Genomic DNA, 143414 nt, shown 5'->3' with positions numbered 1-143414 from the left:
CCCTTCCCTCTCAATGTAGGAGGCTACTCTCTCACCCACACCCTCACACCTATCCCTCCCTCACTCTCTTCCCTCTCAATGTAGGAGGCTACTCTCTCACCCACACCCTCACACCTATCCCTTCCTCCCTCTCACTCCCTTCCCTCTCAATGTAGGAGGCTACTCTCTCACCCACACCCTCACACCTATCCCTCCCTCACTCTCTTCCCTCTCAATGTAGGAGGCTACTCTCTCACCCACACCCTCACACCTATCCCTTCCTCCCTCTCACTCCCTTCCCTCTCAATGTAGGAGGCTACTCTCTCACCCACACCCTCACACCTATCCCTCCCTCACTCTCTTCCCTCTCAATGTAGGAGGCTACTCTCTCACCCACACCCTCACACCTATCCCTTCCTCCCTCTCACTCCCTTCCCTCTCAATGTAGGAGGCTACTCTCTCACCCACACCCTCACACCTATCCCTCCCTCACTCTCTTCTCTCTCAATGTAGGAGGCTACTCTCTCATCCACACCCTCACACCTATCCCTCCCTCACTCTCTTCCCTCTCAATGTAGGAGGCTACTCTCTCACCCACACCCTCACACCTATCCCTTCCTCCCTCTCACTCCCTTCCCTCTCAATGTAGGAGGCTACTCTCTCACCCACACCCTCACACCTATCCCTCCCTCACTCTCTTCTCCCTCAATGTAGGAGGCTACTCTCTCACCCACACCCTCACACCTATCCCTCCCTCACTCTCTTCTCTCTCAATGTAGGAGGCTACTCTCTCACCCACACCCTCACACCTATCCCTTCCTCCCTCTCACTCCCTTCCCTCTCAATGTAGGAGGCTACTCTCTCACCCACACCCTCACACCTATCCCTTCCTCCCTCTCACTCCCTTCCCTCTCAATGTAGGAGGCTACTCTCTCACCCACACCCTCACACCTATCCCTTCCTCCCTCTCACTCCCTTCCCTCTCAATGTAGGAGGCTACTCTCTCACCCACACCTTCACACCTATCCCTCCCTCACTCTCTTCCCTCTCAATGTAGGAGGCTACTCTCTCACCCACACCCTCACACCTATCCCTTCCTCCCTCTCACTCCCTTCCCTCTCAATGTAGGAGGCTACTCTCTCACCCACACCCTCACACCTATCCCTCCCTCACTCTCTTCCCTCTCAATGTAGGAGGCTACTCTCTCACCCACACCCTCACACCTATCCCTTCCTCCCTCTCACTCCCTTCCCTCTCAATGTAGGAGGCTACTCTCTCACCCACACCCTCACACCTATCCCTTCCTCCCTCTCACTCCCTTCCCTCTCAATGTAGGAGGCTACTCTCTCACCCACACCCTCACACCTATCCCTCCCTCACTCTCTTCCCTCTCAATGTAGGAGGCTACTCTCTCACCCACACCCTCACACCTATCCCTTCCTCCCTCTCACTCCCTTCCCTCTCAATGTAGGAGGCTACTCTCTCACCCACACCCTCACACCTATCCCTTCCTCCCTCTCACTCCCTTCCCTCTCAATGTAGGAGGCTACTCTCTCACCCACACCCTCACACCTATCCCTCCCTCACTCTCTTCCCTCTCAATGTAGGAGGCTACTCTCTCACCCACACCCTCACACCTATCCCTTCCTCCCTCTCACTCCCTTCCCTCTCAATGTAGGAGGCTACTCTCTCACCCACACCCTCACACCTATCCCTCCCTCACTCTCTTCCCTCTCAATGTAGGAGGCTACTCTCTCACCCACACCCTCACACCTATCCCTTCCTCCCTCTCACTCCCTTCCCTCTCAATGTAGGAGGCTACTCTCTCACCCACACCCTCACACCTATCCCTTCCTCCCTCTCACTCCCTTCCCTCTCAATGTAGGAGGCTACTCTCTCACCCACACCCTCACACCTATCCCTCCCTCACTCTCTTCCCTCTCAATGTAGGAGGCTACTCTCTCACCCACACCCTCACACCTATCCCTTCCTCCCTCTCACTCCCTTCCCTCTCAATGTAGGAGGCTACTCTCTCACCCACACCCTCACACCTATCCCTTCCTCCCTCTCACTCCCTTCCCTCTCAATGTAGGAGGCTACTCTCTCACCCACACCCTCACACCTATCCCTCCCTCACTCTCTTCCCTCTCAATGTAGGAGGCTACTCTCTCACCCACACCCTCACACCTATCCCTTCCTCCCTCTCACTCCCTTCCCTCTCAATGTAGGAGGCTACTCTCTCACCCACACCCTCACACCTATCCCTCCCTCACTCTCACTCCCTTCCCTCTCAATGTAGGAGGCTACTCTCTCACCCACACCTTCACACCTATCCCTCCCTCACTCTCTTCCCTCTCAATGTAGGAGGCTACTCTCTCACCCACACCCTCACGCCTATCCCTCCCTCACTCTCTTCCCTCTCAATGTAGGAGGCTACTCTCTCACCCACACCCTCACACCTATCCCTCCCTCACTCTCACTCCCTTCCCTCTCAATGTAGGAGGCTACTCTCTCACCCACACCCTCACACCTATCCCTCCCTCACTCTCACTCCCTTCCCTCTCAATGTAGGAGGCTACTCTCTCACCCACACCCTCACACCTATCCCTTCCTCCCTCTCACTCCCTTCCCTCTCAATGTAGGAGGCTACTCTCTCACCCACACCCTCACACCTATCCCTTCCTCCCTCTCACTCCCTTCCCTCTCAATGTAGGAGGCTACTCTCTCACCCACACCCTCACACCTATCCCTTCCTCCCTCTCACTCCCTTCCCTCTCAATGTAGGAGGCTACTCTCTCACCCACACCCTCACACCTATCCCTCCCTCACTCCCTTCCTTCTCAATGTAGGAGGCTACTCTCTCACCCACACCCTCACACCTATCCCTCCCTCACTCTCTTCCCTCTCAATGTAGGAGGCTACTCTCTCACCCACACCCTCACACCTATCCCTCCCTCACTCTCTTCCCTCTCAATGTAGGAGGCTACTCTCTCACCCACACCCTCACACCTATCCCTCCCTCACTCTCTTCCCTCTCAATGTAGGAGGCTACTCTCTCACCCACACCCTCACACCTATCCCTCCCTCACTCTCTTCCCTCTCAATGTAGGAGGCTACTCTCTCACCCACACCCTCACACCTATCCCTCCCTCACTCCCTTCCCTCTCAATGTAGGAGGCTACTCTCTCACCCACACCCTCACACCTATCCCTCCCTCACTCTCTTCCCTCTCAATGTAGGAGGCTACTCTCTCACCCACACCCTCACACCTATCCCTCCCTCACTCCCTTCCCTCTCAATGTAGGAGGCTACTCTCTCACCCACACCCTCACACCTATCCCTCCCTAACTCTCTTCTCTCTCAATGTAGGAGGCTACTCTCTCACCCACACCCTCACACCTATCCCTCCCTCACTCTCTACCCTCTCAATGTAGGAGGCTACTCTCTCACCCACACCCTCACACCTATCCCTTCCTCCCTCTCACTCCCTTCCCTCTCAATGTAGGAGGCTACTCTCTCACCCACACCCTCACACCTATCCCTCCCTCACTCCCTTCCCTCTCAATGTAGGAGGCTACTCTCTCACCCACACCCTCACACCTATCCCTCCCTCACTCCCTTCCCTCTCAATGTAGGAGGCTACTCTCTCACCCACACCCTCACACCTATCCCTTCCTCCCTCTCACTCCCTTCCCTCTCAATGTACGAGGCTACTCTCTCACCCACACCCTCACACCTATCCCTCCCTCACTCTCTTCCCTCTCAATGTAGGAGGCTACTCTCTCACCCACACCCTCACACCTATCCCTCCCTCACTCTCTTCCCTCTCAATGTAGGAGGCTACTCTCTCACCCACACCCTCACACCTATCCCTCCCTCACTCTCTTCTCTCTCAATGTAGGAGGCTACTCTCTCACCCACACCCTCACACCTATCCCTCCCTCACTCTCTTCTCTCTCAATGTAGGAGGCTACTCTCTCACCCACACCCTCACACCTATCCCTCCCTCACTCTCTTCTCTCTCAATGTAGGAGGCTACTCTCTCACCCACACCCTCACACCTATCCCTCCCTCACTCTCTTCCCTCTCAATGTAGGAGGCTACTCTCTCACCCACACCCTCACACCTATCCCTCCCTCACTCTCTTCCCTCTCAATGTAGGAGGCTACTCTCTCACCCACACCCTCACACCTATCCCTCCCTCACTCTCTTCCCTCTCAATGTAGGAGGCTACTCTCTCACCCACACCCTCACACCTATCCCTCCCTCACTCCCTTCCCTCTCAATGTAGGAGGCTACTCTCTCACCCACACCCTCACACCTATCCCTCCCTCACTCTCTTCTCTCTCAATGTAGGAGGCTACTCTCTCACCCACACCCTCACACCTATCCCTCCCTCACTCTCTTCTCTCTCAATGTAGGAGGCTACTCTCTCACCCACACCCTCACACCTATCCCTTCCTCCCTCTCACTCCCTTCCCTCTCAATGTAGGAGGCTACTCTCTCACCCACACCCTCACACCTATCCCTCCCTCACTCCCTTCCTTCTCAATGTAGGAGGCTACTCTCTCACCCACACCCTCACACCTATCCCTTCCTCCCTCTCACTCCCTTCCCTCTCAATGTAGGAGGCTACTCTCTCACCCACACCCTCACACCTATCCCTCCCTCACTCCCTTCCTTCTCAATGTAGGAGGCTACTCTCTCACCCACACCCTCACACCTATCCCTTCCTCCCTCTCACTCCCTTCCCTCTCAATGTAGGAGGCTACTCTCTCACCCACACCCTCACACCTATCCCTCCCTCACTCCCTTCCCTCTCAATGTAGGAGGCTACTCTCTCACCCACACCCTCACACCTATCCCTCCCTCACTCTCTTCCCTCTCAATGTAGGAGGCTACTCTCTCACCCACACCCTCACACCTATCCCTCCCTCACTCTCTTCCCTCTCAATGTAGGAGGCTACTCTCTCACCCACACCCTCACACCTATCCCTCCCTCACTCTCTACCCTCTCAATGTAGGAGGCTACTCTCTCACCCACACCCCTTCACACCTATCCCTCTCTCACTCTCTACCCTCTCAATGTAGGAGGCTACTCTCTCACCCACACCCCTTCACACCTATCCCTCCCTCCCTCACTCTCTTCCCTCTCAATGTAGGAGGCTATCGACCATCTGAGGAAGTCCGCCAACAAGTTAACAATTTTGTCCAGGAAGGTTGAGAACGGAGAGTCTGACGAAGGTGAGTCCAAGTCATCAATTTACATTCTGTAACACTTGCCTTCTAAAACGTTACGGTTCTTTACACCTGTCTGGGAAAATTGTAATTCTACTTTTGGTTACACCTAGGCTTTAAACAATATGAATGGTTTGGTAAACCTTGTCTTCCACTTCTAAAATAAAATAAAAACGTTAGCCGTCTGTATAATTACCTGGATAGCCAGCGGGCAGATCTCTGCCATCAGTCTTTTACCTTCGACTCCGCTTCAACAGACAATAGATAATAAATAGGCCTATAGGTATCGATATAGGTAGAGGCGTTCGCGTTTCAGTGTCTCACCTATTAAATCAATATTCAGCGTGTTAAAATGTTTCATATAATATCTAAATTTCACCAGCATTTAACAAGCGTGTTTCTGTATTGTAAACTTGTAACAACAGTGTTCTGAATCAGATTAACACGCTATTATAAATAAAGATGTGACTATCAAGCGAATAGAAGAAGATTATCACTAGTAAAAAAAAATATCATCTTATTTAAAATAAGAACGCACAAAAACTTTTTAAACTATTGGTAGTTAGGAGAACCGTAGTCACCCAGTACACATATTCCTTGCCTGTTTGTCCAACAGCTTATCAATTTAAATAAAGATTTTAAGTAAAACATTCACGTGTTTCCAAACAGACTCGACAGAAACTAAAGGTATGCTTATGTACATCAATGCAACATTTTAAAAAGCTGTTATATTGTGCATATCATTTGTTTGTACAACATAATAACATCGTCTGCTACGTTACGTGGTAGAATTTCATTTTTCTGTGTGGTTTTATAAAATATTAACTTATAATTAACCAGATTTTTTTCGTTTTACCTGCCATTGCCACGTCTATCTAGGTTTAACGCGCTAATTATGTAGTAGAGTAATGATTTTCTTTTTATTAAAATTGTAACGTAGCCAAAGTAATAAATGCTTTGTGAAATTGCTTATTTCAACAATATAACAGAAATAATGTTAAAAATATGTCTATTCTGTTCAAGAAAATACATGGGGGGGGTGTAGATATTTGATTTGGTGGCTTTCTAAAGGAATAATAATAATAAATAAAGAATCAAACAAAGATGTTTTGAAAGTTTTATTTAAATTGAAATATTTAAACTATTTTAAACATGTATTGTCCTTAATTAAATGACGTCACATTTCTGAGGTGGTGAATTCCTATTTCAATACAAATAAACAATGGTGGGGGAGGGATATTGATTTATTGAAGAGTGGTGTAATTTTAGGGGGCTCTTGGGGAGAGAGGAATAATAATGTCACCAAAACAGCATTAGGTCATTTATGAACAACCCCATATATTTTGCTCCATTCCTGCCTTTTGATCACCGACCCTACATTCTAAACCTTGGCCCAAAACATAAACAATAGGACCTACAATTACAAGTTGTTTTTCATCAAAATATTTTTTAAACATTCAAGAAAATTTAATTACTTCATCTTTTTTGCTTTGAACTTTAAAGTAATTATGGACAAATAAAATAAAATATATTATCTGAATTCTTAAACATAAAATACAAAAATCTAAATTAATGTTTAAAGTTGAATGTCTGTTCACTTCCCTTTGCAAATCCGACACATCTCCATTGCACACTATGCTGATCTAACTTGATATTAACTGCTTATTTATAATGTTAAATTACATCTATATTTACTTTTTAGTATTTAAATTTTACTACAACTTATACTACCTAGTTGAAGTTGCTTTAAAACATATGCTTCATATAAATCTGAATTAAAACAGTGGGCCACTGATGAATGCTTATAATTAAAGTGAATATCTCTAATCTTAGCTACAGTGTATGATTCATAATTTTATATATTTTGTAAGTGATGATGTCCATTTTTAAATAACTTAGTTAACTCTTTCATCTATTATTAAAAGATTTTTTTATGCATGGAATTTGAAGTTTTTTGCTCATTTATAAACTGCAAGCGACTCAAGTACCCTGTGTTTTTACAGTTCCGTGGTTTCCTCGCAGAATCAAGGACCTAGACAGATTTGCCAACCAGATTCTTAGCTATGGATCTGAACTGGACGCTGATCATCCGGTACTTTCATTTTTTTTATACAAATAACTCATTCTCATTAAAAAATTTCGCTTTTTAAGCAAAAACATAAGGGGATACAAATTTGGTAATCACTGTTTTACAGAATAAATCTTTTACTTAAAACACAATCACATTTAAGTTGTCTTAAAGATGCCAAAACATGAACTTTAAAAGAACTTTTTGTGTTATTATTTAAATTTTTTGTATCAAGGGATTCACAGACCCAGTCTACAGAGAGAGGAGAAAGGAGTTTGCTGATATTGCTTTCCATTATAAATAGTAAGTTTAAATGTCTGCAGGGTTTCAAAGTAAGTGTATGCACCAATCATAAAACTGGGGCTAATGGCCTATAATAGATAGATTTATACATGAGAATTACCCTTTTCCACGCTTAGATGTTATTTCTTGATTTTGTAAAAGCTATTTCTTTTTTTACTTCTTTTACAAAACTAGCATTTAACTTTTAAAAATATGTACCATAACAAGCTGATCCTAACAATCCTCCAAACCTGTTTGTTTCTATTTCTTTATTTACACCATATGTGGCCCTCTGACTTGTTAGCTTGACCACCACCTTTATTTAGATCAAATGTTCCAGGTCCACCTTTTCTGTCTTCTAATTATTTTATTTGTCTTTGATTCAGTGGTCAACAAATCCCCAGAGTTGAATACACAAACGCAGAAATCAAGACTTGGTAAGTTCTTTACATCATAGTTACATGCCTGTGCTATCTACATTAATTTTGTAATATTTCTAAATTTGTGGTAGGATATTTCAAACATCATCAACAGGTCAATTAATTTGTATGTTAGACTAAATTAACTGGCCAATTATTTTGAATAGCCGGATATTTCAAAATGAATTGACTTGTGTATTATCTAATGAATCAGTTATTATTGTTGAGCAATAAACAACACACTAATACAAAATCTTTTTGTTTAGTTTAAAATATCAAATGTATTTTCAAAGTCTATTATTGTGTCAAATTTTATTTAAAATTTATAACTAGCACTGGGAGTAGAATTTCTCTGGTGAACTGTATCAAATATTAAAAATAAACCAACAGTATTTCATCTGTGCTTCATTTGCAACTTAACAATTCCTGTGAAAACAATAAAATTTTAATTTGTTGGCCTATATTCAGTATTTTTAACTGGCAAATTCTTCTGTTATCACATCATTGATGGTGTTCTCTCTGGTGATGACAGGGGGACAATATTCAAAGAGCTGGTCAAGCTGTACCCCACACATGCTTGCCGTGAGTTCAACTATGTGTTCCCTCTGCTGATAGACAACTGTGGCTTCAGGGAGGATAACATTCCGCAGTTACAGGACATCTCAGATTTCTTGAAAGGTGAACATCTCTGATCACTCTTTTGTTTTAGGAATCAATATTAGTCAGAAAAAGGTCAACAGAATTTGCTTTTGAATTGTGTTTTCTAACCATTCTAAAACAACAAGTTTGATGTTTACATTTTAAACAAAAAAATGTTTAAATTTAGATTGCACTGGATTCACTTTACGCCCTGTGGCTGGGCTGTTATCCTCTCGAGACTTCCTTGCTGGGCTTGCATTCAGAGTTTTTCATTCAACCCAGTACATTCGCCATGGGTCTAAACCAATGTATACCCCTGAACCGTAAGTGAAAAATGTTTTACTAATAGTTGCAGTTTCCAACTTTTATTGTAATTTTTTGTTTCAATAATTATATTTTATCACTTACAAATTTTTAAAAATTTAATTTGACAGTGATGTTTGCCATGAGGTCTTGGGCCATGTTCCCCTACTGGCTGATCCATCATTTGCTCAGTTCTCCCAGGAAATTGGACTTGCAAGTCTTGGGGCACCAGATGACTACATCAAAAAATTGGCTACTGTACGTCTTTACGACAGCTTACGTAACAAAATATCAAAATAAGAATCAATTGTTCTCTTGGAATTTATGTTAAACTTTTTAAATTTGCAGCTGTACTGGTTTACTGTAGAATTTGGCCTGTGTCGACAAGAAGGACATCTGAAAGCTTATGGTGCTGGTCTGTTATCCTCATTTGGAGAGTTAGAGGTACATTGTAGGCAGAGCTGTTAGTTTTACTGGGGAAGTTGGACATGCATTGTTTTAAATATGATATTTAGCAGTTGTATAATTGTTAGATTAACCGGTGAAAAAAATGTAAACAGTAAATCAGTTTTTCAAAGTTTAAAATATAACAAATTTAACATTGCCAACACTTAGATCGTGAATCTGAACTAAAATATTCAAATTATTTTTTTAAGAAAAAAGTGTAAACAAAAACTGCACTCAAATAAACAATGGGTTTGTTTTGTTTTTTTTTTCATTTTCTTCCTTCTAATCCTTAGTACTGCCTGAGTGACAAGCCACAGGTCATGCCCTTTGACCCACAGAAAACTTGTGAGCAGGAGTATCCAATAACATGCTTCCAGCCAATTTATTTTGTTGCTGAGAGTTTTGACACTGCTAAAACAAAGCTCAAGTAAGATGGTTATTTAATATTTCAGCAGGAAAATACTTAATAATTAGCATAGAGAAAATTTCATATCAACTTGTCGTGGGTTTTTTTTAAAAATTATTTAACTCCATTCTATGATTTTTCTGCAGACAATTTGCTGCGACCATTCCTAGACCATTCAGTGTCCGCTTCAACCCCTACACACAAAGTGTTGAAGTCATCAATAACAAACAGCAAATCATCAACCTAACAAAAGATATCAGAGGTGAGGACATTTTTCTTTTTATTTCCTAACCTTTTAATTAGAGTTTTTAAGTCACATTCTGTTTTTTTTTTTTATTTAAAAAATTGAAAATTAAATGAATTATCTTTTTTCTAAAACAGGAGATCTGTCTTTACTGGAAGATGCACTGGCCAAGCTTGAAGCCTAAGGGTGGTACCATAGAAGATCTGGTTCTTAAATTTTATCTTGTTAATTGTTGACATTTTCTCAAACATTCTCTTATAAACATATCTATTGTACATATAATCACTTGGTTATTGTTATCTAGGGAAACAAATCTACTGTAAAAGCATAATATTTGAATAACAAATTATTCACTGTGTTGTTGATTGTGACAAATTGATTTTTATTCAGCAGATTGTGTTAAATTATTGCATTTAAAATATGTCAGTTCATGTTGGTAATTAAATAATCAAATGAGTTTTAACTTCTTCAATAACTGTGTTACTACCATAGTTCTTAGAGGAATAAATGGTAGTAATCACTCTTATATTGTAATCTATAGAAACATGACATCTAGTTGTATACTTTTTTCCCCACCTGTTATCACCAACATGTGATAAAAAGAACTACAATTAATGTTAGTGTATTTTGTCTCACTTTTACTCCATTGCTTTGTGTAAATGCTTTTATTAACCTATGGTTAAATGGCTAAATAACAATTAATTAAATTAAAGGCTCTATTAAAAAATCAAATATCTCTGAGTGGTTTTTTTTTTCATCATTTAAATGACTCCATTTGTTAAAAACATATTTCACTAAATTTTTAAAAAATTAGAAATACCATAAACATGAAAATGAAGTTATTTTAAACAAAACTTTCTAGGCAATAGTGAATATTTATTTGCAATGATTTGAATCAAAAGTTTTTCTGATTCTGTTTAATAAATCCAGTTGATACCTTATAACACCATCTAACATTAAGTACAGAAAATTAAGTACCTATTAAAAGGAGTGGTTTTCAAGTGCTTTTCATAAACATTTTATTTAAAAACATGGCTCTTATATAGATATTTAAGACTTACTGTGATGCTACAGCCAACTTTAATAAAAATTCAATAGAATTCATGGGCAAAGATTTATTTATTGAAATATATACAAAACCCTATTTTTATACAAACCACAACAAAATTATACATCTATATATAATCATTTGCATATTAATTTGATTGTTTAAGCAGAACAGAAAATATTTAGATGAGGGGTATATTAAAATCAAATTTTTTAAATTTATGAATTCAGACTTCTTACAGATTTGCACTTAGTGCTAAAATTTCTGCAAATTTCTATTGAAAAAGAAAAATTTTGTCTTTTCTTCAATTTTTATGGTTTGTCCTATAATTAGTATATCATACACAAACATCAAAATAATTTGAGTTTCTTCTCATTTCTTTTTCTTAAGCTGTTCAAACCTCCTTGTTAAATCATCAAAGTCCACATCTTCTCCAGAATTTCCTCCGACAGAATTTCCCAAATCCGGCAAGGTGTTATTTGGTACAGTTGGTAATTCTGGAAACATGTCTTCATTTTCTGTAAACAAATGTAATGTCGAGCTTACAGTTTTATTGAAGATGAGATTGATCTAGTGGTAATGGGCATTAATGTTGGGTGGAAATGGTCCAATTTAAGTACATCAGGTTGACATCAATGTGTACTGATAGTCCAGTTTTAGATACTTCAATTTGGACTGGGAATGGTCTAATTTTAGAGTAGGCTTACATCAATGTGGAGCGGGAGTTGTCCAATTTTAGAGTACCGTACATTAATATGAACTGGGAAAGGGCCACTTATAGATACTCCAATATGGACTGGGAAAGGTCCAGTTTTAGACTACCAGCCATCAGTGTGGAATGGGAATGGTCAAGTGGCAGAGCACATTATTAAACGTGTTCACATTTAGTTTTGTGTTTTTTGAGTGAACCCAGAGATGCACAGGGTTGACAGGACATATAAACAATCCGTTAACATGCTACAGTAAAACTCCATCTTCCTGCATGTTAACCTTTGATTACATGGTTTATCTTTTATTTCTTATAATTACTGAAGATTCAACAAAAGTGTTTTAAAAACACAAATTTTGATTACTTTCATATTTGTGAGTGAATTTTTTTTATAAAACAAATAAAGCAATAAAAAAAAGCAATTTAATCTTACTTTTAACTGGTTGTGAAGCAAAGGTTGGTGCAGGCGGCTGGGTTGGTTTAGTGCCATCATACAGCAAGTCAAAGTTAGGGGGCCCTGCAGGAGGGGCTGAGTGGGCCCCAGAATTGTAGGCTGGGGGCTGCATGGGGTAGGAGTTGAAATGTCCAGCTGGTGCCATGTTAGGCAAAGGGGGCGGGGCACTGGCTACTGGTGGTGCTGGGTAACTCTGATGAAAGTTGTAAATAGACGTGTTGTTATATAAACAAACAAATCAACAAACATATTTGTTTAACAAAAAGCTTGGGGTTCAATTAATCAAGAAAAATTTTCTTACATTTTGTTAAAAAGGCATTGATTTTAAGAATAACTCGCTTAAAATTTAATGCTAAGTTGCATCAAAATTGTATTAATTTACAAACATCAAGACAAAAACTTTCTTTATATCTGTACCGTAGTAGACCAAAAAGGTTTGACAAATCTTAAAAAGGAAAATTAAAAAATCGCCTAAAAACATACCATTTGAGGATGTGGGTAGCTGACTGGTTGAGGAACTCCCATACCCCCTCTAGGTCCCCCAGGGCCACCCATATTTTTTTTATCATCCCCACCCAGATCTATGAGCAGGTTCTCTGCCATCAAGATTTCATCGTGGTGCATGGCGGTAGGGTCAGGCTCAAAAGGGACATTGTATGTCTTTGCTATTTCCACCATGTATCGTTCGACCAGAGATTTAGGTGGGGCTTGAACAGACAGCTTGTGCATCACCTACAAAATTTAGAAATTATTAACATACCTAACATTCATTTTTATAGGCATTTTGAAGTTAAATTATAGAAAGTTAGTACCATCAAGTGTAACAACCAAAGTAATTTAACCATTAATGTCCCGTAACGCCCGCTGCCGCCCGACACCGTTAATGTCCCGTAACGCCCGCTGCCGCCCGCTTACAATACGCATAGAAAAATTAAATTTGTTTCATTAAAATTTGGCCTACAAATCCTAATTTTTAACTAAACAGGAAGTCGGATGGTTTCAGCATCCTTTTCCGGTGTTATAATTTCAATGGCGCTTTTGAAAGATAAAAAATAATAGTTTCTTTCTATCTCGAAATTTTCGACTCATCTGTCGTATTTTTAGTAGATTTAATATTAAAAATAAAAAAAATTAATGCCTCTAAACGTATCTAGGCATGTATTTTATGAATTATATATGTTAAACATAACCAAATTGATATTTAACTGTTAAATTCGATGCATAGTTGTTAAGACAAAAATAAATAAAGTTGACTACCGAAAATGACCTGTTTTGAATTTTCTCCGACATTTTTTATTTTTATACTGTACTTTTACCGAATGAAATATATTCTATTTAATACTGTTGGAAAGCCAGGTTTATTCCCAACATTAAGCAGTAGTTTTTATCTTAATTTTCAATTTCATTTAGACAAAAACAAATATTTTGTGAAACTATTCACTTGATCATACAGAGTTATGCTCCTTACATCGGGCCGCCATGGGTGGAGTTTTGGTAGAATGAATGGGACATTAATGGTTAAGGTATTCGCAATATTTGTGCTTGTGTGCAAAACATTTTTTTTTTGTGCGCTCTCTCAAACAACTTGGCTGGGCATAGTGCTGACTACACTATCTCTTCGTATGTCGAGGTCACAGAAACAAGTGAACTCTACTTCACTTGCCCCATAGACCGTCAGGTTTGAAAGGGAAACATTTACTTTACTTTTCTAAAACAACTTGATATATCTGATAATTATTTTACAAAACTGACTGCACTGCAGGTTTACATCTACTGCACATCAGCTTAGAGGGAACATTGATAAACCGATAGGGTTAGTTTGCTTGTCATTTTTTTCTATGCAATTACTTAATAATTAGATGCTTATTTGAAAGAGATAAACATCAGCTGACCTATGGACTCTCGAGGCTAGAAAGGTAGGCTACTTTACTTACTCTAAGAGCAACTCACCTTCTCATTAACATTACTAAGCTGATTACTCCTGCAAGCCTGTGCAAATTCTGGTGAATATTTGCGAGCGAATTCCTCAGTAACAGCCTTCAATTCCTGAACATCTGCCTGAAGTCTGGGTGTAGCCCAGATTATACTAGCTATAGCTTCCTCAAGACCAGGATCCAGTTCCCTTTAGTATAAAATTAAAACAAATATATTTAATGATACAGTCAATAATTTTAATGTTTAAATTTAGTAACATCTTACATTTCTTTTCTTTCTACAACTCAAATCCAGTGACGTCGAGGGGGGGCTGTTATGTTAATTTTTTAGATAAATATATATACAGTACAGGGTAAATCTATATAAATATATATGTGTGAGGGGAGAAGCAAAAATAGTCTGCCGAGAGCGCCACTGATCAAAATTATTTTACTACAGACAAAGTATTTAATGGAACCATAAATGAATCATTAGATATGCAACCTTTTAATAAGCTATCTAAACTTATAACTATAAATAATATAATAACTATCCTGGCACTAAAACAACCAAAACAATAAAGCTTGCTTGTAGCTTAAAAACATAAACATTTAATTTAAGATAAATGTACTGAACATTATTGTAGACAAATGTTTCACTTACTTTTGTGTCTGTATCAGGCCAAACCTAGCTAACAACAAATCACAGTACATCTCTAAAAGTTCCATGGCCTCCACAAGATAATCTTCTCTTATAATGTGCTCCACGCGGATCCTAGCTCTGTCATCTTTTCCAGCTGATATATAATCTGCTATTTCTTTTCTAGCCTTAAGAGCCATTTCTGTCTTTTTTTTCTCAAGAAGTTTCAGTCTATTGATGATCAGCCTCAAGTTTGTTTTTAGCTTTGTGTAGTTCGGGCCACTTTTGAACATGGTGAAACTGTTGTTTTTTTTCCTTGAGTATAATGTGATTTAATGTTTTTATTTAAACAGTAGTTCCAAAGCTGACTTGTTATTCTAGCTTTCAGTTTCTTACTCTACCGTCCTCACTTTTATTGACATCTGTGCAAACCTAATTCAAAATAAACACATTTTAAACTTATAAACTCGGGTTAAGAAGGCAGATCAGACTTGTGATGTAATTTAATAGTGTAAAGTGATAAAATTATAATACTATAGTTAATTAAAGGCCTATATCCAGTGTTGAATAACAGTAAATTTAATTAATAAGTTACTTTTTACTTTCTCAGTTATGAAGTATAGAGGAAGTATTGTAATCGTACAAGAAATCGAAATCGAGATTTTCACAAATCTCAACATTTTACACCTCCCTGAGTCAGAAAAACATAGTTTTGCAATTGTGTGTGTGTGTGTCTGTGAACACGATAACTTGAGTATCGGTACAGCTAGGTTGATGAAATTTCATATACAAGTATTATATCAAATTTGTAGTTCTGTGGTATACCATTCGAATCGTCCTTAGAGGATTTCATAGTGTCAGCCGCCAACCAATCAAACGCGCGCTTTCTCCGCGTTTTGGTTGGCGGCTGACGTCACGGTGACGTCACGCGACGCGTTTTTGGAGCTAAAAAGGGCCGAAAAAGCCATTTTTTTCTACGTGTAGTTCGGATTTTTTTACGTTTTTTAAAATGGGCCCGAAAATGACACTTTTTCAAACTGGACTTAGCCATTTTTTCAAACAAATTTTTCGAAAAAAGGCCGTTTTGGGTGATTTTTGGATGTAAACAATGGCCTAGGTCAACACGTGTCAAACCACGTGAAGGCACCCAATCGACGATTTCGGTCACGCATGAGTGGTTTTCATACGTTCTCGTGAACTAAATACCAGTTTCTTGACAACAAAATGGAAAACGACAATTTCGTGAAAATAACGACCCTAGAGGAATGGCTCTTGAAGATTATTAAATAAAAATCGGTGTGTTGGCTCTATGTATTGATTCTAAACTTGTCTATAATTGACTAGTAGGGCATGCTGAAACAACGGCCTGAGGGCGCCGTGTAGTGTGTAGTTTTGCTAAATGTAAATTAATCAGCCTAGCCGCAGATCAATCGCAAACTGTTAAAATGGTTGGATGTGAAAAGCTTCTACTTACAAATTACTTCTGAATAATCACATCACACAAAATAATCCCAAAGAAAGCACAAAATAAAATCCTTTAGAAAAGCATCACCATGAAATTTGAAAACCACAGTTTGTCAACCTTAACCAGCCATCTTTGGCTTGATCTAGAGGTCATTCTTTAGCCTACACATGTGTCTTGTCAATAAATTTAGTTTCTGATGGTACACGACATTTAGATCAATATAATATAACAAACTAACTGAATTCCAACATTATATCCATCTAATCCCAATATTGAAACAGAATTTGAAGCACAATGATCTAACGAATAAATCCAACTCTATGCGAGTGTCGCAGCTTTAGTCCTGGATACAACCATAGTGTGTAGTCGTGTTGTGAGTAAATTTGCACGAGATACAACACCGACCTAGACCTTCCTGATGTGTATGGCCCCAAAGTGCTGCGAGTAGGGGAGGGCAATTTAACGCCAGAATAGTTTTTTTTCAATAGTTAGGTCATCAGTAGCTCACGCATCCTAACGGGGTTGAAAGTGTAACTTTAAATTGAACTAGGTGAGAGGAGGAGGGTGAGGTCATTAGAACAAGGGAGCTATATTTCTAGTAGAAGAATACGGGGAAATCATAGCTTGAAGTTTGAAGCCGGCATTTCATTTTTTTCATTGTTATTGAGTACAGCCCTTTAATGCACGACTAGGCTACTCATTATGAAATCTAAAAATGTAGTTGTGCTACCATGCAAAAGTAGCCTAATAGGTCTTGTTTATTTAAATGCAGATCCTGTTAGCCTAAAAATATTTGGATACACATTTTAGTTATATCGTAATGATTAATGTTATAATACAATGCATATATTCTGATAGTCCTTCAAGTTTTTGGGCAATCCATAACTTGTATTTCAAATTTATAATGAGCGGGATGCACTCGATGTTTTAAGTGCTACATTCGGTAGCTGTTACTTTGTGTATGACAGCATCCCAATAGTTCACTGTAAATATAAACTGAGCTTGGCGAGATTCCCATCGCCAAGCAATCGTATGATAGACCCAGCAAGCATCACTCGTTAAATTCGACATCATGGCTAAACCAGTCCTTGATTTTCATTACAGCCTTTAAACGCCTAGTTCTTGGTTTTAAAAAAAAAGTGTCTCCCCCCCCCCCCTCCCCGCTTGCGCCGACGTCATCATAGGCCAATACCATGTGGCGATTTTTTTTAAACGGATATAACACACCCCTCTCCCCCTCACAGCAAACGCCAACAACGTCACCGAAGGCCCAAGGCCAATAACACGCACCACGGTGGATTTTTTCTTCAATGAGTATATACCCTACCCACCCGCCGCATTACAACATACCGCATGTCTCTACGAACGGGGTTAAAAGTTTAACTTTGAGTTCAAGAAGGGGAAGGGGTGGTATTCAAACAACGAAGCTGTTTCTTTATAGTACAAATACATAGTTTAAAAAATGATACTTACTGTAACTTACCTAATGCTATACATAATTTTATAAATTATCAAATTAATTAATTAATTAACTAATTAAATATATCTAATGATAATGAAGGGAGATAGTTTATTTTGGTTAAGGCACGACACACAACACTGTGCGTGCCTGGTATGTGGCCTGACCTACTGAAAGGAGATTGTTTATATTATTGTTTTGAGTTTATATTTAACTCAATGCAACGAGCCCGCCGGTTGGCTGAGGCCACGCCGGGGGGACGATCTGTCCGGGATTCAAAGGGACGACTCGAAATATCGTCCACAAACTGAAACCCGGAAGATGTGAACCTAACAGCCTACTACTAGAGTAGATCTACTACTAAAAAAATATAGGCCTATATATATATTTATTTATGCATGTAGGCCCTACCAACTACTACTATTACTATTATTATAATTATAACTTTTAGTTACTAGATCTAGATCTAATTAATTAATAGTAATTATTACTAATTAGGCCTAATAGTAATAACAGTAACACTGTGAGACTCAGACTGTGAAAGTCAGTGAGTCAGTAAGTTACTAAAACTAAGTTACTAGGTTAGTAACTTACTAAGTACTCAAACTAAATACTAAGTAGTAAAGTACTAAAGTAGTAAGAGCAACACACGGTGTTGCTCTTATGTCTTATACAGTATAGTAACACAGAAGTTGCAGTGAGTAGTCACGGTCCGGTGGTGGGTGCTTGTCACTCTGTGTTGTCAACTCAATGAATGATGATGAATGGGAGAATATGATAACTAATTAATTGCTACTAAACCTGTTAATTATATATTATATAAGTGTCCAACGTCTAAACAGTGCTGAGCAGAATGAACTTGTTTAGATATAGATTGAGTCAACTAGTCGATTTAGAAACTAAGAAACGAGTTTTATTTACTTATTTTAATATGCGCTTCCGTGATTCACAGGCAAGTGATGTTTACTGTATCGTTACTATTTATAGTTTTTATATTTCCGGTTTAAATGACGCAAGTATCGTATTTTTAATTCATCGAATGTTGGAAGAAAATATAATTAATAATTATAATGTCATCGATGTTGTTTTTTTTTGTAATATTAATTACTTAAAGTAAAACACAAATAAATGGGTAGAGAATTTTTTTAGATATGTTTAAACTGGTGTAAGTACTAGTCTAGTAAAAAAACTCATATTTCTAGTACTACTAGAAATATGAGTTTTTTTATTCATCTTATTTCTTTCTTATCATATTAATTTACTAGGCTAACCAAAACGATGCAGAGCATACACTAGTGACTAGACTCTAGATCTATATTCTAGTGTGTTATTTTTTGTCATAGTGTGCAGTATTACAATAACATCGTTTCTTTCAACTGCCAGACATTTTTCTTGGGGGAGGGGTACTTGAGCCTTTCAGGGTGTAGGTGCACTTAAAATGTTCAGGGGGAGGGGGAACACAAACTGGTTAAAGAGGCCTATAGATTTTCTATAGGCCTAGCTGATACACATTATGCAATTTTTCTATTTTGTCTGGGTGGGGGGGGGTGCTCCTGGAGTGATACATGAAAGAAACACTGTACATATAGCATATAAAATATGTTACTTTAACTTTATACGGCGTTATTAAACAAACATTGGCACCATCCCTTCAAAAATAATAAATAGATATAAACCATATTTTCTGGAGCACACTTCACATAGATAATAGAAATAAGCTTCAAAGCTATTATTTCACAGAATTAAGATTTGTCTAAACTCCCCATCAGAAATAAGGATATATTAAAATAGTGCAAATTATTGATTTTCTTTTTCATTGACAGTACTCGATGCTTGCCCTCCATTCAAAACGATAATTACAAGAATAGTTTTCTGATTTTAAAGTGTATCGTGTGAGTTATAAGACTGGGTGATTCAAGTTGTATTCCATTTCTGCTGGTCCCAACCTAAATTGTAATCCATCTTTAATGGATTGCATTTTGAAACTTGGATCAAAAGCATATAAACAAACCTCTATTAGGTCACGACCTATGCAGGTCCTTAAACTTTCAGTATAACCATAGTTACCAGTATGTTATGGTTACAAGTAACAGTACAATGAAATTGTGCTTACCGTAAAAATTACATAATAAACACATGCTTTTATTGTTTTGTAATTTATTGTGTACCCAGGGTAACAGGCAAACATGTGTTAGGTCAAGTGGGTGATCATTAGACAATGTCACAACCAGAGACTTGTATAAGGAGAAAAGAAAATGGCATGCAAGAAACAGATATGGAAATCAATTTGCATAATTGTGAAAAACTTTGTAATTATTTAAGATATGTGCACAAAACTAATTTAATAAATTGACTAGTAATAGAATAAGCAAAATGATTTGAACACTTCTTACGTCACTCTCTCTACTAGGATGGACAAAAATGCAGTAATTTTATATATTCCTAAATGGTACATGAGCAAATTAACATTACAATGAAATCTTGATGAAGATTTTATGCTAGCAATAGTTCAAGATGATTAGTTTAATAATGTAAATGTAAAATTATAATGCATGATGATGAATATCATTCATTAAAGTTTTATTTAAAGTTAATATAACTGCCAGTACTCTTTTTTATTCCGTTTTTTTTTTAAAAGAACATGTTATTTATGTTAAAAGTTACTGACAGAATCTTATCAATTTCTAAATCATAGCTGTGAACTGTGATATTTCTTTATTGCCTTTAAAAGAATGTTCTTAAAATACTAAGTTTTTTATGTGTAAATAGGGTTAAATATGCATTTTCAGCATTCAGAACAGGACATGTAGGTATGTTTTTTCTCAGAAAGCAATATATTAGAAAAGACAGTTTAAAAAGTCATTTGATGTGGAAGACAAATTTTTAAAGTGATACAAATCAAACACAGATCATTTAGTATTCGACTTAACTGTTTTTTCAAACACCTGAAATATCGTGACACAACCAGAATGTGTATCTCCAATACATGAAAACACTGAAAGGAGACACATATTACTACCAGAATTGCCATGCTACTAGTACTAACTAAGCTCTAAACCCCTATTTTGTTAGTTCTAAAGTATAACAATTTTTGCAGTATTTAAAGGGGAGAGAAGTCATTTCAAGTAACAGGGGAAAGAAGCATATGGGGGGGGGGGATCAAACTCAAAGCCAAAACAACACAATCAATGGTGTTTTGATCTTAATGTACTGTTTTATTAGAACAAGAACAAAAGATCAATTTTACATGGGTAAGTTTTTAGTACACAAATGATGTAATACTAAATATGGGTAATCACACAATCAGAGAGAAAACTGGATCAAACAGCAGTAGATAGATTTTATAACATTGTACCATCAGTTAAAATACACCAGATTCTCTCTCTTTAATACAAAAATCATTACAGCATTGGACACTGTAACATACTTAAAATATGTTGGTACAACCTGGATTTAACAGTAGGCTATGTTAAAAGTTAAGTCATTTGCTGTTAATACTAATAACCAATGAGCTGTTGATGTTTTAATCAGCTTAAATGTAAATAACATTATGTTTGAATAAACAAAATTATAATGTAAACATTTGAAGATATTGTCACCTTCAGCAATGTAATTCATCCACCAAAGAAAAGTTACATCCACACCCAATTTATAAAGTAAAACCCTTACCATAACACATATGCATATTCATTTAGTTAAGTACAAAAAATCTACTTGCCATAGATCTAAAGAATATTCTTATTTTGACAAAAGGCAAATGCATATCCACAACAACTTAACAAGCAAAGTTTGAAACTATCATGGAATACATATTTAAATAACTAGCTTTATCTAATAACTACAATTTTAAAACAAAGAATATGTGTAAATGCATGCAATATTTCAAATACATTTTCTTTAAAATTACCAAGTGAAAGATGTTATAAAGAGTTTATATTAAAAATTGTTATTCTAGTCTAGTAATACAACAGCAATCAATAAACAATTGTTTATTCTAAAACAACAAGAGAGCATTTTTTCACTCTTTCAGTCTGTAACATAAAAACTCAGTTCATATTTGCTTTTGAAAGGTTTAGAAAAATGCAGCTTTAAAGAGCAGGTGGATATGTATGCCATTTTATATTGCAAATGATTAAACAGATTATCTCCTATAATTTTGACTTAAACTAGACTTAAATTGATTATTTCAATTTTTTACAAATTGCGTAAGTTAACTGTAATATTGCAAAAATGTCCAATGAGCAATTTTAGCTGTTATAAAAAAAAATCTCGTGTTTTTTCTTCCTGTTAAATGGTACTATACTTGTTTATGCACATTTTGCATTTAAATATCTGACGAATACATCAAATCTGAGATCAGCTGTTTTATTGAGAAAGAATAGTGCATTGGATGAAAACAATAAAAATTTAAAAATAAAATGTCTACATAACTGAACAAAAATTTTGGGTTTGCAGGAATAAACTTATAAAATTATCCACTACTGAATACAAGGTGGTAGAAAATCAGTTTGAAGAAACTTCAAGTACAATCTTTAGAGGAAATTTTGTTGAGCGTATTTGAAGATGGGCAAGTAGTCATTTCACAAGGCAAATAGAGAATCAATCAAATCAGCTGGATATGACTTACATCACAGGATAATTAATTAAGCAACCATGCTCATTGATAATTTAATTAGGCATACTAATTTATTGTATAAATGCATTATCTGGCTTTCAACTTATCAGTTACACGAGGCTTCCAAGAGCCAAGAAGGATGTAGCTAAAGTATACAGAGAACAGGTGAACCTGAAGGGCTATGAGCAAAAATGCAAACCACAGCAATACAGCAGGAAATCCAAACATCTCATATGTGTATTTCCTCTCTTGTAAATACAGTACTATATCCTTCTTCAAATCGAAAAATGCAAAAAAAATTGGAACGATGCCAAAAACTACTAAGCCCAAGAGAAATTGCTTCAACAAAAATGAGTTGTTCTGTGGAGTTGAACGCCAGCCTATTACAGCAGCTATGAGACTAACTAGCCATGCATATTCCCAGGGTCGTGGGTGTGGCAGGTCAAGGCGTCGAAGGCTGACTACTGTAAAGCCAAAAGCCCCAGTAATTCCAGGCAGAAGGCGTACAAACATTAAAAGGCCAATCATTATGTGGAGAAAAAGTGCTAGCCTCAGTCGACCTTTGTTGATGGAACTGAAAAATAAAATTTAAAAATACAGGTCAATTAAGTACTGCAGAAAGTTTCTTCACTGTCACTAAAACTCTCACATTACAGCCAGGGTTAGTAGCATGAGCAAATAATGTAGCCTCTAATTAACTTTTAATTAAAAGGGATACTAATTACATTGATCAATGAATGTACTTAAAAACTACAAAGCTAACTATACATTTGACAATGCATAACAATAACAACACCTAAATAAGCCCTAACTGATACTGTGAGCATAAACAGTCTAGATAACTGTAAAAGTAATAGAATCTTCATTAAAAAAGGTGTAAGGTTACTGGTAGTTAACAGTAGTACACACATGACTTGGTAATGTCAATGCTAACCCTAACCCCAATCCTGGTCCTACAATATGCCTAACCCTAATTTCTAACCATAAAATTAGTCGAGATTATAATACTACATACTACTAACAACCCGACACACCTATTTTTTGGGAGAGTACTAGGTCTGTTATCGGACATCGGTATCTAAAATCATCCCAAGATTACTTGAAGCAGTTTAGCTTGAATTTAACTTTCACTCATTAACTAACTCTAACTCAGTTACAGTGATTGTATCTGACACGTTTGCTTTAGGCTAGGATGGATCCGGATTAGATTAGGGACTGATTAGGCTGTGAATGGACGCGAGCGAGTTGACAAGAATCCTTCCAGCATGTTGTTGACATGGAATAAAAATTTGCTTTTTTAGATTTAGACCATAAAAATAATTAAAAAAATAAAAATTTAAGCCTAAAATTAATTTAGAAATTTTATATTTTTAGAATAAATGCTATAAAAGTTGCAAATCCAGAGAACTTGAAAATAATTTGTTGAGTTTAAGGCTACACTTCTATTTATTTTCATCAAGCCTAAGTTATTTTGTTGAGTTTAAGGCTACATTTCTATTTATTTTCATCAAGCCTAAGTTATAACCGGATGTTTCACTTTCGTAAGACACATATTGATTGGCTGTACAGGAACTCCGTGATGGATAATTATTTGTTTACAAAACTTTGCAGATAAAGTTTTTAAATAACCATTCAAATTTAAACCCCATGACCTAGTTTTTCTTTTTTTTAGCTTACAATGTGTACAAAAAAATTAATGGCAGCCTATCGAATAGCAGGATGCCATTGTTTATGTTGCCATTACATGTGAAAACCAAATTGGGGAGAATGTTTACACCGGTGGAATCTTCTTTAAAAAAGGGGTGTTAGGTTACTGGTAGTTAACTAAATAGACTCTGGCTGGCTAATGTCAATGCTAACCCTGTCCCTAACCCCAACCCTGGTCCTACCATACACCTAACCCTAATTTATTTCTAACCATAAAATCAGCTGAGATTACCATACTACTAACAACCCAACACCCCTTTTTTAAAGAAGCTTCCATTATCTGACACTGGTATCTATAAATCATCCCCAAATTGTTATTGCTTTTTTTTTTATTATTTATTTAGTTAGGCCTACCGAAAATATTTAAAATATAACAATACATCCTCCAATCTTTAGTAAAGTCCGAAAAAAAACAACAGACAGACATGATTTTATAACCATATTATTATATGTAACTACGCCGTGCATGATTTTTAAATTGATTAATGGGCCTCTCGATTACTTTCTCGCACGCGCCCGTTGAGTTCTAGAATCTAGAATTCTAGTTAAATCTTTTCTTTAGCCTATTCTTTAATCTAGCTCTAGTAGTAGTGGTCTTTCCTTTCTGTAAAGACTGAGGCTAAACCAGGATCGTTTAAAATACAAAAATCAATGGGTTAAAACAAAATACAACATGATTATTTTTTATAGTCGATGATATTTGATAAAAATCAAATCATAATTTTTAAAAATTAATAAAAAATATTTAATGATGACAACCTAATTTTATACTGCCAAGCAATACTCTCTCTGTGCCAATGATCACTTCCATCAGATCCCTCTGGTCTATATCCAGCTCTTGATGCCATGTTTAACTTATTTGATAGTAACCTGGTCGAAAATGTTGATTAATGCTTCACTTTGTTGTTTACAGTGGTTCCCCAACTGGTTAATGACACAGAGATTTTTTTGGCAACCATCGAAAATTGACAGAACTTCCGATTTTTTTTACTCTTATTTTTAGCTAGGATCCAGATCCAGACTTTATCCGGAAGTAGGAAAATTTATAACTAATAATTTTTTTTTTTAAATATGATTTAATTATTCCAATCTAATCTTGAAAATATAAAAATCATTCCTATTTGTGCTGTTTATTAAACAAAACCACTTTAGGTTTCAGACATTCGTGTTAACAAATTGTGTTGGGCTCTAAGCGGCTTATTGACATGATTGAGCAAGCGACAAGTTTTGTTTACAAATGGCGTCCAAACTTTTAAAATTTTGCAAATAATTTTTATCTTGCTAGCAAGTTTTAATCTTTTAGTGATGTATTAGTCCATTATATTTACCAAATGGCTTACAGCAGACCGATACGGGTCTTTACTGAATTGCAAAGCAAGACAAGCAACCCAGAAAATATTAGACTTTCTAAGTCCATTTCAAATGAAAATTCAGAAAATGCCATACTTAATCATGCCGGTTATCTTGATAGACAAATACATGTAACTGGTATTGGTGAGCTTATTTTACCGCCCGATCGGTTTTCTATCAACATAAGATGCAAGTCAACAAAAGCTACTGCACAGGAAGCCAAAGATAGCATAAACAGACGAGTTGATTATATCATTCAAACTTTGCAAAATAACTCTGTAAAGGTAGGTATTTAGTAAATACTATTTACTATTTACTAATTTAGTATTTACATTTAGCCCTACTATTAGTACTTTTTGTCAAACACACAGACTCCTACTTTTAAATTATTTGTCTATTTGAGGCTTGCAATAAGAATTGGCCAAGTTGGTTGAGAGGAACTCCATCATAATTTTTTGTATGGGTTCTTCTTCTTTGTTGGAAGGGATCGAGTCTTATCTCCCTGAGGGTTTGAACTCAAGACTTTTTACAAATGTATCAACCATGAGCTTTTTTCGACTTGACCATGCCTCCATCACAATTAAGGATACATGTCAACTGGTTATGCGCCATTGAGGCCATTGACTCCGATTTTAGCCTGCTTTTCTTTTTGGATTTGCTTCCATAGCCTTTGTCCAACCAAGAACAAACTACAAGGCAGCAGATTTTGATTTTGGAGTTATCCCTCCTAGAAGAGTGGCTGTCCCCAGCTAACGAGCATCATCTGCCCAGGGGTTCGAACTCGAGACTTTTCAGTTTAGCAACCAGTAATTAGTAATAAAACAGATAGTATTAGTTACCTCACAAGTTAAAGACAGTTACAAGTACTATGGACGTTTCGACCCAAGGTCTTCGTCAGCACACAACAGTGTGATTACAGATTAGACAAATAAAGACAAACAGTAACACATTTTTTGACTTAGCTCGACAGTGAAAACACGTCTTGTCTGCTAGCCACGATATCCAAAAGAAAAGACGCGTGAGAAGGACGCTTGGACACCGTATAGGGGTGGGGTTGGGGGCGTGGTGTATGCGGGAGGGGGGGGGGGGGGTTGTTAGGTGAAAGATATCTGTTCATTCAAGCCATCGGGTGCCCGTGTACCAAATTTAAGTATTAGTCGCGTTTCAGTGCTAAGGCGATTTTTAAAATTGTGGCAAAACCGAACGGCGGTTACACAAAAGTCCTTTTTTAAGTCATGCCCACTCTCGTTGAAGTGTTTGGCCACAGGAAGACCGTCTTCATTGTTGATTGATCACAGGTGTTGGCTAACCCTGTCAGACAATCTTTTCCCCGTTTGTCCGATATAAAAGATGTTGCAACGCCTGCACTGGATGACGTAAACTACGTTGCGGGACTCACAGTTGAAGTGATTTTTAATTTTGAGGGTTCCCTTCGGCAGCTGCAGTGATTCAACCTGAAGGGTGAAATGACAGGTATTGCATTTACGGGGACAAGGAGTGGTGCCAAAACCGGTGTTGGTAGTGGGTGGCAGGCGGCTGCGAACTAAAAGGTCTCTAAGGTTGCGTTCCCTTCTATACACAACCAAAGGATTCTGTTGAAATAAATGGCCTAAATGGGGGTCTGACTTGAGGATAGAATAATTTTTTATAATGATATTTTTAGCCAAAACTGAATGAGGATGGTAGGGTAAGATGAGTTTAGTTCTATCTGACTTTTGTTTTGGAAATTGTTGAAGGGAGGCTTGGTGGTCAACAGCTGTTATGCGGTGTAGTGCTGACTGGAGTATATGCTCCGGGTATGACCGAAGTCGGAAGAACTGTAGTAGCTCATGGGCCTTGATCCAAAAGTCGTCATCATCTTGACAAATACGTCGCAGTCTTAATAATTGTGAGAATGGTATAGAATTTTTGCAGGCCGGGGTTTAGCAACCATGAGCTCTACCGACTCGACCACAAAGACCCCTTGTATGGGTTGAAAACTTGTCAGTTTAATCTTTTGATTAGCCATACACATTTAAAAAATCGAAGCTAATTTTTTTTCTTTGAGATTGAATACATTTAGAATTTAAGCCCCTAAATTTTTTTCAAATGCAGAGAACTTGGAAGTCATTTTTACTTTAAGACTACATTTCTCACTACATTACTTATATTATTTATAATTCAAATAAGATTGGTGTTATTAATTTAATAAAGACCTCTTATTATTTGATGTATGTATTCTCTGGTAAATATTCTGATTCAGCTTGAGAACTATTTGTTGTTAAAAATTTATTCCTGTTAGCTCCTTATAAATGACAAAAGTTCTAAATGAAATTAAATAATAAGCACAATTATGTTAATGATTAGCTACTGAAGTATTATCCTGAATTTTAACTGGTTTTACAATCTTAAAGAACTTGTTTCACTGCCAAGGATTGAACTGTCATACCATATTAGAGGCTTAAATGTGTGATTGGTTTTTTTTTTACAGCAAGATGATTTTAGAATATTCCAGCACACGAGCCATGTAGACTCAATGGTTAATGTGGATTGTGAAATTGAAGTTCACTTCACTGACATCAATAAATGCCAGGTTGTATCCAACTACCTTTCTGAAAAGCTTGGTCCAGCTGTTTCAGTCACCCTACCCCATTGCTACCATGCTCATGGAAGTTTGGATAAACTAAGGTAGTCAAATCCTTTAATTTTCTAATTAATTGTAAAAATATTTCCTTTCTTGTAAAATAGTCCATATTTAAGCAGAAGAAAAACATGTTAAAAATTGTAAAACTGAAAATAAATAAATGAGTATTTAGTTTTTTTTTTAAATTAATACAAAAATACTAATGCAGATATATTATAGTAGCATTTATTTCCAACAGAAAACAAGTTGGAATGCTAGCCATACATAATGCAAGGCAGAAGGCTCTTGAAATGGCTAAAGTTTTACATGTCACAGTTGGATCAGCTCTTGAGGTAATTACTAATTAATTTTCAAATTGTTGATTAAATCCTGAACTTAAATTTAGCTTAAATGTTCCTTGTTTATATTGCTTTTCTTTATGTAATTTCACAGTAAACTTATTTGTTTCTTAATTTGGGACATTTTTTAAATAAGTGAACTTCTTAATTTAAAAAGTCAGCATCTTTTACTTTGATTACATTATAGCCATGGTATTACTTTTTTCTTTTGGGTAGGTACAAGAGCTAGGCACTACTGAAAGCCAGGGTACTCAGAGTTCCAATACAGCCAGGAGTGAGACTTCACCAGATATTAACCCCAGCATTCAGCAGAAGGTTTCTGATGCCACCATCATCATTGTCAGCAAGGTGTCTGTTTGTTTTCAACTGAAAGTTGATCGATCAAAAAAGATCTAATGTGCAATTTGGATAAAGATTGCAATTTCTAATAATTTTTTTGTAGCAAAGTATTTTTAAAAAAAAACTGAACAATCCAACTTTGCCACCTCAGCTCCATGTCACTTCTCAGATAACACAAATTTTACACTAATGGTAAACATTTATAATTGTCAGCAAAATAAAGAAATGTTGTGAAGTTGGTCTTAAGTGTATAATGTTTTTAAAATCTAAACTACTTATGCTTGAGAGCAGTCATTCTTTTGGTAAGGAATACACTTTCATTAACACTTTAATTTTCAAGAACTTAATGTGGTTAGTTTTTAGCTAGTCACCTACGCCACAATGTATACTCATTTAATTTTACAAATCCAAATTGTTTTAAAATATTCATTTAGAAATATTATATATTACAATTTCTTTTAAATATAACTTAATAAAAATCTGTAACCTTACCAATAATGCAATGTATCTGCAGATTTTTAAAACTTTAAATTATTTAAACATGTTTCAGTATGCTACACAACTTGGCTACTTTTTGCTTACTTATTGATTTGCAAAATTTAGCATAAAAAGTTACTTATATATTCATAATAAAATATAAATGATAATATTTATAGTAACAAACTTAAAACTGCACTTGATTCTGTTAGTCAATTTGCATATACTCATTAAAAATTAATTTAGTAAACCAATTTCTGTTAACATTGATTGCTTCTTTTGTTATCATTTTATCTGCATTTAAATATACTACAGGGCTATCCATCCTAGAAAATTGAATGGTCAAGACCAAAATAAAATATGGCATATGGCTGGTAATACTAGAAGTATAATCTACCATTCAAATAAATAATTGGGGTTTCTTTATTAAATGAATATATAGAGCTGGACTGTGTTTCCAATTTTTAACATTTTAGGAAGTGCCAGATTTTACTAATACAAATGCCTATTTCTATATTACAATATAAAGAGAAGACAACATCACACATCCTAGTTGTGAGAACCAACTGCTTAAACTAAGGTCATGCTGGCCGTTTTATGAAATAAACAACAGCTTGATTTTTTTTGGCAACTATTGTTGAGAAAGAAAAGTGGATCATAAAAAATAGCTTTGTTTTTTAAAAAAGATAATAAGGTCTATATATTTAATTAACATTTTACAAAAATAATTAGTGGAAAATGGTTATTTATGGTTGGTTGCTTTGTAAAATGGGAAAATATTTCTGCTCAACTGGGGTGAAACTTATCCAAATAGCAAATGTTAGGAAAAATGTATGTAAAAATTATCATAAGAGTTAATTATAAAATATAATTGTTTTTGCTATGTATTCTAATATTATTTTCTCACGATATATAATCGAGTTTGACAAACATTAACCCAGAGTAATTTTTTTCTTTAAACAGCTGTCTTAGTTTTGTAATGGGAGGCAACCTAGTATCAATTGTCTATCAAAGTAAATACCGCAGTTATTTCTCTTTTAATGTTTGTGTTTGTTATTAATAAGACAAAACCTCGATGTAGTTTAGGTGATATTCAGACTATGTTTTAACGAGATAAACGGAGGAGTGGGGGGGGGGGGTGCGGTGTATTTTAAAAATGTAATCGTTTGTTTAAAAACAAAATTTAAAATTAAAAAATTAAAAATTTCCCTATGAAATCTCTGACACAGGTGGGTGGATTACCCACGAACAAATAGGTGGATAGATTCAGTGGCGTCACAAGTTCGGTAACCGAGGGAGTCCCCCCCCCCCCCCCCCCACCCCTCTCCAACATTTTTTAACTCCAGTTTTGTTTCACTCGTCTCTCCTGCTAGTTTATTATTTTCACTGGATTATACAATGTTGGGACAACACGATCTTTCCATTTGGTGTCACACCCTAAATGATGTCACCCCGTGCGGACCATACCCCCCCCCCCCGCAATGTGACGCTACTGTGTGAATTACCGCCGACAGCTGGCATCTGTGTGTGTTACGTAGGAAACACTATTTTAATTTGGGTGACGTCACGCTGAACGTACAAACTGGAGGTAGTGGTGTACAAGATAGTAGCTAGTGGGGGGGGGGGGGAGAGACACAGTTTCTGCCACCCTGAGATGTCTAGCCATGTAACAGTGAAGAGGAGTCGCCTTGTTTCACAACATTTCTGTCACACTCTATTTTCTAGCCCTGATATCTGAATCGTGAAGTTACGAAGCCTTGGTTGTCTCTGTCTTTAACCCTCTAGAATCAGTTTAACCCCGGCTTTGTATGACACGTGCTTTTCTCAGGGCTTGTTTAAATTTCATATGACGTCATAGCACAATACTTTAATCCGATTGGCTATTGATTTTATTTTACCCAACGACCATCTCTAAGAATGACGTCATGAATCCTTGTTGAGAGTTAGTTTTCTATCCCCACCTACCCTAAACAACTCCTCCCCCCCCCCCCCCCCCCCCAACATGTCATATGTTGTGTTTTGTTGGACAGACTTGAATCCGACAAACATCTGACGTGGTGCAAGCGGCAAGCTTTCAACCTTTAAACAGGATCAAAACACGACGAGGAGCTTCTTATACCACCACTTGTTATACCACCACTTGTTATACCACCACTTGTTATAACACCACATGTTATACCACCACTTGTTATACCACCACTTGTTATACCACCACTTGTTATACCACCACTTGTTATACCACCACATGTTATACCACCACTTGTTATACCACCACTTGTTATACCCCCGCTTGTTATACCACCACTTGTTATATCACCACTTGTTATACCACCACTTGTTATACCACCACTTGTTATACCACCACTTGTTATACCACCATTTGTTATACCACCACTTGTTATACCCCCACTTGTTATACCCCCACTTGTTATACCACCATCATCAGTGAATGCTTGTTATACCACCATCAGTGAGTGTTTGTTATACCACCATCAGTGAGTGCTTGTTATACCACCACTTGTTATACCAACACTTGTTATACCACCATCATCAGTGAATGCTTGTTTTACCACAATCAATCAATGAGTGCTTATACCACCATTTGCTAAACCACCATCAGTGAGTGCTTGTTATACCACCATTTGCTAAACCACCATCAGTGAGGGCTTGTTATACCACCATTTGTTATACCACCATCAGTGAGTCTTGTTATAGCACCACTTGTTATACCACCATCAATGAGTGTTTGTTATACCACCATCAGTGAGTGCTTGTTATACCACCACTTGTTTTACCACCATCAGTGAGGGCTTGTTATACCATCCTTTGTTAAACCACCATCAGTGAGTGCTTGTTATACCACCACTTGTTTTACCACCATCAGTGAGGGCTTGTTATACCATCCTTTGTTAAACCACCATCAGTGAGTGCTTGTTATACCACCATCAATCATCCATTTGGGAAACCAAATCACTCAAAACCTGTTAGCACTCATATCGATGTGGATCGATTGATTGGCAGGCCGTTCCATAACGCTGATAAAAGCTTCGATTTGTTCAATTTACTAATCTTGAGTGAGCGATTAGGTACGCGGCGATGGAGATGGGAGCTAACCCTCCCGTCGTTTCATCCATGGTTGTGGGCCTTGTGTTATTTTAGTCCACTCGGTCTGGCAATGGAGTGGATGTAAAACTTCATGTAGGTAAATATTTGTTTATTGGACGATTTTTTTATAACATAGCTTTGCGTGAACGACTCGATGACCTAAGAAATGTAATCAGCATTATGTTACTTCATTATGCTATTGGACGCTAACACTTGCATGTTATATAAAAAAAACGTAATAGTACTATAAGGTAAGATATCATTTTAAAAATGGCGTTTTGTCATAAACCATTAGCTTACAAAAATGTTTCTGACGTCACGCATAAGCCTACTGCCCTTCCATTCAAAAAAAAAATTGTCAATGGTGAATTTTTCTTTAAATATTTACTGAGCTCGGTCAACATTGAGTATATTGATCCATTTTTTATTGCAGTTTATTTGTAAAATCTTTTAATATCGGCTGTGGGATATAAACTACGTCACACACACACACCTAGGGGAGCGGGGGTGTTCTGATTTTTGTGACGATGTGTAATAAGGGGAATGGGGGGGGGTCAGAATGTGTAACGACATTCTTGTATATATTAAAAAGTCATGATATAAACTGAATTTTAGCTTTCTGTTTAAAATAAAAATAATATCTAATATAGGTTACTCAATGTTGACATAGTTCAGGAATTGTTTTAGAATGCAATTGATATATTTAAAAAAAAAACTGCAAATGTGAAGGAGGTTGTAGACTGAGGTGTGACGTCACTGCTTTTTTTTTTGGGGGGGGGGTCTGGCTTTTTTTTTGTGACAATGGGAAGAAGGTAGGTAAATGCCGATTAAAATGCGTAACAACGTTTATGGATGACCCCTAAAATTTTACACGAGAAAGTAAAAACTAAAACTGGCAGGTTCGGTTACTCTTGGCTAACTGAAATTTTAGGGCAGATGAGAGTAAGGACTGTGATATTTTATTGTCCAAGTATTTTTTTTTTATTTCCGCAAACACAATTTCACGGCTAACAATTTTTCACTGAACAACAAAACACAATTTAACGGCTAACAATTTGTCAACGAACAACGAGGTATTGTGACACCTTGTTTTCCGTTGTTTCCATTAAGACGGCCGCCATTTTTCTCAGAGCCAACTTCCTGTTTTGGCCAGCTAACCTTATCTACAGTCAACATCACACGAGAGATTAGCGATCACCTAAATAGTTTTTTCTACGCAGAACAAAACCAATCGCGAGATTTTATTCAAAGTGGAAACTTTTCGTTGATCAAATATTTCATGCGGTGGGGTCGCCCGTGAATATGTGGGTTAGGGTTAGACTTATGTGACGATGTGTGACGTCCCATATAAACTGTTTAAACATAATTATCCAGAGCAAAGTGTCAAGCTTTGTTAGAATTGTGTTCAGTTGAAGGGGGGGGGGGGGGGTTTGTTCAGTTGAGTGGGGAGTAGGGGAGGGTAGAACTATGTTTAGTTGAGGGGGGGGTGAGGGTAGAACTGTGTTCATTTGGGGGGGGGGGGGGCGTAGAACTATGTTCAGTTGAGGGGTAGGGGAGAAGTATGGTCTTTTCAGTGGATGTAAGGGTAGAACATTTTAGGGCCTGACTCGTATGTGACGACGTGTGACGATAGGGGGAGGGTAGGGTGTAAAGATTATCAAAATTGTGTGACGTACTTTGTGACGTCTTTTATGAACGGTCTCTCTGGTTCAAAGCGTTTCATATAGACTGGCTGCGAGGCTAAACCGTTTGGTAGTTATATATATATATATATATATATATATATATATATATATATATATATATATATATATATATATATATAAACTCTACCAGTTGTAACCAACTATGTCGGTTCCACATAAGCGTGTTACAGACACCAAACCTTACTCTCAGTTACACATTTAGATGACCCTGTTGTCATTCCCTTAACAAAACATTTTTCCTCACAACGCCTCCCATGTATCCAACTGTCCCGAGTTAAATGAAATTCAAATGAGACCAAACAGAAATAGATCTAGATTGTTTCCCTTCTCCGAGGCTTGGATCAAATGAAAAAGCAGATAAAGTGCGACAACCTGTGCTGAAATAAAAGGAGACGCTAAAGGGTTTTTTTTTTTTGTTTTAAATTAAATCTATATTAAGGGGAGGCTATTCACTGCGAGATTGAGAAATAATCTGCGTCAATTTTTCATTAAAGGTTAACGGAGAACTGTTTTAGCTTTTAATGAAGATTTATATTGGGGGCATTCAATCTTTTAAATTGTGCAAAAGCCGTAAAGCCATATAAGGCTTCTGAGAGAGACGTAGGCTTATGGGCCCTGGTTTCTTTTTTAGTTTGCAGGATGGGTTCTTCGAAAGAAATTATTTTTCATTTATCAGCTTACTCCGTCACTGAACTATGTTTATAACTTTAGTCTCAAAACACCTGTAGTTGGAGGTTGTTGGTGTAGAGCCGAACTTGAAGGTCATCAGATTAGCAAACTGTCATTTACTTGTGTATCGTGGCTTCATTTTATTTGGGTATCATGGATTTATTTAACTTGGGTATTATGGCTTTATTTTACTTGGGTATCATGGCTTTATTTTACTTGGGTATCATGTTTTTTACTTGGGTATCATGGCTTCATTTTATTTGGGTATCATGGATTTATTTTACTTGGGTATTATGGCTTTATTTTACTTGGGTATTATGGCTTTATTTCACTTGGGTATCATGGCTTTATTTACTTGGGTATCATGGCTTTATTTACTTGGGTATCATGGCTTTATTTACTTGGGTACCATGACTTTATTTACTTGGGTATCATGGCTTTATTTACTTGGGTACCATGACTTTATTTACTTGGGTATCATGGCTTTATTTACTTGGGTATCATGGCTTTAGTTAATGTGACCAGTCCAAATTTTTTTACATGTGATTACATAATGTAGCCTACTTTAAACCACAATGTTGTGTTATTATTTTCCAATCAATGTGTAGTGGCTAAAACTAACTTTAAGTTTAAAATGTTTCATGCCAGCCTCACTTGAGCCGTCGTTTATTCTGTATTGAGCCAAACCTTATAAAACCCGACTCTCCACTGAGCCGAATATTATTAGATCATTTAACTGTGCGGCTCTTACATCAACGTTTAAGCTCCAATCAAGCGTGAAGGGCCCATTGTTGGTAGGGCATCTTGCACTCACTGATCACAAAGTTATTAGCTCTTTTTTTAACGACTTGAAGTGTGTTTTTTTTTAATTAATAAATAAAAACTTGATTGCAGTTTAATGAGCCGTCCCTGTATAGAGATACGTGACGTCACGCGATGTTGATGAATTTTGTTTCCCCCCCCCCCCCCATCCCACTCACAATGACGTCACATGTCACTACAAAACCTTTCTTGTGACATCACAATGCCGTCACAAACCCAGACCAACTCTCTATGACATCACAAAGTTCCAACCCTCCCCAAATATTCCCCACAACTCGAACAAAAACATGACCCCCATCAAATGTTTGGTTAACGAGTACAGCAGTCATCAACAGTAATGCCACTTGACAATTATTTCCCCAACCCACCCATCAATCTTTCCCAATAACCTGATTTTATTATGTCATTTATGTACGACCCCTTCCCCTCCCCCCACCCCCACTTTAACAACGTGGGGTAACTTGAAACGCCGAAGTTGCAACACCAGTTATCCCCTGACGCTGATATTATTGTGTAACCAACAATTTGAAAAAAAAAAAAAAACTATTGTTGGACCTAATGTCCGGCTTATCACTATGACGTAGTTCTCAAAGGTCACAGTAACCTACACGCCCATTTCACGTTGCAATGTTTAATTCTTTTTTTTTACGAATCAAAATTTTCTTTTAAGAACTTTACACGTCATCGCCATTGTCTGGTTTAATTGGTTGGTGTTGGGTTTAAAGAACAGTTCTCCCATCAACAGCCACCCTTCCCCTCCTCACCCCCCCCCCCCCCCCCCCACCCTCCTGCAGCCATTAATATTCATTAAATATCAGTTGCTTCACGCGAGCAGCTTCGGTTATTGAACCGCTGGAAACAGGGGTGAGGGGGGAGGAGGTTGAGATAAAACAAAGTGACGAAGGTAGGCAACTCTATTAGATGGGTGTTGGTCAGAGTAGCCGTTCTTGTTACTATCTACGTTGTGCATAGTTCTTGTTTTCAAACACCCAACTAAACGCCAATCAGTGTTTAAGCTATAATTCACTATGTGTAAAATAATCAACACGTTATAGAGCTAATTCTGTTTCTTGAATATTTTACGGTATGATTTTCGTTTTTAAATTAAGTTCCGTCAATACATAACGTAAGTGATTGTAAATTTATTTCTTTTCATTAATTTAAATTGTATATTGGGCAGATGACGTAGACGGTGTAGTCCATCTGTTTCTCTGACGTCGGTATATTGAAATTGTGCAACCAACCCAACATCACTTACTCCCCCTGACTGAGCCAGACACACTACTAAGCCCATCTGAGCTCATGTAGTTTCAGTTTCTTTGAATGAGTCAAGGGTGAGTAACTCTCAAGACATTTCTGTTAAAGAGCATTATTTCATCTTCCCAATGTTACTACACAATACATATTTCTTTACCGTTGATCTATCAATATTTTCTTTACTTAAATGTTACTCCGTGCAGCATTAAAAAAAACTTACACAACAACATCATCGATTCTCTTCAGTCAACAGCAAATGTTTTTTTACTACAGAAAACGTAGACTTGGTAATATTTAGTTGTTTCATTACTTAATTTACTTGCTACATCCTGTCCCCCCCCCCTTCACTCCCCCCCCCCCCCCAGGTTGACTCGTCCTATGATTGATAGAGTTGGGTACAGAAGACCTGGTGGTGTGTTGGCACGTGATTCGTTGTTTGGAATTTGTTTATCAACATGACTTTTTTTCCTTTTTTCTGATTTTCTAAAATGTCTGTCGTTAAATTCCAGATCTGAACCGGTCACGTGACCCGATCAGCTGATTTTCAGCGGTGATTTGTTTTTTGTCTGCATTATATGTCCGGTCATGGCAGACGTTGGGAGAGACCTGCACGTGCTGGAGTATCGTCTGCAGCGGAGTGCTTACATCAACAGACGAGATGTGCCGAGCCTGGGTCACAGAGACCTTGAACTTGACACCAGGCTCTTCCAGCTCATGCTGTCCAAAAGCCAGACCTTCAGTGGAACTTCCGGTGTCAAAGGTCACACTAGTGATGTAGGGAACATTCAAGGCGTGAAATCTGTGCTCACGCTGCCCAGGATCATCATCAGCGGATCGGATGACGCTGTAGAACAGTACCATCGCCACCACTACCATAAACATGGCCTGCACCACAGCGTACCTTCACATTCCTTGTCTCCATCTACACAGCACCACATTACACCACAACTACCAGTACCCGTGCACCACATCGAACCACATTTAACCCTTCCAGATACCCAACTCGCACCAACCCTACCCCCATCAAAACACGCCCGTATCCCACGACCAAAACCAATATTGACAAACCCAGCTGACGTCACTCCCCTCGCCCAGAAAACCAAGCGCCGGAAGTCCAGCGAGCCGGCCAACTTGGCCATGAAGCTGTCTCTACCGTGCCGCGCCGGATGCTGCTACTGTGTTTACGCCGCCTTGCTCGGCCCGGTCAAGGTCTACGTCACGCGAGCCGAGCCGCCTAAGAAAGTGCCGTTTCTTGGTAAAATTAAAGACGGACACGGCCGGCCGGTCATTCCGGTCTCACGGAAGAGCGACCTCAGGGGCCTGGTTTATGACCCCCACAGCCATTCCTTGCACCCCCCGGGGAAAGGGGAGCGACCCTTGTTTCAACAGGTACGTCAGCTCAAGCAGGATAAATCCATCAGCAAGGTGGAGCTGAAACAAGGTCACGTGACTGGTAAGTCACGTGGCAGCTACGGTCAAAGTTCAAAGAGATTTGAAGGTAAACACAAGCACAAGACGTAGGCGGGGAATACCACGTGACTGAGACCTTTCTTGCTTGACACATCTTGTGGATGACACATTTCGTGAGTGATACATTTCGTGAGTGATACATTTCAGTAATATTTCGTGAGTGATATATGTCGTACGGGACACATTTCGTGAGTGATGCATTTCAGTAACATTTCGTGGGTGAGTGATTTCGGACACACGAGAACTTGGAGCGAAACGAAGCAGAATATCGCGCATGTGCAAAACACACTAAGAAATATTAGAGAAAGTGAATAGACATCAAATGGAACACATACACACACACCCCCTACATACATACACCAAATATACACACGTATATACATAAATAAAATCACATTCAGTCATACATACTTACATACCTTTTCTGTGTATATAACCATATGACGATGAGAAATACTACCAAGTGGACCCAGTGAATTATTTCCTAACATTTTAGTTGAAATATATTTCTACAGTTCTATTTTCCAAGTATAATTGTATGTAATGTATATATAGAGTTAAGAAATTATTTCCTAACATTTCACTTGTACTATATTTCAAAAGTTCTATTTCCTAAGTATAATTGTATGTAATGTAAATATAGAGTTAAGAAATTATTTCCTAACATTTCACTTGTACTATATTTCAAAAGTTCTATTTCCTAAGTATAATTGTATGTAATGTTTATATAGAGGTAAGAAATTATTTCCTAACATTTTAGTACTATTTTCCAAGTATAATTATTTCCTAACATTTTAGTTGAACTATATTCAGCAGTTCTATTTTCCAAGTATAATTGTATGTATTGTAAATATAGAGTTAAAAACTGATTTCCAGTGACCAAAGTATTGTTGGGTATCGTATGACTTGTACTGCTACTGTAGCTAGTGGGTATCATGTGACTTGTACTGCTACTGTAGCTATTGGGTATCATGTGACTTGTTGTACTACTACTGTAGCTATTGGGTATAGTATGACTTGTACTACTACTGTAGCTATTGGGTATCGTATGACTTGAACTACTACTGTAGCTATGGGGTATCGTATGACTTGTACTACTACTGTAGCTATTTGGTATCGTATGACTTGTACTGCTTCTGTAACTAGTTTGTATCGCAGTTACTGTTGGTTGTGGTCGTGTTATTATTAGAAAAAAAAATTCTATAAGTTTCTTCACAAGAAATTGTTAAAAAGTTGACATATTCTTCAACAATTTAATCATTTTAATGAATCAAATAGTGTGAGAGGCACCAAACATGGCGAAATAGAAAAACACAAGTGACGATATGAAGGGAGGTAATGTGATACGGTAGACAACTTTATCAAGTGGTTTAGTTAATGGAAGACACACAAGCAGAATATACCATTGCATGTGGCTTATGTATCTGGTTGTTGTTTTTTTTTTTACTTACGAGATGAAAACACAAAAAGATGGAAATTGAAGGCAATATGTGATATACTAACATTGTAGACATACACGTTTGTATGATGGCTTACAGATATTAATAACTGTTATCCAGGTATGCAGGTAATTCTTATTTATAAAGGAACCTATCGAATTACGATAAACTAAGTCATACGGATATTTGCGTCTTGTTGCTATGACTACCCATAGCAAACTTGACAGAGCAGGAAACTTGACAAGCAGGAAACTTGACAACTCAACCATGTTGGCTGGTTGCTATGGCTGCCCGGGTTGTGTGTTCTACGGAACTTGTTTAACAGTTGTGGTGGCGGCTGGTGGGGCAGTAGGGGTGGTGCTTGCAGCTGGTGGTGGAGCCGGGGTGGTAGCGGCAGCCGTTGTGGGAGCTGGAGTTGTAGAGGAAGCAGCGCTGAGCTTGTTGAGGTAAGTGGTGAGCGTTTCTTTAGCTTGAGCTAAATTCTCCTCGCTAATCTGACAGCGGCTTCTTAAGACCTGGTGAGAGGAATACAAGAGTGTGTTATTCAAGTGTGTTGGTCAATTGTGTAGGTCAAGTGTGTTGGTCAAGTGTGTTGGTCAAGTGTGTTGGTCAAGTGTGTTGGTCAAGTGTGTTGGTCAAGTGTGTTGGTCAAGTGTGTTGGTCAAGTGTGTTGGTCAAGTGTGCTGGTCAAGTGTGTTGGTCAAATGTGTTGGTCAAGTGTGTTGGTCAAATGTGTTGGTCAAGTGTGTTGGTCAAGTGTGTTGGTCAAGTGTGTTGGTCAAATGTGTTGGTCAAGTGTGTTGGTCAAGTGTGTTGGTCAAATGTGTTGGTCAAGTGTGTTGGTCAAATGTGTTGGTCAAGTGTGTTGGTCAAGTGTGTTGGTCAAGTGTGTTGGTCAAGTGTGTTGTTCGATTATGCTGGTCAAGTGTGTAGGTCAAGTGTGTTGGTCAAATGTGTTGGTCAAGTGTGTTGGTCAAGTGTGTTGGTCAAGTGTGTTGGTCAAGTGTGTTGGTCAAATGTGTTGGTCAAGTGTGTTGGTCAAGTGTGTTGGTCAAATGTGTTGGTCAAGTGTGTTGGTCAAGTGTGTTGGTCAAGTGTGTTGGTCAAATGTGTTGGTCAAGTGTGTTGGTCAAATGTTTTGGTCAAGTGTGTTGGTCAAGTGTGTTGGTCAAGTGTGTTGGTCAATTGTGTTGGTGCAGTGTGTTGGTCCAGTGCGTTGTCTAGTGTGTTGGTCAAGTGTGTTGGTCGTGTGTTAGTCAAATGTGTTGGTCAAGTGTGTTGGTCAGGTGTGTTGGTCAAATGTGTTGATCAAAGTTGATCAACATTATGTTGGGGTGCTCTATATGTGCTTATGCAGTTTGTTGAACGTCTTGTCTGAGTTCTAGCCAGATCATAACAAGAAATATCTCGTCAACTGTGTCTATAGGACAAACCACTGGTGCTGACTTGCCTGAATGACACTGTCGATCGTGACGTTTCGCCCGTCACCCTGGGGCAGGATGATACGTCCAGTGAAGGGGTTACTGGGGGTGCCGACGTACAAGAGGCCCTCGTTCTCAGCGGCCTCAGACACGGAGCTGAAGGTGAAGCCTGCCAAAAGAAAACATGGGTACTACGTCACAACTTAAGACAGAACTGAAGGTGAAGCCTGCCAAAAGAAAACATGTGTACTACGTCACAACTTAAGACATAACTGAAGACGAAGCCGTCACAAAAACAAAAAACATACTTCAGGTTCTTCCACTCTACAGTAACCACTAAAAGTTTTGATAAGGCTAGCCCGTGACTAAAAACAAAATACCAATCACCAATCATGTACACTTGATACGATGTACAACAATCACGTACACTTGATACGATTGGTCTACAACAATCATGTACACTTGATACGATTGGTCTACAACAATCATGTACACTTGATACGGTTGGTGTACAACAATCATGTACACTTGATACGATGTACAACAATCATGTACAATTGATACGATGGGTGTACTCCAATCAAAACTTACCAGTCGGATCATGGAGACTGCCTACAATCTTGCCTGTAGAATCCAGTTCTACGATCATCCCGTACCGTGGGTAGTAGCTTTTAATCGTGTTCAAATCTACTGACTGGGAACACAATAAATGAAAGTCTTCTTGTATGTCATCAAAACAAACAGTAATATCCAACACACATCAACACGTGCCAACACACCTCACTACCAGCCAACACACTCAACACGGTAGAATGCTACATACAACATTTCACCGAGTTTCCGTGTCTTACATAAACAGTTCGTTGTTTGGGACTTACATAAACAGTTGGAAGTGTCTAAATTACATAAACCGTTCGTAGTCTGGGACATACATTAACAGTTCGAAGTGTGGGACTTACATAAACATTTCGAAGTGTTGGACTTACATAAACAGTTGGAAGTGTGGGACATACATAAACAGTTCGAAGTCTGGCAATTACATAAACAGTTCGAAGTGTGGGACATACATAAACAGTTCGAAGTGTGGGACTTACATAAACAGTTCGAAGTGTGGGACTTACATAAACAGTTCGAAGTGTGGGACTTACATAAACAGTTCGTAGTCCGGGACATACATAAACAGTTCGTAGTCCGGGACATACATAAACAGTTCGTAGTCCGGGACATACATAAACAGTTTGTAGCTTGGGACTTACATAAACAGTTCGTTGCCTGGCCGCGGGATTGGCTGAGTACATGTCCATGGAGTTAGCCATTCCAGCATGACGGATCAAGGACAGGCCGACCCAGTACGTCCCGCGCGCTGAACGCCGGATGTTGCCAGGTACACCAGGCAGGTTGTCGGCAAAAACGCTGACTTGCCGGAAGGTCTCCGGTACCAAGCTGATGCTGAATTCAAAAGCAGGGATTCAATTTCAAATTTTAATATCGATTTTAGTTTGATACATGTTTCACCTTGCCTCCACTCTGTTTTTCTAAATGTCCATAGCGTTTTTTTAAATGTCCACAGTGTTTCCTAAATGTCCCCAGCATTTTGTAAATGTCCCCTCTGTTTTTTTAAATGTCCACAGTGTTTCCTAAATGTCCCTAGCATGTTGTAAATGTCCCCTCTGTTTTTCTAAATGTCCACAGTGTTTCCTAAATGTCCCCAGCATGTTGTAAATGTCCCCAGCATGTTGTAAATGTCCAGTTTACCTGAGTACCCGCGCTCTGCCTGATTCAGCCACCAGCAGACTCCGGCCGTCAGGTGAGATCTCAAGGCCGTTGGGGAAAGCAAACCCGTCCTTGAACATCTCAATTATGGCCTTAGTGTTGGGGTTCAGGTGTAAAATTCTGGGGGACAATATCGAGAGGTTAACAAGACACATATCATATGATGTGACGCTATACACTACAAACACTTTAAAATCCCCGTTAGTGCCGCTACAGGTGGGTGCCGGCCACCTCATAAGATACAAAGATTGGCGCTGATCCTGCCTTCAGTTACACAGACCCACATGCCGCTCTACCTGTCGCTTGTCCTGCCCATTATAAAAATCCTGCCTTCCGATTGCCTTGCCCCAATGACCTACCTACCGCTTATACTGCCCAAATGCCCTACTTGCTGAGTACCCTGCCCAAATGCCCTCTCTGCCTCTTGTCCTACCCTAATGCCCTCTCTTCCCCTTGCCTGTCCAAATGCCCTACCTGCTGCGTACTCTGCCCAAGTGCTCTAATTGCCACTTGTCTTACCCAAATCCTCTTCCTGCCGCTTGTCCTGCCCAAATGCCCTCTCTGCCCCTAGCCTGTCCAAATGCCCTAACTGCCGCTTGTCTGCCCAAATGCCCTACCTGCCCCTGTCCTGCCCTAATGCCCTACCTGCCCCTGACCTGCCCTAATGCCTTACCTGCCCCTGTCCTGCCCTAATGCCCTACCTGCCCCTGTCCTGCCCTAATGCCCTACCTGCCCCTGTCCTGCCCTAATGCCCTACCTGCCCCTGTCCTGCCCTAATGCCCTACCTGCCCCTGTCCTGCCCTACCTGCCCCTGTCCTGCCCTAATGCCCTACCTGTCCTTGTCCTGCCCAAATGCCCTATCTGCCTCTCGTCCTGCCCAAAATGCCCTCTGTGCCCCTGTCCTGCCCAAATACCCTACCTGCCGCTTGTCCTGCCCTGCCCAAATGCCCTCTCTGCCCTGCCCTAATGTCCTACCTGCCTCTGTCCTGCCCTAATGCTCTACTTGCCGCTTGTCCTGCCCAAATGCCATACCTGCCTCTCGTCCTGCCCAAATGCCCTACCTGCCGCTTGTCCTGCCCTAATGCCCTCTCTGCCCTGCCCAAATGCCCTACCTGCCCCTTGCCTGCCCAAAAGCCCTCTCTGTCCCTTGCCTGCCCAAATGCCCTCTCTGCCCTGCCCTAATGCCCTACCTGCCTCTGTCCTGCCCTAATGCTCTACTTGCCGCTTGTCCTGCCCAAATGCCCTACCTGCCCCTGTTCTGCCCTACCTGCCCCTGTACTGCCCTAATGCCCTACCTGCCCCTGTACTGCCCTAATGCCCTACCTGCCCCTGTTCTGCCCTACCTGCCCCTGTCCTGCCCTAATGCCCTACCTGCCCCCGTCCTGCCCTAATGCCCTACCTGCCCCTGTCCTGCCCTAATGCCCTACCTGTCCTAATGCCCTACCTGCCCCTGTACTGCCCTAATGCCCTACCTGCCCCTGTTCTGCCCTACCTGCCCCTGTCCTGCCCAAATGCCCTACCTGCCCCTGTACTGCCCTAATGCCCTACCTGCCCCTGTTCTGCCCTACCTGCCCCTGTCCTGCCCAAATGCCCTACCTGCCCCTGTACTGCCCTAATGCCCTACCTGCCCCTGTTCTGCCCAAATGCCCTACCTGCCGCTAGTCCTGCCCTCTAGAATGATGTACAACTCGTTGACAGCGTCGAATCTGTCGCTGGAGTCAGACAACAGGATGGAACCGTCCGGATGTTGAACCATGCCGTTCAGGTATTTGGGTGTCCTCCCGCCCACCGGCGTCGTTGACGAGTACAAGGTTTCAATAACCTCTGGGGGGGAGGGGGCGATAGTATGGTTGCAGATGTTAGAGTATCACATGATGTAATGTACATCCTAATGTATCACATGGTATAATGTGCATTCTAATGTATCACATGGTATAATGTGCATCCTAATGTATCTCATGGTATAATGTACATTCTAATGTATCACATGGTATAATGTACATTCTAATGTATCACATGGTATAATGTACATCCTAATCTATCACATGGTATAATGTACATTCTAATGTATCACATGGTATAATGTACATTCTAATGTATCAAATGGTATAATGTGCATCCTAATGTATCTCATAATATACATCCTAATGTATCACATGGTGTAATGCAGCCTACGCAACTGAAAAGAACGAAACATCTTAACTTTAAATGGTAAAAATAATATTGTAAAAAAAAGGTCCAAGGGGCCATGAATCTCTCACTTTGGTGCGAGCCTATATCAATGGACGCCTTGGTTTTTATTTTAGTGTTTCGGTTTTGCCATGGACACTACAGGAATTACACACTGAGATTTTTTGTTTTTCTACCATTTTGAAGTCACTTCGTTTTCTTTGTTATTAAATACATTCTTATTCTAACTAAATACATTGTTACCTTAACTAAATACATTGGGACCATGTTAATTTAACTAAATACATTGGTACTGCGTTACTTTAACACAATACATTGCTACTGTGTTACTGTAGCTAAATACATTGGTACCTTAACTAAATACATTGGTACTGTGTTACTGTAACTAAGTACATTGGTAGTATGTTATTTTAACTAAATAAATTGGTACTGTGTTACTGTAGCTAAATACATTGATACTATAACTAAACAGATTGTACTGAATGAAGGGTGTGTGATATACATTGTTACTATAACTAAACAGAGTGTTACTGTAGCTAAATACATTGTTACTCTAACTAAATACATTGTTACTATAACTAAGTAGATTGTACTGAGTGCAGGCTGTGTGAAATTGTGGGTGAGTACATACTTGTGGTTGGGTTGACCCGGTACACGCCCCTGTATGCATCTAACACCAACAGGTGACCTGTGTTGTCCACTCGTATGCTGGTCAGTAGCCCACACTGCTGGACTGACGCTGTAAGGTGGAGAGGTTATTTGACGTTTTGTGTTTTGGTGTTTTTTAATGTTGTATGTTATATGCAGTGTTAATTTCAGGCACCCCCCCCCCACTCCAGAGCACGTCCACTGTCCCGGACGTAATAGAATAAAATATTATTAATACAGAAAATAGACACTTTAACCAGTCTCCCCCAACCCCCCTCGCCCTACCTCCTCGTAAAAATTTTCAAGTGCCCCTCCCTTGGTAAGTTTTAATTCTCCCAGAGAAAAATGTCTGAAAGAAACCCTGGTTATGCGTGGTTGTGTTTTGTAAGTTGTTGTACGTTGGTCACGTTTGGTGTGGTGGGTTTAATCGAAAGGGTTATATAAATGTGCACTATCATTTTTTGTGAGCTTCTGAAATGGACATGGTCGTGTAGAAGGAAACCATATATGGCCTGTGTAGATGATATAAGCAACAGAGAGTGGGTTGAATCAAAGTAAAAATAGCCTTACAACATCCGGGTAATGCCAGAGACACAACAACTTGTGGTATGCATGGAGCGATGTTGAGCACTTTTCTGTCAGCCGTCACAGTGTAGACATTACCTGTCGGAGAAATGTTCATGATGTGTGTATATATATATATATATATATATATATATATATATATATATATATATATATATATATATATATATATATATATATATATATATATATATATATATATATATATATATATATATATATAAATGTATGTATATATATATGTTTATATGTGTATATATATATATATATATATATATATATATATATATATATATATATATATATATATATATATATATAAATATATACACATATAAACATATATATATACATTTATATATATATATATATATATATATATATATATATATATATATATATATATATATATATATATATATATAAATGTATGTATATATATATGTTTATATGTGTATATATATATATATATATATATATATATATATATATATATATATATATATATATATATATATATATATATATATATATATATATATATATATATACACATATAAACATATATATATACATTTATATATATATATATATATATATATATATATATATATATATATATATATATATATATATATATATATATATATATATATATATATATATATATATATATATATGTGTGTGTGTGTGTGTGTGTGTGTGTGTGTGTGTATACATATGTATTAGTATATTTTTTTTAATTGGCCTACAAACATGCAAAAATACATATATACTTAAATATATATATATATATATATATATATATATATATATATATATATATATATATATATATATATATATATATATATATATGTGTGTGTGTGTGTGTGTGTGTGTGTGTATATATATATATATATATATATATATATATATATATATATATATATATATATATATATATATATATATACATATATATATGGAGGATTTGAACGCATCCCCCATGACAGTATCCTGTTTACGCCCCTGGTTGTTGTCTTATGAGACAGACGTCCAGTCACGCTTTATTTTTGTCACTTATCAATCATTCGTACAAAGGCCTGTCTTAAAGCCTTTATTTAAGCAGGTGAGCCCTATGTAGGCTTGGCTTAATTATTCGATTTTTTAAAACCAGAATTAAGCTTGCCATAAAGTATATTTTTTCAACTCTACACATACGCACATACACACAAGAAAGACGCACAAACAAAAGAAGCACGCGTATTTTCTTGGATAAAATTATATCTGACCTAGTCATGAGAAAACGAATGGTTGAGAACACAACCATCAACTACAAGCCACACACAAACTGTACACATACACACACAACACACAACACACACACACGAAACTCACACACACAACCATCAACTACAAGCCACACACAAGCTGTACACATACACATACACACACAACACACAACACACACACAACCATCAACTACAGCCACATACAAACTGTACACATACACACACAACACACACACACGAAACATACACACACAAACATCAACTACCAGCCACTCACATAACTGTACACACATACAAGACACACACACACGTACATACACAAGACACATACACACACAACCATCAACTACCAGCCACTCACAAACTGTACACACATACAAGACACACACACGTACATACACAAGACACATACACACACAACCATCAACTACCAGCCACTCACAAACTGTACACACATACAAGACACATACACACAAGATACACACCCACAACCATCAACTATCAGCCACTCATAAACTGTACTACCACTCTGACAGAACTGTCACCATTTCGCAGACGATCCCCCTCTTCTGCTTTTATTTCTATTCCCTCTAAACTCCACTACCATCTCCGACATAAAAGTCAACCCGGCTGTCCCATACATCTACATCATTTGAGTCCTACGTCACTCTCTCTCTAAGTTCACGACCGACAACTCATTCTTGAAATTCTCGCACGTTACTTGCCCGATTTATGACTAAATAAAAAGATATTATGTGATTACCTTCCCGCCATTACTGTCCGTTTTATTGCTACGTGCTCAGAATAACAATAAAAAGTTACATTTATGTATTTCTGTTTCGAATTATTAAAATAACAACTTAAAAGTTTGATAATTAAACTTATTAATTTATGTTTTATCGGTAGAATATAGTAAATATTCTGACCCAATTGAACCATAAATAATAGCACTATTTGTCGGATAGAGTTTAGGCCAAAATATTAAAATTAACACATTATCTTTAGTAAAAAAAAAAATAACCCTCATTAGGTTTACCTGTAAAATTAACTCTCCCTTAACACTGTCCTACGTGTAAAATTAACTCTCCCTTAACACCGTCCTACGTGTAAAGTTCAACTCCCATAATGAGAGCCCACATTATACATGACTTCCCCTGACCCCTGACCCACACATGCACCTGACCGTGGGTCTACACCTGTCTCAAGTCTAGCCTGATGCTGCACCAACTGACCTGGCAACCTTTCCTGACAAATGTCCAGTGTTTGGACTCGGGTGAGGGCATTTATTTTATAACACGAACTCGAGATGTAGATGTGGACATTCATAACATTAACTTAAGACTAAGGTGTGGATATTCATAACAATAACTCAAGACTAAGATGTGGATATTTAAAACGTATTTATGACGTATTCAACAAACGCAGACCAAAGATACCCACTCCCACCACCCCCTCATAAAAAACACTACTTAGAACAATGTTCTAAATCCTAACTCAAGGGCCGCTACTCGCGTTGTGTTGTGGTTATTTGTGGGGTTGACGTCACCAGACTAACCTGGGTTTAAATATAATTTTTAAATCATTTTTGTGGGTAATTAATTTGGTGGGTGTCAAAAAGCTTGAGTTAAACGTTCCTTCACAAAACGTATTTAAAACTCAATCATAATGTTGACGGAATAAGGAAACATTTTCTATATTTCTGTGCAGTTCGTTTAACAAGATGGGGCCGGTAAAGTTTAATGAATGCCTGCTAGCTAGTGGTAGGAAGCGCTCACCATTTAGAAAAGCAAACGATGTCGGTCCTCTGATCTTATTCTCGTGAAGCTTCTCCACGTTGTAGAGGGCGTAGTTGGGGGAGAGCGCCCCGCTGAGGGTGGGCGGTGATGGTAACCTGTGCAGCATAAAGTTCAGTGCAAGTTCATTAAAAAATTAATTTAATTAATGATATAATTAGCTAGCTGGTATTCTTTTAGCAAGTTCATCTCTAAAGCTATTAATTGAATTAATGGTACAAAAAGCGTGATGGTAGTCACTAATCTGACTAAACATGTGTACACACACAAAAAATGTAATGAATTATATAATTGGTAGATTTAAAAAAAAAATTCAAAACGATACTTTTCTAACGTTTTTTTTTTAATACTTTAATATTTATTGTATGTAAATTACTCATAAAAATTAAAATATCAATCTTTTAAACTTTGAACTAGCGTTTAAAAATGTGTTTTAAAAACAACAAAATTATTGCCTAAAACATAATAAAAAATATCCTACCTGAAAGACACAGGGGTAAATTGTTGTCCATAAATAAGCGACACAGAGCTAAGAAACAGCAGTAAAATCGAAGACATCTTAGACTGTACTAACACACACACACATAAGAAATGGCCTCATGGGCTTACAACAAACTGTGGCAGGCTCTCTCAGGGCGTTGACAAAGCACTGGCCTCCTGCGCCTGTTACCTGTCGCAGTGTTTCATATTCCTGCCGCGGAGGTCGTTACGGCTGGCTACTTATCTGCTGCTAGTCTGACGAGGGAAAAATTAATTTTATACCGCCGCACCAACCTGTTATGTCATTGTTTGTCAACATCTTTCAGTCAGCGGGCGTGATTTATTCAGACATTGTGAAACATTACGATGTTTGGCCGCTGGTAGGGCTTCCGTGTGTGGGATAAGATTAAAAGTTGATTTTTAATGTAATGGCTGTAGGAAGGAAGGGGCGTTTTTTTTTTATTTCCTTGTTTTGATCACCTACTTGAACTATTAGAAGAAGGTCAATTTAAACATACATATATATCTCTCCAATAATTTGCATTTACATGTTGTTGTGTTTTGTTTTGTTTTGTTGTTGAGTTGTTGTTTTTTTTTCGAATTTCTTTATTTCCTCAATGTTATAGACCATGGATTTGATTAGGATGGAGACCGAATTAACTGTTGTTTCTTCTGTATGTTTGCTGTTGTTTCTACTGCATGTTGTTTCTACTGTATGTTCGCCTGTACAACCTACATCAGCATAAGAAAATAAAGCCGACATAAATTTGTAAAAGCAGAAAATCCGCAGCAAACGCAGTTGGCTTTAACAATAAATCGAAAAAAGGGAAAGAAGCCCATAATTGAAAAACAATAATTGCTGTAAAAAAACGAGTATTGATTGTGTCTTAGGGTCACTGCGAACAAAAATAATAAAAAAATTAAAGTTCCATTTTCTTGGGCTTTGATTTTTTGGTGCAATGATACCGTTGAAATTAGCAGATTTTATAGAGAGATCTTGCGTTTTGTATACAGCCACTATATTACATATAACAAAACCAATTTGATGTTTTATCATATTAATTAACTACTAAAGTGCGGATGTGTTTGCTGACGACAGAAAGACACCTTAATAACTAGCCGCTGTTCCATATCTGGCAACGCAGTCACGTTTTGCCAGATAAATTAGATCGTGAGAGGGTAAAAGTTATCCGTTTTACTGTTAGGATTTTCATGTTTTAATTTGCTTTTGTTTATTCGTCCACTCCTAGTTCACAACCCAAGTTTTTTCTTCATGGGTTTATTTCATCACCAGATTTTAACGGCTATATTTTTCTTCTGACGATGATAGTTTCGAGTTAGTTACTAGTTTGCTTTATATTTTGATTTATTCTAGCTTCTTTGTTTTTTTCTGCGGCAAGTTTTAGAATTAGGACAAAAATTAAGGTTGATCCGTTGGTCAAGTAGAGTTTTTTTAATTTGTTTAAGGGTTTTAGGTTGTTTTATTTTTAAATGCTGCAGCAAACAGAAATAAGGGGACGGCGTGGTTGAATGGTAGAGGACGTACCCGAGTTTACCCAGCTCTGATGGGTACCTGACTCAAGTTAGGCAAAACAACACGGGTCGGCATGGTGCTGACCACACTATCTCTTCATTAGCCAAAGTCGTTAAAATAGATTAACTCTACTTCATCTGCCCCATATGTCTTGGACACGAACGAGAATAGAAGATGAATGAGAAAGAACCATCTCTATGAACATCGATTAGAACCCAGCCTATTCGGCCAATACCCTTCCCCCCCCCCCCCCCCCCAATGATTGTGTAGTCCAGGTAACTATCTAACGTGTACACCTCTATAGCTTTATTTCAAACCAAAAAAATCTTCATCCAACATGTCACGGTGTCAAGCGCTTCTCTGTTTGTTTACAATGGTCGCGACAATGATTTATGAGCGCGTGTCTCCCATTTATCCACGACCAACTTTTTTTTAGCCTCTCTTGCGTTTTATTTGCACGTATAACGTGTCTTTAATTTGTTTAGATAGGGATTAACTTTCTATTTTTGTTGACATGTTTTCCGCAGCAGTTGTATTTAGTTACTTCTACAACATTCCGCTTGTCATTTGCTTATTAACGCATTTCACTTCATTTGTTTCGTTGTTTTTAAACTTGTTTACTCCATTTTTTAGGCAATTAATTTATTTGTTATGAAACGGAAATCTTTGGACACGATCTTGTTTTTACTTTCTCGTATATACGAAGTATAGAGAAAGTATTGTAATCGTGCACAAAAATCACTTGAAATTTTAACAATTTTTACCTTATTACACCTCAGTCCTTATTCAAATCCGAAGTATAGAGGACTTATTTTAATCGGGCAAAAATTATCAATCCAGATTTATCAAAATTAAAAGGTTTTATGCGTAATCCAGTCTGAAAAACTGGGCTTTGCAATTCTGTCCGTATGTCTGTGTGTGTGTCTGTGTGTGTGTCTGTGTGTAAACACGATTACTTGAGTACCGTTACAGCTAGGTTGATGAAATTTCATATATAAGTATTTTATCAAAATCGTAGATCCGTATCAACTTTTGAGCGATTTCCGATAACCGGAAGTGGTACTTTTTCTACTTTGAATTTTTCAAAAGCCTATAACTTGAGTACTATTTCAGATAGATAAATGAAGTTTCACAAATGAGTAAAAGATATAATTTTCTACCTTCTGTTAAAGTTTGAGTAATTTCCGTTGACCGGAAGTACTAATTTACGCTACTTCCGATTTCTCAAAAAACTATTGTAAATTTTTAAAGTACTAATAATATTGCGCACTATTATGCACTTTTTTATTTGGCGTTCACTTGGTGTGCAATTCCTTTGTCTACGAGATTTTATTCTATTTTTAAGACTTTAAGTATTTAAAATGGATTAAAAATCATGTCTATAGCCGAGTTCCCATCCCCTGTTATTTTATATAAGAATATTCGAGAAAGTTTAGGGGAGATCACTCCCGGTTTATTTAATAAGAGCAGCATTATAGTCGTTATTTAATTTTGTACTTTTAATTTAATTAGTTTAATATTACATTTGATAGGGAAAAAAGGGTGGATTGTAGAATAAAAAATTCAGCTGCAGTGCGCGATATTGTAATAATACGTTGAATATAGTTTTCCTATTCGCGAAACACGTTCAACAACAAAGTTTTATTTTGGACATTTTTGTTTAATGGAGTGGTATTTCACTGGAACCATGAGTGGTAGGTCACTGGAGCCATGAGTGATAGGTCACTGGAGCCCCAAGTTGTAGGTGACTGAAGCCCCGAGTGGTTGATACTCAAGTTTAAAAATATATATATATATATAACTGAGGATTGATTACAAGAAAAGAAATACAACGAAACCTACACGCTGCAACACTTTTTAAGCGATATATTTTCATCCCAATGTCCTGGGGTCTTTTATTGAATATATTAAAAGGATAACGGCCAGTATTACTTGTAACATGACCAGAGGCGTAGCGGCCCTTCCCGGCGCCCGGGGACAAACTTTCAATTTGGCGCCCTCTCGGGAGCAAATTTTCAATTTGCAACCCCCTCAACTTTATGACTAGCACCCCCCCCCCCTCAAACTTTTTCGATTTGCACCCCCCCTCAAACTGCAAAAATGCAGCTAAATTGACATTTTAATTTGTTTTTACAACCCATTTTGGCGCCCCCTAAGGTCGGCGCCCGGGGACATATGTCCCCCCTTTCCCCCCCCCCTCCCATCGCTACGCCTCTGAACATGACCTCTGGACATATAAAGAACCCCATTATCTTAAGAAGCTTAGGACTTCATCTAACCTAGGCCCGACCCCATGGACAAGTACTTAAGACGTTCACGACACGGCCATCTAATACCTGGGACTTCCGACCACTGACCTATTTCCTGTGTCCTCGACCAAGTCGCTTCAGACCTTTTTTTTTCAACCAAATAAAATGATAGTTGGTCGATCAGCTTCTAGTGGGTCCGTGTCATTAATCACCGAACAACGTCGACTTCCCCAGTACGACCTTCTACTTCCATTGTCACACCAGTTGAAACTAGCATTTTGTTTAGCAACACTCACGAATTCATCAATCAAACTGACACCTATTCTATTTTTAAAAACTAATGTAATCGTTAAAATTGAATAACAAATGGCTTAAGGTGTTTCAGGTTTGAACATCTCTGAACAGTGTTTGCAATCAAAACAGTTTATTTGCGCCAATTAAAGATGTTTTTGTTAAGTAATTAAATTTTAATTTCACCGTGATAAAAAAAATTACAGGTTTGAAACATCGTTGTTATTCTTTAAGTTTTTACTTATGTCGAGTTGTCCGTGGGTCGCGTTTGGGCAAATCGTGTCACTCAACTTGAGCTGTTTGTAATGGACCAGTTTCCAACTTTGTAGGTGCATGTTTCCACGTGTTCGATGGGTAAGTTCCTCCTGCAAACACATGTTTACTTATTGTGAGCTCTTCGTGTGGCTGGTGTTGTGTGTTTAGACGTAAAACGTTACAACAGAACTACACAGGCCTGCTCGCTGTTCTCACCAAAATTAGCATTGCAATTGAAAAGTTAAAGGGTTTTTTTTTATGTAGCATTGACATTGGCGTCTAAGCTTTAGTTGTTTTTTTACTGCATTTGGAAACATTTATAAAGTGTAAAAGGGTATTAATTTTGACATCATACCGTTAACGCGGGGTGAACAGGTCTAAAGTTCCAATTTTTTTTAGGGATGTCATAATTGGGTTGTCTCAGGGTTTTTAAATATTTTCTCTGCACTTTGATTAACAAACTACATATCCTTTTTACATCAACAACACACAAAAACTGGTTAATACACAAGTGACAGCAAATATAAAACAAAGCTACAAAAGTGTGTAGAATAAATGAAAGTATTTATTACAGCTATACAACCAGTAAATACAAACAAATCTTATTTCTAGCCATCAGCACCACATGTACACTGGTGTCACCATCGACAAAGGGTTAGAATTGAGCAATGTTACAATTGTTTACAAGTCAACATTACCCTCAGATGTAAACAGTACGGTAACTAAGTGAACAGTACTGAGATTACATAAATATACAGGCAAGTTTTTCTCGACTGCCTTTTTCTGGGAGCATCCATGTTTTAAAAAAAACAATCACGCACACCACATTGATGGCTTTTTAACATAAAAAAATATCTGGCACGACCTATTAGTAGATGGCGGTGTTAGATTTTTTAAGATTTAAAAACACGAATCCCTAAACTTGGCAGTTAAAATATTGAATAAAAGCATGCGATGTGGTACGCCACAGCACTGGCAACTTGGTAGAGACCAAGTCAAGATTAGTCCAGCTCCCCCTGGGGTAGTGGGAGCAACAGCAGAGTAGGAGAGAAGGACAAGAGAAGTGGGTAGAAGAATTACAGGCAGATACCTGAAACAGGAGAGTCAAATGCCAAAGGTGACAGTCAACTGGCAGACACCTGAGACAGGTGGCAGTCAACTGGCAGATACATGTGACAGGTGACAGTCAACTGGCAGGTATCTGCAACAGGTGACAATCAACTGCAACAGGTGACAGTCAATCGGTAGGTACCTGAGACAGGTGACAGGTAAAATGAGATAGCATTATGGGTTTGCTGTAGTCCATCTTCACAGGGTTTCAACTATTCACAGCCAAATCTTGAGACTAGTTTAACAACCAATCCTCCTGCTTTATGTCATTCACTCCGTAAATATTTCCTTTTATTGAAATCAGCCAATGTACAGCATACAACTAGAAAACATCTCAGTATTACCTTGAAAAGAACAAGGGAATTTTGAAAATTTGAGCCAAAATACATACAGCAGCTGAATGATTAACCTTATATTCAAATACAATGTTAGTTCACGCTAGGATAAAGTAGCTACAAGACACGAGAGAAAGTGCATTCATTGGGTATTCTTTTAATCATTCATGACAAATAGTTTTTAAATTCTCCCACACCAGTAGCTTGCAAAAAATAAATGTGTGATTAGTTTTTTCACCATAAATATACACACACATAACACAATTCTATTTCAACTAATTAAATATTTGATGCAATAATTAGAATTAAATAAGTGTTTTTCCAACAGTCTATCAACTAGTGAAGCTATCATTTCTCTCTGTGTTGACAGGGACTTTGATTTGTCCCTTTCAAAAATAAAATATCTACAACTACAAATGTATCCAGAAGAGATTTTTGTATTTCCCAAACAAGCAAAGCCCAGACTACAAATCTGCATAGACAAGTGATAAGTTTAAACCACATGAACATTTCAGATTCTAGTCATTCTTAGAATTTACTGAACATTCTTAGAGTATCAAGTGAATGGTAAACAAATGTTCAATAAAGATTATGCCAAAGTTTTTTTTCTACACAAAATAATAGAGGTGCAAAACTGTGTCAAGTAAATAAAACAATGATAAACATGATCAAAAGTCAATGGTGAACTGGCCCTAGAACAGGTATATCATACACAACTGTGACGCATTCAATGAGTTTCTTGAGAGACAAATGGTGAGTTGAAAACTAATCTTTATGCATGCCAAGGAAAACACATACATAGTTTCAAACCCCTTCTGACCCCTACCCCACCCCAACAGTTGTTCATCCAGCATTCATTGAGATATTGTTTACATTTTATTACAGAATTAATTTAAAATCTTCTCTTTGTAGCAATGACCAAAGTATTCAGTGTAAATTTTTTGACAAAAACTGACTTTTAGTGAACCTTGCATAGATGTTAAAAAATCGTTCAGTCAAGCATAACTTGGACAAAAAAATAATTGAATCAATCATAACCTAATGAACCATTGAATAAGTGTAAGCATTCATTACAAACAAGGCTAATATAGTCAACTATTAATGTTACAATTTTGATGTGCTGACTGCTGTCATACATGTGTGACATACTAACTGCTGTCTTACATCTGTGATGTGCTGACTGTTGTCTTACATCTGTGATGTGCTGACTGTTATGAATGATGTATTGACCAGTCACACATTTGTGATGTCTGACTGACAGCCCACACAGTTAGTGTATTCAAGTATGAATGAAAACATCTCTAAGACCCAACACACAGATTTAGATGGCAGTGACAATCATACTTAGATATTTATAGTCAAAGGCTCCAATATATCAACTTTAAAACAAAACAAAAAATGTCTTGGTATATGTTACAGTTCTAACTCTAAGATGAAAATGATTATAATACATGATGAAATTTAGCAAGTTATAAAAAGTATCACTTATGTATGCTTCCATTTTAAAAGAATTTAAAAATAAGATGACAATAATTATCAGTGAACAACAGCAGTTATTATACAAGTAGAGAGCTGTAAAAACTATACTACACTATCATCTTTGAGTAGAAATGATTGAAAAAATCTAGGATTGTAATGATGCTCCCATTTGACTGCAGGAATTCTATATTCAATCAAGTTCATTAGCTGCTGTAGCAGGATAATATTTTTAAAAATGTTATCAAAAGGAAAATTGAGACAAATTTTTAAAATAAATGTTAGACTACAGCACAGCTGGTAAAAAGATGATTAAGTTGTCAATTGGATTAGATTTAATACAGCCAGAAAAGTTGTAAGCCACATATAACAATATAAGAATGTATTGACACTTTCATGGAGATTAAAAAAATAACTGGCTGAATTACATCTGAATAAACTTCATTACAAAATCTTTTTAAAATATAAAAATACTTATACACACACACACACACACACACATATATATATATATATATATATATATATATATATATATATATATATATATATATATATATATATATATATATATATATATATATATATATATATATATATATATATATATATATATATATATATATATATATATCCTATATATAAACAAACAAAAATAAGTTTTTAAGAAAGTCACCCATTTTTCATTTACAAAGATAGTCATTCAGGCTGAGAGCAAATATTGACACCACATTTGACACAAATAATGTTATAAAGGACATAAATCTTTGTTAGGTTCTTGAAGCTCTGGTAGCTGAACACCTTGATTGTTGACATAAAAAGACCTCAGGGTAAATCAGAGCAAGCTCCAGTGTCAACAGTAGTCACGTGTGACTTTAAGAGTGAAGGTACTGTCTAGCGTCTTTGTGAGCTGATGTGTTTCTTTGATCTGATTGATATGGTATTACACAGTCGAAGTGAACGAGCCCTTACATAATGATGACACAAGTCAGTGAACCTGTCTAAAGTCAATGATGAGTTTACACACACAAGTCTGTTCATCAAATCTAGGATTTATTGAGGGTCACATTTTAAAACAACTTATTTTAGTGTGCGTCTAGCTGACAGGCATACAACAGGACCAGGTGGTTACACCTGCAACTTTATTATGCAACGCATGAACCTGTTTCCTGTTTACAAATCCCATCATCCATCATGCACTTTGAAATCATTAACATTAGTTCAAGCCATTTGAGTGTATATGGCAGCTATCTGATTCTTGTGAGGAGCAACATAAGAAATAGATCAGAATGACGCAGAGTGGTAGAAGTTCTATGGCCCAACAAATGACAGTATCAAAAGATCACAAACACTCTTGCAGCACACACAAGTGTAAAGTTAAACAACAAAGAATATACACTTTGAATAATAATCCTGTGCATCTAATATTTTAATTTGTTAATATAACTTATCATAGTAGCAGTCGTTTAAAAAAAATGAGAATATTGAGGTGGCAAAAAAAAAGAAAATTATGTTTAAAATCACAAACAACTTTTAGATAAGAAAATTTGTTAAGACAAAGTTTTGGGTTAAAATCTGACATCAACAGTTCAATAATCATAAAAAAAAAGAGATTTAAAAGATGTTAAGCAAACATGGTTAATTACGCTATTTTCAGGAAAATCTTACAAAAACTATTTAATTAAGTTATAAATATTAAAACCTATTAAAAATCTCTAGTTGATTTTGATATACAAAAGTAAACCTTCTACATAACATAGCTCAATCTTGTATGACAGCATCAAAATCTCTAACACAGTAGTAATGAAGTAAATGGGAGTTAACCCATTTGTTCGGTTATCTTCTCTTAGGTAGGCTGTACAGGTACATAGGGTTTAAATAAATTCAAAATGTGTAAAGAATAGGGGTAACTGATTATAGAATGACTAAATAGAGTGGGTAGTATGTAAAATCAGTACAAGATTGCAAGTCTAGAATATACACTCACTCTCTTAAGAGCTGCATTGATTATTGTAAGAGTCAGTGTATTAATTTAAGACCTCTCGAAAGGAAGATATTGTGATGAGTCTTGGCTACGACAAAAACAGTACATTTGCAATATGGGATTCTCTTAAACTCTTGCAGCTCTGAACTAATTCACAAAAGCTGGACCTCAGTACCACAGTGATAAATTTACAAAATTTATATACACATCAAAGTTTGTTGCTCATTTGTAAATTTTCTTTTTTTTTCAATTTTACAAAAAAAAATTAAATTCTGTCATAATTTTTTTTAAAATAATTAACACTTCATAAAATTATTACATGCATCACTCTTAACAAAATCGGCTCTTATTACACAGCTAATGTATGAAACAAAAACAATGTGTATAAATTAACATCTCTAGTTCAACTAGCAGATTCATTACATCAACTCCGAGCCTTAATTTAGGGGGAATATAACAGTCAATTTGTTTCATAGGTATCTGGAGACTCCTAGCTAATTGGGTAAGAGAGAGTGTGTTTGATTCCTGAGAACATCAGAAGAAAGAAAATCACTTTTAAAAACTGAAAACATTTTCTGTGGAGAAGTACAGTGTAGTGTTGCTAAAGAAAAACCAACTTGAGTCCATTAATCAGAATCACCCCAGTCGTTTCCACTGTCACTCTCTTCCCCACCGCTATCACTTATCTCTATCACTTTGCGCCTCATTTCAATAGCCTTGTCCATCAAAGCCTGGACATCCAAAGCACCTGGAGCCGTTGGCGCTTGTTTTTTATGTGTTCTTTCTTCTACTTTGCGTAGCCTCTTGTTTCCTAGTGATAAAATAAAAGAGTGAAACTTCAGAACAATTTACATTTGTTTTGTGTTAATATTATTAGCTGGAGTTTTCTAGCAGCTGATAAACATGGTTTTGTTTATAATTTATTATCAAAGGTTTAAATTAAAATGAGATCTAAATCAGCATACAAAATTGCTAAAAATGGTGTCATTCAATTTAGTGTAGTGTTGTTTTAAAAAGTGGCTAAAGTAATAGCAGTTTAGTTAGCTAGATCTGATTGAATGAGATGAAAAACTCACTATCAACTTGAATGATTTCCATCATCAATGCACTTCTATCACCACCAGGTTGAGGCTTATCCACATTGGCAGGCAGGCCCGTAGAGTTGGTTGATGAATCAGAATTAATGCTTCCATTTATAGTACTTACTGGAGGAGGGGGAGGTGGGGGTGGTGGAGGGGGCGGCGGTGGCGGGGGTGGAAATTGATTGGGCATTAAGGGTGGTGGAGGTGGTGATGGAGGTGGCATGAATGCTGGACCACCGGAAGAACCAGGATACGCTTGCGTACGTGTTGGTGATGGTGGAGGAGTGGGTAATGCTGTTCTTGCAGGTCTACTCAAAGAAAAAAAAAAAGCAATGATTAACATTTGTATACACAACAGTAAGAGAAATTTGAACAATGTAATAATTATTTTATCATATAATGAACATTATAAATCTTCAACAAATGTTGTGACTAAGATTTATTTAAAAACTTACCCAATTATTATGGATGATCCACCCCCTTGCATTGTTCGGTTGTTGAATGGTGGTGTACTTATATAAGGAGGCATGGGGTCCATCTCATTCACTGGGGGTGGTGATGGTGGAGGTGGCAAACTGTCTCTCGTATGAATGGGAGGTGGGGGTGGAGATGGAGGTGGACCCATCGGCCTATGTGGACCCTGTGCTGGTTTTTTACCACCAGTCGCGCCATTAGGTATCTTGCCGGGTGAGTACTTTGACTGTTCAGATAGAAAGGTAGTTTTTTTTATTACGGTGGTAGCTTAAAAGTTAGGTACAATAATAATACAAGTCAAGATTTTTAACTGCAACTAACAGTTTGTAAAAAAAAAAAATGAAGCCACAAAATAGATATTTTTGTTTGTGACATAAACTAACATAGAACAAAAACATTTAAACACAACAATCTACTGCTACCTGTGGCAGTAACTCAGGTTGCGGAGGATACTGAATGGGAACAGAGCTACGATCCATCACCATGCTGCTGGGATGAACTGGGTGGTTCTGAGCTGGATCGTAGTTAGATATATGCTGTGTTTGACCGTATTTGAGTTGCTGTGACTGTTGGTGCTGTAAGCGCTGCTGTTCCTGATGCCTCCTCTGGTCTGCCTGTTTCTGGTCTGCCAGTTGCTGCTCATGGAGCTTTCTCTGTTGTTCCTCTTGTGCTCTCATACGATCCAGCTCTGCTTGTCTTTGATCAGCCACATCAGTGTGACTTATTCCAGTCAACTGTTTCAGTGCTTGTGGGCTCTATAAATACATTCAATATACATTCAATATCATATTCAACAGTTACAATTTTCTAAATTTAAAACAATGTCCAAAATGGATTTTAAATTTGTAAGGTTAAAAATTTTGCTAAAATATTATTTCAATTACTTTTTTGTTTGTTATAGGGCTGGTAAGTAAGTCACCAACCAATTCTACGGCTCAATAAAACCAGCATGAGCCGTAGAACTGGTTGGTGACCTACTTACCAGTCCTATTGCTTGCTAACAGTGAAAATATTTTTTGATGAGTTGAAGTTTTATTTAGAAGAGTAAAACCAAAATAAAAAATCTTACCTGGTAATCTGAGAGTTCAATACCATCTTGCATTTTTTTATGTTTCTCTCTGATATTAGCCTTAGCCTCCTTAATGTGAGGTGCCCTCTTTTCTTGTGTTCTCTGAAACACACGAACTTTTCAGTAGGATCAAACAGGTAAGAGTAAAGAAAGGTGCTTTGTCTACAACTTGTGTTAGTAAAAAAAAACTACTCACAATGATAAAACCATTCTAAATGCTGGTATATTCACTGCACTACTTAAAACATTTGGATACTTGAAATTTTAAAACTGTGTTATTGATGCTAGCTAAATAAACATAGGATCTTTCTAAACTGAATCAAGGAATATTACATTTTATTTAAACTTAAAAATACACCTAAGGACAACAAATATTGAAATTCTTACTTCATTTCTTTTCCTTCGTTGTTCATGTAATTTTTTATTTTCTTGAATCTGTTTCCCCATTTCAATAGCCCACAGCTCAGCAAAGTAGCTGGGGTCTGTGTAGAACTTCATGCTGCTTTTGCCATCCTCCCTAAAAAGAAAAAAATTAGTTAACGAGGCAAGTTCAAGTTTTGAGTTTGGATTCCAAGCGAGAGTCCATAGGATGTCCCTGAGTCCACCCTGCTCTGATGGGCACCTCTTACATTAGGGAAAGACAGCTAGGCATAGTGCTGACCACATTATCCCTTCATATGCTGAGGTCACTGAAACTGGTGAACTCTACTTCACCGGCACCATGGACAATAAGGCTGAAAAGGGTTATTTTACTTCAAGCTAGACTTGATCATAGTAACAAACCTAAACTTGTCCAGTTTGTCCAGGGCTGGGGGAGCATCACATCGTTCATACACTTCAAGTATGGCCCGTGGCACTGTTGTTTTAGACAGCACTTGCTGCTCCTTCTTGTTGGAACTTTTGAAAGGTTTCTGTAAGTGAATGTCCTGGAGATTCACTGAAAAAAAAACATTTTACATTTTTTAATCTTCATCATTACCTCACAACTCTACTTTAAAAAAATATCTGATATCCTTATCGATACAATAACCATTTTGAAAAGATGGTCTGTTCAATATCACATTAAAACCTGGTTACACCATTGTGCCTCCCCCTTACACACACTTATTCCTGTGATTCCTTTGTTGTAAATAGTGGTGAAATATTCTCTGTCACAGATATACTTGTGAATCCAGCATTACATGCCTGGCAGCAGATCTGTGCTAGCCAAGGGTGTTTAAACCCCAAAAAAAATCTAACAGGCCTATCCACCCACACTGCCCTGTACACTGCTCCTCAATAGAAGGTATTTATTTTTGTATAAGACTTTCTTGTTATTAAAAAAAATATACTTAAAGCTCCTTAAACAGTATGTAATTCCAATGATCAAGAAAAGAACTTACAGACATCCACATTAGGATTGAGCTGAGTAACTTTCTCCCTGACATCCTCTATCCTGTTCATCAGATTCCTGCCACGATTGAAAACATCTAATGTTTCTTTGGAGAGTTCTCTAAACAGATCTTCAGCGTTCCTGCTCAGTGAACTCAGCTCCCTGATCACATTGGCTAATGTGTTGTTGGTCGTACATTCAAGGTCATCACGGACATCAAGGTCAAGTGGCTTGCGGCTGACCAGTACCGGCTCAATGAGCCGCTTGATGTGTGGCATGGCCCTGTGTTTGTTTGTTTTCTTTTAACCTGAAAATATAAACAGAGCACAAGTTAAAATGCTGTTTTTAGAGCTGTTAAAATGGAAACTGAAATAAAAGAAACAGCACTGTTACTCTTGTTATCTATTGCTGACTTTGATTGCCAATACCAGCAAGATGGTATCATTTCAGAAACAATTGCCTTTTGTGTATTAAACTTCTAGCTGATTAACATCTACTTGGTGGTATACAGCTCTGGTTAACTTAAAACACAGCTGTGGAGAGTAATAGGTGTGGTCTTAATCTTTTAGCTGCACGCCCAGCCCGCCTAAGTGCACAACATTAACACAGAATAATGAACAAGACACAGAAGTTGATACAGGTTGAACTAGAATAGGTTCTAATATGTAGTAGTACCAATACGTTGGATCATGCTCCTACTAGTATCTTATAGACTGATGTTCAAGTAAGCTACCAGTGGTCAACAAACTATATAAGTGGGCAAGTTAACAATACATTGACAAACAGCTGAAAAAAGCTGAGCAGTGCTACTACAGAGCAAACAATTAACTGCAGTCATTCATAAACTAATTTAATTAGTCGCTTATTTTTTTTTATTTAGAAAGAGGAGGTATAATTCGCGTGAGACAAGGGAGATCATTCGCCCCTCCCGACCAGTACACCACCAGTTACCCCGCCTGGTGGAACAATTTTTTTCTCTCTCCCAGAATAGCTCGCCACGGCGGCAGTACACAGATCGATGGGTTTTATTTATGTTAAGCCTAAACCTAAAACTGGCTTGTTCAACGTAAGGAGACAAGGACGGATAGCCTCGGCTATTAAACTCAGCCTTGAATTTTGTCTTAGAACTCATGGAGAGAGGGGTCGTGATGAAGGTCGAGTCCAGACATTATGGACTCGTGTCAGATGTTCAACGAAAAGAAAACAAGCTCGTGTAAAACTTGAGGGCGGAAACTGTTAAAACACTCGTCTAGTGGACACCTTTCAATGCATTAGGGATTTCAAACTTGGCGCCCTTTCATAAGTGTCGTCCATTAACGACATTTTAGCACATCCATCCTCGCCCAAATAAAACGTCCCACTCTCTTAAGTAAAAAATAATTTTAACGAAAATCAATACTTTAAAAAGGTTTTCATTGGTAAGCGATTTAATAGCTCGTATGCAAAATAACATTGTTCACTCCCCCCTCCCCCAATCGAGAGTCAAGTCCCTCCCACTGTGCGTGACGGCACTTAACCAACAGGTGCCTCTGATGAAGCGACATTGTTTTAAAATAAAATACAATGTGAAACGGGCCGTCAATAATGAAAGGAACAGGCAGCTCCAGTAATTGTGTCGCAATACCACGCTAGACGCCCACACGACTTACATTTCATTTGATTACATCGGCTGCAAGCGACCAGAATATAGGGAAATAAAAACTACAAAGCGAGCTGGTTTAATTAATCAAAGAGTAGGTAGAAGAGTAGTAGCTCGACCCTTCATGTAAACAGAGCTCTTCTTTGTATTGAAAGGTGAAGATGATAACACGGTTATTTGCTTGGTCTTTGTTGGTAAATTCAAACAGTAGTGAAGTTTTAAATGTATTGATCTTTTAACACATTGTAGACGTAAACTAAGATGTGGGGGGGGGGGGTGGGGGGGGGGGGGTCATTCACTTTATTAGACCACAAAAAAATTCCGACCCCATTGACGAAATCTCTGTGTGTGGACGTCCACTAATCCGCCTCAGCTCCCTCAAAACTTCTCACATACAGCTTTTAAATCGACTTCCGTTCAAATAAACATGCTCCTAACTACAGTTCCACACCAGGTCTAGCTGGACACGGCGGGTGTGGTTCTCCACACTAACTCACTAAGTCATATAGTCCTTGGGGAGATTTGACTTCTTATAAGTTATAACAAGTCCCTTTCCGTGATCGCAATTTTACATACAATGAGAACATACATACTATCACACAATGCTCAGAAAGCTAATCCCCGGCCACACATTGTATTGCTTCTATAGATGGTCTGAACGTCTAAAACTGATTAATCCAATTTACTCCGATTCTTACGGTGAACAGCTAAACAAACAGCCCACGGGAAAAATAATTCCAATTTAGATTTTCTACTGCAATGGCTTTTTCTCAAGCTTGCGCTTTTACATTTCTAACCAGTCAATTCTGTCAAGTGCGAGATGTCCATCAGACTCCCCGTGTGTAAAAACTACTGTATGAATATCTACGCTTACAGTTACATTCGATTGGGCGGTGAGTGCAGCGATCAATAGCCGCGCCCCACATGTATGTTTCCATCAAGGCCCCACACCCTCTCACCCAAGTACGCTACAATCCTCTCACAACGACGTGCCAACATGCCCAATCTCAAGGTGTTCAACCATCTCAGGACGCACGTCAAGACATTTTCTCCCCATCTACATACATATATCGCGTGCTTAGCTTGATGTAGAGACGTACAAGACATGGATGTGTGCAGCAAACACAGTACAAGCTTGGGTAAATTGTCCTGGCCATCTACAAGATTAAAATATAAATAACGTGCCGGGACAAGTGGGGTGGCACGTATCCCCAAGAGATATTAGCAAATATCGCACTCACGTAATACCGTTATGGCTCTACCGCGCGCACACCCCCCTCCCCTTTCCTTAACGCCGGTGCGCATCTGATTTGAGTGGTCAAAAAGATATGGGCACGAGAAGGGTAATATGAATGCGAGTAGACAATGAACTACGCCGTCTGCTGGCTCTTGGAGAAGATGAGATCGCTCGGCAAGACACTGATCGGGTATGAATATTACATTCATAGGTCAAGCATTTGACAGGATAATTACAGGCCGACCTACAAAAAAATCTGGTTACAGAAAATGGGTTAGGGCTTTTGAAAAAAAAACTTAGATCAGAGATTGAGTAGTTAATTATTTCCGATATTTGCAATCCGTGAGTGATGTCTTCATAACTGTATGAGTACTCTATTGTTAACAAAAACATTGGAAGGTTTCGAGAGTAACTAGTACACCTATTGGGCTAGTTCTACGGGTTATGTGAGGCCATTTTATTGTAAAACTACAACAAACCAGAGAAACAAGTTTTGGCCACCCCTACAACAGATTTAAAAACCACCATTTGACACGATCGAGCCAGTGAGGACACCACCGCCGAATGGGAGTATGAGGTGGTGTGTGGGATATCAAATATTCAGTGTACGCGCCCACACGGCATAACAAGCTTACGTGCTTTTGTCAGGCCGAATAGAGCACAGATATCAGAATCAATGGACAAAATTACAAACTCAGACTAACAAGTCGGTGAAGCACATTGTATACAAGTTTTAAAAAGTAGATAAAAATGTTTCTGTTTCTACACTACAAGTCTGAAACAGATACCGCAGTTGGGAATGCAAAGACTGAGTGCAAATCTAAGACAATCACAAGAATAAATATGTCAGTTTTCAGTATCCTGTGCACATAGAGTGTGGAGATGTGTAATGTGTTTGGCAGTATATAAAGTACAATGACTATGTAGTGTGTTGGCGTTATAAAGAGAGTAAATACTGTGTTGGCTGGACATTGAGTGTGTACTGTGCAGGGATGTGACCAGACCAGGGAAAAAAATTAGGAAATTTTCTTTGGACAAGAACTCAATATGTTTTATCTATTTTTTTAATCGCAGTTAAAGCAGTCTCACGCCATTACTGTTCTAATTAATCGTTTATTATAGCTAATATTATAAATAAAAGAAGTTTATGTTACTCTAAAATGACATTGAAAGTCTTGTCGAATTGCAATTTAATGTTTAACTTATAAACAACTTTTTAAAAAAAATTACAATTTTAATGTAACAAAAGTGGCAATTAAGTTCAACATTTAGCTAATTTAAAGTGTACTAATGTAGTCTAGTTACACTTTTGTTTTCAATTTTAAATTATACCTTATATTCTTTTAAAGATTGGCATGGTAAAAATGTTAGTCTTCAACTGTAAAATGCCTAGATTCAGATTAATTGTAATTTGAAAGTTTTGGGTTCAGGTGATGGAAAATGAAAATGACCAGATTAGCTGAAATTAGAAAGGGTCTGATATGTGAACCAAAGTTAACCATTTCGATTGTTATTTTTGTTTTTGGAATGGCTTAACTGTAAATTGTTTGTTTTTGGAATGGCTTAACTATAAATTGTTTGAGGTCATCCATAAATGACGTCACGTTTTTTTTTTTTTACGATTTTTACCTCTCCTCTCCTCTCCATCACAAAAGACAGACCCCTCCGCCCTAAAATGACGTCACACCTCATCCAACAACCGCTCCCCCCTCCTCAATATTGAATTTGAATTTTTTTTTTTTAAACATCGATTTTTTTTCTAAAATATTGACTGAGCTCGACCAAAGTAGGGTATTTTAATTAATTTATATTACAATTTTTTAAAAAGTTTTCTAAAACGCGTAATAGCGGCTAAAATTCAGTTTCTAACATTACTTTTTTAAAATAAAAAAATATGACGTCACACTATCTGACCCCCTCCCCCTCATTGCACGTCACAAAATTACGGACCCCCCCCCCCCCCCCACTACGAGTGTGACGTTGTTTATGGAAGACCCCTTATTAATAACAGTCCATGTCGTATTTTTTCTTCGGAGTCACGTTGAGTTCAGTTGTTTTTTTTAATCTGTAGGCCTATAGCAGGGGTCTCCAAACTACGGCCCGCGGGCCGGATGCGGCCCGCGAAGTCCTCTCATCCGGCCCGCGGAGATCTTTTTGTCCAAGGAAAAATCGTTTGTTAGTGATGGCTGAGGAACTTTGCCCAGAAAAATCAAAGACATGCCTCGAAGAAACTGGCCCCCGAACTAAAATTTGATAGTTAATGCGGCCCTCGGACTGAAAAGTTTGGAGACCCCTGGCCTATAGCATAGGTATTGCAGGAACAGCTATTTGAAATTACTGTGACGTCCATTTTAATTTTTTTCCCCACAAGCAGTACCAAACACGTACTTGGAGGTCAAGGTGAGGTCACAAGAGCCACGGTTGCTACAAGGGGGGGGGGGGGGGGTAGTCTAGTCCTCATAGTCACCTTTTTGCAAGGATTTTAATTTTAATTTTAGATAGCTAAATAAAATAAAATCAGAGAGAAACTGTAGATTTGGGTGGGTTAAAATACAGAAAGATAAATTAGGCTATATCGATAGCTAGATTACCAGGCTAGGGAGATGCGAGTTTCATTTGAAGAAAGGCATTATTTTAGAGTACTTTTTCCCGTGTTTTTGATAAATATTCAACTGATATCGGCGGAATATTGGGACCAAAAAAATGCGTTCTGAAAAATACTGAAATTCGCAGAAATTCTGAATCTTGACCTAGATCTATATTTCATCTTAATCTAGCACCGTCAGACCTAGCGCAATCGTCTAATTAAAAAGAAATGTGCATATTTGACCTAACTACTGTAATTCTCGATTTAAATACGAATATATGGAATGCGCAAGTCGGCCGTTTCCGTAGATGTCATTTTCGTTGTTTTTTTCTAATTTTTAAAACTTCGGCAAAAATCGAAGATCGGCGGAAAAATTCGGCAAAAATGAAATTAGCGGAGGAAACTTGCAGCTGAAACGGAAAAATCGGATTTCCGCTAAAATTCGGAAAAGTCACATCCCTGACTGTGTTGGCTGGACATTGAGTGTGTACTGTGTTGGCTGGACATTGAGTGTGTACTGTGTTGGCTGGACATTGAGTGTGTACTGTGTTGGCTGGACATTGAGTGTGTACTGTGTTGGCTGGACATTGAGTGTGTAGTGTGTCTAGTGGCCACACTTGTCAATGTCCCATTTACTTGCCACTTGAGTAGCATGTAATGACATCAAAGTGCGAGACACTATCACCGCCTACTGGAACAATGACTACATTCATAGTACAACTCCCCCATGCTTCAGATGACTTTAATTCACGTAATTCTATACAGAGGCGTAGCTACAGTTACTGGCGACTAACTAGATTTATGCCACCTCAGCGCTGTATCTCTGGTGTCACATTGCTAGTGAAAAATTTAGAGTGTATACGGTAAATGAAAACACTTGATATTTTGAGAAAAGGCAGTATCTTATATTTGCACGCGCGGAACAAAGATCAACAGCTTATTTTTGACAGTTTATTGGATGATCTCGGCAAGTCAAATTGTAAGGAGTTGTGGGCGAGAGGAAAAGCCAGCATAGATTACGAAAGCCGAATTTACACCAAACACTTCTTGAAACAAAACAATGGCCAAATATATAATACATTTCTTCTCTCAAACAGAAATAGCCAGATTTTTTTCTAACCGAAAGGGCAGTTTTCTTCCCTCACACAGAAAGAGCAGATTTCTTCCCTCACACAGAAAGAGCAGATTTCTTCCCTCACACAGAAAGAGCAGATTTCTTCCCTCACACAGAAAGAGCAGATTTCTTCCCTCACACAGAAAGAGCAGATTTCTTCCCTCACACAGAAAGAGCAGATTTCTTCCCTCACACAGAAAGAGCAGATTTCTTCCCTCACACAGAAAGAGCAGATTTCTTCCCTCACACAGAAAGAGCAGATTTCTTCCCTCACACAGAAAGAGCAGATTTCTTCCCTCACACAGAAAGAGCAGATTTCTTCCCTCACACAGAAAGAGCAGATTTCTTCCCTCACACAGAAAGAGCAGATTTCTTCCCTCACACAGAAAGAGCAGATTTCTTCTCTCACACAGAAAGAGCAGATTTTTTCTCTCACACAGAAAGAGCAGATTTCTTCTTTCACACAGAAAGAGCAGATTTCTTCTTTCACACAGAAAGAGCAGATTTCTTCCCTCACACAGAAAGAGCAGATTTCTTCTCTCACACAGAAAGAGCAGATTTTTTCTCTCACACAGAAAGAGCAGATTTCTTCTTTCACACAGAAAGAGCAGATTTCTTCTTTCACACAGAAAGAGCAGATTTCTTCTTTCACACAGAAAGAGCAGATTTCTTCTCTCACACAGAAAGAGCAGATTTCTTCTCTCACACAGAAAGAGCACATTTCTTCCCTCAAACAGAAAGAGCCTACGTGAAATCTTCTCTCAATCAGCCGTCCCCAACTGCTAGTTAACCGTAAACACTCGGCCCGTGCTGTCTGATCTAGTAAGTCGTGTAAGTTCCGACAATCGAGCTCATGATTCGTTAACTTTTCCGGTGGCTGGACTATAATCGGAGGTGAAAATGTAACCATCTGATTCAGGAGATGATGTAACATGAATAACCTATACGGAATATCCCCAACAGAGCTCGTTGTGTTTTCTGCTACAAGCAGTCAGGCTATGACTCGTAAACTTTTGTGTGAGTGTATTCTGCCGTAGCAGATACATCAGTGTATCCAGTACTCTGTAAGATATTATCTTACTACTGTCACCCCCACTTCATCTGGCAATCGCAGATGATACGACCAAAGGCTTTTAGGTGCGCACTTCAAGATGGTTGATCATAAATTACTAAATAGATAATACAGGAGGGAAAATGGATTTTTTTTCTACAATAGAATCACGAACTATAGCAACGAACGAAAAAACAAAAGTCTACTTAATCGTTCAGAGAGCGAGTTTTTTTTTTCTGGAGCCGACACGAAATCCCTGTACACATCAGTTTTAAAAGGTGGGGTAGGGGGAGAGAAAACGTACACACGGCAAACAGAACTCGGCACGGTCGTTGCTGGCTGTTGTGTAAATATGATGATGTGCTTCCTGGTGGTAGCCGTCCGCCGCGGTAGATAAGTACTCAGTGGAGCTCTACTGCATTTCAATCAACTGGACGGCGGCTCATTAGTAGGGCTTGTCCGAGATGAGAACTTTGCTCAATCAGTTTGGTAAGCAAACAACGCCAGCAGCCATCAAGAGACGAACACCATTGATTAGTGCTAGCGGCATATCAAAGGAGGCGTTTTCTATTGCGTCAGTGGACGGGGAATCAAATATTCTTTCAATGAACAACATCAATTAAATAGACCATAATATTTAATGTAAAATATTTACAAACTAGATAAAAATACAGCTTGTAAAAGCACACAAATAATTTAAGCGATGAAAACGGTTTTATTTTGAGCAATGCAGCGTGCCCGTATTTCCATTAAACAAAAAATAACCGTGATTAAGTTAAAGCTTGCAGAAAAGTGTATTTATAAGAGCCTTATTAACACGCTGGAATGAATGAGCGATTCACCCAAGGCTCGTTAAGGTCAGGCCGACGATGTGCTCTTCCAGGTATTTTTTTCTCTCTACCCACCCCCGCCGTGTTACCCCCCTACCTCCTCCAGCAGTAAGGAGATGCTCTTTGTCTATTAATAGCTTTGGGAAAACGGAGCGACGATAGACTAAGGAGCTAATATTACGTGAGAGACAGATAGACGGCCAGACAAGAGTTGGGCTGTGTAATACATCGGCGAAAGCTTTCAGAATTGTGGCATTATGTGATGTACTAGAAACGGCTTAGGATTTTATTATATAGCTTTAGCAAGGCATGAGAATATTACGGCCTAATTAGATGCAATCGTCCTTTTTTAACAGCGCCCAAGCATATATTCAAAGTTTAACCATATACCTAACTATGTGCTAAAAACTTATTCTAATTCAACGCCAAACAAACAGCCACCATTACTTAAAAGTTGACTGCCAAACCAGCAAGCGTATCTCAGTGATGGGGCAAACGAGGGGACATTGTACTCACGTTTTAGGTGGTTACAGCATAAGCTAAGCACAATATTTATACCTTGATACCATCAACAAACAGCTACTTTTTTTTCGACCTATGAAGTCTAATATTTCATTTTAAATGGAGAAACAACTAGAGATTGTATAAATTAGCGATCTGTTACAAACATTTCGTCGGGCCGTATTTAAATCACGTATCTTAACACGCTCGAGTAAAATGTCAGAGACCAAATGTTTGGCGACAGTTTTGGCGAATCCTATGAACTATATTTTCTACCAGGGTCCTTGTAACGAAGTAAGCGAGGTCCATGTCTAATGTGAGTGGTTTCAAATGTAACTCCAGGTAATTTGGCCTCGCCGTGAGTTCAAACCAAGGGAATGCACGCCTTTTTATTTGCTGACTTGTTCTCTCCCCTCAACAATGTTTGATGGTGTTATGGTTCGTGTCAACATAATCTCAACAACACCATCTCTTCTTGCTATGCCCATTACAACTTTAAAAGAAAGGGGGGGGGGCAGAAAGGCAAAGGAAAAAAAGTTTGTTCCATAACACACATCACATTTAATTGATTTTGAAAAGCAGCACAACTTGGCAGAGTTAAAGGTCGGTTTTTTTATCTCCGCCTTCATCCACTATTTTCCTGCGTTTTGCTTCAACCTAGCTATCTTTTTTACATTATAAAGATCGTAAAACGCTACATTTAGAAGTTTCCTTCGAATGAATGTACTTGATTATAGATCAAGCAAACGTGAGCTAGTTGTAAAAACAACAAGAAGAGTAGAACAACTGTAACACTGAAGTGTTTAGAGCACGAAGTAGATAATGTGCATGTTTGCAGCACGAAGTAGATAAAATATATGTATTTCCACATAACGTAATTTTTTAATGCAACGTGTACGACTTTCTCTATCTGAAGAAGCGGCTACATGGCTATCCCAATGTTTACATGCATAACTGTTAACTTTTGCCCAGAGGTCATTCACACGCTTATGAGATTATGTAATGCAAGCGAAAACTCTTCCTATGTGAATTAATTTGTGATTTGATAAATGAATATTTAAACATCCTAAATTTTAAAATATACACACAACAAGTTGTCCATATAACAGATATGGGATGATATTTAGGATATCTCAACAGCGGGTACTAAAGTCAGTGTCTTGATTCCCATACTTTTAACCAAACAAAACTACGTGGCCACAGGGTCACAAGTAAAAAGTACAGCCATCTGTCAAAGTAACGGCCGTGTGACCTTACTAGCCGAGCATAATTGAGATGAGTCACTTGGTAACACGGACCTGTTGACGTGGTACCAGAGAAAATCTGCCGAGAGCACGGCCTCGTTAATATACAGAAGGCTCTAAACGTTCAACAGAATCAATGGCATTTTTCTTCCATCCCTTCACACAAGAGGTGGGGCGATCAGATGGCTGTTCAACTTTCAATCAAGAGAACCAAATAAGACTGTACCACAGAACCTTAATAAAAAGGTAATGTTATGAGCCCATAGTGAGAACAACGAATAGCCCAAATGATTTGACAATGATTTGTCCGAAATACGCTAATGTGTTGTGTGACACTGAATGTAGAAGACAGGTTGCGTGACACAGAACTTAGTACACAGGTTGCGTGACACAGAACTTGGTACACAGGTTGCGTGACACAGAACTTAGTACACAGGTTGCGTGACACAGAACTTAGTACACAGGTTGCGTGACACAGAACTTAGTACACAAGTTATGTGATACAGAACTTAGTACACAGGTTGCGTGACACAGAACTTAGTACACAGGTTGCGTGATACAGAACTTAGTACACAGGTTGCGTGACACAGAACTTAGTACACAGGTTGCGTGACACAGAACTTAGTACACAGGTTATGTGATACAGAACTTAGTACACAGGTTGCGTGACACAGAACTTAGTACACAAGTTATGTGATACAGAACTTAGTACACAGGTTGCGTGACACAGAACTTAGTACACAGGTTGCGTGACACAGAACTTAGTACACAGGTTGCGTGACACAGAACTTAGTACACAGGTTGCGTGATACAGAACTTTGTACACAGGTTGTGACACAGAACTTAGTACACGGGTTGCGTGACACAGAACTTAGTACACAGGTTGCGTGACACAGAACTTAGTACACAGGTTGCGTGGCACAGAACTTAGTACACAGGTTGCGTGACACAGAACTTAGTACACAGGTTGCGTGACACGGATTGTAGAAAAACAATGTGTGGCGCAGCATGGTGTGTGATACAGACTAGCGGATTTGGATTGTAGTAGCTAAAGGTTGGGTGACACAAGATATAGAATACATGCTGTGTGACACGGTACGCTGAAGATATAGGTTACCTGACAAAAACTATAGTAGATACACGGAATGTAGTGGACACATTGTAACGACGAAAGCATGAAATCCTGTGGATGACTTGAAACGTAACGTAATCATTAAACTTTGCTAGTAACTTCCTTATTCACTGTAAGCTTTATACAACAGGTTAACCGTAGTCTTTAAATTGGCTTCACTTGAGGGCATATGCCCTTAACGTGATCATAATTTTAGACTCGACCATGAAACCACGAGCTCTTGAGCCAAACGGCGACTAAAACCACGCCTGTCTAATCATCCGTGAGCACATAATATTCTTAACCCCTCCTCGAGAAAAGCTTAACAAACACAAGATGTTTTAAATGCCCCAGCAAATGTGTATTGACGTTTTTTTCCCCCCTATCAGCTACATTTTATGAAATGCAATCTTTGAAATCTATCCACCGAAATATTCATCACATGCCATAACTTTTCTCAATTAGGTTGTTTACAATTTGAATGTTGATGAATAGATGCCCAGCGTGTGGAATGTGACAATTAAAAAACAAACATGCCCGGTTGTGGATGCGTTGTTATATCGCTTGCTTTACTTGACATTAATAGAACTAGTAATACAACAAATGTAAAACCTTTTTACAATAACAGACTTACAAATGCACTAAAATAGAAAATTAAACAAGCTTTCTTTAGTAAAAACGTGGGCTGCTAAAAGTGTCAGATACCTCCCGAGAAATCAAAGCATTTAATTAGGGAAGAAAGTTTAACTACTTTCTTATCTATGTTGCGTGTTATTATGGGGTGGGGGCGAAATAATATGTTAATGTCTTTCAAATGCAATTTTAAAAATGACAAAAACATCCCCCCCCTTACATTATCATAACGTAACAGCAACCAGGATATAATTACATTAATTTTTTAATGCAATAAGAATATCGTAATCAAAACTATTGCTTCGTTTTAGTTGACGCATGTTTCAAGAAATCACATATTTTAAACGTAATTAACTTTGATTAGATGACCCCCCCCCTTCATTTTATATTTAAATTATGGTATCAAACAGCCCATGTGAATGTGTATTCAACAGAGCTAACAGTGGCTAGAGCAACCAGGAAGTTTAAACACGCGTGTCCGTTATACTCGACACATTCAATGCCTATAGGGCTTCTTACTAGAATTTATGGTTACACCCTCGCTTCTGGGGAAGCTAAAATAACTAGATCGTCAGGGAAGCTTGTCGGTCAACCCATTAAAACTATGTTGATTTCAATTATAAAATTTTCAATTATTGAAACAAACAACAAGAGACTTATTAAACATTCCCCTAGAATCCAGAGGTTTATGAAGAATAGTTAGATACAATGTAACTGTCTTAGTTAATTCTTGTTTAAACTCTCTCAATTTAACATGTCTGAACTGTGTGAAGTAAAGATCGTTAGATTTTAATGCAAAAAAAAACATAATTAGTTTCTATCGCATGTAGAAACGCCTGTTTCATAAAATCACCGCCAGTCAACTGTACGTCACATACAGAAATAGCTGGCCCTGACTCAGCACTAACCAGGAAGCTGCAGTGGTACTTCAACACGATCCAGGCAATTAAGGGAACCAATTATAGCTCACCACACTGTCAAAGTTGCTTTTTTTTATTTATTGCGTGCTCAAAATATAATATCAGACTAATTAATGAACATGATTAATTGACGTGGCCACAGAATGTGAGAGCACTAGGATTACACTTGTTGTGACGGTATGTGATGGTACTAGAGACGGCCATATGATACTAGCAACACACGATGCTTGCCTTTTGTTCTAGGCTTTAAGTAGTGAACAGAGGCAACCACCAGCAGTGGTGACAGGCCATAGAGATAAGATCGCCTTCACCGTCCCTTACTGTAAAACTGCTTATAGCTATCGGCAGGAAAATAGAAACCACATAAACATAGGTTTAATGGTCCTTGGTGGCTAAAGAAATATACGGAAAACAACAAAATCCTATTTAACAACATTATGCTGAGAGTAGAAGAAAGGTGTAGCTTGAAATTCAGGTAATTATTTACCTGATCAATATGCAGAGAGAGAGAGAAAAAAAGAGTTTGTGTTTGACCAGAAAATACATTTAGAACAAAATATTTGATAGTGAGTTAGTGGACTATGCCTTGAAAGACAGGAAGAAAATAATGTATAGGCCTACATTATATAAGCTTAAACTCTCTAGTCAAATAATGACTTAATACTCCCTTGCTCTCAGGGGACAAAGTGTTTTGAACACTTCAAATGCTAACAACATGCAGTCAGGCTTGAGTGTCAATTTTAATTGCTGTAACTATGTATATTAAAATGATATAGAAGGAAGATACTTCTTCACATTATAACCATTATGAAAATGTTTAAACAAACAATTTAAGTTATGGAAGGACAGGGCTTTCAACATAAACAATGAACAAAAAATTAGTCTGCAATGTTTCAGCAATAATAGTTATCATAACAAAGTATCTATGTCGATCTATAGCATTAGCAAATAGATATCCGAATTGTATTTATTACCTTGAATACTTAAAATATATGCATTTAAAAAAAAGATTTTATGGTTTAACTCTTCATAGCTGTATTTATAACCTGTGTACTAATTTATTAGAAACCCCTACTTTAATCATTAAATTGAAGTACTTTAAATTTATTATCATAATAAATGATTCAGCAAAATCAGGAGTTCATTGATTAAGAAACTGGCTCTAAATTTTTTCCAGATTAATAAAATCACCTGTATTTATATTATTATAAAGAAATACTGTTAAATTCCTTTGCAGCAATAAATTAGAGGGTTGAGGACATGCAAACTTGAATATGTAACTACATAAACTTGGCCTATACTTTGTAGAATATATCAATATCAGTGGTTATAAAAAGCTTTAAAAATGACAGATCCCAACATATTATCTTACGTTGAACAAAAGTAGATGTCTGATTTTTTACCTATACTAATACTTTATTTATACATGATATAGAAAATCAAAATTATAAACTAAATCATTATGATTAAGCCTCACAATAACTAATAGATTAGGATAAGACCAACTGCTACAATTTCAATAAATTATCTGCCATCTTAAACTCAATATTAAAACAATTTATGTATGCTAAACATATGATTGTGGTTTTTTTTTGTCTAAGCAGAAGAGCAAGTATTACCCTAACGTAAAAAAGAGCAGTTCATAATTCACTTAGGTACTTAGCTATTTCAAAAAGAGTTATGAAGTTATGTAGTAAGATAAAGCATAATATAGATGCAAACAAACAGGCTCTACCATATCATATTTGTTGTTAAATAATGTGATGCGTGAGTTGTACTATTGTTAGGAGTATGTGTCCGATAATATTATCCACAGTAAATTGTAATAGAATCTTCTAAAAAAAGGTTGCTAGATTACTGGTAGTCAACTAAGTACAATTATGAATTGCTAATGTCAATGCTAGCCCTATCCTAAGTCCTACCATAATTTCTGACCTTAAAACTAAACCTGAGATTTCAATCTGGTTGATACTATTACTAGCAAGGCATATTTGTATTTTGTTGACTACTAGTGGGACTACAAATGTAAAAACCTGTTTTATTATTTTTAAATAGATTTATTTCATTGTGGTGTTATCAAACACATACCCCCAATATCCCATGCGGACTTGTAGACTAATACTATTTTATGGCTGGAGATTATGCCTAATCATTAGTACAATACTTATTAGTGGCCTGCTAAAATCTAGATCCTAGATCTATTCTTTCATTAAAAATTAGTGATTAATTCAACCACTACACTAATAATAAAATAATGTTTAAATTGGTAGGCTTAGGCCTAATTTTAAAGTATTTTAAAGCTAGAAAACGTCTAGTCTAGATGATCTAGATCTAGATTACAAGTAATTTTAACAGAGTTTACGGGAGTTTCTGCCGTTGAGTTGCAGTATTGCCGTCTCGTCTAACACATACTCAGTACTCAGTCTATTTAATTTTCTCACTCATTTTTTTACCACTTCACGACTTCTGTTGCAGTGTTACTGTTAGATTAGATTACGAGCACGGGTGCTAAATATTTTTACTTAGAGTATAAACATTAACTATCTATAGGCTGAAATACTAAAAATGATTTTCATTAAGTTGTATCCAAGAAGCTACTTACCGAATGTATCGTAGGAAAGTTTCATTTTGCAGGGAATGTAAATAAACAACTAGGTCGAGTGAAATAGGAAGTCCCTAATAAAATGGCGACAATCTCGATTCTTACGTTGAACTACGAGATCTTATAAATAAAAAAAATTAGTAGGCCTAGATTTAGAATTAAAACATTGCTCAAAATCAAAAATATTTTTCGCGCAGACTATGGGCTAGTTTAAGCTTATCAATATCTGTTTAATAATCACCCTTATTATATATTTTCTTACGACTATATAGCTAATCTAATGTATAGCCATTTTAACTGTAGCATTAGCCTAAGTGAATTCATATCAATCTAACAACGTGTCTGAATAATAGTAATATGGGCCTAGATCTAGATCTATATCTATCTAGATCTAGATCTAAATATCTTGACTACAGTGAATCTCTAGATTGATTAGAAATATTGTCTTTCCATTGTGAAGATGGGTTGGATTGTTAATGAAATAGCAATGTTAACAGAGTTATTAGGGGGGTCATCTATAAATGACGTCACACTTGTAGGGGGGGGGGGTCCGTAATTTTGTGACAGTGTGTGATGACGGGGGTGGGGTGGTTCAGATGGTGTGACGTCACACTTTTGCATTATAAAAAAAAACAATGTTAGAAAACGAATTTTACCAGTTATTTCGCGTTTTAGAAAACTGTTTTAATAAATTGGAATTGATTAAAGTACTCTATATTGACAGAGTTCAGACAAGATTTTGGAAAAATATCTTATTTTAAGAAAATTTCAACTGCAGTTTTGATGGGGTGGGGGTGTAGGCTAAGGTGTGACGTCATTTAAGGAGGGGAGTTAAGCTTTTTGTGATGGAGGGGTGGGGGGGGGGTAAAAAATCGTCCAAAAAAGCGTGACGTCATGTATGGATTAACCCCCCCCCCAGCTTATTATAATGCCTAATGTACCTAGACTATGTCTACCTTCGGCATTGTAATGAAATAATACAAGATCAGTAATGTTCAGAGTTGTAGCGACCCTTCCCGGTGACAAACTTTCGATTTGCACCCCCCCCCCCCCTCAAGATTTCGATTTGCACCCCCCCCCCCCTCAAACTTTTGATTTGCACTCCACCCTCAAGATTTCGATTTGCACCCCCTTCTCAAACTTTCGATTTGCACCCCACTCTCAAACTTTCGATGTACAACCCCACCCCTCAAGATTTTGATTTGCACCCCCCTCAACCTTTCAATTTATTTTTCCAACCCATTTTGGCGCCCCCTAAGGTCGGCGCCCGGGGACATATGTCCCCCCCTCCCCCCACCCCCCTCGCTACGCCTCTGGTAATGTTGCACAATGTTATTTGTCTTTCCATAATGAACTTTGCCTTATTACTTTATATAAGCAAAAAAAAAATACATTTAAAAAAATTAGGTATATTTCCTAAAGCAATTTTCGAGTAATTCATAGATTCTAATAAATAAATAAATAAAACAATCATCGTTTCACTGCTTCCGACTTAAAGGAGAAAAAAAAAACACACCTAAATAGTCATGGAGGGAGTGGTTGAATAGTAGAGCGTACAACTGCTAATGACAGTGATCGAGTTCAGGTCCCGGGCTCAAGTCTTTTCAGACGTCCTTGAGTCCACCCAGGTATCTATCTATAGGCCTACTGAACACGCGTTAGGGAAACTAAGTGGCTGACCATTTAAACAGATGTACTCTACTTCACCTGCCCCATCTTGGGCACGAACGGGGAGACGATAATGATGAAAGAGTCACAAAGACCAACATGCATGGTCACGAACTTCAACATTTTCTGAATCCAACCCGTGGCGTGTAAGCTACGAGTTTCGAGATTGCCCCAAATAGCAGACAACAGTATTTCCAATATAGTTGCATATCTAGATGTTTAAAAAATAAGTCATCCAATTAACGTTGCGATTTAAAAAAAAAAACGATTTTTACCATCACCACCGCACCCCTCATCGCAACGCACAATCACAAATAGCCAGACTCCCCTTTCTTTCAAAAATATTTATTATGATTAATTCTGTTGATTATTTTTTTTATAGCAAAGTAAAAAAAAAAAACTCGTAGGAATCTGTTGTCTCCATGTGGTCACTGGCCGTTTTGACGCCTCACGATCTAATATAGGCCTAAGCCTTTATATGCCTAGCCAGGTTTGTTAAAGTTAAAATGGCCATACGACGTATCGGCTCCCGACATATTGGCTCCCGACAAAACGACTCCCGACATACCGTCTCCAGACAAATAAATTGCAATTGTCCCTTATGGCATTGACGTAACCATTTTATACGCCTCATCAATAACACCACCACAACCCCACCAGAATGAAAAACTTCTTCACGAACCAACAGCAATTCGTAAACTATTCAGGCTCTTAACAACAAAGTGCCACTAAATTAAAGATTTTTATGTTTTATTATTCCCCGCGAGGACCTGTTGCTTAAAAGCGAGCACGGAAATTTTGTATCATATTCATGATGTTTACAAGATAAACGACGTTTTGTTTTGATAGCCTACAAGCATACCGAAGATAAATGTGCCGCATGGACCCCTCTCCTAAGTTACATTGAATTGGAACAACCCTCAACCGACTCATTTGATTGACGTCATAAAACTAGACGATCCGTATATTTTTAAAACATACATTTTTTAATAGGGCCTGCTCCATAAAATAATTTTAAAAAGGGTATGCTGACCAGGAGCTACACACATTTTATTATTTAAGGGTGTTGGCTGAGATGAAAATAAAGGGGTCCTACTGGCACGGGTACCCATTTAATGAGACGTTTTCGCCAGTAGACCTACTTTCTTTACAGGAAACCAGACTTTCTTCCAGTCACCTCTTAAGGGGGGAGGCAGAGCCCCCCCCCCCCCCCCGAACAAGATGGAATTTATATAGAAAACATACTTTTATCAGTGTCCGCCCACCCCCCAAAATATCAAGTGACCCCCCCCCCCCCCCGATCAGTAGACCGTCCCTAAGTCCACTCAACTCTGATGGGTACCTAACTGACGTTAGAGAAAGTAAAGGCGGCTGAGCATAGTGCTGACCGCACTATCTCTTCATGTGCCAAGGTCACTTGCCCTATAGACCGTCAGGTTTGAAAAGGGAACTTACTTACTTTACCCCCCCCCCCCCCCGGAGAAAAAAAGTCTGGAAGAAACACTGCGGGAAACTTGACGGGAGCCTATTTGTCGGGAGTCGTAAGTCAATTTGTCGCTGGCCCTTTTGGCGCTGTCAATGTGACGAGGCTGTTTTGTCGGGGCCGTTTTGACGCCGCGCGGAATAATACTGTTAGCACGCAATGTATAGTATTGTAAAAGTAAATTTTTAGTGAGTTTGGAGAGATCTTCTTAATTTTAGTGGCCGTCCACAAGGGAGATAAGGGAATTGTACAGGGAGATGAGGGGGTCTAAAATAAAAAAAAGTGTGTGGACGTCATAAATGGATGGCCTCTAGGCTATTAAAATCGGTTTAAAAGCTTTTTTTTTTTATACTGTTTCTTCATCTCTTTTATTGAAAGTGGGCGCAGTGAAAATGTTATTTCATTTCTTTTATGTGAATTTAAAAATAATTCTGTAAGTTTTAATATTCATTAATACTAGATCTAGATTGTATATCTAGATTTCTAGACTATTTAAAAAATATCTCTTTTAGGCCCAGGCTAGGCTTAATTTTTATTTAGCTTTTGATATAGATTGCGCATGCGTGTTTCATATGATGTCGCCATTTTGTTTACAACGACTTCGAGGTTTGTGACTCGTTTTCAATTTTCAAGTCTCACTTTGACCCCCTTTCCCTTTAGTCAGAGGAAGCTACTTTCGATTTGAATAGCTAAAAATTATCTTAAAAGCAATATGCCACAGTCAAAACTGAAATTAACTCATATGTATTTGCATTCCCTGCATGCATCAATTCCTGGGCCAATATGTAAATACCTCGTCCAGATATTTCCCAAAATCCACACCAATCAGTTGAGCAATTTTCAAATACCACTAAAAACTCACTACCTAAATCACCAAATCCAAATGTCCATTTGTACGTTTTTTTTACTAGATTTCTAGATCTAGATTCTAGCTAGTCTGACTATTCTAGAAAACGTCTAGATCTAGGATAGATCTAGATCTAGATTGCTAGCTCTAGACTAGAGTTAATTTTAGATCTAGACTAGAACAGCTAATTTAGTCTACTACTAGATCTAGAATCTAGATCTAGATCTAGTGCTTGATTACTTAAACACAAAATAAAAGTAGGCTAAACCAAACCAATCATCTGGTCTGATGCCTAATCTTAGTTTTACGTTTTAGTCACTAGGACTAGTGTTGTAGAATGTAGGGGCCTTCTCTAAATAAAAATGTCTAGATTTCTAGGTCATAAAAGAGTCCAAAAGACAACTCTTGGTTAAGGCCCATTAAGGTTTTTGTCTCCTCATCATGATGGTAGGATTTGAGTTAACGGGAGTTGAGTATTGGTGTTTTTGACTTTAGTGTTTACCTGTCTTGGAGTAGGCTAATAGATCTATATATGGCATTGTATGGTATCTCAGATTTAATTTTATGATTAAGATCTATGCTATGTAAGAAATTAGTTTCAAATTAGGAATAGGGCAATGCAGATATGTAGCGACCCGGGGACAAACTTTCCATTTGGCGCCCCTTTCGGGAACAAATTTTCAATTTGCACCCCCCTCAAATCCCCCCCCCCCCCCCCATATATTTTTTATATTTATAATGTAAAACTGCAACTAAAATGAGATTTTAATTTGTCTTTCCAACCCATTTTGGTGCCCCCTAAGGCCCTAAGGTCGGCGCCCGGGGACATATGTACCCTCCTGCCCCCCCGTCTCTACACCTCTGGGGCAATGGTAGGATTTTGGGTTAGAGGGTTTGGGATTATTTGACATGAGCAGAGTTATAATTGCATTTAGTTTACCACTAGTAATCTAAACTCTTTTTCAAAGAAGTTTCTATTATTTTGACATCTGACACTGGTATAACACATAATCATCAGGTTTAGATTTAGGATTAGAAATTAGGGCTGAAGGAGGGTTAGTGTTAGTAATTATTTAACTTTAGTGTGCCCGTCCCCATGCGTTACTGTGGGGTTAGAAGAAAGTCTGACGAAATATATTAGGAAGGTCACCACCCAGGTGTCAGGGACGTAGAGGGGTGCTCTCAGCAGCCCTGATTACACTACTACTGGGGCGCTGCTTACTGTCCCTGGCTTGGTTGAAATGAAAAATGTTGTGTGCCACAGTGTCAATGTTGTAGGTGCTCCTTAAAACTAACGTAGGCGCTATAACCCAAGGAACCATATCGCCCGCTTTCGGGGCGCCTATGGACACGTATGATTCAATTTGGTGAACGACTATAATACCCCAATCTTATCCATAGTCTATCGCACCGTTTAAAATGATCATAGACGCCATAGTGTTCACAGAAAACCCGAGGCCACCAAATCGCACTCTGCTGGGGGACACGCCAGATTATGTTTAGTGGTTGACTCAAATACCCCTTCTCATGCGTAGTCTAAAACACGTCAAATAATTTTTTTTACGTGGTAAAGAAAAAGTCCAGTTCATTTGTGTCACTTTAGCAAATGACGCAATCTGCATCATTGTTAACAGGATGATATTTGGCACTCTGGGTTATCCTATGAGCACGATGGTGCTTGTTAGTTTTAAGGAGCCAGGGGCAGTACGCGGAGCCTATGCTGTAGTGTAATCGGGTGGGGGGGGGGGCCTCTCTATGTCCCTGACACATGGGCGGTCACCCAAGTGTGTTCTACCTCATTATTTCGGTGAGTAATTAATGTACACTCAAGGTTTTCATGCAGTAGTGGAGGTAAACCAGTGTCCCGATATTTATGTTCCAAGCACAGGTATTGTTTACATTTAAATAACTCACTTTTAGAAAACAAGGTCACGCTCTAAGAATATAGGATTGGTAATGCATGGATGAAACCCTTCTTATATATTTCATTGGACTTTCTTCTATTCCCGCGGCAACACGCGGGGACGGGTACGCTAATATATATATATATATATATATATACATATATGTATGTATTTAGTTTAATATATAACCTAACACTAACACCCCTTTTCAGAAGGCTTCAATTAATATGACATTATGTAGGCCTATTCAGATAAAGGCAGTAAGACTGGAATGTTGTATCAAGTTTTTTTCTGATTGCTTGAAATCAGCTATGCCTTATATGGCATTCTTACATGTTCTGAAAAACAATAACTAGTCTTAAATAGAGTCCGTGCCTATTGCTTACTATACACCATTTAAATCTCTAGGCTAGGTATGACACAAGTTAAAGCTATTTATCAGATGATTAGTGAATGCAACAACTTTACCAACAGTCCTTTGTGATGAAAAACGAGGTCTAGTTAATTATTACGTGATTTAGTGGCATTGTAGTATTGTATTTAGACTTAAATGTGTAGGTTGGCATTAAGTTGAGTTTATTAGTACTAGAAGTGAATGTCTACAAGGGTGTAATTTTAAAAAAAAAAAATCAAAAAACTGTTTAACATTTTTGTTTATAAATTTGAACAGTATCAAATTGTATTAAAATTAAATAATAGTAAGATTTTTATTTTTTAAATTTGTTAAAAACAAATTCCAGTTTTTTGTTTGTAAAGTACATTTTATGCAAGTTTACAACTGATAATTTGTAATTATTTAATTTTTATTATTGTTTGCAGACTAGCTCATCTTTCAAAGAAAAGAACAGATTTTTTATATGTAGCTTTCTACACTAAAAGAATATTCATGTTAACCATGACCAAAGATGAGGTGCTTGAGCATGATGACTCTAGCCTAGCAGATGGAACCATATTGATGAGTCTTCCTCTCATGCCACCTATGGACACAGGGGAATCTGGTGTATCGGGAATGAAATCTTTGGAAGATGATCTTGATGAGATGGTGAAGGAAGAAGATGATGTTGATGTTAACCATATGTTGTCTGTAGTAAATGCTGGAGGAAGTAAGTGTTGTTGATGCTTCTTATACCATACAATTTAACAAATCACATTTTATGCATGTTCTAGGGTTTATGACACTTTAGCCAAAGTATGCAATATGGTGTTGTGTAATTTGATTATTTAAAATTGAATACAATTTTTTTTCTTTAATTTAGCAATAGTGTTGTTATTTTAAGGAATTACATGTCTTTTTCAAACTAGATCTTATCAGAACCAACCATGCTACTCTGCAATCGCTTCTTTCCACACCAATATCCACGGCTCAAATGTTTACCCATCAAGATGGAATCCAGGTCATCACAATACCAACAGCTTCGGACTTTCTTAATATGGGACTGACCAATGACCTGGACAGACTAGTTCATATGGTGCCGACCAGCACAGATCTCAACAGTCTTGGCACTAAATACATTGGACTCATTGCTATATCCAATCCTAATCTGTTACCTAATGGGAAAGATATGGGTATGTTGGGTTCATTTATTGTTTAAATACCAAAATGTTTTTTGTTCAAATGGTTCAAAATATCAGTTATTTCAGTGGCTTATTATAGAAAGAGATAGAGAAATAGAGATTTTCAATAAATAAACATTTATAGGTATTGTAAGTTTAATAAACTGGGCAAAGCAAATTTTCTCTGTAAGATTAGCAATTATTATTTAGTTATATCCCCAGTAGATTGTGTACCAGTTTTGTGATTTTGAGTGAAATGATGATGTACTTTAAATGCCATATTATGTTTACAATAACCTGTGTATAAATATAGATCTGTCCATGTAATAAACTTGCATTGTATCTCATTTTGTAGTTGTAGTTAATATTTTTTTAATATATTCTTTCTATTTTTCAACAAATGTAGTTAAAAGTTTTTTTTAATGTTGGCAGGTTACTCTGGATTTGAGATGGTACAGGCAGCTGAAGCTGCAGAAATTAATGCAGCAGCATCAGAAAGTATGGCAGCCATTCTAATGCCTCCACCACAAGCACCTTCAGATTTATTGATCAATTGTCCCTCCTGGGCACTGAGACTTAAAAAATGTGAAGTAAGTTATTATCTTCGCAATTTACCAATGCATTTCCACCCTGAACACTAAAGTTTAAAAAAATGTGCATTGAGATATAAATTGCAATGTTTGTAATTTCACTTCTAGAAAATTGGAGACTCCTACAGAGGATATGTGGAGAATGAAACAGATCTTGATGTGGTACTAACATTACATAAACAACAGACCAACAGCTTCTGGGGTACACGTCAGTCCCCTAGTCCTGCCAAGGCTTCAACAAGATTGATGTGGAAGTCTCAATATGTTCCTTTTGATGGCATTCCTTTTGTTAATGCAGGTAAGGCTGACCATATTTGTTGTAAATTTTGTTGATTAAAACTTTTTACAGTAAAAAAATCATATAACTTTTTATGATAAATATTAAATAAAGAAATGTATAGTTACATCTTATAGACTGCACTGTGTAAATTGAAATGGCTTTTTAAGGTAGTCGAGCAGTTGTCATGGAGTGTCAGTATGGTCCAAGAAGAAAAGGGACATTAGGCAAACGTGGTACTGCATCAAATGTTTCTAATGAATTTAAACAAACATGCCCAGCACGGTAATACACTATTTCTAAAATATCACACCTAAATTTATCTTACAATTTTTTTTTTTTAAGTTAAGTATTCATAAAAAAAATTTAAAATCACAATTTTCAGAATTTATATTAAAAAGGTGCGCAAATTTCCATCCCATGCTGTTAACCTAAATTTGGATAAGAAAACTATCCGTCTTGCTATGGATAAAGCCTTTCATGAACTTCGTGAGCAAGGCTTAGAAAATTGGGGAGAAGAGAGGTGAGTGGACACACCAGCCTTACAACTTGTAACAGAATAGTTAAATTTATTTTACCGAAAGAGTTTATTGAATCCATGTCTATTTTAATATGAACAACTAACAACTATATATTTTAAAAGTAAAAGCTGTGTTGGAAATAGTAAAATAATAACTTCAACCTTCACTGAGAAAATAGATTTTTTAATACAATGTATATTACCTATACAATGTATAGGTATTACGTCCAGTTGCCAACCGACAAAGCACATGATTACCATGATGAGAGCTCCTCATCCAAACATGATTCTGCAGCAGCTTCCTTGGAAGAAACAATCAAAGAGGAGCAACACTCACCATCAGATCGTGCTAGTGAAGCCCGTATCCACCCCGCTGTTTTAGAAAAAATCCGGCAGATGGTTGCCACTGGAGAGACCAGGCTTTATTCAATACGTAAGCAGCTGAGGTGAGAATATAAAATCTTACTTTAGATTAGAACAATAAATGGATAATGATTTTATTTTATGACCATTTACCAGTGATTTCAGAGATGTAGTAATAATAATCAGTGACAGCATTTTTCTTGATTGCTTAACAGTTCTTTTTTAACATTATTTCCTCCCCTAAGAAAATGCGTTATTTCTTGGTGTATGTAACATTAATGTAAAAAACTTTTTCTCTATGCAGGAAATTTGTTGTCAGGGAATTGTTTCTCGGCTCTGGTGTGGTACCTGAGAGACATGATCTCACCATGTTCCCTACTGTCAATGACTTGAAAAATCACATCCACCAAGCACTAAAGGACATTGAATCTGGAGTTTTAGCTCTGTCTGCTCCTGTGGTATGTTTAAACTTGGTTGTAATTTTAATTTAAAAATTATTTAATTATTTAGAAAATTTAATGCAAAGAGAGTATGACTTCTAAGATTACAAAAGAACAAAAAATTTGTTAAATTGAAAATATATATTTTCGCGTTGTAGGAGTATGAATTCTAATTCACCTTGCTTATATTTGCCATTAAATAACTTACCTGATTCAAATTTGTATTTTGTAGGTGAATCTTGAAGTCTTACCAGGCTCAGATTCCAATTCTGAAGAACAAGATCTCTCTAATGACATAAAAACTGAGCAGCTGTGCTCTATGTGGTCTGGTACTAACTTGTCTGCCAATGGCCCCTTGCCAGAGACTGTCACTGTAACTCTTACTCAAAACCCAGATGAAGGTAGTACAATTAGGCTAACTAGATCTATGTTCTGAATATATATATTTTTTTTTTTACTTAACGGAATTTAAATAAGGCATGCTGTGAACTTTATTGATTAAAAAATTATTGCAGATTAATTTAATCATCATAATTTTTCCGCTTACAATATAACAACCAATTCTTTCTGATCAGATGGTCATCACATCATTTCTCGCATTGAGACCCACCTCAGTGATGGGACAACCCAAGTCAGTACATCCTTAACACCCGAAACTGCCCAGCTCTTGTCTAGACTTCACCCTGGTCTCTTTCCAGTTGGCAGCCTATTGCGGGTGTGTTTAGTGTAACATCAGTTTCATCAGAACTAACATTTTCACCATTCTTCATGAACAGTTAAGCACCAAGAATTGCATTTAATCACTTTTATTATATGTATGAGCTGTTTATAATGGAACAATTTTTGTCTGTAGCTGGATACATCCCAAGATCACTCTCCCAAGTCTGAATGCTTATCAAGTCCATCAGGTGCATCAGAATCAACACAAGATTTATCATCAGAGAACCCTGTGTCAGGTCTAGACTCTTCTGTTCATGGTATTAGTGTCATGGATCCTGCTCACCTCTCCGGCATGGTGGACATGGATAGCTCTCACAACATTTCTGACATGATGGACTCTGACTCTGTCATCCACCTCAACACTAGTCAAAACATATCAGCTCTCATGGATTCCAGCAATCTGGCCAGTATGGTGAACGGTGACTCCCATCACTTGACCATGTCCAGCTCTCAACTGCTGAGCGCTGTCGACTCTGCAACTATCTCTGAGATGGTTTCATCTGGACAGCTGACCATTGTATCGGGCCTGTCCAATACCTTACACCTGGTCGCTAACAAACCTGATGCTGACAGCAGTATGGGGCTGGACTCTTCAGACAGTGACAGCAATCACATGACACTTGTGGAGGAGGACAGCTGTGATGGTCAACATGATAAACTCTCTGACAAAATAAACCTTCATATAACATCAGGTATTCATCATTTACTTTCTCCATTTCAAATTTTATTCATTTCTCTTGATATTTCTTTAAACATGTTTACAGTTCTGGTTATATTGGACAACTGTTTAAAAACATATTTACAGTCCAGGTTCTATGTGGCAGATGAACATGAACTTTCTGCCTATGAGCTTGTTCAATAGAATAGACCATTAACTTTCTGACCTGAAAGTCTCAAGTTAGGTGTCTGGTTTGAAACTGTAATATCCCTAGGTCCACTCATCTTTGATGTGTAACTAAGCAGGGCAAAGTACATGCATCTAGAACCACAAAGCTTCATATGAAGCATGACTCAGGTGCCCTTATTTTTAAGTTCAAGACATATATTCAAAGAATAGTTTGTCTAGTTCAATGCCCTTCTTCCATGACCAACTCACCCAACACTGGTGAGAACCTAGGTCAGTTATCCCAGAAAAAAATCAAAGTACTGAAAAAATTATGTTCCCAACATCAACTGTTACCTATTAAAAGTTGAACACATATTTTTGAACTTATTTGATTTTTTTTTATATTGTCAAGAACAAATTCATACATTTTTAATAGTATAGTTCTATATATATATTTTTTAAATATATTTCACACTTTGTGTTATTTTTCTTTCCTTTACAGACCAAGAAATGGGCATGGCAAGACTAGAGAACAAAGTGTCAGATTTGTAATATTCACACCTTTGCATTTATGACACACTAAAAGATGTGTCAGACACGTAAATATTATTGGTATTTATTTAAACAACACTCAAAGTGACTTGGGGTAATATGATCTTTACAGCTTGTGATTGAACATTTTTGTAAATACATGATAGGAGTTATTAATATAATTATTTCCCAACTATACTTGATGACTTGAGCCTGTTATGTGAAAGTTATTTTGAAATTGGATGATTTGATAGCTGTTTTTTGAATAGTGCTTCCACCCATTTCTTATGGATGCATTTAAATCAATCAAAAGAAATTTTTAAAATACTTTTTGTATTTGATTTTTGTAAGGTTTGCAAAGCAATCAAAGTTAAAACACTGTAGTTGTTTCTTTTGTATTAATTAGGTTTCAAAAATAATTTTTCAGGTTACGTATTAAAAGGAGTTATCAGCTCCATATAAAATGTAAATAGAAAAGAAACTGCATTTTTTAAAAAATAGAAGCAAGATTTCTTCAGAATCTAAAAATGTTTTTTGTTTGATGAAATTGTTAGCATTAAACTGGCATTCTCATACTTGATCGTCTAATGTAAAATATTGATTGAATCTCTATATGGCATTGCTGTGAAAAATGAAAATTTCTACTTTTTCCCCCAATGATTTCTACTTAATCAAACAGATGTATATAAATATATTTAATATCTTATTTATTGTAAAATTTGCAAGTCCTACCATGGGTTTTTCCTATTTGTTGTGCAAAGACTGAGCTTGCTGCCTAGGTTGTATGAATTATAATTATTAGTTTCACTCAACTTGACCATGACATTTATAATTAAGGCTAATATTTGCCTCCATATAGAAAATATGTCTGATTTAAGTGTTAATGAAATTTTGATTTCTTTTTCACATACAATTTTCCTTCCAATTAATATACTTCTAAAAAAAAAACGAAATTTTTAGATTTATTTCTAAGAGTCTGCAAATTGCTTATTTATAAATGTGCTTTTATTATCAGGTAAGATTTTGTGACAGTCAGGTACCTACACAAGTTTTACTGTTTTAAGAGGCTTAAAAAAAATTAAGTAGCTGAGTCATTGTAAAAAATTACTCATTTAGAAATACATTAACTAGTAGTATTTATAATCTGAGATGCTGTTCAAAGTGCAAGAGATGCCTTTCTCTTACTGTCCAGCAAAATCTAGTCTTTTTGTATCATTGAGTGCATCTTACACTAGTCAACAGAACCAAATGAATTGAAGGTGCTTATAATGTATTGGTCATTAGATTGTAACATATTTATTTTTTCAATATTTCATTGTTGAGTTACCAGTATCTGATTATTATTAACATTTTTATATGCTATCACATATGAATATGACAATAGTCAATGTACAAAACATTTTAAACATGTGATATTTATACTTCAAAAATTATACTAGTTGCTTTTCAGTAAGGTGCTATTTTCATGGATTGAATAACACGTTACATTTTTGGCAAACTGCTATGTATTTCATTTAGGTATCTAGATAACCAAGTTTAGGTTCAGTTTGATTTTTTAACAGAGCAAAAATGGTTGTATTAGAGTTGCTTATAGCAAACACCAGTGTACATATATAACATTCATACTCTGTAGATTGGCTGAAGGATAACCATTTCTGTAGTCTAACATACTTTGTTTTGGTTGAATCCAACACAATTTTGTTTTGGTGTAAATAGATGTGTATAGTAAAGTACGCCTTTAGTGTAATGTTTGATATTTTCTTATTCTCTTCACTATTGAATAAATTGGAGGAGTTTTAATTTTTAAAAAGGCTTTTGTTTGTGTCATGTATAAATGGTAGGGTTCATAGTTGACCTTGAAAATGAAAAAGAACTGCATATAATCTTTCATCACTAAAAGAAGAATATGGGTTATTTTCTTTTTATAACAAATGTGGTTCCAGTTAGACATGGTCTCTAAAGCAGATGGCTGAAACCTTTTAGGGATATTAAAAGATTGATAAATATTTCCTTAGATTTTATGAGTGCTATGCATCAGTTTAGAACATTCAGAGTGTGGGCATGTCAGAAAGGCAAAAATGGAACTAATTAACGACATTGCTAATAGTAAATGATTCTACAGTAACTCCTGTAAAGGAAGCTGAAAATGCAGTCCTTTTTCCACCAGCCCTTGCTGCCATGTTGTTGCACATACCAAACCTAGTGAAATAGTTCCATGTACTGATGGACTGTAGTGACTGCCTTTCTTATAGCAAATAACTACAGACAACAAACCATGTTTCACTCAAGAAAATAAAAAAGTCAATAAAATAATTTATTTATTCAGTTAAATTCATGTTCAACAATGACAATATTTTTTGTAATTACACAGTAATGATATATACAATTTAAGATGTGAACTGTAATTCACTAAAAAGAACCAGATTCACTTTTAACATGACCTAGTTGAAAGCAGATTATTTACAACAGTACCACTAAATGCAAACACAGACTTCAGTACTGAAATATCACAACCTACATCTATTTAAGCCCAAGCAAAATGAGAAAAGGTAAAAAAAAAAAATGGAATGTAACACATAAATGAGTATGCAAATAGTACAAACTAAGGTATAGGCAAAAATAATACTAAATAGATTAAGATGATCTTTTTATTAAGAACATAAGTGATTATTTTCCCCTGGAATGTGAGATAGAAATGAAAGGGTAAATACACTGTGTCCTCACCTGATATGCTAGAACATCTGTTTAAAAATCACATTTCAATTATCACTAGTTATGATAAACACCTTGAATTTTCATAGAGTTTTAATGTTAAACAATTGATTAAAATATTGTCAAAGTATAATATTTCTAATATTGACAGTATAAGAGCTTAAGGGAAAGAAACAGTTACACTGTAATTGTATATATTTACATTGTCAATAATAAACGAACACAATTAGCCAAACAATTCTTTAGACATTTCTAGCTTATGAATTTAATATTTTACATTGAAACACATCAGATTACCTGCTGTTTCAATGCTAGCATTCAAGAGCAATTAATTGTTTAACAAAGGGCAGTACTACAAAGTGATATAAAACAAATACAACAACAGCCACTATAATGGCAATATGTTACAAGTAACTTCAAAGAGCATCATATTATTGAGAAACAGCACCAAGTTTATCCCAACATGTTGTAAGAGCTACAAATAAATAAAACTTTGTTTTCACACTGAAAGATGATCACAGCACAACATTACCTTATAATGCATGTAGTATTTACAATTTTAATAATTAATTTTAAAAGTTATAATGGACCCCTCATTAAATCTTAAATGGAATGGATCCATACAAATAATAAGCATAAGAAAGTTAATTAAAAAAAGGAGTAAAAAGTAGTTTTCTGGTTCAAATTTTCATGTTTAAAAATATTAAAAGCCTATTCCATTCACCTTTGATAATAAAGGTATGATTACAGAATTTAAAAAAAAAAAACCATTCACCACAACCTGAGTTCAATTAACAGTCAATAATAATGATTATAAATTACAATCAAACATTTTCTAAATCCCAGTCATACAGACATTTGAAAACAAAACAAATCAACCTGCAATGTTTGAGGGCTGTCACAAGAAGCCACCAAAGCAAGCAATCAGCAAGATGTGGATAAAAGCAAAGTAGATCCAAATGATTGTTCTCAGCCCTGGTCGCATCCTCATTACACGGCTCAGCTGTCTGCTGGAAAAGGAGAAGTAGGCCCTGTCATGAAGATATAGTAAGTATACACTACACCATGCACCCCAAAGAGAAAAGCAGGAACTTTTTAAAAGGAAGAAGCAGAAATGATTACGTCATTGCTTTTTTTAACTTTATGTATTTCACTATACTTTTCAGTAAAATTTTATTTGAACTGTACAAATTTATTTTAGGATTTTTCTGTTGAATAAAATAAAAGGGTAAATGAAAAATTTCACCAAGTTAGAAAAAGCAAATCTTTTAATTACCTATCACTCCTGTAATGTAGCAAATAATGATAAAAACATTATGCCAAAAATAATTTTGTAAATAAGCACTAAAATTTGTTTAAGTGTGGTAAAAATTTGCTTTAATATCATGTTATAAGTTTAATTTGACATATCTTAAAATATTTGTTTTAAATTAAAAAAATAGTTGGAAAAAAAAAACACAATTCACCTGATATGTAGGCTATGTATTAGTGTTTAAAAGATATATTTAGAAAAAAATTTAATGTTAATATTCTAAAGGAAGAACTTAAAAAATATAATTTAGTATTGCCTTAATAAGATTTTAAAATTTCAAAGCATGCAAAAAGAAAATGAAAATAAAATTTATTTCATACTTTTTAACTCTGAGCCAACTGTGAATTCTGCTACAATAGCCAAAACCATGTCGAGCTGTAATATAACAATTTATATGTGAATATTATTTCAAAATATATAGGCCTATTAATCAGATATAAATCCATTGAGAATCGTAACCGAATCATAAAACATTAAAGCTTACTCAGCATAGTGGAAGTTTCCCGAATTCTTGAGTCATTATCCTCTTCTAGTTGTAGGTACACCTGAAAATGTTTGCACCATAGGTAATACATGTGATTTAGAAACTTTATTGCTAAACTGTTTTTAAAAAATGTATGGAATAGGTTATAAAAGACCTATAATATAATGCACTGTGGCAAACTATAGAAATTCAATACCTCTCTATTTACACCAGAAGCTAAAAGTTTGATCTGTTCTTGAGCTTCACTTAGTTCTCTCTCCATTTGTTCTCTCAGAGTCCTTTCCCTTGTCAAAATTGTGCTCAAGGTATTGTTTGAGTCTAGTAAATTCTGATACTCAGATTGAAGCTCATTTAATCTGTAAGATGAAAGTACAATTTATTCTTTAACTATTTTATAATTTGTCTTTTCTAAATTACATTTTTTATTAATTGATATAATTTTGAACAAAAGAAAAACATTTTTAAAAAGAAAAGCCTCACCTCTGCAATGTTTGATCATTTTGACCTAGGACTTGGTCGGCTTCAGCTGCTGTCTCCTCTTCATCCAACTCTTTCTGCACAGAGTCTAAAGCTATTCTCCTCTCTAGTTCAGCAGTCTATGATATATCAAATTTTAAATTATTATACCTGACTCAAAGTAACATGTTTCAAGCAAAACAGTGGTTTTTTTAAAAATGGAAGTAACCCACCTTAGACTGAGTGGCAATATAAACCTGATAGAGTTCACCATATTGTTGTCTTATTGCCAGCCACTCTTGTTCTTTCTCTCTCAAAGCCTTGGACATGTTGGCTAGCTGTGTGTTCAAATAGCCCCTGTCTTCTGCCAGCTGACTCACCTTATAATACACATTTTTCACTTCTTAGAATATGAACTCATGAAAACATATACATTACAAAGAATCAAATGACTAGTTATTAAATTAAGTTTTGTATGCTAAACAATAAGTGCTGCTGTAAGGAAAAGGACAACAATGGAAAAAAATGTCATTCTGTTTTTACCTGCAAAGCAAGTTGCTGGCATCTTGCCTCCCTTTGTTTTAGGGAGTGGAGAGCCTCATTTAACTGTGTTACCACTGCATTCTTTTGTTCTAGGACCTCAGAGAACTGTGACTGCATTCTCAAATATTCTTCTTGAAACTCTGGCCCAGGGGTTCCATCAGGTTTTGTAAACTGAATCTGTGACATCAAAGTCTCTCTGTCAAACTCTGCTTGCTGCAGGGCTGCTAAAATCTGGTTGAAGAAAATGTCAACTTTTGCTTTATTTGATTGAATGAGCAAACTAAAGACAACAATTTTGGTGTAATTAATATCAATATATGATGAAGCTACTGACTAAACCTACCCTGTCTAGTTCTTGTTTAATTCTGGCATTTTCTTCCATGGTGTTTCCTTCTGTACCCTCAAGCTCTGCAACTCTTCTCTGTAAAGTTTCTTTTTCCCTCAAGACATGTTGCTGCTGCTCAGTGTTGAAGGTGATCTCTTGCTCCCGAGACATCAGCTCCTGTATCTTCACATGAAGCTCTTCTATCTCCACAGCCATTTCTCTCTTCTCCTCCAGTACTTTGTTAAAGTCAGCATTCAGTGAGTCAAAGTCAGCCTCCAATGATTTGACGGTGTCAATCTTGAGGTTAAAATGCTCCAATCTCTTCAGTAGCGACTTGTTTTCTGTAAGGGAATGTTCAAGCTCTTCCTTGATATCTGCTGCTCTCTTTTCAACTTCATTCAAATTCTCTATTTTGTTTTCTAGTACCTCTATTTCCTTTCTTAATATCTCTATTTCTTGATCCTTTTCACGTAGAATAACAGCTATTTCTTCCTTCAATTTGTTGATCTCTTGTTCCTTCTCTAGTAATTTGCTATCTCTAGAGTCAACATCTTTCAGACGGAGGATAATTTCCTGATTTTTCTCATCCAAGATTCTCTGGATGTCGCTGATCTCTGAGTCTTTAGTGGCTAAGATCTGCAGCACCTCTTCACTAGTGGACCTTTGGACACTGATGGGCTTGCCATCACCTGAGCCTTTACCAAAGTAGACCTGGCCCTCCAGCATCTCACTCAGCCTCTCCACTTCCTTCATCAGGAGATGCTTGTCTGTCTGCAGCGCTGACATCTCAACCCTGACCTCTTCCAAATCATGAGAGAGGATTTTCTTCTCCATAGCTGATGAAGACAGCTCTGCTTGCAAGTCTTCAACCTCCTGCTCCAGGTTAGATGCCTCTTCCAGCTTCCATTGAAGTCCACTGATCTCTGACTTGAGCTGGTGATTGGAGTCCTGTGCTGTGACCAGCTCCTCCTTCAGCTCCATCAGCTCTGTCTCCAGTGCGGCCATGTCACCTTGGCTCGTGTGGGATTTACCTAATGCTACAACTCTCTCCACCTTGACATGCTCAGCAGTTTTCACCTCAGAGACTGCTTCAAGGCTGGAGACCTTGTTGGTCAGCAGCTGCACTGAGCAGTTGAGGTCATTCACCTGCTGCGTTAGAGTGGTCTTCTCTTTCCTCAGGGTCACAAGTTCATCTCTGACAGCATCAAACTCTTCCCGCAGCTCATCTCTTTCAGTCTCAGCTTCCTCCAGCTGCCTCTTCAACATTCCCAAGTCCTTATCTGCACTGGCTTCTGGTGTCTCTGATAGTTTCTTCATCTTAAACCTGAGCTCCTCCACTTCCCGCTTCAAAGATGTGTTGTTTGTGGTGAGTTTGGTGTTTAGGCTCTGGTAATCAGCATTGTCACTGGATAAGAGATCATACTGTGACTGTAGAGTCAGGAGCTGTTCATTCAGTGACACCAGCTTGGTTTCCTGCTCCATGTCCCTGCCCTTGGCTGCAGCCTCCCACTGCATCCTCTCCTCACTCAGCCTGTTCCTCATGTCTGCCACTTCCTTGTGAGCCTGGCTTGCTGTTACTCTCTCACTCTCTAGCTGGATGTTGAGCCGACTGATTTCTTCTTCAAGCTGCAGCATCTCTGATCGCAGGAGACTGTTGTTTTTTAATTCTAAATCCCTTTCCTCTGTGATTGTTTGAGACTCAGATTTTTGGGCCTGAAGTTTCTCCTGGAGATCTGACAGTTCAAAGTTCATTTCCCCACGCAGTTTGCTCAGCTCTGTGACCAGGGTGGCTTCAGCATCCTTCAAGCTCTGGACCAGCTGGTCTTGTAGGCTCATTACTTCATTCTTTAAGGCCATCTTTTCCTCTGTGACTGCTCTCAAGTCTGTCTCCAGCTGAGCCACTTGGTAGGATTTCTTCTCCAGCTGCTCATGTAACTCTGCCAAACTGGTCTTCAGGCTACCAACTTCCTCTCTGGTGCTGTCTTCTTGTGGGGCATGTGACTTGATCTCAAGTTCTGAGTTCAGCTCAGCAATTGTTGCTTCCAGTTGTATGGCCTGATCCCTGCTGGCCTCAAGTTCTTGGGTCTTTGACTGGAGCAGGGACTGGGTCTCTAGAAGTTTGGATGTGACATCTTCAAGTCTAGTGCTGTCCTGGGATGGACTTGCTTCTTTCTGGGATGTGCTGACTTCCTTCAACTGGGATTTTAATTGTGAGTTTTCATAAATGAGCTGCCCATTGTAGGTTTCTGTTTGCCTGAGTTTGTTGTTTAAAGAAATGACCTGCTCTTCTAGACGTCTCCTCTCCTCTCTTAAGTTAATGTCTCTTTGAGGTGAGTCACCCTGTAGCCCAAGTTTCTGTTGAAGTTCATCAACCTAAAAATATTTTATGTTCAATTAAAATAGTGTAAAACAAAATACTTTATTCTAACAAAAAAAAAAAACTGTATTTTTGGAAAATATTTCATTATTTCATGACACTATAGTTAAAGAAAAATTCATAAATGAGACATGGATCCTTTACATTCATATACAAAAATTAATAACTCATTAAAAAATAAATAATGCAAAACTCACTTGAATTTGTAGTTTGTCATTCTTGTCTTTGAATGCCTTCAGCTTGACCAACATTTTCTCACATTTAACCTCTGTAACTTGCAGACGGCTTTTGGCTTTCTCATATTGACCTTGAACCTGCACAAGCCTTTGCTCAGCTGTGTGAAGCTTCTCTGATGAAGCATCTTTGCTGGGAGATGCTGGGGCTGCCCTCTGTAATGCAACAGCTTCCATCTGCATGTGATCCTCTGAGACTCTCTGACTCCACTGAGAACTGTCTTCCAAACCAGAGACATTCAAAGATGTGTCTGCTTGGGTGGTACTATCTGTCTGTTGTCTCTGGACCAGCTCTTGCCTGACTTTCTCCACCTCCATGGCCAACTGATCTTTCTCAGATTTAACCTGAGCCAATTCCTTTTTGGCCTTAGACTCAGCAAACTGATATTCAGCAATGACTTGCTCTAAGCCTTCAATTTCCCCTTTATAATTATCCACAGCTTCCAGCAGCTGTTCCTTTTCACTAGCCAAACCTGACAAGGCAGCCTCTAGTTTCTCATAAGAATTTTGTAAGTTCTGCACCTGGGACAGTTTCTCAGTGACAACTTCTTGCATCCTCTTAGAAATGTCAAGCTGACCAGCAAGTTCCTGCTGCAGCTGGTCCCTCTCTTGTTCTAGAGCAGATTTTGTGGTCAGAGCTTCCTCAAGTTTAGACTGCCACTCCCTCATGTCACTCTCTGTGGACTCTTGTACCATGAGTTCCTTGTCTCGCTTCAGTGCCATGAGCTCCTGGTTCAGCTCTTCCGCCATGGCCTGGTAGCCCACAAGATTCAAATCTTCAGACAACTCCATCTGTTTGGAAGATTCTTCACTTCCTGTGACTTTCATCTTCTCCTCCATGCTGGCGATGACAAGCCTCTGATCCTCAACTTGGTGCTGGAATTCTAACAAAGCAGACTGGAGAGTTTCAAATTCTTCATTTCTCTCACTTCCCTGGGATACTTGTACCTTAAGAGCTTCAACTAGTTCCTGTAACTCCAAAATCTGAGCACTCTGTGCATCAAGTTGTTGTTTGAGGTGTTCAGCATCTGCTAGAGCTTCATCCCTCTCATGTTGTGCACTGTCCAGGACACTCGTCATGTTGACAAACTGGTTCTTGTGATCCTCTATTTGACGATCAAGGCCACTTATCTGAGACAGCAGACTTTGCTCTTTCAATTCAAAATCTGACTTTTGTTTCACCAAAGTCTCTTCCAATTCTCTCAGCTCAGAATCTTTACCAGTGATTAGACTCTGCAGCTGTGATACAATCCTGACTTGTTCATCCCTATACACAGCACTGCTTTCTTCAAGAGCCAGAAGCTGCTGCCTCAAATCTTCTGTTGTATTTTTTTCTCTAGTGCACATCTCTTGCAGGGCTGAGATATCTGATGCTAGTTCTAGTATTTTCTCATCCTTCTCTACCAAACTACCATGTAACTGGTCTGCATTAGCCTGCTCTACATGACTTTGAGCAAGTTCTTCCTTCAAATGATTCATGCTCTCATCTTTGGCAGATAACTCTTTCTGTAGATTATCAACAAATGACTTCCATTGCTGCGACTGCTCTGTTAACAGCAAGGCATTCTTTTCCAAATCTTCCTTCGTGGTGAGAAATTCAACTTGAGCCTTCTCAAATTCTTCCTGCAGACGCTGATAAGCAGACTCCACTTCAGTGACAGTCAGCTTCAGCCCTTCTTTGACACCTTCCAGCTGGTCTACCTCAGTTTGCTTCTTCTTCAGCTTGGCCTCGCTCTCATACACCGTCTCTGTCAGGGACTGGACCTGCTGCTGCAGCTGCTCACAGCATTCCCTGTAGGTGGAGATCTGGGAGTGAAGACTTTCCAGTTCCAGAGAGACATTCTCCTCCTTCAGCTGGAGAGTTGTGTTGAGGGAGACATCAGCCTCACTCATAGCAATGCTAGTGTCTAAGGGAGGATCAGTCACTGGTGCTACATGAGAGTCTGTCATATCAGAAGTTGCTGGGGCCACAGATGAGGGAACCAGGCTTGAAACCTGCACCTGGAGGTTTTGATTCTCTTGGGTCAACTGAGTGATCTGGACTTTATTTTCTTCAAGGGTTTTTGTTGCTTGCGTCAGCTGAAATTTGAGTTTTTTAGCAGTAGCAAGTGCCTTTTTAGCCATTAATTCTTTATCTGCATAAGCTTTCTCCTTCTCTGCAAGTGCTGCCTTTAACTGTTCCATTTCCTCAGTCTGTGAAGGAACTTGAGACTCTGTTGTCTGGCTTGAGCGCTGATCTTCTAACTGGACTAGACGGTCTTCCATTTCTTGCATGTTCTCTAGCAGGTACTGAATCTTTTGATCTTTTACAGCTACTGACTTTAATGCAGTATCATGCTGAAAATTAAAGACAGTTGCTTGAATTTAGATTTGAGTAAAAATTGATTGCATTTTTATAAGAACTAGTTAAAAATTGATTTCAGAAACTTCATTTTTATACAAGAATATTTAGAGGAAAAAAACAATCTTATTCAATATCTGCATTTTAACCACAATATTTGCTTTGATTTCTTTCTATCCATTTGTATAAAGCAACCATATATAAACTAACAAATAAATATATTCTTGTAACTGAACTTGATAACATTGTTCATTGTAACAAAAAAAAGGTCTCTCTAGATCTATTAAGATTAGACTACATTATTATATTTTAAAAGCTAGTTTATCTTTTTTTCACTTTTTCCAGTTAAAATTAGATTCTATTTTGTTTGAAAAGACATCAGAAAATATTTCTTATTCATGAAAACAAAATGCAATATTTCAACAGAATTTTATCACAACAGATGTGATTTTAGTTTTAACTTAACCATTAAATTTTAATAACATCCTGTGGTAAATTAAAAACACATCATTTTTTAAAGACACAAATACTATGGATTTAAATGACACAAAAAATTATTTTTTTTGTTGACAAAAACTAGTATTTAACAAGAATGCGTATAATTACCTCTTCAACAAGTCTCTCTTTCTCAGACTGTAGAGCGTCAAGTCTGAGGTTGACATCAGACAACATGGATTCCCTCTCAGTGAGAAGACCTTCCTTTTCTGACAGCAAAAGTTTTAGAGCTTCAGCTTCTTCAAGCAAAGTTAAGATTTTGGCCTCTTTTTCTTCCAGTGCTATAGCCTCATCGCTGATCAAAGCTGTGTATTTACTAGAAAGTTCTTTAAACTCCTCATTGAGGGCCTCTTTATCTTTGACCACTCTATCCAAATCTGCAACCAGCAAACTCTCCCTTTCTTGTGCTGCCTGTAACTGTGAAGTGAGACTGGTTGTCTGAGACTCCAGCTCTGTACATCTGGCCTGAAGAGACAGGTACTTCTCCTGATTCTCCCCAGACAGCTCTGATAAATTCTCATTCTGAGCTTGCAGACTGGCAATCTGTTGCTGTAGAATTTCCTGTTGCTCCACCTGGGACCGTAGTCCAGACTTATTCTCTTCCAGTTTATGTTTCTCTTCTTGTAGCAAAACAAACTGTTCATTGAGTGCTCCCAGCTTCTCAGTTAGAGAGCTGCACTCACAAGTTTTTTGAGCTAAAGACTCATTCAGAGAAAGTCTCTCCTCTTCAAGGCTACCCAACTTTTGCTGGAGCTCAGAACTGGTAGATGAAATCTCAGTTTCTAGTTTTTCTTTCAAAGCTATGTGGTGCTCAAGATCATTTTTAGTTGAATTAAGACTATCTTGCAGTGAACTAATTGTTTTCTCAGCCTCTGAAAAGAGAGAGCAGAGTTCTTGCAGCTCTAAAGTTTTCTGAGCAATCACCTGCTGATTTACAGCCACTTCTTCTGCTTTGGACATAAGTTGTGTAACCAGTTCCTGCTCCTTCTCAGTAGAAGACTGCTGGTACTGCTCTACAAGAGTGCTGGACATTTCAGCTTGAGACTTCAACACCTCGTAATCATGCCTGAGACTTTGGTTCTCTGTGTGAGAAAGTGACATTTTTTCTTTCAGTGTAGTCAGCTGAGTTTCATAATCCTCAGTCAGCTCTGCTATCCTCTCTAGATATTCCCTGTTATCCCTCTCTAGGTTGGTCACCATGTGCTCAATGGATTTCTTGTGATCTTCACTCTCAGCTAGCATTGTTTGGAGTGTAATCTTAGATTCTTCTTCCTTCTTCAGCTGTGTTTGTAAATCAGCAGTGGTCCCCTCCAGATTTTCTCTCTCTGCCTGTTCAGCTGCCAACAGTATCTTTAACCTCTCAGCTTCAGCCTCCAAGCTAGACAGCTGTGTTTGTAAATCAGCAGTGGTCCCCTCCAGATTTTCCCTCTCTGCCTGTTCAGCTGCCAACAGTATCTTTAACCTCTCAGCTTCAGCCTCCAAGCTAGACAACTGGGTCTGGGAATCAGAGAGTTGATTTACTGTCTCTGTGAGGGTTGCAGTGGCTTCTGACAGTTGGGCCTCTAGAACTGTTCTGGCCTCTTCTAGTTCTTTGATCTGTGCATGTGCTTCATCTATCTGCTTGGTGGCCTCTTCAAGACTCTGAGTTAAAGTAATTGCCTGAAAATTAATGAGGTTTGTGTTATTTCACTTCAGAAGTAATGAATATTTTACTGATCATAGTATTGTGGATTTAATTAAATTGGTGAGTTCATTGAATATTGTTAAGTAAAAGGGTGTTTCTATACTTGTTATCTGCAATACATGGCAAGCTACTGACTAAACCAATACCAAAATATATGAAGGGTAAATAAATACAAGTTGAGGAAATCTGATGATTATTTTAAGGCAAGCATTGTTATATTAGCCAAAGAGATGAATACATCTAGCAAAAGAGATGAATACATCTATAAAAACTAGTGAAGAATTCATGTATAAATGACTAGGTACTTAAAGCGAAACTACTTAATTTAATTTCTATCTTCATATTTCAACATTGTATAATGTACTAAAATTAACAGCATATAAAAACTAGATCTAAATCATTTAAATTAAGACATGAAAGAATTAACTACTGTATGCTAATGCTGAATTAAATAGGTAACACTTAAACATATCAGATTGATTTATAAAAATTGATATCTCTATTGAATAGGTTAGTATTAGTTGGCAAATAAATGTTGTACGCCCCATCACACATCTAGCTATGTAACAGCTAAATACATTCTACAGGATGTAATTAATAGAGCAAAACTTAGAACACACTGATTAACAAGACAAAAAAGTGCATCAGTGGAACATGAGAAACTTATATAAGTTGTGTCATTTGAAAATATATGACAGCTCTTCTGGGTATAAGTTGTTTATTTTAACCAGAAGATTTTAAGGGATTCAAGTTTAATATATAAACATTAGTATAAGTTGAAAAATACAACAAGTCAAAATCAGTCGAAATCAAAGAAATTTTAAGTTTTATGAAAAATTGGTTTAAGTAATTTTGAATTCATTAAAAGTTGATTAAAATTATTGAATTTAAAACAGAAATGTTATCTATTGCTTTAGAAGATTTCAAAATTTGTGCCTGATGAATTCAAACCAATTCTTCACTGTAATTATAAACAGTATAATCAAACTAAAGCAAAAGCAACTCGAATATTAGTCATGTTTAGCAAGGCAACCATAGTATAGGTGCATAGTAAGTCGAGCTTTGTCCTTACATGCTGCGAACTAGAGCTTAAGTTCCCCTCCAAAAGCTTCAACTTTTCTTCCAGCTCTTCAACCGATACAGTGGATTCAGGAACAGATTCATCTTGGATGATGATCTGGTGCGGCAGGTGCTGAATTGTATCCCGCAGGTTATAAATCTCTGCATTGGCCTGCTGGAGTGAATATTCCCCATTGTTAACTTGCTGCTGTAGGTAGTCGACCCAGGACTGAAGTCTGAAGACTTCGGCTTCCAAAGCTGTCTTCTCATCACTAGGAGATGTCTCAGAATTGGATGAGGACATGGATGCAGATGTCTGGTCAGAGGGTGGACTTGTGCCCTGCTGGAGGTCAACTAGAGTGTTTGCTGACGGCTCTGGTTCAGGTGGGTTAGAGACAGTCTGCTGCTTTGTGACAGGGATGGCAGTTCCTGGTTCTGAAGAAAAAGTATTCACTTGAGAGTCTACTTGTTGGTCTACTAGCTTTTGCTGTTTGGTGGCAGCCAATGATTGATCCAGCTTTTTAGAAAGAGAGGCTATTTTGGCATCTTTTTTCTTCAGCAATTTTTGAAGATCTTTTACTTTCAAGGTGAGTTCTTCAACTTTTTTATGTGGTTGATCTGGAATAGCAGGCGGCGCAGAAGCTTCTATTACAGATTTTTCAGTAACTGTGTTGACTACATGTTCTGAATCATTCTCTTGTAGTTGTTGGCTTTTAGTTTCCTTTTCTAACAGAGAGAATTGTGTAGTTTCAAGTTGTTTGCACAGGTTGTCCCTATCTAGCAGCAGAGTTTGAACAAAACTTTCAGACTTCTGGAGATGACCAGAGAGATCTGAGATCTGATCACGTAAACTCTGCATTGCTTCATCAGACATCACCTCACTCCTGGCAGACAGCTCCTCCAGCTTGTGCTTCAGGGTTGCATCCTCCTCTTCAAAAGATGTCATCTTGTCCACAGCTGTCTCATGCTGTCTGAGCAGTGAGCTGTGTTGATGGCTCAGTGCTAACAGCTTGTTCTCAGACTCCCTCAAATCATCGGCTAAAACTCTACAATGTTCCTTTAGGCTTTCATTTTCTTGCACAGATACTTGTAACTGCTCAACTTGGATGAGGAGTTCATGAGACTTTTGTTGTTCTTCAGCAAGAGAAGAGCTTAGAGTTGTAATCAGCTGAGTGCTGTCCCCTTCTTGTGCAAGCTGCAGATGTAACTGCTGTATCTGTGATTCACATGCCACCAGCTTGATTTCATACTGCTGGATCTCTGCTTCATATTTCTCAAGTTTGTTTCTCTGTTCCTCAACAAGCAATTCCAGACTGTGTAGACTCTGGAGCTGCCTTTCATTCACACTTTTTAAAACATCTCTTTCTTCCTGGAGTTGTGCATTCACTCCTTTCACTGTTTCTAGCTCGGTTGCACTGTGATGCTGGCATGAAATCAATTCTTCTCTCAAATTATTCAGCTCTTGCTCTAGGCTCTCCACTGATTTGGCTGATGAATCTTTTATAGAAAGTTCAAACCTTAGCCCAGCTATCTCCTGCTCTAGATTTTGAATGCTGGTTGAAGATGACATCTCCATTTCAGTCATATGATGTTGTAGAGATAGAAAGTCCTCAGTTTTAGCTGCCAGATCATTTTGTAGAGAAAAACACTTATTTTCATGAAACTCTGCTAGACTAGCTCTAGAGGAGAGTGTCTGAATGGCTTGGTACAAATCTGTAAAAGAGAGTTCATGGATGTGAACTAACTGACATAGGGAAGTCAGATGCTCAGTGTAAGACTTCAAGCTGTCATCTTTTTCAGACAACAATTTCTGGAAGTTGACATTTTCTTCTGCCACAGCCTGCTGTGCTGCTCTCATCTCATAGAGCTCCGCCTCCAACTTTTGAAAAGTTTCAAACTGTCCAATCACTGACTGTCTTTCATCCATAGTTTGCTGAAGTAGAGTTTTGTGATGGTCCAGCTGCTCCAAAAGTGAAGAGTTCTGTAAGACCAGATCAGAACATTTGGACTGCTCTAGCCTCAACTGCTCTGTGACTGCAATATTTTCCTGAGTTAGTTCAATCACTTTCTCACCAGCCTCTTTCATCTCCAGGATCTGGCGCTCCAACAAACTCTGTTGGTGGATCAGCTGCTCTTTCACAGCTTCGTGATCATGATCTGCCTTAAGAATTTGATTTTGAAGCTTTTCATACTGAACAGCAAGTTCATCATAATCGCTTGATATTTTTTGCATTTTGGATTCTTTATTTTTCAACATATTTCTAAGTTCGCCAATTTTGGTCTCAGACTCTGCTAATTTAGCATGCATCAAATTTTTATTGGACTCTGTCTCCTCAAACTGTTTGTCTATGGAGTTGATCCTTAACTGCATATCATGGTTAGCATTCACCTGGGTCTGCAGGTTTTCTTGTAATGCTTGGATATCTTGGTACAAGCTTTGTTTGAGTTGCTCTGATGCAGTCAGCTGAGCCACCAGCTCCTGGGTTTGACTGTGATGGGAATCTTCCATCTCTCTCAGTCTAGTCTGTAAGTCTGTAACCAGTTCATATGCATCATGCTGTGAACTCTGACACTTGCTGATCTCCTCCTTACACAACGTTAGTTGTCTGGACAGCTCTTCTTTCTCTTCTTGAGTGTGTCTCAATCTTTGACTCAGGTCATTGAGCTGGGACTGGTACATCTGGTTGGCATCACCAGCTTGCTGTAGATGGGAATCTTTTAAACCATTCAAATGCTGCTCCAGCACACTTTTATCGTTTCTCAAGATGGATATCTCATGCTGCATTTGCTGCAAACTTTGCGTAGATTCTTTCGACTGCCATTCTAATTCTTCTCTTCTCTTTAAATTATCTTCAAGATCAGATTTCACAGTTGCTAGCTGTTGGTTTAAGACATCAATCTTTGCGATGGAATCTTCTAACTGACTACAAGTCTCGCTATACTTTTTACTTATATCCTCAATGTCGAATTCTAGTTTCTGAATTATGTCCCTTGACTCAACCATGCAGGTCAAGTCTTTATTCTCGCGTTCCAGATTGTGAGCCCAGCTCTGCAAGTCTGAAAGATTTTTCTCTGCGGAATATTTCTCCTCAACCAGCAGCCTGACAGCCTCAGCTGTGGAGTACAAGAGATCTTCTCCAGCAAACTGCTCCACAGCCTGGGAGTTGGCCATGTCCCTGATGTCAAAGACACAACTCTCCAGAGCTCTCTTGTCTCTGGAGACAAAGTGAAGCTCTTCCTGCAAGTCCTCCAGCTCATGCCGCATGTTCAGCAGCTCCTCTTTAGCATTGTCCAGATCAATTTCCAGATCCCGAATCTGGCATTCTAAGGCCTCCTTCTGGTGCTCACACTGCCTAAGTCTTTCATTTAACTCTACAACATCATCATTATAAACAGTGGATCTGCTGCCACTGAAAGACATCACCGACAGCCTCCCTGTGGTGTCTGCAACAGACTCCACACTTGTGGCAGTGGACAGCTTCCCATGCTCAGTTTGTAGGGACTTTAACTTTTTATTTACAGAGAGAAGCTGTGCATCTTTCTTTTTGATGAGTTTCCTTAACCCCAGGACTTCAGCCTTAAAGGTCTCTATATCTTGATGCCGCTCAAGCTCAGAAGCTAGAGGATGATCATCAGGTCCCAGAATAGGACTCTGCTCAACAGCTTCTGATCCTTCTTTTTGATTATCTTTTATTAATGGAGACTCTGGAAGTGATGGCATTCTCTCCTTCTTTGGAGTTGATGAGTTAATCCTCTTTGTTAAAGCTACAATTTTTGCATCTTTCTTTTTTATAGTTTTAGACATTTCTTCTTTCTGTGTTTTTAATTCACTGAGTTCACTAGTTGTGCTCTCCAGCTGAGCATTCAAGTGTCCTATTTTGGTGCTGCTCTCATCCAGGTTTCCGTACATTTCCTTTAAAACAGACTCCAGAACATTAATTTTATTGTTTTGCTCCTCAAGCTCTGATTTCAATTTCTCAACCACCTCTTTCTCTGCCTGCAGTAAAGTCTCCACCTGTTCATACCTAGCTGAGTATATCTCAACATGGCTACTTCTACCCTGACTCTCCATCTCAAACACTTTGACATTCTCTTTCAGATTATGAATTTGGGATTCCAGATTTCTAATTTCAAAGTTTAACCTCTCTACCTCCATGTGACTAGAAAACTGAATGTTAGCATTATCTTTCTTCAGAGTTTCAATCATTTCATTTTTAGCCAACAGCTCCTCCTCTAATGCCACAACAAGGATGGACTTGTCTGCTGACAACTGGGTTAACTCACTAATTTTCTCTTGGTAGCTGCTGATCTGGGCTAAAGCTTCTTTAAATTGATCGTGTGTCTCTACGGTCAATTCTGGTTCAGTGAAAGATTGCATAGTTTCCTGATGTGAAGTTGGGGTCACACTTTTGCTGACCTCATCTGTTTGAAGTGCCACATTCACAGTTGGAAGTTTGGCCTCAGCTTTCTGTTCAGATTTGTTCTCATGGAACTGGATGACCTCCTTCCATTGTAACTCTGCCTCATAATACTGTGTCTGAAGTCTGACAATCTCAGCATCTTTCTCACTGATCATCTCTCTCAGGGCATCCTTTTCTATGGCCACCTTCTGATACTGTGACAAGAGCTGGTGAAACTGCCTCTGGTCCTCTGACTGCTCAGCTAAGTCATCAGAACTCTGGGACCAAGACATGGCTAAAAAGCTATCCTCTTCCACTTTTGCAGCAGCATCTTCTAAAGCATCCGTTACTTGTTGTTTGGCCAACTTGGCTGCCCTTTTGGCCTTCAAATGCAAACCCTGAATGACTTTGTCTTTCTTCTTGAGCTGTTGTTCCAGCTCTTGCCTTGAGTGTTTCTCATGCTCCAGATCTACTCTCAACTGACTTACTGTGACCTCAAGTGACCTCATCTCTTCCATATGTTTTGTCTCCATGTGCTGGACTTGAAGATCTGATTCATTGACCTTACCCTCCACTGAGCTGATGGCTGAACCTGTGACCTGAGAAAATGATGGCTGTAAAGATGGGACATCTACCATAGACCCATTACCACACTCTACTGGGGGGACAGACACAGTGTTGGGGGTGGTGGAAACCAAAGGGGAGGTGCTGTCTGGTGGGTTGGCTACAGGGATCAAAGAATGGACAGAATCTACCTGGGCTTTCAGGTGCTTTACAGAGGTTTCTTGACTTAACACAATCATTTCAAGCTCACTAATTCTGCCTAATTGTAAATTAATTTCCTGCTCTTTGTCTGCGACTGTTTCTTCTAAATTTGCCACCTTCATCTTTAAGTCACTAATGCTACTTTCATGATCATGTTTTTCTTTTTGAGCTAGATCAAGTTCATGCCTGAGGTGTCCAGAATCCTGTTCAGCCAGACTAACTTGCTCCTGCAGTGCCTCCACTGTCTTCTTGCAGTCACACAGCTCCTCTGTCAACTCTGAGACCTGGGCTTCCAGCTGTTGGTTCTCAACACCTAGCTGTACCAGCTCCACACTCTGGGCTGTTCTGTAACTCTCAAGTTGTCCACACAGTTCAAGCCTCTCAGCCTCAAGTGATGAGCAACTGTTCTTCATTTCATCCAACTTGTTCTTTAAACTTTCCTGATCAAGTTGTGATTGCTCCAGCAATGATCTCAGTTGCTTGATGTCATTGTCCTTGTCTTGTTGTGCCAACTCCATCTGACTTTCTGATTGCCTCCTGTCCTCTTCAAACTTGAGCACCATCTGGTCCATGTCATGGCTTGTACTCTCAACACTAGACCTTAAGACACCTATGGTGCTGTTTAACTCTTCTCTCTCCTGTTTTAGCTGGGCACACAGGTTTTCAAGTGTAACAAGAGTGGCCTTAGCCTCAGAGATCTCACTAGCATATTTCAACTTGATGCTGCTGAACTCAGACTCCAGGCTCTGGTACCTGAGCTCAGACTCCTGTAGCACCTCCACAATAAAGTCCTTCTCCTGCCTCTCTGCTTCTCTCTCCTCTGATAAAGTCCTGAGAGATTCCTTCAGCTCCTGAACATGTCTTCCAAAGGTATCCTTCACCTCATTGATTAACTGGGTGCTGACTTCCTTATCAGCCATGACATCCTTTAATGTTTCTAGTTCTCTGTTCATTTCAATGACCTCTTCTTGCAGGGGCTGACACAGGGACCTGGTCTCCTGTAGCTGGGCCTCTAGTGCCTCCCTCTCTACCACAGCATCATCCAGTAGACTTAACAAATTTTTATGCTCTCTTTCCAGTGCTATTTTGTCTGTAAGTAAAAGACTGCAGGACTTGTTGAACCTGTCCAACTTGTGTTCAAAGCTGGAGATTAAAGCTGGACACCAGTCTAGAGAACTCAGGTCATCTAGTGTCTCTTGCCCATCTGGTGTGTCTTGCCTGTCTTCTTCGTCAGACTGTCTTTCAGGTGGGGATGATTTACTGGGGCTCAGTCCTTCTGCAAGTTCCAGGTTTGCTAGCTCTGTGTTCTCCAGGGAACAGTTGCTGCTCTCAGCTGATTTATATCTATTCTCTTCAGACACCATTGTTAGACAAGTGTCTATAAGCTGAGAGGAAGAGGTCAAGGTCTGTCTTAAAGAATGCAGCTGTGTGATTTGTAAGTTGGAAGACTGGGATAGACCTGCCAGTTTGGTTTCCAGGAGCAGTTTGTCATGCAGGACTTTACTCAATGCAGCAGTCTGAGCTTCACAGCTGTCTCTTAGAGAGAGCATCTCACTCTGGAGGAAAACAACATCAGTGTTACTGGCACTGTCCATTTCCTCTACCAAACATTTATAGTGAGTCAATTCATTATTAGTTAGTTGCATTTGTTGGACCTGTTCACTCTCACGCTCAAGCAGGCGCTCTTTTTCTCTTTGTAACATCTCACAAGATTGCTTCTCCTTTGCTAAGGAAGCACTGAGATCATCAATATCTTTGATGCTGGCTGCAAGAGCTTGTTCTGCTTCAGTTACTTTGTCCAAGCAATTTTTGTATTCTTTTCTCAAGCTCTCCAATTCCTCCCCCAACCCACACTTGTCCTTGTCCAACACACTGATCTGGGCCTGCAGCTCATCAAATCTCTTCTCATTGTGTGACTGGGCATCTCTCAGGGTGGACTCTGTAGCCTGTAGCTGTTCCTCCTGTGTTTTAGTTCTCTCAGTTTCCTTCTCCAGCAAGGCTTTGACCTGGAGCAGATCTCCAGCTGTGCTCTCATAACACTGCTGGATGTTCCTCTTTTCTTCTGAGCTGGCAGCAGATACAGTTTCCAGTTCTACAATGTGGCTATCCAGACTAAGTTTAGCATCAGTCAGCTGAGACAATGCTAGCTCCAGGCTGGAGATTTTGGCTAACAAATCTTCTCTTTCTTTTTGCATTTCAACTTTTTCAGCCATCTCTTGTTCTATCTGAATGGAGAGCTCATTCTGACATTTCTCTAGAAGACATATTTCTTCTTTTAAAGTTAAGGACAAAGCACTTTGTTCTGCCAATTTTAACTCCAAATCTTGGTTTTGCTGCTGAAAGGCACAAACAGTCAAAGATTTTTCAGCTGACATTGATTCCACCAGACACTGGAGATGATCTACTTCACTGAGCAAGTGCTTCTTGGCTTTAGACATGATGTCCAGGGAAGCCCCTGCTGCTTCAGCTCTTTCTTCTGCATCCCAGCAAGAGCTGTAAAGTAGGTTGATTTGGGTGTTCTTCTCTTCTATACAACTCTTCAGGTGGAGGATTTCCTCTTCTGTGGATGAAATCTGAGCCTGCAAATCTGATACTTTCTGTGCCTTCTCTTGTGCCTGTGTCAAACTTTCTTCCATGCCCTGAGATAAACTTTCATGCACCAATAACATTTCTGTTTTCAGCTTCTCCTGTTCCAAATAGGCCTCATGCAGTTTGGCTTTAGTCTCTTGAAGGCTGTTTTCAGCATCTGAATTCTTGGTGTGCAGCTCCTTGAGTTCCTTGCTGGTAAAATCAGAGATCTGCTTGAGAAACGTGTACTCCTCAACAGCTTTGGTGAGCTCAGCGTTCAGGTTCACATTGTGTTGTTTCTCTTTCTCAAGCTCCTCCTCCTGCTTGGCACACACAGCCTCCAATGCCTCTTTCTCTAGAGTAAACTGAACCAGGCTAGCTGCATGCTGAGAAGACAAAGACTCCATTTCATTGCTCAAATGTTCCATGAGTGATGCCTGGTCTTGGATTTTAGAATCAGCTTTGGCAACAATGACCAGTGTTTCAGACAGCTGGGACCTGATGTTGACCATCTCTTGCTGGAGTCTAAGCTGAGCATCCAAGTTCTCCTTGAACTCAGTCACTAGCAGCTGGTGCTTCTCTGTCTCACACTTCAAATCTTCCTTGGAGGCATTCAACAAGCTCTGGACCACGTTCAGGGACTGAGTCAGGTCATCAAAGGCTTTCTTCAGGTTTTTCTTTTCTTCCACCTCATATTTCAACTGTTGCTCCAGATCTATCAGAGTGTCATGACAGAGCTTGGATGACTCCCTAATGTTGAGTAAATCTTCCTTGGCCTCGTCCAGAACAGACTTGCTGGCAACTGTGTCTTGTATCAGCTTAGAGATGTTGGACTTGGTCTCATCAAAGTCAGCAAGTTTGTCATTGAGGCTGTTCTTGGTGGCCTGCAGGCTCTCCCTGGCCTGGCTGACTTCTGCTCTGTATTCCACCAGGCCAGACCTGACACTCTCCTGGTTACTCTTGCACCTGCCAATGTTACTGCTCAGAGCATCCAACTCAGATTTTCTCTTTGATACAGCCGTCTGGAGCATCTCTGCTTTCTTTGAAAGGTTATCCTCTGCCTGCTGCCTCTCTTTCACTATCTTGTACATATTGTTTTTCAGCTCTCTCATCCCTTTCTGGAGCTTCCCATTTTTGGTTCTCTCCTCAAAGAGGGCTGTGTTCACTTTTTCCAGATTCCGGCTCAGTGTATGGTCATTTTTCTGTTTCTCTTCTTTCAGTATCTCCACCATCATTTGCATCTCTCTGCAAGTCTCACGCATGTTTGACATTTCATTGTCTGCATTCTCTTTGCACTTGACTAGTGTTTCAATCTCTGTCTCCAGATCACGGATGATGATGCCTTTGCGTGTGATTTCTGAGATGGATTCTCCAAGCTCACTTTGAACAGCTTCAACATGCTGATGAGAAGATCTGAGCTGGGTGCTGAGTTCTCGCACTAGGCAGTCTTTCTCTTGGTGTTTATTTTCCAATGCAGCAATAACATTTTCAGAGTCGACATGAGACTTCCTGTGCTCATGCATCATTTCTTTGAGGTCTTTCAGCTCCGATGTTAGTTCCATGAAAGATTCATTGACATTATTGTATTTTAGATTCAGTGTGCTCAGCTGCACATCTTTCTCTTCCAGCTGGCCTTCCATTTCAAAGATTTGGTGATAAAGTCTTTTGGATTCTGTTTCAGCTTGTAATGATAGCTCTAATAGTTTGCTGGCATTCTCATCATTGGCTTGTTTAAGTTTCTCCTCAAGTTCAATGACCTTCTGATGTTCGGATGACTTTTGAGTGGCAGCGCTACGTTCCATAAACAAATAGCGAGTTTCCTGTGAAAAGAGTTGTTCGGTCAGTTCCTCAACTGCTGCAGTTAACATGTCATTTTGTGACTGGATGTTTAAAGCCTCTTCAGATTTTCTTGACAGTGTTTCCCTCAGGTTTGAAATTTCCCCGAGGTACTCCTGAGCTGATGCTCCAGCTAGACTTTGTTGTTGCTCTAAGAGTTCCTTCAAGTTCTCAACTTCCCCTGCCAGTTTCAGCTTCTCCTGCTCCAAGCCAGATACTGCCTCGTCTCTCTCCTTCAAGCCTTGCTGGAGTGTTGTCAGATCAGCTTGATACCTAAATACTTCTTTGGTTTTTGCCTCCATTTCCTCATGTAAACTAACAATTTCTGATTTTAAGACTTCCGCTTCCCTCATGGATTCCTGTAAACTGTTAGCTGCATCACTGAGCTTATGTTCAAGTTGTAAAATTTCTGTCTTCAGCTCAAGAAACATGCCCTGATACTGCTGCTCCAAGTGACTTATCTGTTCTTCTTTGCCTTTTAAATTCACATCCAGATTCTCAATTTCCTGTTTCAGTGTTGCTATATCACTCTCATAAGCCAGGTTTTTATCCAGCGCTCTCTGCAACTGTTCTCCCATGGTATGAGAATCATGGCCATAATCAGACTCAACTTGCTGTAGTCTCTCATCTACCTTCTTCAAACTCTCCTCTCTTTCCTTTAGTAACACCAGTGTTGAATCTAACTCTGCTTGTAAAACATGCATGGCTTCTTCTTTATCATTGTTTTCTTTTTCTAGTTTGTCAACTGCTTCATAGAGCTCAGACACAGACTCACCCAGATTTTTCTCAACTTTCAGCGTTTCCTCAGACATCTCATGAAACATCTCAGTGACTTCCTCCAATTTCTGTTCAAGTTCTAAATTAACTCTGCCCAGCTCAGACTTTTCACTCAAAGACTTGTCCAGCTCTTGTTGTAAGAGTTCAAGGTTCCTCCTGCCATCTCTGATCAGTTTCTGTGAGGAGGCAGCAATGGCCAGCAGAGAGTGCTCTGTGTCCTGTTGTTTCATGGAGTCTTCTTGCAGCACTGTGATGATGGCACTTTGTTCACTGATGAATGACTGCAGATAGTCCACAGTATCTTGGAGGTGCTTGTTGACCTGTTTGAGCTTGCTTGAAGACAGCATCAAATTTTCATTTAACTCAGCATTCTGACTTGACAATGTGTCTAGGTTCATCTCTGCAGCCTTTAACGTACTTTCTAGCTCAGCATTTTGATCCTCCAATCGAAGCTTGTCATTTCTCAAATCCTTTAAGCTGTTGGCCATATCCTGCATACACTGGTCAATCTGGAGATTCTCCCTGTTCAGTCTAGAGACCTCACTGGTCAGTGAAGCCACCTTTTCATTCAAAGACGAAATGTTATCTTGTAACTCTTTTACTACAGAGATTTTTTCCTCTTCAAGTTTAGCTTTCTCTTCTGTCAAATTGTCTATCTCATATCTCAAAACTTCCGTAGCATTCTGCATTGATGATGTGATGACTCTTGAATCTTCCTCTGCCTTCAACTTTTCTTCCGAAAGAATACTGATCTGTGACTGCAAGGATGTTATGGTTTGAGTTAAGGAAGACTCTACCTGTTTCTTCTCATCAGCAATATGCTGGACCTCGTGTTCCTTCAGATTCAGCTGAGAAGTGATCAGCTTCAGTTCATCCTTCAAACTTCCTGTTTCATGCATCAAATGATTATGTTCTTTCAATTTTTCTTCTAACTGCAGACTGAGATTATCTTTCTCACCAGTAAGTGTTGTGATGGTTGAATGAAGTGTGTTGATTTCTTCAGACAGCTGACTAACTGTTGATTCTAAATCTACTCTTTGCTTCTCACTACAGGTTAGCTGTCCTCTAGCCTCCTCTAGTACAGATTGTAACTTGGTGTACTCTGTTCTCAACTTCTCCATCTCCTCCTGCAACTCATGCCTGAGCTCAGTTAGTTGCTCTATTGAAGACATTGACTTTTTACACTCTGTTTCAAGCTGTAAAACTTTCTCTTTAGCCGCTTCTAGTTCTGCTGACACCTGTGCAAGAGATTCCTCCACCACAGTTAAAGAATGACATTTGAGCTCAAGTTCTTCCCCTTTACCCTTAAGCAGAAGATCAAGGCCACTCACTTGTGCTTCAAGTTCTGTGTTGGCTACCTTCAGCCTCTCAATCTCTTCTTTGGCACTGGACAAGGCTACTCCAAAATCCTCATTGCTGGCTTTGGCTGCTTGCAACTCTTTGTTAGATGCTTCTTTCTCTTGAAGCAGAAGTTTCAGTACAGAAGATCCTCCTTGAGGGGACTCGTGGTTGACATCATTACCAGTGCCCAGTATTTGTTGTATAGCCTCTAATTCATATATCAAAGAACTGTTCTTCTCTACCATTGTGTTGTATAAACTTTGCTGTGCTGTCAACTCTTGTGTTCTTACATCAAGATCTGAATTTAAAACTTTGAGATTTTCTTCAAATTCTTCCATCTTTTTCTCTAATTTCACTTTCAAATCAGCCAACTGAATTTCTATGTCTTCAAGCTCAGTCTGCTTCTGTTTGAGTGAGGCACTAAACAGCTGTACCTGACTCTCAGCCTCCTCTCTCTGTTGATTGATGTCTGCATGGTTTACCACCAGCTGACTATGTTCAGCTGTCAGTTCCTTCAGCTGGGCTTCAGCACTCTGCAAACTACTCAGGGCTTCTGAGAGTGAGGTCTTTTCTCCAGCAAGTTCTTCACCTTTAAGAGATAACTCGGCCTGCAGGATTTTATTTCTTTCTTCTAGATCTGCTACCTGTTGTTGGAAGTGGAGCAACAATATATCCCTCTGTTTTTTCTCAGTTAACATTGATAACAAGCAAGCTAAATGAGACTCTTGAGATAGTTTTATATTTCTCAATTCCTCTTCAATGATTTCACACTGTAGGTCTCTTGTTGATATATAATTTTTTAATTCCACTATTTGTGTTTTATTAATATCTAGATTTTCAGCCATTTCATTGAATTCTCTAGATTTATCTTCTTGTTGCTGTTGCAATTTAGAAAATTTATTTTCAAAAGCCTCTATTTTCTCTGCCATCTCATCCTTATATGAAGTAAACTCTAGCTGTACAGCTGTTAACTTGGTGATCCAGTCCTCACATTCAGTTTGCTTGACCTCTAATTGTGTTGAAACAGTTGTAGTCACTTCCAAAGCTTCTCTCAATTCTTTCTCTAGGTTGTGTATAGTTGTCAAGTGAGATTCTAGAAGAGTTTCCTGGCTTGTTTTAACCTGATTAAGGTCAGTAACCTGCAGCTGTAGCTGACTTAACTCTGACCGGAGCTGCACCATCTCCTGACCCAGGCTGTTGAGCTGTGCTGTTTTCTGGCTCAGGTTCTCTGTGGCCTGGCTGACCTGCTGCTCCAGCTCCGCACACTGGGCAGCGTACTGGCCCTGGTCATGTGACAGGAGCACAACCTGCTCACCAAGCTGCAGCTTTTCTCTCTCTGTTGTCTCTAATGTTGACTGCATCAGCTGCAGCTCACCCATCTTTGACTGTAAATTATGTTCTGAACTTTCAAGCTTCCTCTGAAATTCCTCCAATGTTAGTGCATTGATTCTGAGTTTTTCTTCATAGTCGTGTACTGCTTCCTCATGCTCTCTTAAAGTATTCTGCAATAATTCATGTTCCCTTTCAAACTGTGCACCAACTGCTTGCAGTTTTTCACTAGTATCCTGCACCATTTGCTTCAGTCTCTCTTGTTCTAGTTGTTGAGCAGCTACCTCACTTGTTAGAGTATCTGTCTTCAAGCTCAAGCTATTCACTGCCTCATTCAGACCAAGAGATTTGACTTTTTCATTATCAAGTTCCAACTTTGTTTCTTCTAGTTCTCTGGTTGTATTTTTAAATTTTGAATGGAGCTCTTCTAGGTCGAAAATTTTATCTGACAACTCTGTCTTGGTCTGAGATATTTCCATCTTCAAACTCTCACAAAGCTCTTCTTTATCATGCAGAGAGACATTGAGTGTGGAGATGTTGTTTAGTAGGTTCTCATTGGTCCTACTTGAACCAGCCACAGCCTGCTCATACTCTTGCAGCTTCTGCTTAACAACACACATTTCATCCTCAATGCTGGAATTCCTCTGTGCAAAAGATTCCAGACTTTCTTCTAGCTGGACAATTCTCTGCTGGGCATCACTAAGGCTGGACAAATTTCTGCTCAAGCTTCTCTGCTTCCCATCACACTCTTGTCTTAGACCATCACAGCTGGCATGCAAGTCTTGTACTGTAAACAGCAAGCTTGTAATCCTCTCCTCTTTCTCTGCCATCTCTTTCTTTCCTTCCTCCAGGAGACTGCCTTGTTCTTTTAGCTTGCTCTGCAGATCATCCACTTGATTCTCCAGCTGAGACATGAGACTACATTTAGAATTCAGATCTTGCTGTAGTGTCATCACCAGTGACTGGCTTGCAGTCAACTCACCTTCCAGCCCCACTATCTGTTCTTTTTTAGCTGACACTGAGGCTTGTAGAGAGCCAACTGTGTCCTTCATCTCTTTCTGAAAGTTATCTAGCATGCTCTGTAAATGGTCCAAGGATTTCTGCAGCTGGCCATTGTAGGACTCCAGGGAGTAGATGTTCTTGTTGGCATCAGCTAAAGACTGGTGAAGTTGGCTGTTCTCAGACTGGAGGCTGAAGATGTTTTTGTTGGCAGCTTCCAGGGCTTCTTCAAATCCAACATTTTCTGATTGTGAAGCATTAAGGCTGCTCTTTAAATCTGTTATGTGTTCTTCTTGGCTTTTGATAGTGTCGTTCAACTTTGCTATAGTACCCACAGCAGTCTCTAGCTCTGATTTTAAGTGAGTGATATTTTCATCAAAAGAGTCTTTGTCCTTCTTGAAAGATTCTTCAAGTGTATTCAAATGATCATCAGCTATTTTCTTCTGTTCTAGACAAACCTCAATCTCTCTCCTGAGATTCTCATTATCACTTTCTGTTTTTTTCAACAATATATTCATTTCATTAGACTCATCAACTAACACAGAAATCTTACTGACTAGTTCTTCTTTAACTGACTGTTCATGCTTAAGGTCCTGCTCTAAAGAAGCTGCCCAGGACTTGATCTGACTAGTGCCCTCGACAAGCTCGCTGATATGTTTCTCATGTTTAGAAACAAGTGCACTTAACTGTGTAATTTGTTCATCACTAGATACACTGGTTAAATCTAACTTAGTTTTTAAATTATCCACTTCAACATCTTTCTTATCCAGCGCAGACTGCAGTTTCTCCACCTCAAACTGCAGACCAGCTACCTCTTCTGAATGAGCTGCCTTCTCCAGCTGCAGCTCCTCCTTAAGTGTAACAATATCTTTTTCTTTGGCACTCAGGAATTCTCTGAGCTTATCTATTTCTTCTTTACCATGTTCTAACTCTATCTGGATTGTCCTCATACTCTCATTCAAAGATACACTTCTGTGCTGCAACAATTCTACTAAACTATCTAAAGTGAAAGACTCAAGGTTATTGCTAGACAACAACATTTGTATATTTAAACAAGCATTAGATATAACAGATTCCTTTTCTTGTAGCTGCCTCTCAAAGTCAGCAGTAGCTGAGACTAAAAGATGTTGCTGGTTTTGAATGTCCCTCTTCAGCTCATTGTTGTTATGGGTTAAGGTCTCCACATGAGATTCAAGCTGGGAGATTGTAGTGGCCAGCTTAGCATTGTCTTGGACAAGAGCTTCATACTTGTTGGTGATTACACTCAAGCTCTCACTAATGCTGGCATGCTTCAACTGCAAGTTAGATAACTCTTCTTCTCTCAGACAGCTCTGCTCCGCAAGTGATGAAATCCTAGCCTCACTATCCTTCACAAACTGTTCATGCTTTTCTTCAACACTTTTCTTCTCCTTCTCTGTGTCTTCAAGTTTCTGGATTAGAGCACTGTTTTCAAGTACCAAGCTATCGTGTTTACTGACTAGACTGTCCAAGCTTTCCATCAACTCCATCTTTTCTTGCTTCACCCCCAATGCTTCTTTCTCTAACAAAGTCATGTTTTCATGAGTGCCATTCAATGACAATTTTAAATGACCAACCTCTTGTTCAAGGGTTTGGATGAGGCCATTCTTCTCCTGTACCAGCTGTGTGCTTGATGTCAGGTCACTTGTACAGGTCTCAAGTTTGAGGACAAGCTCATCATAAGACAAGCTGTTCTTCCTATTCAATTCTTCCACCTCTGCCAAGTGCTTCTCTTTCAATGATGTTAAAGCTGACTCAAGAGCCTGAATCTCACTCTGGTATTTTTCTTCAACATTCCTTAAAGCCTCTGTATGTAAATGAGTTGCTGTGCTCAGGCTATTAGCATGTTCAGTAACCTGTGACCGTAGGTCAGAGACTGTCTCCTCTAATGTTTTAACCGTCTGCTTGGTTCTCAACTTGTACATGCACAAGGCACTGTCTGAAGACTCTAGCCTTGAAGTTAATGCAAGGGAATCTGACATCATTTCATTCAAAGCACAGTTTAAACTGATCAAATCTTCATCTTTAGACTTAAGAGAATCACTGAGCTGAATAATTTTACTAGCACTGCTACCAGCATCAGCATTGTATTTGGTTTGTAATTCATTCTTTTCTAATTCCTTATCCTCTAACCTTTGTTTATAACTAGCAAGTTCTTGGTTAAATTTATTCAGCTCTTCATCTTTTACATAAACCAAATTTTGCAAAGACTGACTCTGTTCTTCTAATGACGCAACAGTGGACATTAATTTGTCCATCTCTAATGTTATCTCCTCCATATCTAGTTGTACCCGTGTAAGTTGTGATTCTGTTTCTTGTACTCTAGCAGATGTCTCCTGTAGCTGAGCTTGTGAGTCACTCAGCTGCTGATGTGCAGCCCTCAGTTCCTGAGTTTTCCTCTCCACATCTGCCTGTGTTTCCTCAAGCTCTGACTCTAACCCCAGTTTCTCAGATGACAGGGTGGACAACTGTGAGAGTAAATCAGCTGCCTCTGTGCTTTTCTCTGACAAGAGGATTTTAAGACTTTCTACTTTGTGATTAGAAGATTCAAGTTGGGCGTTGAGGTCCTCCAGTGATGAATTCAAGATTTGATTCTGCGTTGTTAATGTTTCATTCATCTCAGTCTTACTCTCAAGGTCCAGCAGAATTTTCTCGTTAAATATAGAACTTTCTGTTAGTTTTGTATTCACCTCCTCCAGTTTCCCCTGTACACTTGTTAAAGTTTTTGTCTTATCTTCCAGCTGCTCATTTAAATCAGCACAAGTCCTTTTATAAAGCTCAAGACTTGCTGTCAAGGCATGAGCTTGATCCATAAGAGAATTATCACTAGATTCTAAGCCTACTCTAGCAAGTTCAGCCTGTAAAGAGCTAAACAACTCTGTTAATCTAGAAACCTCTTCCTTACACCTGACTACCTCAAGCTCTAGTGACTGAGAATTGTGAGACACAGAAAGAAAACTTGTCTCTTTCTGTTCTAAACTACCCTGCAAATTTAGAATAAGTTCATGAGCATCTTGGCACTCTTTCTGAGCCTTCTCAAGCATTTCATGCTGTTGGTTATATGAAAGCTGCAAACTGTCAAGAGATTCACACTTAGAAGACCATTCAACATGCTTTTTATCTAGCAACAATTGTAAAGAATGTACACTGTCAGAGAGTTGGGAACACTTCAGGTTGGCTTCAGAAAGAGACTGCTCAAGAAGGGTGCACTTATCTGAAAGAGCCTGCACATGCAAAGACTTCTCATTAAGAGATGCAGTGAGTGTGTCGACAGAAGACTGAAGTGCATGCTTGTCGGACTGGATAGAATCAAGTGATGTCTGAAGACAAGACACATCTTGTAAGGCAAGCTGATTACTCTCACATAAAGTCCTCACCTGATGATCCAGCTGAGCTTTGTCTGTTTGCACTTTCTGAAGGGATGTGTGCAGGCCGTCTGCCCGCTTCTCTTGCTCTTGCAGTGCTGCATTCAGCATAACAATGCTTGATTCTTTGTCTGCACACAAGCTCTGAGCAGCAGAGAGTTCAGTTTCTAGAGTGCTGAGCTGGAACTGTAGAGATGTAACAAGCTGTTCCGATACCTCTTTTTCTTCCCTGAGTTTCAGTAGGAACAATTCATTCTGCTGAGAACCTTCATCCAAAGTCTGTGTCATTGTTGAAAGCTTCTGTTCATACTCTGCGATTTGCTGCTGGAGAGTGTGGTTGGAAGATTTATAATCCATAAGTTGAACATTAGAATGATCAAGATCTGCAGACAGAGATTCAACTTTGTGCTGCAGATCTTCACAGTTCTGCTTGAGGGAAGATATTTCAGAATCATTGTCGTGTGATAAAGTCTGAAGAGTATGAATGGTCTCAGTTGCTTCTTCAAGCTTTTTTTGTAGAGAAAATATGGATGTGTTAAGAGATTCAATTTCACTATTTTTGTCTGATTGTAACTGCTGTAAAGCAACTTCTTTTTCAGATAAAGTTTCTTTGAAGAGTGTGCACTGGTTTGAAAAACTGACAATGTCTTCTTCTAATTTAATTCGTAAAGTTTTTTCGCTTTCAAGACCATCCATTAGGAATTTTATTTCGTTATCTTTTTTAATTATTTCCATCTGTGAATTTTCACAAGAACTTTTCAACTCTCCTATGCTCTCAGTCGCCACCCTCAGACTATCCTCTTTGGTTTGCAGGCTGGCAGAGAGTTCTGAAACAGTTTCTTGTAAATCATCTGCCAGTTTTTTCTGGGCAATGAGCTCAGATTCTACTTGCGACAGCTGTGCTAGAAGAGACTGGGTTTTCTCTTCCAGCTCTTTACCTGTCTCTGTCTGGCTCTCCCTGAACAGTTCCAGCTCTCTCCTGAGCTGTTTGACCTCAAGTTCTAATCCCTCACAGCTGCTGGATTTTTCTTGGAATGACTGCTTTAAAACACTGATTGCCTCATTAGCAGATGTAAGCTCTGATAAAGTATTTTCTAGAGATAAGCTTTTATCACTTAATGTAAGTGCTAAGCTTTCTGATTTAGAATGAAGATTGTCATTTTCTAAAGACAATTCACTTTTTACAGTCTCAAGCTGTTGTAATGTAGATTCAAGCTCAGACTCAACAGTGGACAGTTTAGTTTTCAATGCACTTATCTCTTCTTCTGAACCCAGCTTCTCCTTCAACATGTCATCTCTCTCCTGTTGAAGAAGGTTGGCCTTGACATTGGCAGACTCAAGCAGTGCATCAATCTCAACCTGAAACAAAATATTTAACCTACAACCCGAGCTTTGCAATATATTCTTACACTGTTATGATGCAAGCAAGTTTTTTTTAATTTGTATTTTTAAAATTCTGAATGATTATTATTGGTTTGTTAACTGTAATGCACCCATCCCCCCCCCCCCTTTTCATTATAATCTATTTTACAATTTAGTGCATTCAGTTAGATCATCATGCAATATAGTTATTTAAATTATGCTTAAACATTTACTGCTTTCAATTGACCGGAGACTTTATCATCAATATGCAAAAAAGTTTTTGGGCGAGTAAAATTTGGTGAAAAACCCAAAATAAGAATAGTCATCTTCCAAATTAAACATTTAATATTTTTAATTTTTAAAAGAGTTGTTTATAGATTCTACTAATCTTAAGTGAAGATTCTTTCTATGCCAAATTGAAAAGCAGTTTAAAGATTTATTTTATTGTATTTTAAAATGTCTTCAAATTTAACATTTGTTTTTATTTATTTAATCTATTTATGAAATACTAAGATTGTAATACAACGTGACTATAGTAGTGTGACATTTTAAGTCTAAAGTACTCTTACTGTGTGGTACTAGTTGTGAACAAGTTAAAACTAAATAAAAAACTTGATAATTATTAAAAAGGTAAATAGAGTAAAATCAAGAAAATCCAGTGTTTTTGCTAGATTTCAAAACTGATTCATTATTTTTACCCAACTTAACATTAGTGGATTTGTCTGTTTACTCAAAAAACATTTAATATTTATTGTATTGCTTAAAGCATTTTATATTATTAAAAAATGTAACTATAAAATTAAATTTTAAATTTTGTAGATATATGCAAACATTTTTTTTTCACAAAGTTAGTTTACTTGCACAAATTAAATTGTCTAATGTATAGTGCAAAAATTTAGATCAGAAGAAGCCATTACATCACACAAAAAAGCATTTTGACAATTTGTTTTGCATTCGTTTTGCTTGTTTTCTACCTCTTTTAAGTATAATAATATTGAATAAGGGAATTTTGATGTCATTTTTTTTAAAAGTACATGTTTCTTATTTTTCTGATCACTAGCAAACACTAAATTGAGGGTATTAATTCACTACACTGCGTTTTTCATTCACTTTAGCCCGTGCACCATCATATATCATTTTAGTACTTTTAAAAAATTACCAATATTGTTTAATTTAATTTAGATGACAGATAGTAGCTTCTCTATTAAAATATTTAAATTCACACAAATGTTTTGAAGCTGCTAGTTGGAATACTTAGCTACATTTAGCATTTTAATAGTTGATCCTTTCATTTATTTTTCATTACATACAATGTTTTATATGTTTCTATTTGAAAATCATTCTTTTACTAGTAAAATACTCAAGTGTCCCTTACTATTATGAGTCGCGTGTAAAGCTAAAAATGATTTACTTTTAGTGAAACTTTTTTTTTTTTTTTTACATTTTATTAACACTAGCTAGCTGTCAATGGTTACTAATTTTGTTAGTTATTTTAGATGATGCTGGGCATTAATGGAAATTAGTAGTGGAATGGAACACCAAGCACTAATCAACTACAACCAAATATTGAATTATTAAGATTTTGATTAAGCAAATATTTCTTTCAAAACAATTTCTAAAGTAGTGTAGCATAAAATTTAGACAAGCTGCAAGCAAGCATAAATTCTGGGACATGTATTAAAAAATCCAAAAATATTTTGTTTCGAAGCTTTTTTTACCTATAAAAATACAATCCATTGATATCGTCTAGGCTTATTAAAAAAAATTTAAACATTATTTTTTTATTTTTGATGTTCTCTGACATCCACGGGATTGTATTAAAAAAGTGAAACAAAATATTACTGTGTATTTTTATATTCAGAAAACAAATGAACAAAGGATATTAATAATTGGAGTTTGTAGTAGATGCTAATGACAGTGAAAGCACTTAGACCAATGAGAGAATATACATGTGAGAAGAAAATATCAGGCATAACTGATATTCAAATAACCTACTTTTGGTTCTATGTATATTTTTTTTTAAATAATTTTATTGCACTGCAAGTTATGAAAACACTTCACAAAATGTGGATGAGTTTTTGTTTCAATTAGAACTTTTATCTAGAAACATAAGAAAATGCTTTTGTAAGCATATGTGCAACTTTGTTGAATGTAAGCAAAAATTTAAAGATATATCCTAGTAAAATTTGCATTTTCTTATCAATTTTAAGAGTAGAACCAAAAATAGTGTAAAAATGCAATAATACTATGACCAATTAGTTTTCATATATGTAACAGGCAATTGTACAATGCATGCAGATAAGAAATCCACTTACTTTTTCCTGCTGGCTAGATTTCAATTCCACTTGGACCTGCTCTAAACTGGTATTCAAATCAGCCAACTCTTTTTCTAGTGCTGATAATTTCAACAAAAGATTATTTATTTCTTCCTTTTGCTTTTTGCTGCTAGCTTTTTCAGATGACAAAGCATCAGTCAAGTCAACTTTATCTTGTTCCAGTTCTAATATCCTTCTGTCTTTATCTTCTAAGCTGACTCTTAAACTTTCTGCTTTCTCCTCTATGGATGCTATTTTATTACACTGATCCTCCTATAAAAAGTACGAAGAATTTTAATTTTAACTTTTTTATGAACACAGACACAAATATACAATTTAAGCTCTAGATTTAACTCAAGGACTCTACTTAACCAAAAGTTTAATATTTCTTACCACTGTATTTGTAGTTTCTTCTCTGCTTTTCTCAAGCTCTACACACTTTAGTTTCAATTCTTGCAGTTCAGCTTCAGCTTGTCTTTGTGCTGATTTGGCATCCTGTAATATCTGTGCCTGATTTCCTTCAGTCTGACAAGAAATGAAATGCTTGTTAAATTTGTGTAGCTGATAATAGTACTGAATGAGGAATACCAATGATTTGTTTATGTGTAAAAAAAACTACATTCTTTTTAATTATCACCATACACATTTTATAGTATTATATAAAATATAAACAGAAATTGGGAAAATAAGTGATAGAATATTCAACAAAATCTTACAGAGCTTAAAGAAGTTTTTAGATCCTGAATTATTTCTGTAAGCTTTTGTTTTTCATTATTTGCAGCTTCAAGTTCTGTTTGAAGACTGGCTTTCTGATCATGGACCATATCAACTACAGCTTGTAACTCATCTATCTGTGCTCTCAATTCTCCTGTAGATGCCAATGATATTATAATGAAAGTAAAAATCTGTTACAAAAAGTTTTTTGTTATATCTTGTTAAGGCTATATGGCTATTCTAGGATCACACGTTAACGCAGCAGTTTCAAATAAGTTTCACCTGACATACCTAGTAATGCTGTATTATCATTTAACTCCACAACTTGCTGCTGTAATTTTTCCTTGTCTGCTTCCAGTTCTTTGACCTTATTGTTTAACAATGTAACATCTTCGGATGATTGATTATTCTGAAAATACAACCAGAAACATTGCACAAGTTTAATATTATTATTATAGGATTGCTGCATGGACATAGCACATGTACACTTATGTCAGCCTATTGCTATTTTTAGTTATTACAAATTACATTACACACATTTTTCATTTATGTATTAGTCAGGTTCTCCCAACAGGTATTTAATTTATTAGATAATTACATGCTCTGTTATAGTAAGCTGTTAAAAGCTGAGTAACTGAACAAGTTTGTGAAATTAATAATTGATTCAAGGTTGGTTATTATTTTGTTATTATCTATAACATAGTGGAGTTTCACATGGTTTGATTGTACATGGATTACTAAAAATATAAAATGCCACTATTTTTAAGTATATACGAATAGCAATACACTTGTTAAATTGTGCTTAAAAAGATGATTACTAACATTTTTTAGCTCTTGCAATTGCTTTTCGAGTGCTTTGATTTTATTAGTCATTTGTGCTTTCATTTTCAAATGTTTGGTATCACTTTTACTGGTGGTGTCTTCTGCTGCATGGGATTCAAATTCTTTAAGCTGAAATAAGACAAATCACAAGTAAGGACACTAAGTTTTAAGTTAAACAAAAATGAAAGAAAATACATAAAAACAAGAAATTAACTTTTATTAATAATGAATACTCTTAAGTACCTTGGCTGTTAGTCTCTCTATAGTTAGTTTAGATTCATGCAACTCATTATTTAGTATTTCTATTGTTTCTTTATGACTATCTACAGATGATGAAACCTGTAAAAAAAAGTATGACCTTGTAATACCAAACAATACTATAAAACAAGATACAAATTTAATATAATATAAAATAGACCTAGTAATAGCAAATAATATTTTAAAACGATAACACTACCTCTGTATATTCTGGCTTAACATTGCCAGCTAAAGCTGCTTGATAATATTCTTGAAGGCGACTGTACTGTTCTGAAGCTTGATTGTATGAAGACTGATACTGTAATAGTGTAGACTGAAGTGTCTGTAACTGGAGATCTTTCTCTGATACCTTAGTAAAATAAAACAATGCCTTACAAATTGATTTTTTTTTTAAATATGGCTTAAGAACCAAAAGAAATACAACTTACACAAACTTTAGTACAAAAAATAATATAACAGTATATTACCTCAACTTCATGTTTTTCTTGTGTTTCCTTTAGCCTGTTTTCTAATCTTATTTTTTCTTCTTTCCAGTGTGTTTCATTATCAATAAAATTTGCTTGCAACAACATCATTTGCTCAGAAGTCATTTGAAGTTTTTCTTTTAAAAGTCTTTGAGTGTCCTTGCTTTCAGAAAGTTCTCTGTCCTTTTCAGCATTTTCTTTTTGTAAAACTGAGATAACTTTGATCTTGATGTGGGAAAAAAGCAGTCATCAAAAATAGTATTCAGCACAAATGTAGAAAAAAGAAATTCAATCACAGCTTAAGTTATAATATTTGTTTTCTGTTATACGCTACTTTGTGTGTATAAAAAGCTCTTAAATAAATCTTTTTAATATTACCATTAATCATTTATGGTAATAATAAAAGAAAATGTGCAATGGTTCAGCTCACCTTTCCTTCTAGCACCTCATTTATATCCCTCATTTTGTTTTCTAACATCTGGAATGCATGGTCTTGCAAGTCAACATTCTCCTTTCTCATTATAGTTTCAATATCCCTTTCATGCTTGGAAATCAACTCTCTTACATCATTTTCTCGTAAAGCAATATCATTATTTTTATCATCAATCACATGCCGTAATCTGGGAAAACAAATACATGTTGTGACAGTGCTTAATGTAAATATATTATAAGAAATGAAAATAAAAATGGACTCGGAATTAATGAGTTTAAATGCCACACCAACCTTTTGATTTCTTCATCCAAATCTTTGAGCATTTCCTCAAAGTATTTCTGTGACTCTGTCAGTTTAATGTGAAACCTTTCAGTCTCAGATTTCAACTCCTGTTCTTTGTGTCTCAGCTGTTCAGAAATTACATCCACTCTTTCATTCATTGACTCCACTCGTGCTGTTAATTTTGTAATTAACAGAGACTGGTCCTGTATACCTTGGTCTTTTTCTTTAATGGAATTTTGCAGGACCTTAAGTTTACAACAGATGGAAAATTTAGCAATTTAGCACATAAAATATGCATTGCAAAAAAGTTCAAGTATTTTTGTAGCAGCTATTGGTTGCAGGGGCTTTAATGTGCCCAGCTTACCTCAACAACTTTATCTCTTCCACGTATGACCTGGTCCTTTTCTCCAACAAATTCTTGCAGGTCCATGACTCGTTTATCTTGATCAAGTATCTTAGTATTTAACTCCATTATCTTACGGTCTTTATAAACCATCTGTGCATACATCTGTTGCATCTGGTTCTAGTTAAATAAAAGATTTAATTACTAATTTTTATTTTAAAACTTGCAACAATATATAGGATATCAAAAAAATTATAATCTATAAAATTATATTTTTTATATGACACCATAATAATCAAAGATTGCCAATATAAAAATACAATGTCTTCTGACTTCATTGATTCAATATTTTTCACAGTTGTCTTACCACTTCATCCCCTGTGCTTCCAGAAACAGACTGCAAATTCTCAATTGTCTTAGTTTTTTCTTCTAGCTGCTCAGTCAATTCATGCATCAGGACATCGTGTTCATGTAGAATTTTTTCTTTATTCTCTAACTGGGCTTCACGAACTCTAATCACTTCCTCTTTTTCAGCGATGATACGATCTTTTTCTTCTAACTTTCGCTTAAGCAATAATGCTTTAGCTCTACTAGCCTGATTGGAATTAGCTCCTTCCTCTGGTGCAGCTCCCTCATCATGTGATTCCTAGTAGTCAAAATATAATTAACTGTATCAAACTTTGAAAAAGTATTTATCCTCAGTCAACTAAGTTTGAAAAAAAGTGGTAACATGGCTGTTTGATAAACTAGCTCACCTTTTCAGGACCATCAAGACCTTTTTTAGCATCTTGAGCCTGTGTTTTCTTGACACTTGCAGCTTTGGCTTTTGCTTGAAGTCGAAGTTTTGACATTTTTGCATTCATTTCCTTTAACAAAAAAAGTTAATTTATGTAAAAAGGTTACCTTAACAGGTGGTTCCTTTAAATAAATAATTGTATGTTAGTGGTTTCTGTTAAAAAATTATATTTCTACCTGCATTTCTTTTTCTTTATGTTGCAAAGCTTCATCTCTTTCTCTGACTAATGCCTTTAGTTGTTGAATCTGTAGTTGCTGCTGTTCCAGCTCCATCTCAACATCACTTGTAGCCATTGTTTATTAGACAGGATGTCCTAATTGCTGTTTAACCTAAATTCTGTTAAAGCATGTTCACAATGAATACTTAACTGAAACTTAAGAAACACAGCTAAAAACATTAACAGTAAATTCTACTTAACATTATTAACACTATAAAAACAAATGTCTTTATTTACTTAGGATACTACTAACACTTACAATATGTACCAGCCTGTTGCAGCATTAATATGTCGCCATGATTACACTGTTTACCACTATTTTAATGGTTGTATCTGTTTGTTTCATAATATTAACATATTTACACTGCAATAAAAAAATTAAAAATTCAACATTTTAGTCAGATATTTATAGATCTGGTGACATTTTCACTGAAAAGGTCTAACAAACTAATCATATGAATTTTATGAAATGGTATTTCCATGAGATTATTTATATTATTGTTTTGAATTAGGTCTAAATATTATTTAACTCAATGCAACAAGCCCACCAGTTGGTTAAGGCCAGGCCGGGGGTCATTCTGCTAGGGATTCATCATTCAAAGGGTTAATTCTAAATATTATCCAAATGTTTTAGTAATCTACACATGACATCGACATCAACCAAAGCTAGACCCCCACCCTCCTCTTCTAAGCTAGATCAGAAGGATAGTAAATTACTCAAGACTGAGCCTAGGTCCAATTAGTATGTTACTATACTATATAGGCCTACTATATTTTTTCATACTATATATTATAGATCTACTCATTATTATTTATTAAAGTGCATACATTTCTATATATATTCTTAAAATCAATCACCATAAAATTCCCCACCCAGATTTTAGTAGAGTTTATTTAGTAATTTACTGCTGTGTTGAATAGTTTAGTGAAACTTTAGTGTAATCAGTAAACTAGATCTACAACTGTGGCTGTATTATTAGTGCTAGATCTCTACTACTGTGACTAGCTCCAATTTTCTACCCAGTACTTGATCTAGAGATGATAGATCGGTAATCTATCGTTTTGGGTACGTAAAATCGCCCGCGATTTGTAATGTGAAAAACAGGTGACTCCTTAAATTTTAATAATTATTTCACATTTTGAGGAGGATTTATGTTTTTAAAAATTCAAAAATGTTTCCTTGATTCATTTATGTACCTGTTTTTAAACAATTGAATTAAAACTGTTCAGTAATAAATGAAGACTAGCGATGTTTCCAACAGATGCAACCATGCTCATTTACTATAGCAGCCATCTTGTCTAAGTTTTATTTTTATAAGCTTTAAGCGCCAGATTCAGGGGGAAGCCACTCTATTTTACAAATGGCTGCTGTTTATATAGCAAATCTTGCTCTCAGACACTGCTGTTTAAAGTTAATTTCTGGCCTATACCGATATATTTAGCCATTGATTTAGGTTTATTATTCATTTATCTATAATATTTGACACAAAAGTATGACAATATACTTCTATTAAAGCCTTGACAATGAGGAAACGTTTTCGTACATAAATAGCCGCGGGCGATTTTACGTACCCAAAACGATAGATTACCGATAGATCTATCCCAGCCCAGTGCTAGAATTTAAGTATTGAAGTAAGTAAGTGGCCCTATTCAAAGTCTATAAGTCTAGACTCTATAGTCTATAGATACTTTTAAGTTTTAGATTAATAGATAGGCCTACTTATAAGTTCATTAAGTTGTGATAAGTAGTCTAATGTAGTCTACTCAAGTCTACTGACTTCTGTCTCAGTCTGTAAGTCTTTGGTACTAGTCTAGCTTGAGAATCTTCTCTTTTTATGGTTACGTCAGTGACAGTGCCATAGACAGAGTTGTGATCATGTCACTAACTTTGTAATGTAAAGTCACAAGTCACTGCAGTGAGTTGAGGAGTTGAGGCTAAGTAGAGGAAAATCTAGTAAGTTAAGTGTGGAAAAAAAAATTAAAAAGTTGAATATGCAGAAAGCAGAGTTATGGTGGTATGCGTTATAAAATCAATTTCGTTTTTATTGCTTCCAACACAATCACATATGAATTAGCAAATTAGATGATTCTTTTAAAGAAACAAACTGTTTTAATGCAAATGTGAAAGATAAAACATAATGCCCATACTGTTTACGTTAGTGGCTCAACTATTTACGAAGTAGTACTCCATCTTGCGACACTTGGCAGTCACGTGACCGGAATTTACACAACACAAATGATCAAAGAGTTACCGTTACTGTTTGGTAGCTAAGATCAAACACACTGTGTAAGCTACGCCGGTGTGTAGGCCTACAGGTATTAGCCGTTAGACTATGTATAGTATGTACCGGAACTTTACGAGAGCGAAAGAGACGAGACCAAGGTGCAAAGTCAAAACGTTTCAGGCAAAACGATACGGTCGAAATAGCACCTTTAAATTAAAAGGTATCCCACAAAATGACTACTGGCTAAAAAGAGGACCAACGACTATCGGGCTCCCGAAAAAATAGCCCCCGACATATTGGATCCAGACAAATGGCTTCCGGTATTTGGGCTAGAGAAAAAAAACAGCACTCAACATAGGTGGATCTATGGGCTAAATGGGGGGAAGGGGGGGGGCGTCATAATGCAAACTAATGTAGAAACATTTGGGGGGGGGATGTTGGTCAAATATTAGTGTAACAATTTAGTGGGTTTAAAATTTTAACTTTATTTTTACTTTTGCTAGGTATGCTGGGACTGCGACTAAATGTCGGCAATAGGGCTGGTAAGTAGGTCACCAACCAGTTCTACGGCTCAATAAAACCGTCATGAGCCATAGAACTGGTTGGTGACCTACTTACCAGCCCTATTGGACACAACGACCGCTAATTTATCATAACTGCGTACTGGCGTCTCTGATTCCAGATATTCAATGACAGAACGCGAGTTAGCATAAGATAGCCAACTGTCTAAAATTTATGGGACGTATCTTAGCATACGGTTTAAGTGCAAAAGTTCGCATTGCTTGATCAACATGTTGCACAAGTAAAACCTGGCAGAGCGGTAGGCCCTACTGGGCAGGTAGTTGAACACAGTGGCGTAGGCAGGGGGGGGGGGGGTTAGGGGGTCATAACCCCCCATAGACCCCTAGGTATATATATATATATATATATATATATATATATATATATATATATATATATATATATATATATATATATATATAAGTATGACGGGGGGGTGCAAATCAAAAGTCTGAGGGGGCGCAAATCGAAAGTTTGAGAGGGGGGGGGGGTGCAAATCAAAAGTCTGAGGGGGGGGGGTGCAAATCGAAAGTTTGTCCCCGGGTAAAAATTGGAATCCCCCCTTGAGACGATCCTGGCTACGCCACTGGTTGAACATCATAAAAGGGACTCTTTTTTTTATACAAGTTTGCTTATAATGAACTGCAGCGCGGTAGTTTGTGTCGCTAATTTTTGGGAATTTATTTTCCACCAGAAAGTCAACCTCTTCACGTGGCTTGTTCGACCAGCTGTAGTCGAGAAAGAAAAAAAAATCCTTTTTGACCCTGCATACTTTGACCAATCAAAGTCTTTGTTTAGGTTCGAGATCTCGCGAGACTCCATCAATGATATCAATAGGGTCGCGCTGTGGGCGGTGGTCGTGTGATTGACGTCAAGTGACGTGTCACTCAATCTACGCATGGCACTGACGTCTGGAGCCGCAGAAAATATAAGCCGAGCCAGTAGAGCCGTATGGCGAAGTCAGACCAACGGATGTGGACATTTTCCGCGCGCCAAGTGCGACAATTTCCGGGTGGGGTTCGTTAATTAAATCAGACAGGGACTGCATTGTCTCACAAAGCCATACGTTTGCTCTACGCTACGCTTAGGAGGGTCGTCCATAAATAACATCACGATTATTTAGCTGATTCCCCACGCCCTATCCTATTGTTACAGAAAGCCAGACCTTGATAAAGTCTCCACCCTACACACACAATACAAACATCATCCAAAGGTAAATTTAAAAATACAAAATATCTGACGTCACACTCCCGGAACCATCTACCCCGCAAAAGTCATAATCCCTCTAATTAGATGGGTGATGCCATTTATGGGGGGCCCCACTATGTTAATGTCACAGGGACAGAGAAGGTTTGTTGTTTGACTACACATACGTAATGTAAACACGGCGCCGTCTGAGTCAACCGTTGATTCCTGCTAAATCGGGAGCTGGTTAACATAGGCCAAAAACAGTTTCTAAATTTAAATATTAACGAATTATTAATAGTTTAGTACATTAATAGATTTTCTCAACACACAGGCCTGGTGCGTAGGCTTTGTAATTTCTTAAGGCAAACTAAATATCTAATGTGTACAATAAACGGGGGGGGGGGGGGCGATCCGGGGAAAACTGCTATATTTTGTTACATTGATAAATTCTTTACATCCTCGAAATTACTTATTTGAAGTAGGCCTACGTTTTTAGGCCCATCTCACCTGTATTTACAAGGGCTCGCGCTTTCAACACAATATTCAGCCTAAGTCTTTGTAACGATTACATTAAGTATAACGAAGTTATACGTTAAATAGAAAAGCAACCCTTCCCTTTTTATTTTATTTGATGCTCGGTCCCCTTTTACCTTATGCAATGCACTATTTTATTTGTATAGTGCTGTAAATTATTTATTTATCCGCATTTTTGTTCGTAGTAGACAATATCTGACAAGAAATTTAATCTGACTTCCAATGCAACTTTAAAAAAAATAATAATCCACTTTCTGGACCCAATCTGTTCCGGAAACGAAACAAAACCCATTGAGACCAAATCGAGCAAAATGTTTTCGAATAATTTTGTGTTTTATTCAATTTCAAGTACATCCGTGGTCAAAAACCAAATTCTAGTAGTCGCCATTGACCAGTTGCCCAACGCTCCCCGCAGCCCCGGGGCTAGGGGAAACACCGCGGGGAGCGTAACGGCAAATTAGTTTCCAGTGGTCAGCAGCATCCAGAATGGGCTGACCGGGGGTGTGGTCACCTCGACTTCACCGCCTTGCAGGTGTTTTCAGAATTCATGCGTGACCGAAGTCAAGATGAGCTATTAGTGTTGCCTTCACGTCTCATTTAAGGCATGAGCATCGCCATCCCTCTTCTGCTTTAAAACAATATTTTCGATCATTCACGATTGAATTCTTCATATAGGAGATATGGCAAGATAAAGTGTACGAGCCGGCCCGCGGCATAACATACGCCGCTATTTAGTTGTTTCTAATTTTCACTAATTCATAATTTGTGAATTCGACAGTACCAACGCTGACACTGAAAATATTTCTTTAAAACACTATAAGTAGCTCGTTAAGGACCATACCCCCCCCCCCTTCCTCCCCCCCCCCCTACGTTTAAAATCGTTGGCTCTGCTTGTAAACATTAATAACATTTAGAGTGAACACAGCTCACTAAAACCATGTAGGGGTGGGGAGGTAGGGAGAGCGTTTGCAGCTTGTTTTCTAACGGCTCGAAGAGGAGAATTATATATATAGATCAAACAAACTATGGTATACAATCTTACATTCATAATTTGAGGTTCTATAAATGAGCATGTAGGCCTAGTAATAGAGCGATAGACTGCAATCCTACCAGTCCCGAGTTCGAATCCGCTTTCAAGTTAGTAGAACTTCCCTGAGTCCCCCCAGTCCTGATGGATACCGAACAAATGTTAGGGAAAGCAAAGACGGCTAAACACAGTGCTGACCACAATATCCCTTTAAATGCCGAGTTCACAGAAACAGGTGGACTCTATTTCACCTGCCACATTGACCTTCATGTTCGAAAAGAGAACTTTACTTACATTTAATACAGAACTATATCATTTTTAACATGACCATCTGTTTTCTAGTGGCAAATCATGTTTCTTATAAATATCAGTGGCAAATTTTTCCCACACTCATTCTAGTTTGCACCTTACCCGAAAACAAACATGTACCTAACTCCAAATGTCAACCTAAATCGAATTGCAAATAAACGTCGATAAAGTTGAAACATTCTCCATTACTTAATATTCAAAGCTTTTGTGATCAGAGTTTCTTCCAGGCAGAGACCCCCAAAGAATGTCTACCCCCCCCCCCCGTAAACGAAATGGAATTTATATAGAAAATATATACTTTTAACAGTGTCCGCCGCCCCCCCCCCCCCCCGAAAATTTCAAGTGCCCCCCCCCCCCCCCCATGAGAAAAAAGTCTGGAAGAAACACTGCGATAGATGAAAAAATAATTTGAAGTGCAATAATATTTAAATGTTTTCTTTTTCTAAAACACAGAACAATTTCACTGAATAAATTATGTTTAAAAATGCTTAAGTTGTATAAAGATAGCAGTTGACGTGTGTGTTATAGTTAGATACGGAAAGTTTGACTTATGCTGTCGTAAGACACGGAAATCTAGTATGGATTACACTGTTGTCGAAAGAAAGGCAAATTCTCCTATGTCAATCGATAACGTTATTCTATTAGAAAGAATTATTTTTGTGACGATCCTCCTATAGCTATGTGGTATGTCATGGGACGTGTGTAGCCTTGAATATGGTTTAAGGAAACTAATATTTTATCTATTATATTCAAATGCCGGTCAAAATATTGATGCCATAACGTCAGAGAATTTGCATAGTGAAATGTTATATATTTACTTAAAATGTGTTTCGAATCGACTAAACCAGTTTTATAAAATAAGAGATGGCTTTTAACAGACCCACTGGAGCCAGTATGACTTCTTAAACAAAGTCAGATTGCACATTGTCAACCTGAAAGTAGGAACCGCCTTCCACCCTCTGCTTTCAAGAGCCTCGCCAGAGGGTCAAAATCTTTGTTGCCGGCGGGGTAACCCACACCAAAGCCCTCGATGGTATTGCGAGAAACCTGTGATTTTCCTCGCCCGCTAGCGAGGACCTGGCCAGAAACAAAAACGGTATTTCAATACGGGTTAACTACATCGGAAAACAGACTGACCATTAGAAAAATTGGCGTTGGACAATGCCAGATTGGCTGTTTGAAAGTTTTCAATAACCCAAACAGAAACTTGACGGCCAGCTGCGAGCGTGAATACGTAGAAGTTTTCCTCATTGCACTCCAGGGCCGTCCATATTTGGCCAGCATTGTACTGCAGGGAGTCGCACACACCCTTCCAGACAAACAGAAACTTAATTGTGGGCCAGTAGGGTTAAAAGACTCTGCCCTCGCAGCTCTAGTGGGGTGCGAGGGGTTAAGCCGCATCACGAGTGGGTGTGACGAAATCGCACTCTACTCAATAGCAGAATTGTATTCATAAATTTTACAGTAACAGCCCAGTATCTCAGGCTATGAAGGGGATGTTTGCCTGTCGGAAACATCAAACTGTTGGGTTTTCACAATATTCTTATAAAACAATGTTTTAAAAAAAGTCGTAACAGAGGTCAATCATTTATTATTTTATGGTATTTTCGTTAATTAATTAATTTATTTTTACAAAATGTACATTGATTAACTTTTTCTATACATCAGACTATCCTAACAATTGTTTTTTTCTCCGTTATATTTAGGTAATTTTAGAATTTGTTTCTTACTGAAAGCATCGTTATGTTTGCTATTAAATCCCATCCCTCTTCCAAATATGATTTTAAATAGTCCCCTGCCCACAGCCCGAGGATGGTAATTATATTGTTGACCACACAGCCGGACAGGAAGTAGCAAAATGTGGCTACACCGCAGAATTCAGGGGACACAATACTTAAATATATGTTTGCGGTGGTCCTGTTGACCACGTTTGGGGGCTGTTTATTTGACCGCGACACGTCTTAATGCTGACATAAAGGCGACGCAGCTTGTGGTGAGCGAGAAACGTCCCCTTCCGTAGAAGGCAGGTTGTCCGTCGTTAACTGATTAGGGAAGACTCAACTAAATTATCGTGCTGGTCAATTAGGGATTCAAACCTGGTATTAATTTCAACATTAAGACGCGCGCGCAAACCGTAAACTAAAACAGGTTTTCTTTTATTTTTCCTTGGGGGCAATTTCGTGACAGCATTTGTTTCTGAGTCAACAAACCCGACATTTCACCGGATATTAGGTTTTGTAGATAGAATCCATATTAAGCTTTATTATGACCAAAACGTTATACGCCATCTGTTGTATTTTTCACTGGGTAGTGAAAAAAATAGGACCCATTATTATTTGTTCCGTTTTTTTTTAAACTATGATACAATGGACATTTCAGTAAAGCATTAGCGGAGTTGTAGCTGACCCAGTCAAGTAAACATTCAGGCTGGAGGGCAACTGTCTAAGATCTGTTGAAGAGATCTCGGATGGAACACAAGGAAGTGCGTCTAATGATACGGGGGAGATCAATGGGTAGCAGTGTGGCAGCTTTCACACACGGCTGAACGTCGGCTTCCATCCTAGCCGGTAACACAAGAGCTCACCGAAAGTGCTGCACGAGTTATCCCACGCTTGATTACATCCTACAGCCCGGGAGATGGCCTGTACTAGCCAATTAACCCGGGCGTGTCTCGGTCACTGGACAAGTTTCTCATTTTTCTGACTTTACGTGGATCTAACTCCGGATTAACCAATACAAAGTCAGCTACTGCAGATTTAACCATCTCCCGTCGTCACAAGTCGTCACAAAAAAATTTTTTTAATTTTAAAAAGCCAAACTCCGTTATTTTGGTGTCGCGAAGGACTGTCTCTCCCTTCCAACTAAAATACATATTTAATTTGAACATCAAACTACTTCTCGTCAGTTCATTGTATGCTGTATTACATATCACATATGGGTCTGTACTCAAGGGGGGGGCATATGTTTAAAATATACATCTGCTTTATTATGAACACCTAAACAATAAAATGGTCATATCGGATTATATATTTTTTAACAGTAATAAGCATGTCAATGCTAAATGGGGAACTCAATTAAATATGACTCTGCTCGGCTTTAGTACACACAGTAGTGTGCACAGTAGCAGTGTCCGCTCAATTTCTTCCCACAATAAGATATGAATTACCTACGTGTGACGAAATAATTTTTCAAGGTGACAAAAAAAAACAGAATTAGGAAAAATGTAAAGTATTATATTTCACAATATACCGCAAATGAAAAACAACGCAGAAAAGGCTTCTGTAGATAGGCCCTATTATGCTAATGTTAGCTTATGGATTGGTGTTTACAAAGAGTATTTAAAAATTTATCTGTTTGTTTTTTTAGATCCCAGTTTAACAAACTTTGTGAGTGTTATTTATAGATGGTTTATGTATGTTGTTGAGGTATTCTCGAGAATGACAGAGGCGGTAGTTAGCCAACCAGTGTCCACGAGTTTCTCTGTAGATGGCCTTTCAGAAGACACTTGCTTGCAAACCATCATATGGCGTCCTTCTATTACATACTTGTCCGGGTCCAGGCGACAGCTTAATCCTGCCCACAGAATCGCCGCACCGCCCTAATCCATTCATAAGGTGTCCGTCCATTGATGACCGGTGAGACTCAACGCACCCAAGCGGTGACCACTGGCCGCGACAACTCATATTTAAAGGGAGAGAACGCAGAAAATCTGACAGTATCGAGTTCTCTAACTTCCAAGTCTACTCAATACAAGCAAATATTTCAAAGTTCTTTACTACTTGTTAATAACTAAATAGTAAAAGCTCATTAATGATCGACACATTTTTTTTTAAAAAGTGTACAAGCTATTAATATCTGGATACAAACAAATCGTCACTGTAGGTAAGTTTCCTTAATGTACAACATAATGATAGCAGGTTTAGTATATTTATACTTCTGAATTTACTTATGCAGAATTATATTAATTTTCCCCAGTTTATTTATAAGATTTTATGCTACGCATGTAAGCCTACTTAAACAGATATTATAATTCAGTATGCTATTGAATATCATATTTTGAAAATACAATTGTTGGAAATTTTACTATACAAAGCATAGAGAAGGGTAGCTGCATCCCTTAGAGAAGTTGCAATAAATGTTAAACGTATTTTGTTAGACTCGTAACAGACAGCGCTAACCAGTGTTTCTTCCAGGCATCACTTCGGCATCTATTCCCGAATGAAAAGGAATTTATATAGAAAATATATACTTTTAACAGTGTCCGCCCCCCCCCCCCCCCCGAAAATTTCAAGTGCTCCCCCGCTCCCCCGGAGAAAAACGTCTGGAAGAAACACTGGCGTTAACCCGGCATTGAATGGAACTTTTCTTGCCATAAAAGAGTCACTGCTTATCACAATAAGCATTTTTATTTTCACTGATCTAAACGGATTCCTTCTGACGGAACCAAGTTCAGAATAGTGAAGGTTTTGTTTTTATTACTTTTTGTGTGCGCCTAATGTATTTCAATATGCCTTGTGCTCATATAGCAGAAACATAAAATATTTATTTTAAACCTAGTATGGGATTTTATAAATGTTTTTCAATATCTAGAAAAGTAAAATGGATAAATTACAACATGTATTAAAGTCTATGACGCATGCAGAGTTAGGAAGCAACAATCCTTAAACTACAATATCTTTGCCGGGATGTCTGATTTTGTCTAAAAATGTACGCTTCTATTGCATAAACCGATTTACTCATAATGAATTCTGATTGCATCTTTTTAATTAATGTGATTCGATAACTTGACGACTCTCTAGTGACATCATAACCATCGGAGTGTTGACTTTTAGGTCTTATGAAAGCAGTTGGGGCTCCAGCAAGCAGTTACACACAGGCTCATATGACTGCTCGCTAGATATCGAGCTTTCAACCCATTCAGACACCATTCCATCGTACTCCCATGTTTTACTGAGTTAAATTTTCTTTCAGCAAGCCGTGTCCGAATGGCGAAAGTTCTATTTAACTTAAATTTATGGTCATTTACATTTTAAATAATTTTGTTCCTAACTAAAAATGTCCCGAATTATTTTGTTCTCAGCTAATAATGTCCCGAATAATTTTGTTCCTAACTAAAAATGTCCCGAATTATTTTGTTCTTTACTAAAAATGTCCTGCTTCTAATCCCTGCCCGCATTACTCCCCTAGTGGGGATTTCGCTTACCTATATGGTGTAGGTCCCACAGCAACTGTAGGTGATGCCATGTCGAGGCCGTGGGACTCTGATAACCGTGCCGAGACCTCTCACTAAAAGATAAAGAAGCGGGGGGGGGGGGGGAGTTGGTTCTTCTTCGTCCTGCCGGGCACCTTCGCCGGTAAAATATGTGAAAACTTTCTAGTGATTCAACGATCATGGGTTACACGATCATTTTTTTTTTCCAAGAAGGTCACAAGGCGAGGGGGTGGATGTGGAATTGGAAGTTGTTTTTTTTTTTTAATCCAGAAATACAGGTATCCTATTCACTCATCTCTCGGAATGCCGGTTGCATAGCCTACCATTATATTCATACATTTTTTTCAGATTTTGCAATCCATTGTACTATAGTGTAATTTTCTTTGCGTCGTTACAGGTAAATATCTTCGTTCAACAACAACATCACGTCACCCATGAGTCGACTTCCTCAACCAAATGGACCGACATCGCCCACCTCGCCTTTTACAACGGACAGCGACAATATCGATGTCACTGATGACGAAACGACGTCATTCCCGGACGTACACAACCAAGGAGGACGTTTCTTTAGTCCTGGGGTCACCTGCTCAACGACTAACTCGACGTCAAGTTACGACAGGAATAGACCCCATGAAATACCAAACAACCAATACACCAAACTATCATCACGTGACAATATTCGTGACATCCGGTCTAAGATCAACAGCAGAGAACGTAAACGCATGCACGATCTCAACTCAGCGATGGACGCCCTAAGGGAAGTCATGCCTTATGCAGTGGGTCCCTCCGTAAGAAAACTGAGTAAAATCGCAACTTTGACTTTAGCAAAGAACTACATCCAGATGTTAAACAAATCTATGGAAGAGATGCGTCGTTTGCTTGAAGATATCCGTAAGTCAAGCGTCGCATCCTACCATTTACCCTACCCTTATGCTCAGCAAACTCCTTACGCCCCAAGCCAACAGTCTCCATTGACTCTTTTACCACAGTATATTCCTCCTTCATCAAGTGCCAGCTTCACGGCATTATCAAATGCCATCCCACATCTACATCGACATCCGGGTCACCTGACGCCTCTTTCATCAGCGTGTACACGACTGGACCAGCACGCCTTACCCCAGCAAGCTAGGGTCACGTCACATCCGTTTACGTCACAAGGTACTGCTGTCACGCCGTCACACACCCGACCATCGGGGTTACCCCGACCTATATCGTGTGGATGTGCTAGTGTTGGCTGCTACAGTCATTTACTTCAGGTTCGTCCAAATACCGAAACTTTACTTGGGAGCATTGACGTTGAGAGAAGCACACGCAGATCCACGTAACAGGTTTTAGGTATTAATGTGTCTGTTGTTGGTTACCACCGAATGAAACAAGGTGGGGGAAATGTACTTAAATAACGTATAATGAAGTTTTCGTTAAACATGCATGATTTCATAGAAAATGATATGATTGTTCATTCATGAATAGGTGCGGCTTGAAGATATTCCCATCCGGCAAAATACAACCTGCCAGCTGTCCACAAACATCAGTACCCAATCAAACAAATGTCCACAAACATCAGTACCCAATCAAACAACTGTCCACAAGCCACAAACATCAGTACCCAATCAAATAACTGTCCACAAACACCAATGTCAAGTCAAAAGTGCCAAGTCAAATAGTTACTAATATGAAACAGCTGCCAACACGAAACAGTGCCCAATCAAACAGCTGCCCATACAACGCAATTGCAGCGGTGATCCCTTAGGCTTAGTCAATGGATTCTTTTATCGTCCAGTCAATTATACAAGTAAAAGTAATCTTTGAGGATATTATGTTATTGTCGTATTTAAATGTTCGAAATCTGTTTTTGCCATTAGAATATTTTGCCTTTTGCTGTTAATTTATTGTTATGATTAAACGATAATAAACTGTTATGTGTGTATTATTCTCAACTATTTCATAGTTTTAATGAATCGCCACATGGTGTACATTAATTAATGTGTTATTTAGGAACATTTATTTAGAAGTATACTTTCAACTCCCCGCAAAGCACACTTACACATAAGCTTCAATGTAAAACTGAAAAAAGTATTGAATCAATGATGTTGTATTGAAAGAAACCGGGCAGCCTCCTGGCTCTTTTTTTTTATCTTCAACTACTCCACCCACTGGGGCATTGCCCTCTAATATAAATGTTAACTGTCTAAATATCATACATGTTTCATAGTACAACAAGCGTATTATCTTCTATGTGAATAGTAGCATCTGGTAAAAAAACATGTTAGTTCTTGTACACTTGTTTTGTATTGGCTGAAATCTAGGCTGGAATATTGTAATCAAGTTAGGCTACCATTTTAGGTTTGTTTTCTCTAATGAATTGAAAATCTTCTTTCCTCTCTTCCTTTAATGCTTTACACATTTTATTTAGAATGTTAGCTGATGTGCAAAGTAAATCGAACGTGGTTGTAGAATTAAACTATTGGTAGAAACTGCAAGTAGCTCTCTCAGCTCAAAACAGTTCTAGATCTATATTTATTAGAGTTGATTCAGTAAGTATCGCTGATTTTTAACCTACTATATTGACTATAGCGCCTACCTAAACTCGAAATAGTCTTAACACCACACACTAAAGTAGGTCAAACAACATGAAACCAGAGTCAACCCATAGCAGAGATTACAATTTAAAAAGAAAAAAAGCAAAGTGATGTATTAAGTGTAATTTATTAGGCGA

At 37.9% G+C, this 143414-nt stretch overlaps 9 protein-coding genes and 1 long non-coding RNA gene across 18 annotated transcripts in view; 4 read left to right on the top strand and 6 right to left on the bottom strand.

The window, feature by feature from the left end:
* Positions 1-10740, top strand: part of LOC131941901 (protein henna) — a 23759-nt gene extending 13019 nt beyond the window's left edge. For 2 of the 3 annotated variants that reach the window (XM_059301504.1, XM_059301502.1), the window contains exons 4-15: positions 5142-5223; positions 5887-5904; positions 7221-7309; positions 7521-7588; positions 7954-8004; positions 8519-8664; positions 8813-8948; positions 9060-9186; positions 9277-9372; positions 9669-9802; positions 9928-10043; positions 10163-10740. In XM_059301504.1, the coding sequence (XP_059157487.1) occupies positions 5142-5223; positions 5887-5904; positions 7221-7309; positions 7521-7588; positions 7954-8004; positions 8519-8664; positions 8813-8948; positions 9060-9186; positions 9277-9372; positions 9669-9802; positions 9928-10043; positions 10163-10209 (1110 nt within the window). In that variant the 3' untranslated portion in view covers positions 10210-10740. The remainder of the gene's footprint in view (positions 1-5141; positions 5224-5886; positions 5905-7220; positions 7310-7520; positions 7589-7953; positions 8005-8518; positions 8665-8812; positions 8949-9059; positions 9187-9276; positions 9373-9668; positions 9803-9927; positions 10044-10162) is intronic. The other variant, XM_059301503.1, reaches the window with a different exon arrangement.
* Positions 10741-11127: 387 nt separating this feature from the next.
* Positions 11128-18693, bottom strand: LOC131941902 (IST1 homolog). 3 transcript variants are annotated; one of them, XM_059301505.1, is made up of 6 exons: positions 18635-18693; positions 14814-15221; positions 14187-14358; positions 12720-12968; positions 12216-12429; positions 11128-11591 (listed from the first exon to the last, which is right to left on the bottom strand). In XM_059301505.1, exons 2-6 carry the CDS (start codon positions 15080-15082, stop codon positions 11446-11448), a joined length of 1050 nt encoding a protein of 349 aa, XP_059157488.1. In that variant the 5' UTR covers positions 15083-15221; positions 18635-18693; the 3' UTR covers positions 11128-11445. The 3 variants fall into 3 exon arrangements, with proteins under 3 accessions (XP_059157488.1, XP_059157489.1, XP_059157490.1); XM_059301506.1 differs by having other exon boundaries at positions 18515-18641; XM_059301507.1 differs by lacking the exon at positions 18635-18693 and adding an exon at positions 18308-18352.
* A 3189-nt stretch (positions 18694-21882) lies between these two features.
* LOC131941904 (protein jagunal) lies at positions 21883-25052 on the bottom strand. The gene is made up of 2 exons (XM_059301509.1): positions 24795-25052; positions 21883-22902 (listed from the first exon to the last, which is right to left on the bottom strand). The coding sequence occupies exons 1-2, from the start codon at positions 24881-24883 to the stop codon at positions 22416-22418; spliced, it is 576 nt and encodes a 191-aa protein (XP_059157492.1). The 5' UTR covers positions 24884-25052; the 3' UTR covers positions 21883-22415.
* An 11-nt stretch (positions 25053-25063) lies between these two features.
* LOC131941903 (interleukin-1 receptor-associated kinase 1-binding protein 1 homolog) lies at positions 25064-28927 on the top strand. Its single transcript, XM_059301508.1, has 4 exons — positions 25064-25669; positions 27856-28052; positions 28247-28340; positions 28563-28927. Exons 1-4 carry the CDS (start codon positions 25367-25369, stop codon positions 28740-28742), a joined length of 774 nt encoding a protein of 257 aa, XP_059157491.1. The 5' UTR covers positions 25064-25366; the 3' UTR covers positions 28743-28927.
* A 10503-nt stretch (positions 28928-39430) lies between these two features.
* Positions 39431-50055, bottom strand: LOC131941914 (adipocyte plasma membrane-associated protein). The gene is made up of 10 exons (XM_059301521.1): positions 49796-50055; positions 49297-49412; positions 46233-46325; positions 45646-45753; positions 44477-44648; positions 42807-42944; positions 42308-42500; positions 41643-41745; positions 41081-41220; positions 39431-40145 (listed from the first exon to the last, which is right to left on the bottom strand). Exons 1-10 carry the CDS (start codon positions 49870-49872, stop codon positions 39936-39938), a joined length of 1350 nt encoding a protein of 449 aa, XP_059157504.1. The 5' UTR covers positions 49873-50055; the 3' UTR covers positions 39431-39935.
* Positions 50056-57680: 7625 nt separating this feature from the next.
* LOC131941898 (actin-binding protein WASF2) lies at positions 57681-78593 on the bottom strand. Of its 2 annotated transcripts, none has more exons than XM_059301478.1 (9): positions 78495-78593; positions 63036-63332; positions 62437-62590; positions 62041-62170; positions 61654-61755; positions 61004-61339; positions 60566-60810; positions 60105-60418; positions 57681-59839 (listed from the first exon to the last, which is right to left on the bottom strand). In XM_059301478.1, the coding sequence occupies exons 2-9, from the start codon at positions 63301-63303 to the stop codon at positions 59655-59657; spliced, it is 1734 nt and encodes a 577-aa protein (XP_059157461.1). In that variant the 5' UTR covers positions 63304-63332; positions 78495-78593; the 3' UTR covers positions 57681-59654. The 2 variants fall into 2 exon arrangements, with proteins under 2 accessions (XP_059157461.1, XP_059157462.1); XM_059301479.1 differs by having other exon boundaries at positions 61007-61339.
* A 3610-nt stretch (positions 78594-82203) lies between these two features.
* Positions 82204-92027, top strand: LOC131941912 (calcium-responsive transcription factor). 3 transcript variants are annotated; one of them, XM_059301517.1, is made up of 13 exons: positions 82204-82251; positions 85216-85499; positions 85699-85962; positions 86383-86540; positions 86649-86838; positions 86988-87102; positions 87203-87340; positions 87556-87783; positions 88005-88158; positions 88373-88541; positions 88716-88855; positions 88994-89552; positions 90189-92027. In XM_059301517.1, the coding sequence occupies exons 1-13, from the start codon at positions 82205-82207 to the stop codon at positions 90236-90238; spliced, it is 2496 nt and encodes an 831-aa protein (XP_059157500.1). In that variant the 5' UTR covers position 82204; the 3' UTR covers positions 90239-92027. The 3 variants fall into 3 exon arrangements, with proteins under 3 accessions (XP_059157500.1, XP_059157502.1, XP_059157501.1); XM_059301519.1 differs by lacking the exon at positions 82204-82251 and adding an exon at positions 82293-82430; XM_059301518.1 differs by lacking the exon at positions 82204-82251 and adding an exon at positions 84783-84891.
* Positions 92028-92518: 491 nt separating this feature from the next.
* LOC131941913 (nesprin-1) lies at positions 92519-131855 on the bottom strand. The gene is made up of 27 exons (XM_059301520.1): positions 131791-131855; positions 129902-130006; positions 129602-129761; positions 129385-129495; positions 128997-129275; positions 128651-128809; positions 128296-128531; positions 128002-128191; positions 127575-127796; positions 127307-127456; positions 127093-127188; positions 126850-126978; positions 126319-126436; positions 126030-126181; positions 125707-125838; positions 125314-125586; positions 104252-122995; positions 101607-103154; positions 98624-100996; positions 96068-98422; positions 95725-95955; positions 95415-95561; positions 95206-95321; positions 94922-95081; positions 94726-94786; positions 94562-94616; positions 92519-93939 (listed from the first exon to the last, which is right to left on the bottom strand). The coding sequence occupies exons 3-27, from the start codon at positions 129716-129718 to the stop codon at positions 93828-93830; spliced, it is 28266 nt and encodes a 9421-aa protein (XP_059157503.1). The 5' UTR covers positions 129719-129761; positions 129902-130006; positions 131791-131855; the 3' UTR covers positions 92519-93827.
* A 9277-nt stretch (positions 131856-141132) lies between these two features.
* LOC131941897 (oligodendrocyte transcription factor 2-like) lies at positions 141133-142179 on the top strand. Its single transcript, XM_059301477.1, has 2 exons — positions 141133-141856; positions 142169-142179. The coding sequence occupies exons 1-2, from the start codon at positions 141133-141135 to the stop codon at positions 142177-142179; spliced, it is 735 nt and encodes a 244-aa protein (XP_059157460.1).
* Positions 142180-143385: 1206 nt separating this feature from the next.
* Positions 143386-143414, bottom strand: part of LOC131941908 (uncharacterized) — a 2503-nt gene continuing 2474 nt past the window's right edge. For both annotated transcript variants that reach the window (XR_009386693.1, XR_009386694.1), the window contains exon 4: positions 143386-143414. This exon is cut by the window's right edge and continues 40 nt beyond it. This is a non-coding gene — a long non-coding RNA (uncharacterized LOC131941908).

This window comes from Physella acuta, unplaced genomic scaffold (assembly GCF_028476545.2).
Source record: "Physella acuta isolate Inbredline_101_S28 unplaced genomic scaffold, ASM2847654v3 ptg000376l, whole genome shotgun sequence".
NCBI lineage: Eukaryota > Metazoa > Mollusca > Gastropoda > Physidae > Physella > Physella acuta.
Note: the sequence above shows the minus strand (reverse complement) of the source record. Positions and strands in the feature narration are given on the sequence as shown.

What these genes read in the sequence shown, in the direction of transcription:
- LOC131941913 (XM_059301520.1), bottom strand. Translation starts at nt 129,718, where the DNA reads ATGGCTACAAGTGATGTTGAGATGGAGCTGGAACAGCAGCAACTACAG. An exon ending in ATGACAAACTACAAATTCAA is followed by an intron (nt 98,423 to 98,623) that starts GTGAGTTTTGCA and finishes AAATATTTTTAG; the next exon opens with GTTGATGAACTTCAACAGAA. An exon ending in ATATTGCCACTCAGTCTAAG is followed by an intron (nt 95,322 to 95,414) that starts GTGGGTTACTTC and finishes GATATATCATAG; the next exon opens with ACTGCTGAACTAGAGAGGAG.
- LOC131941903 (XM_059301508.1), top strand. Translation starts at nt 25,367, where the DNA reads ATGGCTTACAGCAGACCGATACGGGTCTTTACTGAATTGCAAAGCAAG. An exon ending in GGAAGTTTGGATAAACTAAG is followed by an intron (nt 28,053 to 28,246) that starts GTAGTCAAATCC and finishes TATTTCCAACAG; the next exon opens with AAAACAAGTTGGAATGCTAG. An exon ending in CAGTTGGATCAGCTCTTGAG is followed by an intron (nt 28,341 to 28,562) that starts GTAATTACTAAT and finishes TCTTTTGGGTAG; the next exon opens with GTACAAGAGCTAGGCACTAC.
- LOC131941904 (XM_059301509.1), bottom strand. Translation starts at nt 24,883, where the DNA reads ATGGCATCAAGAGCTGGATATAGACCAGAGGGATCTGATGGAAGTGAT. An exon ending in GCTTGGCAGTATAAAATTAG is followed by an intron (nt 22,903 to 24,794) that starts GTTGTCATCATT and finishes TTTATTTTTCAG; the next exon opens with TTCCATCAACAAAGGTCGAC.
- LOC131941897 (XM_059301477.1), top strand. Translation starts at nt 141,133, where the DNA reads ATGAGTCGACTTCCTCAACCAAATGGACCGACATCGCCCACCTCGCCT.
- LOC131941898 (XM_059301478.1), bottom strand. Translation starts at nt 63,303, where the DNA reads ATGCCACACATCAAGCGGCTCATTGAGCCGGTACTGGTCAGCCGCAAG. An exon ending in AACGAAGGAAAAGAAATGAA is followed by an intron (nt 61,756 to 62,040) that starts GTAAGAATTTCA and finishes CGTGTGTTTCAG; the next exon opens with AGAACACAAGAAAAGAGGGC. An exon ending in TTGAACTCTCAGATTACCAG is followed by an intron (nt 61,340 to 61,653) that starts GTAAGATTTTTT and finishes ATGTATTTATAG; the next exon opens with AGCCCACAAGCACTGAAACA.
- LOC131941912 (XM_059301517.1), top strand. Translation starts at nt 82,205, where the DNA reads ATGCGTGTTTCATATGATGTCGCCATTTTGTTTACAACGACTTCGAG. An exon ending in TGTAGTAAATGCTGGAGGAA is followed by an intron (nt 85,500 to 85,698) that starts GTAAGTGTTGTT and finishes TTTTCAAACTAG; the next exon opens with ATCTTATCAGAACCAACCAT. An exon ending in GAAAATTGGGGAGAAGAGAG is followed by an intron (nt 87,341 to 87,555) that starts GTGAGTGGACAC and finishes TACAATGTATAG; the next exon opens with GTATTACGTCCAGTTGCCAA.
- LOC131941914 (XM_059301521.1), bottom strand. Translation starts at nt 49,872, where the DNA reads ATGTCTTCGATTTTACTGCTGTTTCTTAGCTCTGTGTCGCTTATTTAT. An exon ending in TTTACCCCTGTGTCTTTCAG is followed by an intron (nt 49,413 to 49,795) that starts GTAGGATATTTT and finishes TATGCTGCACAG; the next exon opens with GTTACCATCACCGCCCACCC. An exon ending in CCAGGCAACGAACTGTTTAT is followed by an intron (nt 41,746 to 42,307) that starts GTAAGTCCCAAG and finishes TTGTGTTCCCAG; the next exon opens with TCAGTAGATTTGAACACGAT.
- LOC131941902 (XM_059301505.1), bottom strand. Translation starts at nt 15,082, where the DNA reads ATGTTCAAAAGTGGCCCGAACTACACAAAGCTAAAAACAAACTTGAGG. An exon ending in GCTACCCACATCCTCAAATG is followed by an intron (nt 12,430 to 12,719) that starts GTATGTTTTTAG and finishes AACTTTCATCAG; the next exon opens with AGTTACCCAGCACCACCAGT. An exon ending in TGCTTCACAACCAGTTAAAA is followed by an intron (nt 11,592 to 12,215) that starts GTAAGATTAAAT and finishes ATTTGTTTACAG; the next exon opens with AAAATGAAGACATGTTTCCA.